The 115,167-nt window shown below is 36.7% G+C and overlaps 1 long non-coding RNA gene across 2 annotated transcripts; it reads right to left on the bottom strand.

Annotated features, from left to right (window-relative positions):
* Window positions 1-46,559: 46,559 nt before the first annotated feature.
* On the bottom strand, window positions 46,560-108,627 carry LOC131410745 (uncharacterized). 2 transcript variants are annotated; one of them, XR_009221407.1, is made up of 5 exons: window positions 108,527-108,627; window positions 103,019-103,129; window positions 97,232-97,300; window positions 47,246-47,405; window positions 46,560-47,035 (listed from the first exon to the last, which is right to left on the bottom strand). It is a non-coding gene; the product is annotated as an uncharacterized LOC131410745 (long non-coding RNA). The 2 variants fall into 2 exon arrangements; XR_009221408.1 differs by lacking the exon at window positions 103,019-103,129.
* Window positions 108,628-115,167: the final 6,540 nt, after the last annotated feature.

Genomic DNA, 115,167 nt, shown 5'->3' with positions numbered 1-115,167 from the left:
CTGAAAGGAAAGAAAGCTAAAGAAACAATGGCAGATCAGGATGGAGAAAGCATTCTTGAAGCATAGAAACTGTGAGAGTACTGGAGATCCCCTATAAGGCACATCAGGAGGTTTGGTGTTTAAAGATAAAATATTGAGTGGGTCCTAACTAATCCTCCTTTAAAAAATTCTTAGATGAATTTCATAGACAGGAAAAATATCAGCAAAATTTATTCTGGAACTTCGAAGATTTTAACTTTTAAAATTCAGTTGAAAGCTTCCTTTGTCAGAAAGATCCTAACATGTTTGTGAATTCTTTATTATATCAACTTATAAGTATGGGGGAGTAAGTATATTGTTAAGTGGGAGATAAATTATTTCATTTTAATTTCTGAGACAACTAGCAAAAAGATATGGATAAAATCGCCTCTCCTTTTTTGATGCACTTCAATTTTTTAGATGATCAAAACTATGACTTTGCAAATGAAAAGAATAAATGAATTTCATTATAAAAGGTTCTGACTATCTTTCAGTTGAATGCAGAAATCTGGACTCTCAGGGACAAGTCAGGGAGAAGTCTGGAAGATAGAGATTTGGGTGTTATTAGTGTGTAGAATGTAGTCTATAGGTGGTGGTTGGAACCATGGGTGTGGGTGAGATTGTTTACAGGACATTTGTAAAATGAGAAGAAAACCAAAATCAGAATTCTGAAAAACAATAACATTTAAAGGGAGGAAGTGGAGGAAGGACAAGGAGGATGAGCCCTAAAAGATGATGAGAGAAATGGCTGGAGGGATGGATGAAGACTCAGGAAGGAATGTTCATGAGAACCAAGAAAGGGAGAGCATCAAAAAGCAGTGGTATCAGGAAACATTGCTATTGAATAGTAGCTAATAGCACGTGACAATGAACAACTCTTTGGTGACCGTTAGAGATGCGGACGGTTTTGTCTGAGAGAGCGTTTGCCCTTCCTTTAACAACTAGCCTTTTATTCACTGCCCTAGGGGCCTTTACAAGCATCAGGTTGTAATAAATATTTAATGTTTGAGTGGAAAACAATTTCCTGTTATACTATAAATTAAAGATATCTCTCAAATGATAGTATATCAGTCCACCATGTAGATTATCCAGCTAAATATTTTCATCTTTGCCTAATTTCTCCTAATTATTTATCAGATACTAAATCCCTACCCCAAATAATTTTAATATTATTTAAATTGTTGACTTCCACAGTCGCTAGCACTTAGTAACAAGTGTCGAATTCATATCAAAGGCCAGCTCCACATCTGTTCCTGTTTCCTGTCTTCATCTACCCCATGGAGCCTCCATATACCTGCATCCAATTGCTTGATGCAAGAACTGCAAACCCTTTTGTAGGACTGACAAACTGAAGCATATTAATTATTCAAAAAGATTTTTTTTCCTCTTAATCTTTAACTGGGTGAAGACATTCTTTCTTTCCTACCCTGTTTTCTTTCTTGTCTTTCTCTTCTCAACTTAATTCACATCATTCAGCCTTTCTCTTTCTTTTTCTAAGATTTTTCCTGTTCTCCCTAAATTTCCTGCTCTTTCTATCTTTATTTCTCTCCCTACCCCTCTTCCCTTTCCATGCCTCTTCTTACCTCTTTTTGTTCCCTTTGTTATATCCCTGCCCCTGCCAATTACCCCGCTAGTGATGATTAAGCATAAAAGTTACAAAAAGAAGTGGAAATATTTAGGTTTTGAAATTTGTCAATCACAAAAGCAAATCATATCAATTTCAGAAACTCTCTTTAGGCTCTTCACTGGCTTAAATGTCTGTTGTTTCCAAGTAGACTTGCTGGTCATTAAATGTCAGCATTAAAGATAAACTTATTTATTTGTTTATGTGATTTTATTTATTTTTAACATTTAACCATTTAAATTACTTATACTGTAATAATATTTCCAACTGTTTTTATAGCAAATGTATAATATTTGAGCTACATTTTGGGCTAAAAAGTTGGGCTAAGATTGCTTCCGAAATGAACTATTCCATTTATAACATCATTTCTAAAGGAAAATGTATGCTGAGTTCCTAACAACTGGTTAGCAAATTAAATTTTGGAATACACCTGTTTGTTAGCAAGGACCTGCCTTGTAATTAGGAAGGTAAATCTGTTGGGAAAAATCAGATAGGTAAGCCAAAATTCAGAAGCTTGTGTTGTGATAAGAAAGCTAGTATACATTTGTGTATTGCATTACTGTTTCCAAGTGCGTTCATACACGTGTGCTCATCTGAGTGTCACCATAACCTTGAAAACTAAGCAGGGCAGCGATCTAAAATTTGCAGATGAGAAAAGTGACTCAAAAGGGTCAAAAAACTTTCCCAAGTTCAGGCAGTACCAGGCTAGATGGGACCAGATCTTCTAATTCAGTCTTTCCCAGAACGGCTGCCTTTTTTATTGGGGTCTACTTAAAATTTTAACTGGAAACCAAAAGGTTCTGCTGCTGCTAAAGAAAATGTTTGAAAGCCACTGTACTAACTGAAAATGGCTAGCTTTTATAGAATGGGGGTTAGAAGTCAGGCTGAGGTATTTTTCTCTAGCATTCATTACGTAGAAGAGAAATCTCTTTCCCTAACGCAATCATAATTCTGGAATGGAAATGTGAACAAATAAACATTGAACTCGTACTATGAGCTGAGCACTTTGCTAGACTTCATTTCATTTAATCCTTCTGAAAATCTTATGAAGTAGTATTATTATCCCCATTTTACTGTGAGGAAACAAAGGCTCAGAAAGGTTATGTAACTTGCCCATAGCTCCCTGTCTTGTGAAGAGCAATGCAATGATTTGGCTAATTTCAAGGCCTGTGTTGTTATTTACTACTCACACTGGCTGGGCTGCGTTCCCCCTCTTTGGAGGTGCATTATTATGCTCTCAAAAAGTGAAAAAAATATATGCACAGGTTACGTTTCCAATCCATCTGGATAGACAGAGGCTGCTGCCCTGTACAACTTCGGGGTGGTGGGGTGAAGGGTTACCCACATGAAGTCTGTGTGAATTTTGTCCCTTGGAGTTGGGCAGTATGCAGCCTGCAAAGTTGTTCACAGAGGCCTTAGGAAAATCCTCCAAACCATGAAATTTTTATAAATATCAGATGATTTTGAATTGAGATTCTGCATAAACTTGTGTATAAATTTGTATGGTTTTGACACTTTTTAGTTGACTAGGTTAGTGTGTATCAATTTTGATTTGATGTACAAAAGCAAGAACTGTCTCCAGTTACAAAATAAAAATACCGGCCAACTCTTAGAAGACAGGGAGATACTAATTTTACAATATTTAGCTTTTTCCGTGTAGTATCATTTGGGGATACAGTAATATTTCTTTCTAGATACTATTTTTTCCCCCTCATGCAACCCCAAGGAGAAATCCAACGTGACTCCGTCATTCTTTTCTCTTTTGCCTTATGGCTTCTATATCTAAACTTTATAGGCGTATTCTTAGTTACATTAGGAGAGTCAATCCCCAAACATTCATGGCTCACTTCCTGCCAATGTTGGGTTATCTGCAGCAGGGTGGGCATGAGAACATCTTCTTTTCCAGTCTGATCTAGATCCTCATTATTTCATACCCCACAATGCACAGTAATCTCCAAATGACTATCATCATATCTGTTCAGAGTAGGGAGACACTTGCCATCAGCTAAGGCAAGAGATTTGTGGAGATGAGATCCAAAGTGGTCCATGAAGAACAAATAAAATTTGAATAAATGGAAAGCAAGAGATGTTTGGGGCAGAGCATGATCAAATTACAAGTTCAAAGGAAGGGATTTGCATGATGTGTTCGTAAAACTGTGAGAAAACCACTCTCTGTCATGAACAGGTATTTCAAGCAAAATAAAAGTAGAGAGTTAAATTTGGGTCAAATTTCAGACTGCCTTACATGTTAGGTTAATGTAAGTAATGACAACAACTGATGTCAACTGAGCATAGAATGCTTACTATGCCCTCGAAACTGTTGTAAAGACTCTACATGTTTTAAGCATTTGAACTTCGTGATAAATGTATGAGTTACATATGATTATTATCCCCATTTTACAGATTGTGCAACCAAACCTCAACAGTATTAATTAGCTGGTTAATAAGTAACAAAGTTAGGACTTAAGTAATGTGGGGCTGTGTAAGATTTGAAGGAAGAGTGTGACAGAGTTAAAACAGAAGTATTGGAATATTCATCTGGTAGAGATTACCAGAATGAATCAGATGAGGGAAAGGTAGAGAGGCTACCGGGGAGGCAATCACAGGAGCCTAGGCATGAAGTGTAAAAAGGCTGAATGAGGGACTTAAAGCTATGTTAAAATGTGGGGACAATAAAGAAAGAGGAATAAGACATGAATCCAAAGTTTCATCTGGAAGAATGGTGGATGAATTAGTTTTTTTTTTAAAAGGGTTGGTTGGGGATAAGCTTTGAAGGCAAGAGTACTAGTAATGGTGGAAATCAAGTTGGTATTAAATCTGAAAATATTAATGAATGGCAGAAATCATACAAGGATTTCCAGTTAACAGTAAATGCTATAATAGTTGGACACAGCTCTTGATGCATTGCTTTAAGATGGCTGGAGCTCTTCAGTGACCAAATTGGACCACTACTCCAGTGAATAATTGGCTGAAGGGGCCACCAGCATTTTCTTTCATATAATGTGTATGTATTTTTCACACCTCTGCTTCTAAATCATTTTTCCTACAGAATACTCCTTTGCAGAATTATGACTCTGATTCCAGTGCTCATATCACACTCTAAACATGCCTGCACAACAGCATTCATCAGGTGTTGTTGTAATAGTTTTTAATATGCCTGTGTGTTCACTAGACTCTACGCTCCTCAAGAACAGCAATTGTGTCTCGACCGTCTTTATATCTCTAGCACAGAGCTGAGCAACAGTAAGTGCACAATAAACACTTGTTTAATGATGATTCTACAGTACATAAGGACATATTTTTTATAACATAGGTAAAATGGAGTCAAAGAAGTCTGTTGTGTACCTTGTTAGTTAAATTGAACTCAAGTTCCTGTTGCTAGATAGTGTCTCAAAATGAAATGACCGATAAAGAGAGAAATGATATATGTCATGATAGGCCTGGAAGTGGAGGTACTCCTCAAGCAGATCTTGCAGGGGTAACTAAAATCCCTTAACTATCCATCTGTGTTTTGTTTAGTCAAACTGGCTGTTATTTTTTTTTTTAACTTTTAGATAATTAACGGATTAATTTTTGTGTCTCCTAGGGTACAATTAAGTATTAAACTCTGAGGTACAGCTGATGTTTGACAAAGGACTTACTGGACTGTAAGTGTGTGTGTTTGTGTGTAATATATGATAATACATGTACAATACTTTGTTGAATACTTAGAACAGTGCCTCACACAGACTAAGTGCTATATAAATTTCAAAGAAGGGACAAAGCCACATGGCTCAAATTGGAAGTCTAAAGATCCACAAGGCATTGTGCATTGCATTACTTAGGGTAGTGTTTTCTGCTGTAAGAAACAAATCTGAAATAATATCAGTGACTTAATAAAAGTTTCTCTCTTGCACATAAACAGTCCCACGTGGATGTTCCTAGTTGGTAGCTTGCCTTCCACGTGATCTTTCTGGAACAGAGGATCCCTCCATCTTGTAACTCTCCCCTTCGCCAGGACCTCGTGCTCATCTGCCTTCTGCTTATTGATGGGAAAAAAGAGGGTGAAGAAGACATACTCACACTTTTTCCTTTATCCCCAAAATGACAGGGGTTAATCCACTCAAATTCCACTGGTGAAAAATAGCCACATGACTAGGTCAACTGAAAGGGAGAATGGGGATTCTAGTCTAGCCGTGTGCATAAGAAGAAGAGTAAACACACGTGAAGAGCTGACCAGTCCCTGCCAGTTGTGGTCCAGCTCTTAGAATACACCTATCTCTTCCCCAAGGAGACAACCCAAAATTCCATCCAATAAAAAAACTCAGTTTGAAATCTAGAACCTCTAGGTGGGATGCAGTTCTCTCTTTCTCAGGTCCAGGTATGGCTCTTCATATCCCGCTGGCTTATGATCTGAAAACAAGTTATCTTTGCTGCCTCCCACCACCACCTCTGCCATCTAGCGCACAACAGTGGGGCAGAGAGAGGGTAACTGCAATGCAAGTTCCCATTTAGAAAAGGCGACAAGGAGAAACCCATAGTATTTTGGCTGTCCTTATTATTTCAATAATAAAGTCCAGTTGGGCTGTGAAATAGCTTTACCCTGTCAGTAGAGAAATTCCTTCATAGGCCCTGATTATACCTTCTGGGAGATTCTTTCACCTTGTTTATTGCTCTCCTTGGTCCCTGATGCTTTCAGTCTTTGGGAGCTTCATCTATATTCTCTTTGGCCACGTGTGAAGAGGCTGTTAGATAGTACGCTCTCATTGAGTGTTAGATAGTATGCCCTACTTCATGATTCTTCAAGTTTGGGCTTCTTTAAAATTCAAACAGTTGATTTTTGTTGTGTTGTTCAGGTTCCTTTTTACTGGGTGGGCAGGGGGGAATGCAAGTCCCATACACATTACCAAACTTTTGACCTATTTTTTTCATTCGGTTCTCCATACCAGAAACTACACCTAAAGTTCCTTCCTTTATTTATTGCTTTATTTCTTTGCTTCCTCATCCCTATGCCTCTCTACCTCAACTTAATGCCTTGGGTGGGGAGATTGTATGGTTAATCTTGGCTGCAAGAGTGAGTCACTTCATTCAACCAAGAAGTCTTACTGGACCTTTGATGCTCCAAGCTTTGTTCAAACTTATTTGTCTTATTAGTGGAGGTCCAGAAATAAACATCATTTTCGACTAAGTAAAGCTCTTGACTACCTATTTTCTTTAATTTCTATCTCGAAATAAGCTGATTCTTACCTGAAGTCATCTCTTTCTTATAATACCTTGCTAAAAGCAGCAGGTAGCCCATAATATTCTGACATGTTCCAACAACTTCCTCAAAAGATATAGTCTTAGGGGGCACATATTCTATCTTCCAAATTGTCACAGTTTTGTCAAATATTTTCCATGGTATAATACGAGTTTCCAGCTGCCCACCTTGCTGTATCTATTTTCTTGAGTCCCATTATCTGACTACTAAGCTAGTGCCATACATTTCATATTTGTCCTTACAGCAGAACCCTATTCTTGGCAAGAATTTCTGTTTTAAATGAGGTGAGTAATGTTAGTTGTTATAACAAAAATCTCCAAAATTTCAGTAACTTAAAAGTTTATTTCTTGCTGCTCTCATCCTGCTGACCAGATGTTCCGCTTCTTCCTCTCAGGAATGACTCACTCCAGCAGAATCAATCTATTTCTTGTCCATGTGTCTTCGGATTCCATAGACAACATTTCCCCTGCTTGAAATTACTTACACCTTCCTTCCATCTAAATTATATCCTGTAGGGTGAGGTCTCTTGTCACCCAGCAGTCCTGGATGTCTTAGACGTGTGGACCCCGATTTGACAGAGGATTGGGTGAATTGGCAACTGTCCATCTCTGGTATGTTTTAACATTTTTAAAGCCAAGTTCTCTAAAGATGAACATAAAAATTTTATGCTCTCTTCCTTTCCCTCCTAGTTCCAAGGTTTTGACGTGAGAGGTAGATCAGTTATTATGCATTCCATTTTTTTTCTGTCCATAGAATGAAATCTTGACAAAGAAGCATAAGAACCCAAGAGAGGAAGGGGAGGAAAGAAAGGGAAGCAAGAGATAAGAGCTTACTTGCCTGCTTCCTTAACCATACTCTAAGTTGCTTTCCAACATGGGTTTATCTGTAAAAATCCAGTGCTGAACGTGGTGACTTGTCCAGAGTATGTACTTAATTTGTTTTCCTTGATGTGTGGTGAGGAGGACAGGCTATGGAGTCAGAGTGTCATTGTTCAAATCCTACTCTGCCAGTTGCTATGAATCTTGGGCAAGTTACTTAATCTTTCCGTGCTTCAATCTCATCACCTGAGAAACTAGGAAAATAGAAATGCATACATCATGGGGCTATGTGAGATGTAACTGAGATAATAAATGTAAAGGGCTTAGAATAATGCCTGGGCCCATAGTAAGCTTTCAATAAATATTAATCACAATTTTGAGATATAACATAGCATGGTGGTTGAAGGTAGAACTCTGAAGCCAGGCTAATTGAGTTCTAATCCCTGTTTTACCCATTCCTCCTAGTTTTTCCAAGGTGACCTTAATCTCTTCATGCTAGTCTTTACAAGACAATCATTCAACAAATATTAATATATTGAATGACTAAATGAATGAACTATTTATTTATTTATTTATTTTTGTGAGGAAGATCAGCCGTGAGCTAACATCTGCCAATCCTCCTCTTTTTGCTGAAGAAGACTGGCCCATCCGTGCCCATCTTCCTCCACTTTATATGGGACGCCACCACAGCATGGCTTGACAAGCGGTGCGTCAGTGCGTGCCCAGGATCCGAACCCAGGCCACCAGCAGTGGAAGGCGTGCACTTAACTGCTACGCCACAGGGCCGGCCCTGAATGAACTATTTAAGGGGTAAAATTAGTCCAAGGTAAGTAGTTAAAACAATGCTAATTCCTACATGTGATTTTGGTTTGTGGTCTTGTTTTCCATATGGTTATTAACATGAAATGCTCCGTTAGATGTGCCTACTTTGTAAACCAGAGGACAAGTCTATGTCTTGTTTTTCTTTTCCATTGCCCCCCCCGTACTATGTAATTCAAATGATGAGAATCATAATGTGAGAAGGAACCAATATCAGTACATCTCATAATAGAAACACAGCAGGCAATTCCCTAAGTAACCAACTCTTACAAGCAGAAGTGTTTGGGAAAGGGGATGGATTGATATCATCTTAAAGAGAAGGGAGAATTAGATTTAAGGGCTTTGCTTTTTCACCTCTCACAATACCCAGGAGAAATAAAAAAGTAAAATAATGTCCTAGGAAACTGATTGGCAGTTTCTAATACGAAAGACTTTTAGTGACTTATAGCTGCTTGCAGTGGTATTTCATAGTTTCTGACAGTATAAAACTTGCTTAAGGAAAAAAAAAGATACCACCACCCACATTTAGTCTGGAGTTAATATGTATTTTTCCACTTGTCCGAGTGTGGGAGGCTCTCTGTTTGTATAATTACAGCTTTCAAAAATCGCTTAAATAGACATGGGCAAAGAAGTGAAATTGCATGTGGAGTATTCGGATGACACTGAAGCTGTCGGGTCTATGGGATTTTCTTGGAAAAACTGAGATGATTTTTGGCTCTCGCTTGGATGGAACTGTGCTTTGCTGGAGGGTTGGAAACAGCTTTTCTACGTTGCTGACAATCCCGACAATGGTCCTGATGAATTATCTGTTCCCCAAACCAACAGAATCCACTTTTGTCAAGGAGATTTGGAGAAAAGCAATGAGCTATGTCTTCCTCTGCAGGCTGGGGCATGGTACATCCAAGATCAGGAGGAGGAAGGCAAACCCTGACCAAACTTGCTATTTCTTTTCTTCTTTTCCTAGTGGGCTATCTTTGTATCATATTAAGAACTGAAGAATTAGGGCTAGCCCTGGTGGCCTAGTGGTTAAGTTTGGGGCACTCCACTTTGGCAGCCCAGGCCTGGTTCCCAGGCGCAGACCTACATCACTCATCTATCAGTGGCCATGCTGTAGCAGTGGCTCACATACAAAATAGAGGAAGATTGACAACAGATGTTGACTCAGGGCAAATCTTCCTCAGGAAAAAAAAAGAAGTGAAGAATTAGATGTGAGTGAGGAATGGGAAGTCAAGATGAAATTGGGCTTGTTTGTGAGGGGGAAGTGTTCACTTTTACTAATTTTTTTTGAATAGGTAAAAATAATTATGAGCGTCTTCCCCAACTTTGTTTCTTTCTCATGCTTCATATTTTAAATTTTATTTTTTTTAATTTTGAAACCACTTTACTGAAGTAAATTGATGTAGTATAAACTTCACATCTTAAAAGTATACAATTTGGTAAGTTCTGACATATGTATACACTCATGAAGATATCACTAAAATCAAGAAACATATCCATCATGTCCAAAAGGTTTCCTGTGCCCCTTTTTAATCCCCCTCTCCTGCCTCTTCCTGTTTTTCTGCCCCTCCCCTCCTACCATTGCCCCATCCCCTGGCAACCCAGTGTTCTCCTTTCTGTCTTGATAGATTGGTTTGCATTTGCTAGAATTTTATAGAAATAGAATCACACAGAATGTATTCTTTTTTGTAATGATTCCTTCACTCAGCATAATTATTTTGAAATTCACCCATCTTGTTGTACGTATTAGTTCTTTCTTTTTGTTGAGTAGTATTTCATTGTAGGATATATCACAATTTGTTTATCTATTCATGTATTGATGGACATTTGGGTTCTTTCCAAATTTTGGCTATTACAAATAAAGCTGCTATGACATTTGTGTAAAAGTATTTGGATATATGGTTTCAATTCCTTTGGGGTAAACATCTAAAAATGGAATGGCTGAATCACATGGTAGGTTTATTTTTAAATTTTAGATAAACTGCTGAACTATTTTTCAAAGTGATTATATCATTTTTGATTCCCACTAGCAGCATTGAGAATTCCAATTTCTTCATATCACCAAACACTTGGTATGGTCAGATGTTTTAACTTTAGCCATTTTAACTACTGTGTAGTGGTATATCATTTCAATTTTAATTGACTTTTCCCCAATGATGAATAATTTTGAGCATTTTTTCATGTGCTTATTTGCCAACCATATAGCTGTGCAAATCTTTTGCCCATTTTTCATTGAGTTGTTTGTTTTCTTAATATCAAGGTATATTTTCTATTTTTAAATAAATTATTGTATTTTAAAAAATTAACATGCAATAAAACTAACCTTTTGGTGTACAGTTACATGAATGTTACCACATGTATAATTTCGTGTAATCACTACCACAGTTAGCATACCAAACAGTTCCATCACTCCCAAAAAACTCCCTCTAGCTGTCCCTTTGTAGTCGTATCCAGTCCCATTCCAACCTTTGTTCTGTTCTTCATTGCTATAGCTTTCTCTTTTCAAAATTGTCATATAAATTGTATTACACAGTGTGTAACATTTTGAGACCGGCTTCTCTCACTCAGCATAATGCCTTTGAGATTCATCCAAGTTGTTGTATCAATAGTTTGCTCCTATTTATTGATGGGTGATATTACATTGTATGGATATACCACATACACAAATGCATTTGTGTATGTATTTCTTGTTGAAGGACATTTGACTTGTTTCCAGTTTCTGGTGATTATGAATAGGTTTATACACAGGGTTTTATGGGAACACAAATTTTCATTTCTCTGGGGAAAATACCTAGGAATAGAATTTCTTGGTCTTACGGAAAATGTATGTTTAAAGTAAACTGAAGAAACTGCCAAACTCATTTTCCAGTGCCTGTACCATTTTGCAGTCAACAATGTATGTGAGATCCAGTTGGTCATCAGCACTTAGGATTACCAGTGCTTTATATTTGAGCCATTCTAATAGGTGTGTAGTAGTATTTCATTTTTATTTTAATTTGCATTTCCCTAATAGCAAATGATATTGAATATCTTTTCTTGTGACGATATGTAATTCATAAACCCTTTCTGGGGAAGTGTACATTCAAGTCTTTTGCCCATTTAATTGGATTGTTTGTTTTCTTACAGTTAAATTTTGAGAATTATTCATCCATTTTTGTTATAACTCTTTTGTCTGATTCCTAGAAATGTGATCTGCAAATATTTCTCTCAGTTTATAGCTAATCTTTTTCATTCTCTTAAGCATGTCTTTCAGAGAGCAAAAGTTATTAATTTTGATGAAGTTCAATTTTTTTCTTTTATGAATTGTGCTTTTGGTGTCAGGTCTATGAACCCTTTGGGCATAATCCTAGGGCATAAAGAATTTCTACATGTTTTCCTCTAAAACTTTTATAATTTTACATTTAGATCTATTGATTTATTTTGAATTAATTTTTACATAAAATGTGACACTTAGGTTGAGGTATATTTTTGCCTCTGGATGTCCAATTGCTCCAACAGCATTTGTTGTAAAGGTTATCTTTCCTCCTTTGAATTGTTTTTGCACCTTTATCAAAAATTGGCTGACCATATTTGTGTGAGTCTATTTCTGAGTTCAGTTCTTTTCCATTGGTTAATGTCTCCCTCCACTAATACCACACAGTCTTGATTATTGTAGCTATATAATAATCTTGAAATCAGAGACTGATTCCTCTCACTTTATTGTTTTTCAAAATTGTTTCAGCTATTCTCATTCATTTATCCTTCCGTATACATTCTAGAAAAATCTTGTCTATATATATCTACAAAAAAATCTTGATAGGATTTCGATAGGAACTATGTTAAACCTGTGTGTCAATTTGGGAAGAATTAACATCTACTATGTTGAATCTTCCAATCCATCGACATGGTATGCCTCTCTATTTATTTAAATCTCCTTTAATTTTCTTCATCAATTTTTGTAGTTTGAAGCATACTGATCCTGTGTATGATTTGTTAGATTTATACCTGAGTATTTTATTTTATTGGAAAAATCGTATGTGGCATAGTTTAAATTTTTGTTTGATTTTTGCATTTTGACTTTGTATCCTGCAAATCTGCTAAACTTAATTTTCAGTTTTGGGATTTTTTTCTGTAGATTACTTGGCATTTTTTTGAGATAATAATGTCTTCTCTAAGTAGGGATAGATTTATTTCTTCCATTTCAATCTGTATACCTTTTATTCTTTTTACTTCCTTTATCATCTCGCTAGAATTTTCGCTACAATTTTGTTTAGGAGCAGTAAAAATGGACAGCCTCACATTGTTCATAATCTTAGGATGATAGCATTTGATTTTTCACAATGAAGTGTGATGTGAGCTATAGGTTTTTACAGATGCCCTTTAACAAATTAGGAAATTCTATTCCTAGTTCTCTAAAAGTTTTCGTTAAGAATGGATGTTAGATTTTGTCATAACCTTTTATATGTTTATTATCTACCAATTTATCTATCATCTATCTATCTACTAGTGTGTTAATATGATGAATTATATTGATTGGTTTTCAAATGTTAAACCAACCTTGTATTCCTGGTATAAATTCAACTTTGCCTGAAGTGTTGTAATTTTTGTAAACTGTTGGATTTAATTTGCAAAAATCCTGTTAAGGATATTTGCATTTATGTTCATGAGGAATACTGGCCTGTCATTTTCTTTCCTTGTAATGTCTTTGTCTGGTTTTGGTGTAAGTGTAATGCTGGCTTCATAGATTGAGTTAAGAAGTATCCCCTTCATTCTGATTTTCTGGAAGAATCTGTGTAGTATTATTTTTCCCTTAATTTTCTCTTAAAATACATTAGTGAAGGCTTCAGTACCTCGAGTTTTCTTTGTGGGAAAGTCATAAACTACAATGGATTTTCTTTAATTGATATAAGGCTAGTCCAGATATCTATTTTTTCTTTTCTTTTTCTTACCACTTTATTAAGATATAATTGAAATACAACAGCGTAAGTAAAGGTGTACAATATCATGATTTAATATACATATATATTCCAAAATGATTGCCACAATTAGGTTAGTTAACACATCTACCACCTCACATAGTTAAGATTTTTTTGTTTGTGTGAAGAGAACTTTTAAGATTTACTCTCTTCACAACTTTCAAGTATGCAATAGAGTATTGGTAACTATAGTCACCATACTGTACATTAGATCCCCAGAGATTATTTGTCTTATAACTGGAAGTTTATACCCTTTGACTACTTTCACCCGTTTCCCCCATCCCCACACCTGGAAACCACCAATCTGCTCTCTTTCTATGAGTTTGGGTTTTTTAGATTCCACATATCAATGAGATCATACAGTATTTGTCTTTCTGTCTGACTTATTTCACCTTAGCATGATGTTTTCAAGGCTCATCCATGTTGTTGCAAATGGGAAGATTTCTTTCTTTTTTATGGCAAAAAAATATATATATACACACACACCACATTTTCTTTACCCGTTCATCCATTTATGGACACATAGGTTATTTCCATATCTCAGCTACTGTCAATAATGTTACAGTGAAAATGGGGGTGCAGGTATCTCTTCAAGATAGTGATTTCATGTCCTTTGGATATATACCTAGAAGTGGAATTTCTGGATCACATAGTAGTTCTATTTTTAATTTTTTGAGCAACCTCCATACTGTTTCCCATAGTGGCTTGTACTAACTTATATTCCCACCAGCAGTACATAAAAGTTGCCTTTTCTCCTCATCTTTGTCAGCACTTGTTATCTCTTGTCTTTTTGATGATAGCCATTCTAACAGGTTTGAAGTGATATCTCATTGTGGTTTTGATTTGCATTTCCCTGCTGATTACTGGTATTGAGTACCTTTTCATGTACCTGTTGGCAATTTGTATACCTTTTTTGGAAAAATATCTATTCAATTCCTTTGCCCATTTTTTAATAGCATTGTTTTATTTTTGCTATTGAGTTGTATAAGTTCCTTATATATTTTGGGTATTAACTTCTTCTCAGATATATGATTTGCAAATATTTTCTCCCAATCTGTAGGTTGCCTTTTAATTTTGTTGATCATTTCTTTAGCTGTGCAGAAGCTTTTTACTTTGGTGTAGTCCCACTTGTTTATTTTTTATTTTATTGCTTGTGTTTTTGGTGTCGTATCCAAAAAATCATTGCAAAGACTTAATGTTGAGGAACTTTCCCCCTATGTTTTCTTCTATGAGTTTTATGGTTTCCAGTCTTTTAAGTCTTTAATCTATTTTGAGTTAATGTTTGTGAGTGGTGTAAGATAAGAGTCAAGTTTCGTTATTTTGCCTGTGAATATCCGGTTTTCGAAACACCATTTATTGAAAAAACTATTTTTTCCCCATTGAGTATTCTTGGTTCCCATGTCAAATATTAGTTAACCATATATGTGTGGGTTTATTTTTGGGCTCTTGTTTCTGTTCCATTGGTCCATGTGTCTGTTTTTATGCCAGTACCATACTATTTTGATTACTATAGCTTTGTAGTGTAGTTTGAAATGAGGCAATGTGATGCCTCCAGATTTGTTCTTCTTTTTCAGGATTGTTTTGGCTATTTGTTATCTGTAGTAGTTCCCTATAAATTTTAGGATTTTTTTTCTATTTCTGTTAAAAAAAAGCCATTGGAATTTTGATAGAGATTGCATTGAATCTATACGCGGCTTTGGTAGTATGGACATTTTAATAACATCAATTCTTCTGAGCCGTGAACATGGGATACCTTTCCAATTATTTGTGTCTTCATCAATTTCTTTGATCAGTGTCTTATAGGCTTCAGTGTGCAGATCTTTCACCTCCTTTGTGTGGTCCAAAGTTGGGAGGGGCCACAAGCCGGGCTTCATGATAAGAAGGCAGTCGGCTGTGGTCTGCTCTTGGGTGAGGTTGCTAACCAGGCCCTCTGGTTGGATGGGGCCTATAGTTCTACCCCGCAGTTGGATGGGGCTAGACACTGTGCTCCATTGTTTGGTGGGGTCACTGCCCTGGCTCCTGGTCTGGTGAGACTGCAAGTTGTGTTCAGTAATTTGGTAGGGAGGTATGCTGTGCTATACTGCTGGGTAGGGTTGTAGTCTGGGCACCATGGCTGGGCAGTACTGTTGGCTGGGCTCTGAGGCTGCTCAGTGTCACTGTTCAGGCTCCCTTGTCATGCTAGGCTAAAGGCTATGCTCAGAATTTGTCTAGGGCTACTGGCTTAGCTCCCTGTCCAAGAGGGCTATAGGATGTGCTTTGTGGCTTCTGGTTATCTGTGGCCAGGCTTCCCAGAGGGGCGGGGCTGAAAGCTGTGCTGAGCAGTTAGGCAGGACTGGGATTTGCTCTCCTTCTGGGAAGGGGCTGTAGAATGTGATCCCGGCCAGTATGACCTGTTGGCTGGGAATCCAAATCAGGTGGAACTGCCAACCCAGCTTCCCGGCCAGATGGAGCCACTGACTTGGCTCTGCAGATGGGCAGAACTGCTGGCTGGGATCTCTGCTCAGGTGCTGCTGCCAGCAGGAACATGATACAGCAATATCTGAATGCTGGTTGCTGTAAGCCCCACCTTCCCTTTTCCATCTTTATCTGATCCCCAGTGGTCAAGCTCCATAAATTCCTCCAGTGACCCTCGTGAGGTGAGACTGAAGTGAGCGTCCCAAGAAGTGACCCACAATGCTGGCCAAACTGGATGCCCATTTTGGGCTCTCTTTTTCCCACTGGAGAAGCTGTAGGCCCAGGAGGGCCCTCTCCATGTGGTGCTATGCCAGCCTGGGGGAGGGGTGATGCAGTCAAAGTGAAACTGCTTCTCTTACCCTTATAATGTGGTCCTTCTCAGTCCTTATTGTCCCGGGGGTGCTTCAGCATCATGCCCAGCTTCTGGGATTTTCGCAATGGTGTCTTGTGTACGGACAATTGCTAGTCGGTCTTGTGAGGGGGATTGAAGTCAGGAATGACCTACGTCATCATCTTGATAACATCTCTATTTTTCTTGAGTTAACTTTGGTCATTTGTGTCTTTCCAAGAATTCGATTCTTCTTCTCAAAAGAATCACTCTTACATTTCATTGATTTTTATCTGTTGCTTTTCAGTTTTTTGTTTTATTTATTTCTGCTCTGACATTTGTTATTTCTGCTTACTTTGAGTTTAATGCGCTCTTCATTTCTAATACCTTAAAGTTGACCCTGAGATTACTGATTTGAGATCTCACTTTATTTCCATTACAGGTGATTAGTTCTATAAGTTTTTCTTGAATTACTGCTTAGTAGAATCCTACAAATTTTGACATGTGTTTTCATGTTCATTCAGTTCACAATACTTTCTAAATGTTCTTTTAATTTTTTCTTAAACCCAAACAACATTTAGGAAGTATATTATTTATTTTCCAAATTCCTTCGACTTTTCCAGATATCTTTCTTGTTATTGATTTCAAATTAAATTTTGTTGTGTCCAGAAAAAATACTTTGTAGTACTTGAATCTCTTCAAATTTATTGAGATTTGTGTTACGGTCTAGCATTTGGTTGATCTTGGTTAATGTTTCACGTGCACTTGAAAAGAATGGGCAATCTGTAGTGTTGGTTGGAGTGCTCTACAAATATCAATTACAACAAATTCATTGATTAGTGTTTTTTATGTCATCTATCTTTTTACTCACCATTGGTCTACTTGTTCAATAAAGTACTGAAAAAAGAACATTGCAATATCTGACTGTAATTGTAGATATGTCTATTTCTTGTACTTGTATCAAGTTCTGCTTCATTCATTTTGAAGCTCTATTGTTATGTGCCAAAATGTTGCTATGTTCTCTTTATGAATTTATCCATTTATCATTAGGAAATGATTTTTTAAAAATCCCTGGTAATATTCTTTCCTCTGAAATTACTTTGGTATTAATATAGCCATTCCAGTTTTATTTGACTAATGTTATCATGGTATATCTTTTCCTATCCTTTGAATTTTAACACACTTTTACCTTTATATTTCAGTGTTTTTCTGGAAGGTGGCATAGGGCTGGATCTTGTTTTTGGATCCAATCTGACAATCTTTGTCTTTTAACTTGGTGCTTAGACCATGTGTTTCAATGTCATTATTTATACAGTTAGGTTTAAATCTACTATCTTGCTACTTGTTTTCCATTTGTCATGTTTATTCTTTGTTCTTATTTTCCTATTTTTTAAAATTTTTGGGGGGGTTAATTAAGTACTTTTTGTAATTCCATTTTATCTCTTGATCTCTTTAGTGACAACTTTTGTTTTCTTGTTTTAGTGGTTGCTTTAGGGTTTATAGAATACATCTTTAAGTTATCACAGTCTACCTTTGAGAGATATTATGTGTTTATGTATACAATAAGAAACTTAAAACAGTAAACTTCCATTTCTTCACTCTTAACATTTGTGGGGTTTTTGCCATACATTTTACTTCTAAATATGTTACAAAATTCATATTAAATTATTATTCTCATATAAGTATTTGACTATATTTTCAAAAGATTTAAATAGTAAACACTTCTTATTTATTTTCCATGTAGGTACTATTTATTATGATCTTTATTTCTTCATGTAGATTCATATTTCCAACTGGTAATATTTTTTCTTTCTAACTGAAGGGCTTCCTTTAACATTTTCTGTAGAAAAGGTTTGTTGGTGATGAATTCTTTCAGTTTTTGTATGTCTGAAAAAGCCTGTACTTTGTCTGTTATTTTGAAAGATGTTTCCCTTGGGTATAGGATTCAAATACTTTAGAGGTATTGCTCCTCTGTCCTCTTACTTGTAATGTTCCTAACAAGAACTGTTTTATTCTTTTGTACATAACATTTCTTTTTTCTCTGGCTGCTTTTATGATTTTTCTCTTTATCACTAATTATTAGCATTATGCTTACAATGTGCCTTGGTGTAGTTTTTTTTCATGTTTCTTAAACATGAGTTTGCTGAGGTTTTTGGATCTATGGTTTATAGTTTTGTTTAAATTTAGAAAAAAATTCAGGCATTATTCTTCAATTATTTTTCTGTCATGCTCCCTTTTTTTTTTTATTTTGAGACTCCAGTTACATGTTTGATTCCTTGAAGTTGACCCACAGCTCATTGCTTGCGGACACTCTATTCATTTTTGTGTCTTTTTTTTCTGTGTGTTTCATTTTGGATAGTTTTTATTGATGTATCTTCAAATTCACTAATCTTTTCTTCTGCAATGTCTAATCTGCCTTTCGCCTCTAAAGTTCAATTTGAGGGGTATTCTTTTCATATAACTTATTTAACATGTTCAATATATCCTCTACATTTTTTATTTATTTATGTATTTTTTTGTGATCGGCCCTGAGCTAACATCTGCCAATCCTCCTCTTTTTTTGCTGAGGAAGACTGGCTCTGGGCTAACATCCATGCCTATCTTCCTCTACTTTATATGGGACGCCACCACAGCATGGCTCGACAAGCGGTGCATCAGTGCGCACCTGGGATCCGAACCTGCGAACCCCGGGCCACTGCAGGGGAGCACGCACACCTAACTACTTGTGCCACTGGGCCGGCCCCTCCTCTACATTTTTTAAACATGGAAAATATGGTTATCATAACTATTTTACTGTCTTTTTCTTCTAGTTTTAACGTGTGTTAATTCTGGATCTATTCTGATTGATTTTTCTCCTCATTATAGGTAGTATTTCCTGCTTATCTGCATGCCTGGTAATTTCTCATTGGATGCCCAAGATTGTGAATTTTACCTTTTCTTGTGTTAGGTATTTTTATGTTACTATAAATATTTTTGAACTTTCTTCAGGAACACAGTTAATTACTTGGAAATTGTTTGATGCTTTCCAGCCTTACTTTTAAAGATGTTTTTGGCATGACCAGAGCAGTATTACTCTAGGGCTAATTATACCCCACTATTGAAATGAGATTCATCTGAGTACTCTACTAAACGCCCCATGAATTATGAAATTTTCTAACATGAGGTTGGTTGAACATGCAACATTCGTGGCCCTGTATGAGTATTATCTCTTCTAGTTGTTCTTTCCCTAATCTTGGATGATTTCCTCACATGCATGATTAATACTCTGCTGAATGCTTGAGGGGAATCCTCTGAAGATCTCTAGAGCTCTAGAGTTTTCTCTCTAAACTACAAGCTGGAAAAATAGCAGGGTTAACTTCATTTGTTTCACATCTCATGGAGATCACTCTCCACATTGCCTGATATCAAATGTCTTGAAAATCAGTGTTTAATATATGTTACTCCATCATACAGATAAGTGAAAGGACAATATTTCACTTTTTTCTTTTGTTTCTCCATAATTTTTCAGAATATGAATTTTTCACAGCTTAAAGTGATTTAGTGGATCATCTACCTGGGTCTCCTCATTTTCTGAGGGAAATCTTACTCTCAGCAAGAGAAAGTTAGCTGGCCAAAGATTCACTGTAGTAATCATCTAATTATCCTTCCGGAAAGATAGACAGTGCCTCTGTTTACGTTTGCAGCTGTTTAATTTTAGCATCCTGGCTCTATCAAGTTTGGGGATTTTTCTTGACTCTTATGCGGAAAGACCATCTCTTTGGGATAGTTCTGCTAAGTTTTCCATGTTAGTCATTGTGTTAAGGTTTGCAAAATTTGCTTGTGAGGATCACAACCCTTCTTCAACTCTGCAACCAATCAGGGCCAAGTCACTACTATGTCCTACTTGCTGCTGCAGAAAAAATTGCCCCCTCCCTTTCTGATAATTGACTTTGGCTTCATGACCCAATGTGCAGGTAGACACTGCAGCCACTTAATTGCTTTGACACTGACTTAAAAAGTGGGAGAAGCAAGTGCTTTCATTCTGGACTGGACTTGGATAACTTCTTTCCAAATTCTTGCATATGTGGTCTGGGAAGCTTGCTGTCCAAATCTATGCCTGACTGATGAACCACGCATTTGGGGAAGATGCTTGCCCCTCAGTGGGTTTATTAGGAGGGGTCTTCTCTGACAACTCACCCATCTTAGATTTAAGGAAGAGGAAGCAGAAGGGTGTTTTTGGCCTCCAAGTCAAAGTTATGTTTAACCATTCAGTGATAATCAGTAGCGCCTACATGAAGAATTATCAGCAGCTTGCCACTAAATAAAGCCAACTGATTTGGCTGCTGTTCTTCGTTGTGAAGAATTCTAAGGTGTGTAGGAAGACAGAATTTGGGCATTTGGGGACCCCTAGCTTAATATTATTATTATTGCATCAAATTCTCAAGATTAGCCTCCAAAACACAGCAGTGTCTTACCACATGACAGCAAAGACATTGGCCCAAGCACTAGTATTGTCCTTGCAGAGGCATAAATAAGCGTGACACAACCACGCTCTCAGGCTTCTCACAGTCTTAGAAATATTGCTCAGCCTGTCAGACGATGTTAGACGATACTCTCTGAGCAACAGGTAGATAACAGGATCCCTGGGTTGTCCTTATGGCCCTAAGGACGCTCTTATTATTTAATTTGTATCATTAAATTTACTACCAAAGGAAAATTAGATGTTCCAAATGTGAGAAAGTAATAAATTTGCCACGTTCTTGGAAAGATATGTACAATTGTTTAGGGAAGTAATTTATCTTCTTAAAGTGACTAAATAAGAATTTCAGTTTTTCTTTACTGGTTAAGGATGTTTTTCTAATTTCTCCTTTGAAAAACAATGAGACCTGACATCTAAGATTTGTTGTCATTGTTTTATTTGAGAAGCAAAATAGTGTAGAGGAAATGGCTTCTGAAGCAAGTCTTTCTAGATTCAAATCTTGGCTTCACCAATAAGGAGCTGTTGACTCAGGATAAGTTATTATGCCATGTAGGATTGATGTGAAGATGGAAATAATTAATACATTTGAAACACTTAAAACAGTGCCTCAATAAGCATTAGTTACTATTATTGTTGACAATTTTAAAAATATTATGAATCCAAGGTAGATATTCTGATGTTGATTTGGACACAAAATAATTCAAAATGATTCTACTTATAATATTTATCTGTACTTTTTTTTTTTTTTTTAATTTTAAAGGAAGCAGTATATTGCGTCAACAAAACTGCAAGAAGCTTCCTGCATCAATGGGAATCCAATTCTGCTCTCTGAGCTATCATGCAAAGGCAGTTTGGCTTAGATATGCATATGACATATCCTCATATTCTCTTGTATCCCTGCCAAAACCATTTAGAGATAACAAATTAGGGCTGAACAGCAGCTTCCAATGTACAATTAGATGGCAAATTATTACTAATTAAGCTATGTACAGTTATGATTCAAATTAAAATAGTTTATTGCTCAAACTAAGGTATTTGTGAATATGAATATCCAGCATCCCTTTATAGTAAAACGAGCCATACATATGCTCACAGTGTTGACCTTATGAATATTTGTCTTTTTTGGTCGTTGTTTTTAAAGATTCCCATCCGCATAACCATAAACCAGAATCAAATGGTCATATTAAGTATATAGGGAGAAGAAGATTGACTAAATTGAAGAATCAAGCTTTTTTTTCACATCCAGTAATACAGGATGAAAATCAACTCCAACTAATTTGGACTTTCTTTCAGTTGTATTGATTCTCCTATGAGGAGAAAATGAGAATTATGTTTGACTTTCTGAAAGGTGTATTTTTTTAACATTATAGAAATGCTCAGTACTATTTGTCAATATTAATTTTAAAGTGCCCTATTCCCACTGTACTGTGTATAGTGCCATTTCTAAAATTAAACTACATGTCACATCAATTGCTTCTATCCTAATTAGCAGGAATCATGAAGTTTTATACAATTCATTATGTTATAAGAATCCATTCCAAAAATATTTCTTGACTGGTAATTGATTTAATAGAGCTAATGTGAAGTTTATTTTTCTCTAAATTCACTAGGAAGTGGAAGGAAGAGTGATCTTGGGATTTTGACAGATGGTAAACAGGACAGAGGCATTGCTTTTTGTCTCAAAGACCTCTCTCTAGCAACTATATTTTGTCTACCAGTTGAGACTACTGAAAATGGAAGACAGAGTAAAAAGACAAAGATGAATTGAGGTGGTTAAAGAAGAATATGGTTCTCTAATACTTGTAGTTACTTCTACTATCAGTGTGAACTTCTAACCTAGTTCAAATACTCCCTTTTCTGGTCTTTATCATTCAATAATGCCTTTTCTTATAGATTGATATCTCTCCAGTTTTAACCTTGGTATCTATTACTTACTGCTTACCATATTAATATCTTGAGTATTAAGATTTATAATTAGTAAACATAGTTGAAATCTGATTTCATATGTTGACGGATTTGACATTTCCCCCTACTTCAACAAATCATCACCTTTACCACTTTCATAAGAGAAATGAAACTTTTGACAATAATGGAATGGCAATTGCTACAAGTACTTTTTATACTAGGGAAGCGCAAGGCAGAAAAGCCACTAGCTTGCTGTGGTGACAAGACATGTTAACCTCTCATGGTTTCTTTTCTGCTTAGAAATCCAAGACAGACTTGTCAGTAATGATATCTGGAGTAACATTTTAAAAACTTGTGGTTCCCTTTTTTATTAGCTTTAGTAAAGAATCACTGCTCGTTAGGCTTGCTTGGAGAATTATTACCTATCAGCAAGATAAAAGACGAAAATATACGACATTGACAGCAGTAGAAAGTGGGTCCCTAATGATGACAATTAAGAGGTGAAAGTTACTTTTTAAAAACTACAGTCAACCCTAAATTAAGTTCCTTTGGAAGATATAACTTGAGTTCTAGAGAGCTGACAATTGTAACTAGTAGCGAGAAACTGATTTTATAGTGTAACCTGGAAGCAGAAGGTTTGCTTTGATGAGTAGTAAAATTGGGAACTAGGAAAAAAAGACTCCACAATACTCGAACCATCCCAACTCATGTATCCATTAACTGATAGAATTTTCAATAACGTTGATTTTTTTTCCATGAAATATAGAGACATCATTATTGAGAGACGGTATAAGGACGGTAGAATCCTCCCTGTGTACTGAAATGGGGGTGAAACCATTGTCTTCTTTCAAACAAATGCTTATGCTCCTCTGGTTGTCTTTAATGATTTACATTTTTAGTTAGCCAATTTAGATCTGGTCTGGGATTTGTCAGATTTGTGTTATCAAGACTATAAAACCTAATACATGGTATTGGAAGCAAGTTCAACATCCATGTATCAACTTATTGTACTACACTTCACTGTGTGTGTAGGAAATACAATTTGATTTGCAGTGCAATAAATGGTATGATACAGCAGGCCATTTTATAGCAGTGTCTAAGTAGAAATATGAAACAGAACTATGAGACTAGAATAACCAATAAATGAATGGTGAGCTTGCTGGATGAATAAATAAATGAATAAATGAAATCCATTGCCTTTATCAGGTCAGACTTGCTTTTTAAGATCTTGTGGAACTATAAGCTCCCCTGAAGTCCATCTTTGATATGAACATTGAGTGTTCTATAGAGAAGTTGCTCTATAGAGAAGTTGTTCTGTAGAGAAGAGTTGTTCTATAGAGAGAGTTGTTCTATAGAGAAGTAGATTAGTTTGTTACATAAGGTGCATGAAACTTGAGTCAGGTAATAAGTCAGAAGCCACTAAACGGTAACAGAACTTGTAAGGAGGGAAGTTCAATAATGAATGATTCTGTGTCAAATGTGGTTAACAATGTATGAAGAAGTTGAGATGGCCCCCAGTGTAAAGAGACCAGGAGAAGGAGAGGAGGACTGTGGGTCGGCTATCACTAAAGCCGTGTTTTATAGCCTTGACCCTTCCCTACTGCCTTGCAGCTTAGCGAGAGAGACACCAATTATTGTCAACATGTTATTCAATTATTTTTTTAACTATCAGCTCAGAGAGAAATCATCTCAATGTCGACGTCACTTTTGGGAAGAGATGGAATGGGAGAAATAATTCAGGTTTGAAAGCAATCGTCTAAATTTACAGCTATATGTGGTCAAACAACTATTGACGCTTGAGAGTTTCCAATTGCTGGTAATAGACTGGAAAAAAAGGTAATGTGTTTGATCGATCAGCATGAACAAATTTCATTTAGGGGATCAATAACAGTTTATACTTGACAGAGCTCAGGGACCACATTTATTTTTCCCTTTGATTGAATAAATGTTTTCAATGGGACTGCAAATGTAAAACAATCCTAACCATTTCTTAACTTGAGGCACAGCTCCAGCTACAGTGTGATTGCAAGCAATGTGTATTTAAAACTAATATACAGAAAAGTGGATAGCCAGGGGCTGGAGCAGTTGAATGAAACTAATGCACAGTTTATTAAAACACAACACATGGTCAGAAAAAGGTTTCATTTTCCTGGTGTCAAGCAATGGAAATAATAGGAGAGAGAAGTCACATTTCATGGTGCCAAGCTTTTTTGTGTTTTGTTTTATTTTGTTTGTCTCTAGCTCTTTTTATTAAGATTAAATCCTTCAATGGATGAAATAAATTATGAAAAATATTAAATAGCAAAAAAGAATCAAATACCTGTGACACCTAACCCTGGAGTGAATCTTTTCATAGCATGTGCAGCACTGCCTGCTCTGGCAATCTGTGTACACATCCGGCTGGCTTTTTTTCCCTGAGCCATCTTCCTACCAAATATAGCACCTAGCTCAGTAAGTGTTTGTTGAATGAATAAATGGTGAATCAATGCCTATAGATAGTGATTTTCTGCCAAATGGCCTTATAGCTGATGTTGATTCATTTGGAGTCAGGAGCTAGGCCTGAGTTCTGGGGTGTGTGCATGCTGTGTTGAGTGGAGGCACACCTCATTTTGTGGGTGGCATCACAGGCCACGTGCAGCTCAGCTGAAGACATTAGCCAAGGGAGTGAGGTTTCCCACTGACTGTCTAAAAAGTGACGTAGGTGCTTTGATGGTTTTGCTTACAGAAAGACAAATCACTTTTATTTTTCTTTCACATTAAAGAGAAGTGGTTCTTCACCTTTAAAACACAGATTTCCACCTGACAAACTGGGAGTCATGTTATTAATGACTCTTAGGATTCTTTCCTCCAAAGGATATTCATTTCTACCACCCTAAGTTTTCCTCTCTGGCATTAGAAAACACAGATTCCGGTTACACAGCTTTTTCTCTGCCTTGGTTTTATTAGTAGTAAGCTCTCTCCAAAGGCCTTGGGTGAATCTCAATGATACCCGAAATAACTCTATTGGTAATCTGTGTTTCTTTTCACCAAGACATAGTGGCACAATTTAAAGGAACAGAGCAATCAAGCTATTTTATGCAAATACCTTCAATTAGAGTGTCACTAAAAAAAGACAAGGTAAAGTTTGCTCAGCGAAGAGTTTTCTTTCTCTGAACAGTGCGTAAAAATTTCTCCCCAAAGGGGCTGGAGTTACATCGCCCTGTAATTAAGTTTCCGCTGATACAGATGACAAGCGTGCCTTGAAATGTGGGGGAAATGCCAATTGTACATGCAGCTTCTCATTCCAGCTGCCTCAGCCAGCTCCACATTCCCCAGCATGTGCCTCTGCGTGAGAGCTGAGATGGTGAGAAGCTGCTCCTGAGGAGGAGAGCTGTGCCAGGTCTATTTTAGGCACTGGGGCTTTGAATTGTTTAAAATGCATATTGTTTGTGTACATCTCACAAAGGAAAATGCCAGCTCTGAATGCTCTGGGCTGCTTGTATGTCAGATGATTAAGTCTTCAAGTCTTACAGCCAAGGGGTCATTATCAATGGTACTTCCAGGTCAGAGTATACGCAGCAGAGTTTGAGGCAATGGTTGACCTTTGGATGGCACTTCAGGGTAACATAGCTTCTTAGGGCATAAATAATCATTTTTAATTTGTTCGTCTGAGTGCTATTTGTTTAAGAATGCAAATGTATTATAACATATGTGACTTACAGATATTCTTTTGGGAAGGGAAAAACAGTTTCCATAGCATTTCTTTCTCTTTCTAAACAAAACACTTAATGAAGGAAAGGAGATGACAGAATAAATAGAGATTAGTCAATTATACTCTGCTCCTTGGCAGTTTGGGATGATCACTTTAAAATTGTATGTTTTTCTTGTAAAGTGTGAGCTCCCTCAGTATTCCAAAACAATCTTTGTTGTCTTCCTCATATATTAGCTATAATTTAAAATGGTTTGATGATGCTTTGACAACCTTCCAACGATTTATATACTATTTGCCTTTAAATCAAAGTTTGTTTTATTGGGGGAATAAGTGTCCATACTATGCTTATTTTGGACTGAATTAACTTCTCATGCCACTCTGCTGTTTTCACTTTTATGGAAGTATAAAAGCTGAATATGGAGTAAAATAATAAATCTCAAAATAATAAATAATACTTACGATTTCAATTAGCCTCACTCTTCTGCTATCAGCTAGCATCTACTATTCTTGACACTCTGTGAAGGGCAAAAAAATAAAACCTGAGGCTTATAACTTAACTAGATAAATAAGACAGAGAAAATCCTAGAAATACAGTAGTGAGCAATAATTAATTACATTTTCCTAAAGTAATTATTAAAAGTGATTATTTGATGGTGCATAGTGACATATTTCTGTTTTAGTGAAAATTCACATTGGCCATACAGGTGGTATGAGGTCTCCAAATAATGTGTAATAAAACATGGCTTTACATAACAATAACTACTGTAATAGTTAAGGTGACATTAGCTACTTCAACAATAGTGACCAATGTGTAATGACACAAATACAATAGAAATTTACATTTTGGTCTCATAAAATCCAAAACAAGTGTTCTGGATTGGTGGATGCCTCTCCTCTAAGTGACGATTCAAGGATCCAGACTCCTTTCATCTTGTGGTTTTGCCTTCTTCAAACACGGCCCCCAAACACAGGCAAGATCCTTCTCCCGGGCTGGTGAAAAGAGAAAGAACGTGGAGGACCTTGTGTAGGAGGCTTCTGTGAGTCAATCACTTGCACTCAAAAGTCATTCGATACAGCCTAGTTTTGCGGCCACACCCAACAGCAAGAAAGGAAGGGAAATACAGTGTAGCTGTGTTCTGAGGAAGAAGAAAAATAGGTTTGGTGAAGAGCTAGCTAGCGTCTGGCACAGGTATGATACTTTAAAATGACATCACATCGTTATTAGCTCTAGTGGTCATAAACCCCATGGTTGATGTGATAGCTTATACAGCAATCCCCAGAAGAAATGCAGTTATTTCTTTCGAAGTAAGAGATTTTGAATAACTGCATGTTGAACTATCTGAAGTGATGCATACACTTTTGGAAGAAGATATGGCAAAGGTCCCAGCCCTCTTGGAGAATTGCTGCAACCGTGGAGAGAAGGTGATGGAAGCAGAAGTCAGCTCTATCATAAACCTTATGTTGGGTCTCTGGCTTCCAGATAGCCCTGGTTTCTATCCAGACTCAAGGAATGGTCATGCTTGAAAGGAAGTGATCTTATTGGCTTGGCTACTGAGACACCAGCTATTTAGGCAGTAGGTGGTAAACACTTTTGAAAAAAATTCTGTTTTTTAGGAGCTGATCCCATTTTCCTTTGATCATTCAACATAACATAATAGAATCAGTTTTATACAGAGATAAATGGCAGTGGTATAGGTACATTTAAAATAACACAACCAGCTGAATCATTAATATTTAGCATCCTTTATTTAATCATTTAAAGGGGTTTTATACTTATTTAAAATATGTGCTTATTTCTAGGTGTCGGTATTGTTAAGCCTGTTACATTTGCAACTCCGCATTTCTGTATTGCTCCAGCTGTTTTCTCGTTCTTCTTTTTTTACTTTCTTTTCTCTTTCTTATGTTCCTTAACCTCTGCCCCTTAGACTAATAAATTAAGTTCCCAGTATGTGGAGGCACTGTCTGTTCCTGAGTTGTAATGAATGCTTCCTCATTAATCAGAGAGCAGAGATCCTGACGGAGATGTCCCCTTTTTTCCAGTGAACCAGATGTCACAGTGCTATGTGAGGGGTTTGTTCTGGGTCTTTGGTGTTAATTCTTGTGTACAACAGCCAGGTAAAATCCACAAAAATGACCAAGGATTATATAAACAATGATCAAAATAGTATTGTCGAGATTACAGAGCCTATGCTGGTTTTGTAAATTGAAAAACGTTGAACTCTTTTCTTTAAAGCAATGGGAGTCCTTTAATAATTACTATCTATCTACATATTTCTCCTGTTACAGAAGGTTATGAAATTTCTCTGAGAAGTTGAGAAATACAATTTGTATTTGTTATAATGTGATCAATTTAGTGAATAATTTGCTAAATTCATCTTATTCTTCTGGACCTCAGGGCAAATAAGTATCACGAATATCTGTTGATTCCTACACTCTAAAATAAATAATAAACAATGACTGAAGTTTTAAAAAGTAATTGCTTCTTTAGTCATTTGGCTAAGGTACTGTTGAAATAAAAGTATTTTTTCCACTGAAATTAAGAGTTGGTTATCTGAGTGTAAATCATGGACTTTTGAACATGTGGATACTCTGTGGACATGAATTCACTATCCACATTCTCAAAGTCACCAGCTATGATGGCTGGTGTCTACTGTGACTTCAGGTTGCTAAGACATGATTGGGTCTAGTGTTTCCATGCAGGAATTTCTTCCTGGTATTTCCTGGGAGAATTAGATATATTTTTTGAATCCCAAATCCTGAGAAAATTCAGTTCAGTAGTCAGGGAAATGGGAAAAAGTAGTGTAACTCTACAGGAATTAAAGTTAAACAATCAACATAGAAACATTACTAGGACAACTTCAAGTCAAGGGCAAGAGTATGAAATGCTGCTATGTGGAGTCCAAGAATAAAGTCGATTTTCCTGGAAGCAGGGCAGAATCAAGAAGAGAAGTGATCACGATTCTGAGTCAGGCTGGCTTAATTATAGAATAATTATCAGGTTATAAATGTGTCTGTGGTCCTGTCTTTAGCTACTGATTCATCATTCTTGCAAATAAAATAAATATTAATAAGTTTATACACATAGTATACTTTATATAAATCCTGTGAGTGATACTCCAAGAATAAATAAGTTTTGGAAGCAAAATAAGTCCTTAAATTGGTAATTTCGACATTTGAATCTGTGTAGTGCCTTTAACCTTGCTAGGAGATCAGAATGTTACTTTGTTCAAATACCACCCGATAATATTCACTGGCATTTTCTAGTGTTTGAATATACTCTATAGGTTACAGTTCTTTGTAAATAATACCAAACTTAATAATTTTATTTATTATATAACATGATATTCATATCAAGTAAAAAGTATGAAAAATGTTGAAAGTATCTTAAGAAATATAAAGGAAATCAGTTAGCTTCTTGTCAGTTATGTTTTAAATCAAAATAAAACATTCATTTATTATTATATTTTTTTGCAGAAAAGTTCTGAAACTTTTAATATAACCCTATCACAATGAATGATTCATATTTGTTATTATGGTCACTCATTACATTAAGAAAATGTTATAAAAATATGGTAATAACATAATTTTGAAGATTCTCAAGAAGTTTCAGGAATTCCAATTTTTCATTTCCAAGTCTCAAAGATTAGTGTCTATCAGGAATTTGGGAATACTATTTTATTCTCACAGTAGGTTGAAGTGAAGGACAACCTTTAAACTCAGCAGATAGATTGAGCAATTGAACCTCTAGGGTGCAATTTGAGTAATTCCAATGTTACCAACTCTGCTCGATGCAAATTAATGTTTTTAACTTTAGGGATAATAATATGGGGTAATTGAAGTACTATTCTGCTCTGTGGGGATCAGATAAAAATTTAGATGAAAGGTCTAAGGTTAAATGGTCAAGGCATTTGTTGGGAACATCAAGCATAGTGGGACAGATTGTAACCCCATGCAGTTACTTTGAGTATTATACTAAGTAGATTGTTTTCTAAGGCTGATGTGAGTTGCCATGAAGTGCATTCTTTGACTCAAAAGAGGTTCACGTTGCACCAAGTGCTTCTCTTACAAAAACAGCTACTCTTGATGCTCTTGGGAAACATTCCTCTGCAAGCCCTGTTCTTTTGGACCAGAAGGGGCTAGACTGGGGTGACATTACCTGGTGGCTAGATACAGGGCAGTTTTATAAGCCTGCGCTTAATAGCTGAAGAGTTATTTTAAGACTGAAAGCCCTGGGAAATAAGAAGTAGTTTTCAGCTGCATGAACATCCTTTAGTTCTCCACCTAAGTTGTGTGTTACTTGATTATATGATCAGCAAGTCATCAGTCTTGACTGGGAGTCTATGTGAAGACCAAGAGAAAGATATCTGGAAAGTCAGGGTGCTTTGCAGTCCTATGATTATGTGAAACAGGATGAAAATGAAAGGGAGGCCTTTCCACGTCGTGGCAAGTGGGCTGGAAAGGGAATGAGGAGATCCGAGCTCTAGCCTTGCTTTCTATGTGCCACTGGGTAAGTCATTTGTTCTCTCTGACTTGGAAGGTCTTGTTCGTATAACAAGAGGCTGAGCCGGGTGATCCTTTTGATTGACTGTATCAGTAAAGGAGTTTCCTTTTTGCTGCCACTGCCTTGGTTCCTGCCCTTGTTTACTCCAACGTGACTACTCCAATTATCTCCTGGTTTGCAGTCTCACATTTCTCTACTCCACCTTCCACCTTCCTGTTAGATGTCTCCTAAAACACAAATCTGATCATTTCACTCCTCTGTTTACAACTCCTCAAAAATTTCCAAGTTCCTATAAAATACACTAAATTTCTTTTGTGTGTCATTTGAAGCTCTTTATGATTCAGTCGCATTCATATCTCCAGCCTCATTGCTCTTTATCCCTCTTAATTTATCCATGGTTACACCTTACTCATCCACGCAAAAGATGAACATACGTGAAATTGACCAATTTTGCTCTCGCCTTCCTCTTTATTTTGACATGTATGTTTATACTAGCTATCACATCCGAAAGAAATGCCCTTCTTCACCATTTGCACCTAGTGTTCTTTCTTTTATTCTACAAAATTTGAACGAAATGTTTTCTTTGTGTTCCTCCACAAGAAGAGTTAACCATCTCTGACTTTATGCCACCATTTTACCTAGCACATACTTCTATGTGATTGTACTTAGCACACTATCTTAAAATGTTTTATTCACAATTTTTTTCTTATAATCATTAAATCTTATTTTTTATATTTAGTTTCTTGAATAGCTAGTGGTGGCTATCTAGTAGGTTCTCAATACATTTAGTTTAATAGAACTAGCATGAATGGATGTAAGCTACTTAAGGGCAGAGGCCATGATTATTTTCTTCACCATTATATACTCAGCACTAAACACAGCATTCGAAACACAATAGATGCTCATTAAATATCTGTTAAAAGAATGATAAATAATTAATATATGTACCAATAGTTTTTTGTTTGAAGATATCAACTCAAGTTCATCTCAGCTATAGTTACAGTCACTGCTGTCCTATGGAAGTTTGCAATTAATAGGTGATGTTAATATGAGGGGCATGGTAATTTATTTTGAAATACAGTATTAGTTTAATTGAAAGAGAAGAAAGTAAATTAAAAACTTAAATTCTTCTTTTAAGTTATTCATACTTAGAAAATGGGCTTCAGAGCAGATCCTTTTATGCCTCTCACGATGTACTGCATTCAAGGTCAGAAGGATTTTAACTCTTATTCTGCCATGTATATGCTTTACTACCTGTTCCTTATGCTGCCAGTTATTACCTGTGTAATCTTGATCACTTTCCTCATTTTAAAAATGGAGATCCTAATGCTTATTGACTTTATAGGAATGATGTGAAGCTAATCTGTAGAATAGTGGTTTATTATCCATAAAGTGCCATACAAAGAAAAGAAATTACTATTCTATCTAAATATGTCCCTAATTATAAAGTTACTTTTCATGACTAAATCAAATCCTCTTTCTATTCTCAGAAAGTCTTATCCTATGGAAATGAAGACTAACCATTTACCTCCATCTGTGGAGGGGGTGTATATTCCATTTAATATAAAAGGAGTGATTCGATACTTTCAATTTCCCCTTTTTATCACATGTATTAGTCAGCTCAGGCTGCCATAACAAAATACCATAGACTGGGTGGTTTAAACAACAGAAATTTATTTCTCACAGTTCTACAGGCTGAGAAGCCCAAGAATAAAGTGTTTGCTGATTCATTTTCTGGTGAGGGCTCTCTTTCTGGCTTACAGACAGCTGCCTTCTTGCTGTGTCCTCACATGGCATGGAGAGAGAGAGTTCTCTGGTGTCTCTTCTTATAAGAATACTAATCCTGTTGAATCAGGGCCTTATCCTTATCACCCCATTTAACCTTAATTACTTTTGTAAAGGTGCCATCTCCAAATACTGTCACTTTGGGGATTAGGGCTCCAACATCTGAATTTTGGGGGGCACACAATTCAGGATATAGCACCACACCAAATGACAACCATGGATTTTTTTCATGCTGTGTCACCATACTTTCAATGGATACCTATGCTTTATCCTAGTTATATGTATAATAGTGAAATGGCAGAATATATGTACAGACAGTCCCTGACTTACAATGGTTCAACTTATGATTTTTTGACTTCACGATGGTGTGAAAGCGATTCACATTCAGTAGAAACTGTACTTTAAGTTTTGAATTTTGCTTTTCCTGTGCTGGCGATATGCAGTATAATACTCTCTCATGATGCTGGGCAGCAACAGCAAGGCACAGCTCCCAGTCAGTCAGAAGATCATGAGGGTAAACAACAGATACAGGGTAAAGCCATTCTATACCCATATAACAATTGTGTTTTTCACTTTCATTACAGTATTCAATAAATTACATGAGATATTAAATACTTTATTATAAAATGGGCTTTGTGTTAGATGATTTTGCCCAGTTGTAGGCTAGTGTAAGTGTTTTGAGCACGTTTAAGGTAAGCTAGGCTAAACTATGATTTCAGTAGTTTGGGTGTATTAAATGCTTTTTTGACTTATGATATTTTCAACTCACAATGGGTTTATCAGGACATAATTCCAATGCAAGTTGAGGAAGATATGTAAGTATATATATATATGTATATGGAATCCATACATGTATATATGTGTGGGTATATACCATATTTATTGTATATGTATATATATGTAATATTTATTGTTTTATTTTTGTATTTAATTTTATCTCTTGGACATATGAATTCCAATATTCTCATCCCAAAGCCTCCATTGGCTATTATTAAAGTTTAATCAGTTTTTTTTTCTTGGCAAGGAAGGAAAAAACGTCTCCTCTACATTTTTGTTAATGTTATGAATTAGCGGGAGAGATTCAGAAATAGAGTTGCCTACATGTTGTTTGAAAATTGTTTACAGCAAATAATGAACAAAGCAAATCAGATTGCCAAAGGCCTAGCTGTTGAGAAAGTGTAGCACATTATTAATTAAAATACACGTCAGCTTTTCGAGCACTTGTAGCCCGTGGGTATCAAATGTACTCCACTTGATTGAATCAGGTAGTGGCAGCACAGGCATTTTTTATTTTGTGCTGGAAGGGATAACAAAAATGTAAAGCTGTTTTCTGCTACTTCATTTGAAAAAATATTATTTTGGAATGAAGGCCTACCAGCTGCAGCAGACAGGCAGAAATAATATATAGTCTACATTATACTCTCACACTGTGATTTTAAACGAGGGGTCTACAACCTCAGACACTCTCATGGCATTGTATTATAGGCAAACCTTTGTCTATGGCCAAGGAAACAGTTTCCATGGAGATGCAAGGCATTTGACAATGGTCAGTGTTTTGGTGAAGAAAATTAATCCAAGCAGGAGACCAGTTTACAGTTATAAGATTTTTTTTTTTTGTCTGTGCAGGAGGAGGGGAAGAAAGAGTTGAAAAGTAGCATAGAAGAAAAACCTATCTGCCTTTTGGGTATTCTTTTTAACATGCTGAAGTCAGTGCAATTTTGAGAAACCACAAACTATGTTTTCAGTTTCAATGCTGATGGGAATTCTCAGGTGAAAAGAAAAAAGTAGTAACAAGAATGTGATCTTTTATAATACACTTAAATATTTAGCTCACCCCTAGGATAAGTCAGGAAAAGAAATAATGCTGAGAGATTTTATTTTTAATTCAAACACTATTAACTATTAAACTAGACACTGATACTTTTTGACTCTGCCTTGTTCCAAACACTTCAGGGACAGAGATCATTTTTTATTCACCCCTGCATTTCCGTTATCCCAACATCTGGGAAAATAATTGAAACAGTAGGTTTTCCTTGTATGTTTGTTGAATGCCACGGACACATAAACTGTGACGCTCCATAGAACAATAAATACAATAATATGAAAGGATTTGGATGCTACCTAGAGAGTCAGCTCTACTCAAGTCAAGGACCCCTCTAGGTTCAATTTAGACAACTTTGAGAGATTCATTAATGCTTTCAGACCACTGGTGTTGAAGACGACATTTAGAAATGTTAGGACAGTTTACAAAAATGCCTAGTGAAGAAATAGGCTTTGTAATAATTGGCAGAACCACTGCTGACAAAAAGTAAAGCAGAGTGAGTCAAATGCGTTTTTGACTTGCTGGATCTAGGTCTAGGGATTCCATTCCCACTGTCAGAATATTTCTAGGTGGAATTAGTCACCCCTGACCATTGGATTAAACTTCGTCCTTTCTTGTTCCACTTATTGGTTTGAAATCTTTGTGGTAGTCACCAATGGATCAGATTAGTCTCTAACTCTTGCAAGCAGATTTCTTGGGTATAAATTAGTGCATTTCCACAGCTCTCGAGTTCTGGCATTCAATGAAGCAAATTGAATAGCAATCAAATTCACTCACTTCTGTTCCCTGTTTAGTCCAGGTCTGCCATACTCTAATTCATAATCATTGTTTGAGAGGTAGTTTTTACCTTGAGACTTTAGTTTGACTTTGCTCATCATTAGAAAGCTTTACCTGAATAAGGAAGTCTTCATTGACTCAGGTTCCTGATGGCTCAATATGTTCGTTTGGCCTCAGAGAGGTGTTAGCTATGTATCATACATCCATAGTGGGAAGGAGCTGGCTTCTGTCTCAATTCCAGTAGCAACATCCTGTCTAACCTACTAGAAGGGATGTTCTACAATGGCAAATTACGTTTTCTCCCTCCTTCCTCCATTCTTCTTTCCTTCCCTCCCTCTCTCCTCCCTGGCTTTTCCAATTCTTATAACACATATGCTAAATCTGTTTCTCACCTTTGTTTTGTCCTCTTTTCTCATTCCTACTTTCCAGTGCTCAGGAGGAGGTCATAACATTTTTTTCAGTCGTTTTTAAGCCCTGCCTTGTCAACACTCCCTCTAGAACTCCCTCTCCCCTTATTCCTTTTCTCTGTCTGCTTTAGGTTCAAAGTGGTTCTCTTCCTTCCAAATCCTTATTCCTGCCAAAGAATTTGCCTTAGGAATTAAGGGCACATATTCTAGATTACGAATCGGTCATTGATATATGAGCGGTCAAATTTTTTTTTCTTTTTTGTCCCAGGCTTTTAAGCTGTTTGCATGGCCATGAGAAAACAGACAGTTTTCAACGCTATCTTGTTCTTTCTTGTGTTTTACTTCCTCTCTCGTGGGAATGTAAATCTTCATTGCTATAGAGCAACTGATTGTGACCTTATGTGTTAGCAGTTCTGTTCCCTAAAAACTAAAAATAGACCTTAATCTTGTCAACATGTGAGGATCCAAAAGGGGCTCCTTGATGAATAGCTGCCGATATGTAGTGGCATCCGTGTCCTCCTTCAAGCACCCTGTGGGTGGGGGAAGGGGTGCCGGCGAAGAGGAAGCAGAGCTGCAGTGTTACTATTTGTTATGGATGACTTGTCGCCTTGTCGCCAGAGTCCAGCTCTTTCCTGACTTCCGTGCTCTATTAAGAAGGCCCTTCTGTAGACAAACTGTGAAAACACACCACCAAACATAGGCTGTATGTTTTCCTTTGATTTTGAAATTTAATTCAGTTATTTTCATTTTATATGTCAGTTCTCAAAAATTATATACAGCCACATTTCACTTCATAACAATTCTAGAGAACCTAGTACTTAGTGGTGCTACGGTAATTAAATAAAATTCTGCTCTCCCTCCTCCCCCAACAAAAGACCTAGGCAACAAAGTTCAAATTATAATCTTTTTGTTTTTTAAATCACTGGTTGCCTTTGCAGGGGTAAATGAGATTCCAATTGCTGGTAGTTCTGATAGGCTCAACACCTGCCTGTATTTGAAATCCACATTCAAGTACATATTGGGTCAAACCCTAACCAGATGTAGGTACACAGCCAAGTTATTGAATTTCTTGATGATGAATAGAAAGCAGACAATGCACCTGTCTAGTTGCAGAAAGGATTTGCATAAAAATGAAGGAACAGCACATGTGCTTATGTAAAGTGTTGATTAACAGGATCATCTATATATATGTAAAAAAAAAACACCAGCTCAGACAATACAGTTTTTCTGAATGCAACCATGGGAGGTATTGTAAAAACACACACATTTGCCAACAATTTGTAAATGTGTTGATAGACTGGGGCTATGTTCGAATGATCTGATTTCCTGGCACATTTATCCTCTGAAGAAGTAAAACACTGTACTGTGCCAGTCAATTAGATATTAGATTACTGAGGGAACTAATTACAAAACACTGTTTGCCATTTGATCTTTTGTGCTTAAAGGGGAAGGAAGGGGTGAAGACTAGGAAACAAACTACCCATGGAGATGTGAGATATCCAAAGAGCCATGCTGTTTTTATTGAACGTGAAGTCTCCAAGACTGGTAGCATGGCTGATGTTAACTCTTCTTCTTTTGAGAATTCAGATTCTAAACTCAAATCAACGGACTTGAAGAGGAGCTTCTGCTGAGAATAAGTATTTATGGTATAAAGATAAACAAAAGAAAATGTACTTGGTTTTTTTCTACTTTGTTTTTAAATCTGAACATTCTTTTAGGTTGTTCCTGATGTTGCTCTTGTATGGCTTATCCCTCTGGAACAGCACCTTCCTACACTATCCTACAGGCCACCAAACTCTTTAAATTTAACTCTTTCCCGAGAACTTTTCTCTTTGTTCTCTCATGGGTTTTCTAGAATATCTTTATAGTAATACTCTGATTCCGGTTGAAAATGCAGTAAAACAATAGACTTTGTGTTTTGAATCTCATTTTTAATATGAAAATATATCTAATAATTAAACCAAGTGTGAGAGATAATGTTAAATTTAAAATTATAATTATACTCAAGCATCATTGCCATTGTGATAAGCAAATATCTAGACTAGGATTTTTTTGTTTTGTTTTTCAGAGGGAGCTAGTATAAGATACATGATTTACTGTTTAGAATGTAAACGGCAGCTCCACCATAGTGATCCCAAATGCTACTTAAGACCCCACCAACCCAGACAGCATGAATTCCATCATCTCTCTTCTCTGCTATGGGCCACTCCTCATCTGATACAGTCGGAAAACTCTCAAAGCACTTTCTCATCACCAAAGACCAGTCAAATTTGTTCTTATTTTACGAGTACAGATGTGCTCCTTGCAGTGGGAGCATTCTGCACCTGCTATCAGAAGATGTTTTCCTGCAATGACTTGTTCCTTCTTTGCTGCCAACTCCAATATCCAAAGTCAGAGAGGCACAGATGAAACCTAGAGAATGCAATCAATCAATTCTCAACTTCTCAGTGGTGCTGAAGTGTGTTTCCCTCTGTAACTAAATAGCGTCTATTTGCTCTTCTTCAATGCTCAGTCCAGAGCCCAATGGCGGAACCACTTGGAGTTGAACTTAGTTGCTTCAAGTGGACCCTCACTTTGCTGTTGCCTCCATCAAAGCCAGAGGCTTTGGGAAAGGAGGTCAAATGTAGATGGCTTGAAAAGTCCCTCCACTTGTCTCTGTTGCCATTGTTAGCCTGGAGGACACATTTCCACTTTTCCAATCTGGGTGGGTTATCTGATTGCCACTCCAGATCTATTATCTGTTCTTCTCTGCCATGCTTTATTCCCTAGGATGCTGATATCTATGGATCTCATACATAAGCTGCTTTGCTTCTTGACTTCTGGTCGGGTTTGACCAATAGGAGGCATTGGTGGGAGATTGGGAGTATGGGAAAAAGGAAAGGTCAGAGTATTTATTCCTCTTCACCTTCATTCTGGGATGTAGCTTTAATATTGGCTATCTTCTTGTGCATAAGATCATGGTTCCTTTTGGTGGCTCCTCTCCCATAATTATAGCTTTAAATGGTTTGGGGAAATACTGTACCCTACCTTGGACCCTTCAGACCTAAGGTGGTAATGGTTTAGCACTATTACTAGTTTCTGGGTGCTCCACCATTCATTGTTGGTTCCCCTAACTCTGCCCACATCTCTGTAAATAGTTTGTTTATTAACCTCTTTTTAATTATCTCCCTTGACTATGACATTTGTTTCCTGCCAGGATCCTGACTGATAAATGTCCAAACACTCATACTGAGCATCTGTCTTCCATTAGAACAATAACTCCAAGGTAAGGGCCAATACACTAATATCTTTTTGTTCTCATGGGAGTTTATCTCAGGACTTTATTGGTTTCCCTTGAACTATGATTATGGATTTCCTGGCCCACCTTGACTGTTTTAAATAATTTTTAATCTAATTCAAATGGTTTTGGGGAAGGAATTTCCCTCCATCCTTTACCTTGCAACTGACCTCTGTGTTGCTTATACAGATTAGCCCACCCACCACTTCCAATAACTTTTAGGCTATATCGGTTATTCAGCAGATTAAAAATAAATACATACTAGCCATTAGAGAAATGGAAATAACCACCGTGAGACACTACTTCACATCCGCTAGGATAACTATAATCAATGAGACCGATAATAACAAATAGTGGCAAGAAAGTGGAGAAATTGGAAGCTTATGCACTACTGGTAAGAATGTAAAGTGGTACAGCCACTTTGGAAAATAGTCTGCAGTTTCTCCAAAGGTTAAACATAGATTTACCATATGACCCAGCAATTCCACTTCTATGTATATATCCAAGAGAAATGAAAACCTATGTCTACATAGAAAACTTGTACACAAATATTCATATCAGCATTATTCATAAAAGCCAAAAAGTAGAAACAACCCAAATGTCCATCAACTGGTGAATGGATAAATAAAATATGATATATCCATACAATGAAATCTTATTTGTCATAAAACAAAACAAATTACTGATACATGCTACAGCATAGTTGAACCTTGAAAACATCGTGCTAAGTGAAAGAGGCCAGTCACAAAAGGCCACATTTGTATGATTCCATTTACATGAAATGTTGAGAATAGGCAAATCTATAGAGAGAGAAAGTAGATTAGTGGTTGCCTAGGGCTGGTGGGGGAGGGTTTGGACGAAAATGGGGAATCACCGCTAATATTTCTTTTTGGGATGATGAAAATATTTAAAAATTGGTGGTAGTGATGGTTTGCAAAACTCTGTGAACATACTAAAAACCATTGAATTACACACTTTAAAAGAGTGCATTTTATGTTATGTGAATTATTACTCAATTATAAAAATAGATGAATAGAAAAAATTAGGCCTCATCTGATAATTACCTTCCTACATATGTAACTGGTAAAGAGAAGGATTTATGAAAATAAAAAGGATTTATAAAAATAAAGCAAATATGAATTTCCAAAAGATTTATTGCAAGTTAATCTAATAAAATACATGCCATCACGTAAATATAATGTATCCAAATCTTCCACATCTTACGTTGAAAAGCTTTGGACTCTTTGGATTATTTCACATTTTTACCAAATGAAAGGGTAAAAAGCAGGAAAAAATTTGAACCAAGAATGCTAAACAACTTCTGCAGTAACTTCATTCTTACTCAAAATAAAACTAGTGTTTACAACACAAGGGTTTTCCAGATGGCCATGCAAATGAGGGCTCAGGAATACACTACATACCATATTATTGTTGTTTAGTATTTATTGAGCACTCACAGCATGCAAGGCGCTGAAAAAATAAACTACATCCCCAGTTATGTGAATTATAACCCAAAAAGCATATAAAGTCATATTACCTACTATCTTCAATGGATTAATAATGCATGTAATATTCCAAAGGTCAGGGCTCAATCATATTAATATTGGTGCCAGGAACATATCTTGTTCAAATTAACCTGTTTTCTTTATCCCCTCTCTTTTCCAGGGTATTTTTCCTGATATATTTCTAATATTTTTATACCACAGAACAGTCCTGATATTAAAATTCCACCAATAAATGTTTTTGCGACATATGGCATTATAGTTGACTAAGATTTTCTCAGAATTTCATTTTTACTAAAATTACTCTTTGTAGTGATGCTTCTAAATCTACATCATTGACCTGGACCCTTTCTTGCAAAAGGGCTAGTTAACCGAGATAACAGTTAAAGATCTTAAGTGTAGTATTGCTAATTGAGAGAGCAGCAATTTTAAAATTTAAATACCAAGAGTTTTGGCATGTAGAGGCTGAAAATTATTTACTAAACTGACATACATCCCATTTTCATTTTTTAGCCCCAGGCTGACTTAGAAACTGACAGGAAACTTGTAAAAGGCCCTTTAGGAAGGATGAATCTTCATAGACTTCTACAACATTATTCATTATAACAAGGGAAGACAATTACATGCTCTTACACCCATAACATACCTAAGCTGCCATGTACTGAAATTGTCTACACGGGTGCATATCTCTTACAATTTGAAGCTTCCTCATGGGATACTGTGATAAATGCTTATAGGTATAGGTGAAGTAAATTTTAGTCTGGGCTGATTATACAATAGGGATAAACAGAGACAAGAAGCTTTCAAAATTAATTAAAAGATTAACAAAGAAGACAAACCCTGATGCTATAGCTTAGCTCTGTCTATGAGGTTATGCCTCCTCTATATTCTTACACCACACTTTCAAACCTGACGTCTATAAAATGCATTGGAAAAGATAACTCTATTTTCTTTAAGTTTTTAGCTTAACATTAAATGATTACTATTCTAATAGTAATAATGATTTTAACCTACGCAATCCTTTTAGTGGATTCCTTTTGCAATTTTTCTTGTAGCAGGAGGCAATCACTCCATATTATTATGATTTTTTCATCATAATTTTATTATGATTGTTAGTGTTGAAAATATGCATTCTTTTAATTCCACAATCCTCTAATTTACTCATTAGAGAGAGTGATGGTCTAAGATAGCTACTGTTTTGGTGACATGCTGACAAGTGGTGACAGTAATAGACAATTTACAGCAAAATTTGCATATCATTGGCTTCTAGGCATATATTTATCCTATATTCTACATACGCCTGTCATATATCTTTGTATATGAACACTATGTTTGTGGTAAGGGGTTTAGATTTCATTTTTTCAAATCTGAAACCAGATCAACAAGATATCAAATGCTGAAACATCAGTGAACTGAATTGGCAACTCTCTTATACGAAGAACAAGATAAAAAAAGCTGCTCAACTTTTAGATTGTTCCTCCTTAAGATCGCTGCTTCTCTAATAGCATTTAATTAATTAGGATGGCAAATGGCATCTCTAAAGTGACTCTCTTTTATGAATTTAGTGTATTAATGGTGAAAGACTATCCTAATTACATAAAAGGCACAAAGGGAACCTTTAGGTATAAATCGATATTGAAAATAATTTGGATAATGTCTGCATTTTGGATTCCTCAGCTGCCATTTTTGTACCGCTCCAGTGAAACATTCCTTTGGAGAGGTCAAGAGAATGCTTAAAGAAATGCTGAGTACCCAGAACCCAGCTTCTGGAACTTCCCTTGTTCATTACATCCTGCTGCCTCTCCTTGCTTATCACCCACTTGTTCCTTGATCACCTCTGTGAGGAGAGGACTATGTGAATGTGATTGAAACTGTCCCCTGATATCAAGAGGGTTCATGGCATTCAGAACATGAAAAAAAGAAGAAGAAAGAGAAGAAGGAAAAGATAAGAAGGAGGAGGAGGAACTGCCACTGCTACCTGGTCTGTCTGAAGCTCTGTGGATCAGAAGAAAATCCTAGGACGTAATCATTCTTGTTAAAATATGACATTATTGAATCAGGACAAAATTCTTCCACTGTGTATGTGCCGCACATGCAGCCAGAGCTTACTTTTCCTTTTTCCTTTCAAGACTCTCTTTCATCCATGCCAACCTCTTCATTCTACCACCACTGTCTTTTTCCAGGCCCTTTCCGATTTATATCTGAGTAACCTTCTCCCCGGAATGTCATCATCAATTGATCCCCTTCCCAGGGGTCTCACCAAATTTTATTTGCTAATCAAGGCACAGCTGATCTGCCACCTTCTCCATGAAGCTTTCCTTGTTTACTCTTGTCTTCACTGATTTCTCTCATTTCTGAAGTCCCACAGCATTAAACTATAAAATGCTTATAGATTTTCTACATAAATGTAGTAATTAACTCCATATTGTTTCAGTCCACAATAGCCTCTTGAGCGTTACTCTTGGTTTTCTAAACCATATGCAGTTTTCTGAGAGCTGGGATCCTATCTTATACTTATTTATGTATCTAGTAATTCAGAGTACATAGTAGACAATAAATTAATGTTGGTTAATTATTTTATTAATGAGCTCATTCTTGGCTTCCTTCACTATGGATGTCTTTGTCAATGAAGAAATCAACATATGGGGCCGGCCCCGTGGCTTGGCGGTTAAGTGCTCGCATTCCGCTACTGGCGGCCCGGGTTCGGATCCCAGGCGTGCACCGACGCACTGCTTGTCCGGCCATGCTGAGGCCGCATCCCACATACAGCAACTAGAAGGATGTGCAACTACGACATACAACTATCTACTGGGGCTTTGGGGAAAAAAGAAAAAAGGAGGAGGATTGGCAATAGATGTTAGCTCAGAGCCGGTCTTCCTCAGCAAAACGAGGAGGATTAGCATGGATGTTAGTTCAGGGCTGATCTTCCTCACAAAAAAAAAAAAAAGAAAGAAATCAACATATGGAATTTTATAAATCTATTGCATACCTATCACTTATCTTGTTAATATAGGAAAATAAAATAGATTAGAAGATCATCGTTGTTGTCCTGAATTCATTTCATGCATGGAGAGACAAGGAAGAGAACAACACAAAACAGCATATCCAAGGGTCAGAGTGCGAGTTTTGAAGGATATCAGCCTGCTTCTCATCCACTGACTGACGGAATATGCTGTACAAAACTATGAAGGGATATAATTTTTTTTATATCCTTCAGTGAGTAAGAGGATAGACAAGGACTTTCACTAGCATCTATGTGGGATCTTTTAAAAAAAGCCCAAGATGGATTGAGATGAGGTGGTAACTCTTTTCTAATATTGATTATACCACCTACGTAGGTGCTACCTTTGTATAGCTATAAAGGAGCTATGTATGTCACCTCTCTTCCAAGTGTAAATATTTATAAAGAAGACACGATGAAAATAAAGATTTTATTCTTCCTGTACTCATGAGGTGGAGGCAGAGGTCAAAGGTAGGGAAAGAGTAGGAATCTCTATCAATAACAACATCCTTATCCCCAAATTTTGCTTCTGTATGAAGAAAGTGATTTTGAGGGAGAGTCATAACAAAGAAAATAGGAGGTTATTTCCAGAGAGCTTAGTAAAATAGGTGGAAAGATTATGATAACCATGTAATCCACCTACTAGCATAGCATAAATAGAAACTTTCTGTTACAGCTCAAGAATATAAATAGAAGTAAATGGTGCATTATTATATGAATAAATGTTAGTCAATCAATCAATGACAAAGCATACTCTGTAATCAAAAGATTTTTCATGTTGAGATTAATTTCATGTAATACAAGTCTAAATATTACATAAACCCCCTTGACATTGAGTTATACTTCATAAGACAAAAAGGGCACTTTCAGCAGCCGAAGAATGGCAGACAGTCAGGAACAATTCTCTTGGATTTCAGGATCTGGGTGGCCACTAGCCAAAATCTAGGGATGCTTTGAAAGTCAACGTATAGATCTACACTGTCTAATGTGGTAGCGACTACCCACGTGTGGTTACTTAATGCTGGTAGAGACAGAATTGAACAAAAGGAGCAAACTTCCTGGAACTAAAACTGTTAGCATGTTGTAAGCATGAAGTATATACCAGGTAGCATAGGTTAGTGATGGAAGCATTGAATATTGATCAACTATTTCTCCTCCTAGACACATAAATAATAATAGCACATAAAGAATGTATATGTATTTTTGCAAGGCTTTCACATTCCCCTGGAAAGCCGTTAATCCTGAGCACCACATTGGCACAAAGATCCACCAAGGAAGGGCACACATTTAAAGTCAGTTCATCACACTCGCCTTTTGGCAGGTGTGCTCAAATCAGCCTCTCTCACTAAACAGCAAAACATTCTTCTCCCTCTAACAAAGTGAGGATGATAATTAGTAAAATGGTCAGGGCCAGTTTAAACTCAAAATGATGTTATCTGCCTATATTAAGCCAGAATGGAGGAATCCAGAAAAATAACACTGTGATTTTAACTTGATGTTAGGAGTTGACTTCCTATGAAAGAGTTGACATGGGCCTATTACCATTACCCATTGAGTTAATGCTGAAAGACAGCCGCAGTCCTTTTCAGATGGGAGCACGCTCACAGGGCACTTGCTGAGAATTCTTCAACACAAACATTATTTTGATGGTCTCTCCATCCATCTGTTAACTTCTATTTTGCCTGGATTTTCCAGAACTGAAAATCTAGGAAAAAGATAAACTCCCCAGAGATCCAAAGTGTTTCAAGAGAGGCCTTAGTCTTATCCTTCAGTGGGAGTGGATTTACTCTGGGAGCATCTTGGTAAATACCCACAATCATAGTTTGTTACCAGATATGCAGTTTTAATTTCTTTTATGATGATAAGGCCATAAACTTCCTCAAAGACAATGTCCCTTTACATGGACTAATGGTTTTCAAAAGTTGAAGAAATTCTAAATATGGAAAATATGAGAGAACGAGGCTTTATTTGCTCTTTATTCCCCACCTACGTGCAGAATAATGAACACACAAGTATTATTAATAATTCTTAGGCTGGTCATGTGAAACTATAAAATCTGCACTTTATGGTGAACAAGAGAAGGCATTTTGTAGAGAAAAGGACACAATCCACCATTCTTAGAGGCATTTACAAATAAATTTTTTCCAAGATGGGGAGTCCAATAACTGCCATTGCCTTTTCTCTCTACCTGGGAGCTCTAGATGGTGCCCAAACTCAAGTTCTTCCTGACTTCTGTCTGTTTTATTTCCATTTCAGATTCATCTTAATAATCACTAGGGTGGCAAGCTGAAGGCACTTTACCTTCTCTCTCATTTTAGAAGTTCTTCATGAAATCAGAGGCTATTGGAGCTAGAAGGAATTTTAACCCCTCCTTGTATGGATGAGAAAACTTTAAGGAAGAATGAAGACTCAATATCTGCCAGCTGGAGAAAGAGCGAAACCTAGAATCTGAGTCTCTAAATTCTCAGTCCGTGCTCTTCGATTTCTCCAAACCACATTCCTTGAGTCCAGAATATCTGGAGATCCATCATAAGGCTCTTACTACAAAGCCACAAGGAATCCCCACGTTGTCACTTTTCCAGGGCATTACACATCCCAAGGTATGGAGCATGATTCATCCAAAAGATATTCAACTTTTTCAATAACTAAGGACTTATTTTAATGTGGACATTTATAGTTCTAAAAAAAATATTGCTGAGAGCAGTTATCAATATTTGTATATGGAAAAGAAAATGGTGGAAGCCTGTTTAAGGCAGCTAAACAGATTTTGGGGCCACAGGCCTTACACTCCAAGGAATCCCCAAGTCTTGGGTTGGCTTGCTTTTGGTTGCATCCTCCTGTGAATTGGATGTCTTCCTTTGGGGAGCAAATGACTCTGATGCCCAGATGGAAGGTTCATAAAGTGTCTATTAGCAAATGCGAAGATCACAAAGACTCCTTCTCATTATGGCAGGATAAGAAGATAATGCTTAGAGGCTTATGTGTCCTTGGTGTGAACAAGGTTAGGAAAGAAAACATCTTTCCTATTATATTTTCAATATGGTTTTGCTTCTCTCTTACCTACATAAGTTTGTGCCATATAGAGTCTTAATTGAATTTGTTTTATTAGATTTATTTTTAAGTAAAAGAAAAATAATTATGTTCTTTCTCTAACTTCAGGCTAATAATACTGATGCCTTTGATTTGAGAAGTGAGACATTTGAATCATAGTGAGGATGGGTTGTGGTTTTGCATGTCAGAATTATGCCATTATAATAATAAGACAGTCTGTTCAAAAGAGGACAAAGTTATAAACCTCTTATTAAAGGCTTTTAAATTATATTATATACATCTCCATTTAGCAGATTAAAACATGAAGGCTCAAAAAATTACATAATTGCCCACTATTGAAAATAAGATGATTTTAAAAGGGAAAAAATAGGTGTCTCTCTTACATTCTGATGCTTTTATCTCTGTAGTTCTGTAATAATAGGATCATTCTTAAATCATCTATCTCACAGCGCACATGCATAATTAGTCATGAAATCACATGGATTCTATGTTAGCATCTTCCCAAATGTGGTATCTTTTTCTCTGCACCCTCACTATGATCAGCGTGATTGCAATAATCTCACGTCTCCTTTTCTCCTGCAGTCCATCTTGGTGACAGTCACCTTCTGAAAAACAAACAGACAAGTAAACAAAGCAAACTGGATCTGTCATTCCTTTCCTCAATGGCCAGCCTGTTTCCTATGGACTTCTCCATTTTTATCACATGGCGTTGCCCCTGCCCTCACCCCCATAAACCTCGTGCTTCCTCCACAGACACATTCTCACCACTCTGTAAACACAGTGCGTCCTTTCAGTACTCCTCACACAGTTGGTACCTTCTTTCTGGAATTTCCTTTTAAGATCTTCCTCTCTACCTTCAATTTCACCATTCTGGATCCAGTTCAAATATCAAAACTCTTCTTCCGTAGTCATTTCCAACTCTCCAGGCAGAGGTAGTCACTCTCTCTCTTTAGATTGCAGGGTTATTTTCCACACCTATGAAAGACGACTTGCCATATTTTTTTTAATTATCTGTTTAATTGCCTGCCTCTTCTGATAGACTCTTTGACATTGGCTTTCAAACTTTTTAAATGCAACTACCATTGGAAATACATTTTTATGTTGTGATCCAGAACACACACACACACACACACACACACTCACACTCACACTCACACAGACACAGACTGAAACATAACTTCCATAAAAGAATATATTCCCTTACTATGGGCAATGTCATTTGGTATTTTCTACTCTGATTTTTTTAAATTGTTGGTTACAACCTATTATATTGATTTCGGAATTCAATAGTGGGCCACAACTCCCAGTTTGAAAAACTCTTTTCTAGAACACAAAGAATTGCCTCATACCCATTTTTGCATCCGCAATGCCTAGCACATGGTAGGAACTCAACAAATATTTGTTAAATGGATGATGATGCAAAGATAATACTTCTGAAAATGTTTTTTAGACTTTTTTTTCCCTCAGCTATAGTTGACTTTACTATATTTCTTCCGTATCATGAGCCTAACTTTGACCTATGTCTCTGTTTTCCTGGTGCTTGGAAAGAGAGAAAAGAACAAAGTGTATATGAGTCATATTTACTACTTGGAGGCTCTATTAGAGAAGGATAAAGCCGATGAGCAGAGGAGGTAAAACTAGTGTTCTAAATGAGTTTTGAACTTGTTTACCCATTTCAGTGATTAATGCTCTATTCAATAGGCAGCAAAATCAGAAATTATTTGTGAGTATAAGCATTTTCTGTCCAAATTATTTTAGTTGATTTTGAACCTCAAGATGATACTATCAAACCAAAATACCTTCAAAAATAAAAGAATAATATCTGTCAAGAAAGCAGTTAAATCTGGTTCTCTAGTTCACCTATATTTTTACATTTACTTTGTTTCCTGTTTTTAGTTTTTGACTTTCAATGTTTGACAGACTATAAATTTTGTATTATAAATTTTATGGTTACAATCCTGACCCTGAGTTCTTAACAGATATTAATAATCACACTATAAACATTTTTCTTGGTCCAATGGCAACCTTGTCAGTTTGTAACCAAGAGTAAACAGAACATTCAATTCAGTCCACATGCTCATTTTGAAGCTTATCGAGAATAAATAAGCCTTTTTCTTGATGCTAATAGCTGCGTGGAAGTGGAAAGCTTGTGAAAAATCAGTTATAATTAACTGGTGGGCTCATCTGTCAATTTATTGATTTTTATGATTATTTCTAAAGAATTATCTTTAGATAATGAAATGAAAAGTATTTTCTTGTGCATTTTAGGTCACGGGCTTAAAATAGAATCAACAAGTTCCTAGTGTCACTTGTGATTAACACTTAGATTCAGAGATTTCCGTGATCTGAGACACTCTTCCAATATCACATCTTTTGTCTGTTGACAGAGAGGGAATAGAGGTGGATACAAAGCTGGTTCAAATGATCAGAATTAACTATATGGCCTCAGTGAAACTCCCGACGTTAATTCTAGAGACATGGTTTTGAAATAATTTTTCTTCTTTTTTTTTTCCAGAACCCCTCCTCCCCTCCAATAAAAGCTACATTGTATAGAATCCCATTATTTAAAGAAAACAGCATAAGCAGAGCTTTAGTAAGAAAACTGAAGAGACACACCTGCATATTTGGACACAGAAAAGGCCTTGAAGCACCTCCTAAATTCCTGGGGCTCCCCCACACAGAGCCTTCAAACCACAGTTCTGGAACAGAGCAAAGTCAGGGAGCATTGCAGAAAACTTCAGCAGTTCATTCCAAAAACACATGCGCAGCCCTCCCTCCTGCAGAGATTCTGATTCTTTGTGTCTGGTGGGCATCCAGGCACATGGACTTGAAATAGCTTTCCAGGAGACTCTGGATCACCACTCCCCCTGGCTCCCTAGAACTAATGGTCTTGAAATGTTTCTCTTAGTGCAGTCCTTGGACCACCAGCATCAGAATAACCTGAAAATTCGGAAGTTTCTGGGCCCTGTTCTAGACATACCGAATCAGAATCTCTGGGGACGTTCTGATGCACACTTGAGTTTGAGATCTGATGATTAAGAGGTATGCAGACAGATGCCTTTTCACAGTCTAAGCAGTTGGCTAAGCATGTGTCTTTTGCAAAGGGAACTGGGTCTAAGCCATAAAGAGCCAAAAACAAAACATGAAGACTCGTAGGCATACTCAGGGCCCTTGCCATTGCTCTTTTATGACTCAAAAAGCACAAATGTGGGCCGGCCCCGTGGCTTAGTGGTTAAGTGCTCTCACTCCAATGCTGGCGGCCCGGGTTCGGATCCTGGGCGCGCACCGACACACCGCTTCTCCAGCCGTGCTGGGGCCGCGTCCCACATACAGCAACTAGAAAAGGATGTGCAGCTATGACATACAGCTGTGTACTGGGGCTTTGGGGGAAAAATAAATAAATAAATAAAAATTAAAAAAAAAAAGCACAAATGTTATCGGACATAAGCCCATTACTTTCTAGGAAGATATGGCCTCTCTACATTTCCTGGGGAATGAGTCTGATGGAAAACCCATAGCACTGTGATGGTGAACTGCCAGACGGTGTGCAGAATCACAAGGCTGGGTGCAAAGGGTACAAGAAGGGTCAATGGCCCTTGTTGTGTTTCCTTTTCTCATTTAACTTTAAGTTTCTACTTTAAATCTATCTGGAGTTTAGAGGGATGATTATTCGGGAATTTGTGGCTACCAAGGGAGAAATGAATGCAAAGAAATAAATGTTAAGAACAGTTTAAGAAACAAATTATCATCTCAGACAAATTCCATTTCTTATCCTGATATCTCACTCATGCCATTGTATTTACATTCATAGTTAAAGTTGTCATCACTATCTTGTGATACAGGTTTATTTGACAAATTTCAAAACAGAATCTTATAGGACGATGTCCAACAATGACAGTGATGACAGCAGTGGCACCATTGCAGAACCACCTTGTAGCTGAGAGCATTGACTCTGCAGCCAGATTGCCTGGGATCGAATGCTGGCTCTAGAATTTATTAACTGTGTGACTCTGAAAAAAAATTACTTAACCTGTGTCTCAGATTTACCTGTTGAGGTGATGGTGGTGATAATAATACATCAGCTACCTCTAGAGTTGCTAGGAAGAGTAAATTGGTTAATATTTATAAAATACTTTGAACAGTTCCTAGTCCATATAGATGCTATGTGTCTGTTAAATAATTAAAACTGTATGAAAACCAGTTTTGTTTCTATGTGCTAGACACCACCTAATGCTTTGCAAGCATCTTGTCATTTAAATCTCCTGACCACTTTATACAAACCAAAGCATAGAGAGTTTATGAAACTTACCCTGGATAAACTCAAGAAAGTCAGTGGCAAAATCCAAATGACACGGCATGGACATATTTAACTTGTGTAATGATTAATATTGTTAAATTTCCTAGTTTTGCTGGAAGAGTTCTGACCTGACTCTTGTAGATGATTAGATATCATTAAGAGAGTGGAGGAGAGAGAGGGGGAGAAGAAACAGAATCCTGGGGAGGGAATGACCGAGGCAGTTCTAACTCTTCCAAACTTCTTTTCCTATTTCCTATTAGATATATAAGCATTTCAGTATTAAATGGTCCTATGAATTTTAGTTTCTTTAGAAATTAAGATTTTGTGTATCTTCATGTATCCATGTTTGAGTGTATTCAAGTGCTTGGGGCTAGAATTATAATTCCATTTGTCCTTGTGTTTGTTTGTTATCTTTGCATGTAACAGTTGGGAGGGCTCTGTGTGACCTCCTTACAGGCATTCTTTTGCCTTCAGGGGACTGTGTTGAGTGGGTCTCTGACCCCCCTAACCAGAGCCAAGGGAGATCAACCTTTCCAGAGGCCAGCTGAGTGCCGTGTTTCACTGAGGTTTCAGTCCCACTCCGATACCGGCCCCTCACCCCCACCCCCAACTAGCTGAGATGTGGCCTCTTGAACAACCTTCTGGGAGAGGAAAGCCTGAGCTTCATTCAGAATTGCATGACATTATTTCCTCTCACCCTGTATTAGTCATATGCTCATCCCCTTTTTTATGGTGGGTGAACAGCTCTGCTTGTATCTCCCTGAACTTCAAAAAGATCTTTGTATGCAGAGCTGTTACAGAGAGGCCAATGAGAGGAATGATTATGGGATCATTCAGTTATATTATTATGGCACAATAGAAGTTACTTTGGTTCTTGAATGTGTTTCAGTGACTCATGATATTTTTTCCGATGTTTTTTGACCTCTGCTCCTTTCCGTAGTCTCCCATCTCTAATAAATTTTCTTCAAAACCACAGAAAAACCACAGCTGTGTTTGTTGATTAGGGACTCAAAGAATGAAAGTAACTGTTTCCATGAGAAATCTTCAAAGGAGGTAAAATTAGTTCCCTGTTGTCTACATACGACCAGATATTAAGGGATTTCAGAAACGAAAGTTGTCATTTCTTGTTTGGAAAATATTTTCACATGATAAAAAATAGAAAAGTATGGAGACATCACCCAAGATCAGCCGAACTGTATGTTTTGTTATTACATTGTAGCATTACAAATGAGGTGACACACAAATCATGATGAATGCATGATAGAAAGTAATAATAGATTAAACATATTTAATCACTTTAAGAGACAAATGCGATTATCAGAATATAAAATATTAAATGTCGAAGTCAACAAAAATATGTAGAATTAACAAAAGAAGACATTGATTTATGGAAGTTATGCAAAGTGTTCCAGACCTCCAGAGGGTGCTATTGTATTTACACAGAAATATATTTAATTATGTACACATTCTCCTGAAATAAAAAAAATGAGAATTTTGAGCATCTCCAATTCATTTCCACATAAAATAAGGAAAGGAATCAATAACCATAACAATAATTTGTCTTCTAAAATATTAACTTAGGCTTATCTCATTTAACAAACCTGTTTTTTTAACCTAAAGATCAGTTACCTAATAAAAGAATGAAAAAAAATCAAGTCATTTCAGACAATATTTAGAGTAACATTCATTTGAACAAAATGAACTTTGCATTAGTCAGAGACATTAAATTGATTGTACGTTCAAAAATACAGTTAGAGATTTAAAATCCTTCGAAGTTTTTTGAGCATCAAGAAATAAATCACAACAAAAATAATCTTTTTTTAGGGAAAATCTGCAGATTTTGAAAATACAAGTAAAGTATTTACTTAAGTAAAATCGTTTTGCACTGTCATAATTTGGCATTTCATACATATTCTTAGAGTATGAGTGATATTACCTACCGAGGAAAATGAATCAGAAAGGCAATGAAAAGTAAACAGCAAATTGGTTCTTTGCATTTATTCAAAGCTACATGACAATGGTGGATGAATATATCTTACAAGATTTTGAATTCATATTCATTGCAAATTTGTACACTTGTAATCTGTAGATATCTGTTTCAAATAATATGACTTCTTTTTAAAAACAATGATTAAAGTTGATTCAAGTAATCCTTTTTGAAATTCACTGATATTTGTTTTGTTTTGAGTTTTGACAGCTATTCTGAATTCTTATCATATTTACAGAATTGTTTGAATTACAATGTTATTTTTAGACTCATTAATTACTATTGGAATTTCATCCGGAAATACCCAGGAGTGCAATAAAGAAAAAATTTGTATTGCTTCATATCTTTAAGTTTTTTATTTGCACTTTCCCTGGTTTAAAATCATCCTGGCATTATTTTACCAAAAGGTGAATTGTTGTCCTCCAAAGCCAAAAAAAACATAACAAATATTCAACTCTTGGTAACATTAATGACATCACATAAGGCAGGCAATAAAACAGAAAGGAATTGAATCTAAAAAGTGTCTCCAAATTTATAACATTTTTTGTCACTAAGAGGAAACAATCCATTTGGGGACAGTGCAGAACAATTGATGACTCATACTTAGTTACTGAAATGATTAATAGTGAATCCAGGTCAGGAAGTTAAGTAACATGTTCATTGAAATGTGAGGATGTTGCTAGAGAATTTGTGGAACACATGTGAATAACAGTACAATGACATATGCCATTTCTATAACATCCCTTTCTCAGGAGCACAAGCTAGCATAGAATCCATTTCTTTTCACATTTTTGGGAGGGAGGAGGATATTAACATCCCCTGTGGCTGCATGAGAACAAAATAACCAGGGCAGGAACAAAGCGAGAGGATAGGGAGGCAGATGGGTGGCAGTTTCTCGTGTTTGTGGGTGACTGTGGACACAGATGGACCTGTCAAATGTTTAACTTGAGCTGATCTGATGGCATCAGTGAGGGAAGCTTCAATCAAAGAGGCTCACAAGTAGAAAAGGAAGACAGAATACAACTTTCTTTCTTCCAGTCTCACAGAATATTCTCATTGAGGCCTATAAGTCATCCAATAGAAGGATCTTGAGATTATGGAATCTGGGGAAAATATTTAAATATTTAATACCCTACAGGATAACTAGGAAAAAGATCCATTGGCACATGAGAGTGGCATGCTGGTGACCAAGCGCTCACGTGAGCTTTTGACCCTCTTACCTTTATATATATAGGTATATATATACTCCCTTTTCATTGGGCTGTAACAGTCCCTAATTATGGACCCCATATTCTACATGTAGACTAAAAACTGTCAGCACTGTATAGTACTTAGAGCTTTAAGACTGAAAATAACAGTTCAGAATAAAAATAACAAAGAGAATATTTATTAGAGTTCATGACCTCAAAAAATCTCCTGAAGCCTGACTTTACGCAGTTCCCAAATAGGAACATGTGGTTAAACACTTAGATATGGTCTAAATGAGGTAATGCATTTTAAAGTACTTTGGAACTCTAAAAGGGCTCTACTCCATTAGCCTAACATAGTGTGTGGTTTTTTTCTCAGGTGAGATCCCAGGCATCTTTTATAGCACTAGATTCTTCTCCCTTCTTAGGAAAAGACAAATTAGGACTAGAGGAAATAGAATGGTTTATTTGAATATTTACCATGAATTAAAATCATGGATGAAATGAGTCTTATCTCAGATCTCTTCATTTAGGTTGAATATGAATGAAGATATGTAGTTGTTCCCTCTTCTCGCCAGCTCTTCAATAACACCTTACATGGGCTACCAAAAGAATGCCCAGAAGGGACACCACATAGCTAAAATGACCCACTGGACACATATTCTGCCAGAAGCTTTGTGTGCACATGACAGTGTAATTGATAATGTTTCAGACTAGAAACTTTGTGCAAACTTCAAAGATCGGTGCATATAAAGTCATTTGGTGTTGTCTTATGTTATGGATCCAGCAGGAATGGGAGCAGGACAGAGATATTATAAAGAATCAATTCTTATCTTTACAACTGATTTTGAAACCAATAAGCCATCTCCATCTGGGAAAAGAATCATCCCAAGAAATAAGACCTAGGTTAACACCATGAGATTGGACCCTTATGCATTTAGCAAATTTGCTGTGTCTGAGGGAATACAGGAAATCACCGTGGCCCTCCTTAGGTATGGGAGAAGGGAATGCATGTTGGCATAATATATGAAGCCACAAAGTGAAATGTATACAGAGGGTATTTGTGAAATGACGGAGGATGATAAGGGAGAATGGTGGTTGACTATGAGTCTGAATGTCAAAGTCCTTACCAGATTTTTCACACTGTGGACTTGGGACAAGTACTCACCTTCTGTGAGCCTAATTTCAAGTCTGCTAACCTGAGGCCTGAGTTAGACTAAACACGCTCAACATGTCCTCACAGCTCTTAAATCCTCTGCTTCTATGATCTAGGTAGGGGTGTGTATGTGTGTGTGTGTGTGTGTGTGTGTGTGTGTGTCTTCTAAAATGCTATTACTCTTGGATTAGAATTAAATAGAAAGCATGTTTATAGTAACAGAAAATAAAAATTCAATTATATGGGATAATAAAATAGGTTGGCAAAGGATTTTATCAAAAGACTATTTGAAATTCTGTTTTAAGGGTGAATATATGCATACTTACCACCGCAATACCTTTTGCATCCTTTATTTAAATAAAAAGAATACTTAAATTTTAGTGATTCTCATGTGCATATTTTGTAAAGAGATAATTTTTTTTAAGTAACATTCTAAACTTCTCTATTCATCCGTATACAGATGTTGTATTTCCAACTTCATATGTGGTGGTTTTGGTCAGAGAATTTTATATAAAACTCCCTCTGCACAAATTTAAATATCTAAGGCATTGTCCTCTTTAGCTAGTAACATAATAGCTTGGCTTTATATTTTATTGCAACAAATTCCTCCATTTCAGCATGCTTTTATTTGGGAGAAATACATACTAAACAATGATTTAAAATGTACATAAAAGTTGCTACATGAAAATGTCCATATCTTTTTAGGTTGTATTCAGTGTCTACAAATCTGCACCTATATCTATACATAGATTTATGCAGTTGGATAAAAATCTCACAGTCATCTTAAATCCTATCCATTTGTGAGGATTAGCCTGTTCAACTAATTCAGTGAGGTAGGATTGTAGTAATTTCACCAGCCATTTACTCAAGACTGTATCCGCAGGGAAATCTCACAGCATCTCATCAGCTTGTAAACATTAGTGGTCAGCACACATCATCCAGACTCATTCTCGGGGCTGGTGATAACTTCCCTATAACTATAGAAGTCACTCTATTTCAGAGTCAAGGATCCATTTTAAAAAAATTTTTATCTTTTAGTTGTTGTTTTTTCAAGCAATTCATAGTCCTAATATAATGAATATATTAGACATGTGTCTCTCTGTCTAAAATGGGAGCAATTGGCTTTGCTAAATCACCCACTCTACCTAGCTCAGCAACTTCCGATGCCTCAGGCAAAGGAGAATACATGAGAGACAATAATCAGATAGGAAAAGGGAAGGTGGGAGGAAAGTTACCTGCTCACTCTCTTGCTGCTCACTAATGTTCTCTGAATTTGGTTCTAAAATGATTCATATAATTAAGGTTGTCTAAGCATTGTCTACCTTCCTTTCTCCTTTTAGTTGACTACAAAATTTCTCAATATTATGGTGGTTTCTTTTCTTTGTCACTCTTTCTCCTCTTCTCTTTTTAACACCTAAAAATCTAGTGACTGACTCCTTCTCGTTTAATAGAGATCTCCTATTCACCAAACTAAACGGTCTTTACTCAGCTCTCCATATTTGTTTTTCTTAAGCTTCTGACTCTGTTTACTGTCTGCTGCTTGAATCTCTCTTTTTCAGACATTGATCTTCCTGGCTTTTCTTCTACATCTTTGGTCTCTCATCTTCCATTTTCTTCTCATCTGCTCTTTCTCACGCTCCTTACAAGTAAGCATCTCACCATCTTTGCAACCATCTTTTCTTTCCTATTCCATTATTTTCTCTCTTGCTGAGTTCATTCAGTCTCACGATTTTAGTCATCACCTCCGTGATCACTAAATATGACCAAAAATTTCTACTTTAGCCCCAATCTCTCTCTCTCCAGCTTCTGAATTTCCAGTTACATGTCGAAAATTTCAACTTGATATTTACTGACACCTGAAACTTCCAACATACCAAATAGGAACTAATCTGCTCTCCTAAACCTTTTCTTCTAGATGTCTCCACTTCTGTCAACTGTACCAACATCTTCCAAGAGACCTGGGTTCCATGGACCGTGAATGGGCTTCTTGAGGGGTGTGACTCTCCTGAAATAAAGTGCAAATTATTGTGTTTTATGTTACTTTTATATTACTTTTTCTGAGGGAAGGTTTTAGAAATATTTATCAGTTTTTTAAAGAGGTCAGATACCAAAAAAGCCATTGCTGCACTGCTGATTTAACATCTATTTTTCTCCTATGTATCTTGAGGGATAAAAAATATACGTATATATAAATGTAAATAAGAAGCTCACAAATGCAACTTTTTAGATTGCTTCGGCAATCATTTTGGTTACATTTCTTAGCTATTATATACCAGAATAAATTATCAGTTGTTGGTTTTGCTTTGCTCCATAATAGAGAATGGGCAGAACCTTCTCTGTCCAGAAAGGAAGTATAAATCTTAGATCATGATTTAGTGTACAAAATTATGAAGTTAACTCTAAATTTAAAAAATATATCAATCAGTTTATCTCTATTGCCAAATATGTTGGCTATCAAAAAATGTGTACTGTTTATATGTGTGGACAGCCTAGTTTTGGGTCTATCTCAAATCAGGAACACATGTAAAACAGAGTCAATTTGAAATATCTAGCTGTTTGACTTCAGATGGATGAGGAGGGATTATGCTCTCAACCAATTCAACAGTTATGATATCAAGGTAACTATTCTAAGAAAATATATTTGAAAGACTTAGATTGCTCTTAGTGTGAAACGACATCAAAAGCTAAATCATTCTCTACACACAGACAGATTATGGTCATATTTGGCAATTTTTTTTTCTTTTTTTCTGTTTTTTTCCTGAGGTTTAATGACATGTAGATATAACATTGTGATCAGAAAATTAACTACTCTGTTGAGTTCCTCACTTTGCTTTTCACATGGAGTAATTCTGTTTTGCATTGCCTCTTATCTTGTTTATCACTGTATGAAATATAGCTTATAAATTAGACTTCATCACCTATAAATTAATGTGTTTGAATTTTCTGTGCAAGGAACTGGGTTAGGTGTCAGAACACAAAGGAGAACAAGACACAGTTCTTGCTCTTAAGGAGCACGGAGTTTAACAAATATGTATCCACCTTACAAAATATTGATGTATTTGTACTAGTATTATTACTACCATTCTTCATTTTTAATGATTATTATACCTGGTCCCAGCAAAGGGCATTTATAACACTTTTTATGATAGTACAGATTACTCGAAAGGAGAAATAAAATTCTCTAAAATAAGCAAGCTTTTTTTAGAAAGGTGGAGAAACATTGTCAGTTTTCTCCTTGAACTTCTACCCCCTTGTAATCAGGAACTAATTAATTAATTAGCTAATATTTCTAAAGTGCATTGAAGATGAGCAGCATCATACAAATGCTAAGTATTTTAAAGCCATGTGTTGCCTCATATACTACATAGGATTTCTTAAAGTTTGGAAAGGACAATTTGAACAAATTACATTTCATCTAAATGAAAAAGCTAGGCATATACAGAAGGCAGGGGGTAGGCGGAAGTAAGAGAAATTAGACTGGAAAAGTGCTAAGGTAACCAAGAGAAGGAGAATGATCTTTTGCATTTATCTCCATATATTATTATCATAAAACAAAAGAGATGTGTACATTCTTACAAAGCTGCAGAAAAAAAGAGAATACTATACTATTAAAATGGTATAGTATTACAATTTTTCTCATACTTATGAAATTGTTAATAGAACTAAGTCAGAATTTCCCAATAAAGGATATTATTTTATAATGCTCTTGAAACTTAATTCCAAGGCAAAAACATTCCATTTGGAATCCACATGATGTAGATCTGCACTACCTAAATTCATGAGATAATTACAACCCCTTCCTTCACTGTGGTTTTCATGGCGTGAGACTATACCAATGCCTGGGCAGGGAAGGAAGGAGGAATCAAGGTGAATACCCCACACTAATCCATGTAGAAACCTAAGCCAGAACATTTATGCTCTAATGTGAGTTTTCTGACCTAATGATTTCTCAACTGGGTAAATTACTCAGATAATTTATTAGAACCATACTTAGTTTTGTGATTTTTAAACATGAGTCATATGGGAAATTCAACTGTCCTAGGAATTACATTTGTTTCACTTTGGTAAACATGGTTATTTTTGAATCTTTCCATACTTTTCCTTTTAAAGCCAATGAGACAGATGTTCCAAAACATGAGAAACAGAAGCCAATCAGAAAGCATTACTGTTGTACTGTTTTACTCTTCAGGTATTATTTTCAGTGTTTTTAGATCACTGCTGGTATGTTTCTTCCATGTGAATGTCTGAGGAACAGGCCTGACCCACAGAGTTCTCTTGATTAAAGAGGTTTGGCCTCAACTCAGCATAAACCACTGTGGGGTTCGCCAACTAACTGGTCACAAGTAGGGAGTGTTATGGGGCCCTTTCACCTCCTCTAGGGGCATAAATGATGGTGTCTGAGAGTATACAATAATACTTCTCTCTACCCCACTTGAGCTGGACTAAATGGTGTCATTCAATCTTTCTTACCTCATCCAAGACACTGAGGGTTGGTTTTCTTTATAATCTTCTACAGAAACAGAAAACAGCAATTAAGCATGATTTCTGGACAAATAGAGACCTATTTAAAGGATTTTTGTAAAGATATGTTCTCTGCTGGGAAGCACTCCTAAATTTTTATGTAACTTTCTTAATAGTTACAATATGTTTAGTCCATCTTCTTCCTATAAGAAAGCGAATAGCCAACAATACTGAAAGAGTGGCAGGGGATCCCACAAAATTTGCCAAAGGATCTTTCAGGACAGTTGTTTAGAGGACACATATAAATAGCTGAGAATGTTATTGGTGGTGAAGGTGGTGGTGGTAGGGGGAGAACTATTGCTTTTTGCTTTTCTTGCAACTTTCATCATAGCTATAGTCAACCATGCCAATCAAGACTTCAAAACAGCAAAATCAACATCTGACTTCAGGGCTTCTGAGCTTTCATTACAGGGCCTGGGCTCTTCCCTTCTAAGGCATGAGTTATCAATCACAGCAGGATTTAGATCATGGAGATTAGAGCTAGACCATAAACCACCAGAGTTCATGGGGATCCCAGTCCCAGAGCACCAAGGGTCAGAACTGAGAAAATCAAAGTTCAAATGTCTAGTCTAAATGGTAGGAACAGAGTGGAAAGAGAGAGATCACAAGCTGAGTGAAAGCTTGGTCTGGAACCAAGCAAGAAGATTTCTGTGAAGAAGTCAAATTTCTCTGGCCATCCCATTTCTGGTGTTTGGATGTGTCATTCTGGCTTAAAAATCCAAGTCTGAGGCAAAGTGTTTCCCTTTAGGTGTCCTTTTTCCTCAGAGTATAAAGTAGTGGTCTATTTATTCAGAACCTTCCATAATTTCACTCCCTACTAGGCATGGCTTTTTCAGGGAGCACCCAGAAATTTTCTGAAACTTTTATCTTTATCAAAACAGATTCCTTCACTTGAAATTTAACTCTCTGCATAGTTGCAGTTAGCAGTCAGATCAACTCTTTTATCCTAGTGTGTTCATAAATGTTTATGTGATAGTGTACTGTTCTTCCAAGGGAAAATAAACTTTTTAAAGGCAATACTTTAACCTGAAGAATGGCTAGGGCCACATTTTTATACAGAGGACTTGGGAAGCTCTTAAGATCACACGAAAGAGAAGAAATCCACTCTCGGAGGAAACTGTATAATCTACACAGTGATTGTGAAGAAAATCAAATCCTAAGGTCAGTTTGCCTTGGTTCAAATCCCTGCTCTGCCACTTACTAGCAATGTGACTTCAAGCTAATTATACAGCCTCTCTATGGCTCGATTTTTTCATTCATGAAATTGGTATAATAATAATAGTTAACTTATATGGCTTTTGTGAGGATAAAATGAGTCAAGTGATTTAATTGCCTGAAAGAGTGTGAGCTCTATATAAGAGTTAGTATTTATTATTATTCTGAATAGAGAGTACAGTATTTGGGTTAAGGACTCTGGCTCTGGCATTAGACATATCTGTGTTCAAATCCAAGTTTTTCTATGTATAAAAGCTTAGAGAAACAACCTAATCTCTCTCTGTCTCAGTTTCCTCACCTACAAAATGGGTTATGAGAATTAAATCAGATTGTACATGTAAATGGCTTTACACATGGTAAATGTTACCCATTGTTTTCCCCATTTCTCATTTTTCTTGACTATTTTTCCATAGGGTTAGATTATGTCATGGTCTAATGACATCTGGATAAAGATGTTTTCATATCCATGTTATAAATATCCAGATTGAGGAGAACATTTTGAGTAATAGAGTACCACCAAGTGTTATTATGTAAAATGTTTTCTCAACTCTCCTTCTTAAGTTCACAGTTAAAAAAGAAATTAATAAAGAAAGCTAATTGCTGTCTAGATGTAGATTAGTGTTGGTTGTAAGGTAAGATTTCTCAGGTAAAGACTTATTCCCATTTGTAAAGATCTCATATTTCCGGAAAGTTTAGGCGTCAGAGCCCTGTAGCTTGTTTTTCAGCAGCTCCTAGTAAATGTGATTACACTCAATCTTTGTATTGAAGTTCTCTATGCAAATGCAGGAGGCTCTTGCCTCAAGAAAAATCTTTAAAAGTTGCACAGCTCCCCAGAAGCAGAGGTTGGGAGGGAGGCATGCTTTGTGTCATACACATTAATTCAGTTGGCACATTACAATGTTAAACTAAATGACATTATTACAAAGCTGTGCTAAGAAGTGTTGACAGGTCCATATGGTAATTTTACAATGTATAATGAACACACAGACTCCTTTCTTGCAGAAATTTATAGTTCAAATCTATACCCAGGATATCCAGTTTTATTTCCAGAAACTTAAATTGACTTATTACGATGTAGTGAATGTATAAATTAGTTCCAGTAGTTAAACTGAAACATTTCCCTACAGACTCAATTAGATTCATTAATCTGCTGTGTAGACCTGTAAACGGCCCATTGTTCTTTTCCCCCCAAAATGTCAAAAACTGTTTCTCTAACTATAAAATATTTCCTACAAAAACTGTTTTAAATGGTTAGAATTATTGTATATTAGAAACCCAGAACTACAAATTATCTTATTTCACTGGTACTTTTTTTTCCTAAAGAAAAATAGGGTCCAGCCCTTGCCAAGTAATTTAGTGAGGTTAGTAAGTGGATTCAGTGCTCTATCACACTGAAAATGCCCTGAAATTAAGAAAAGATCATCTTTTCCCTGTCCTCCTGGATAAATCAGTTGGCATGAGCCATACTATGTGTGTTCCTAACCCCACAGCTTTTTCATTTGAAAACTGTTTTCGTGCCTTCCTCTGCCTGACATGTGACAGCTTATCAATCTGCTGTGATGTTCCGTGGAGGCTGAGTAAAATAATGCAACCTGTTAATGAATTCCATTTCAGACAATGCACACCTGTGTCTTACCTTTTGCAAAATACCACCCTCCATGTGGGAGCTAGGGAGGCCACTGCACAGCAGAGCTTTAAACACAAATCTTTTTCTTTTTTTTAAGCTGCTGTGTGGAATTGAGCAACAACAACAAAAAACTTGTTTTATTGATTGATGAAGGTGGCTGCTTTTACTTACTGCACGATATTTTTTGCTTCTGTGATTTATTAAACATTATTTCTTGCTTGAAAAACCTTTGCAACTCTTACCTTTGACTTTTATTTTTTTAATGGCTCAGCTTTAATAATCTTTACAGGGTTGCGTTTAATGCTAACTTTGGTGATGTTTTTAGTCTTGGGTAGACATGGCACTGTTCCATTTTAAGGATGAGAAAGGGCTGCTTGGATCATTCTCAGACAGACTGATATTGATGTGATCTGAAATTGAAATATTTAAGATTCATTTAAATGTATTTAACAGAAAACAATTCCAGCTTTCCTTAGGGGGGAAAAAGTCATTTTTAAGGATATAGGATTGTCTCACCAGGCAAGGAATGGAAAACAAATGGTCCTTAGAAATGATTTGGAACCAAGAATTCAAATTCTCTCTCTCTCGTTCTTTCTCTTGTCTTTATAGCTGTTTCATTCTTACTCATTATTACTTCAATTCCACTTTAGTTTTCTCTACTTATCTGGTCCATAGGGTGGAAAAATCTGACTGAAAAAAACTCCCCAATTTTTACATTATAGACTGAATCCTCTCTCATTTCAATTCCAATTTTAGAAGAACAGATTCTGATTGGTCTAGATTGCTTTGGTTCCTACTCCTGGGACAATCAGAGATAACTGGGAGAGGGGGAGGTGGTAATAGGGAAGAGGAGGTGCTCCACATTGGACAGAGAGTATATACAGATAAGTTACTCTAACTAGCTGATTGGAGAGAAAGTAAAAGAAAGGCAGTTCTCGGGAAACGGTGGTGGTGGCAAGTGCAGATCAGTATTGGGCTGAATACACACATGTAATAAGTATCTATCTACCTTATTTTTAAACGCCCTTTCTCCAAGGTAATTATATATCTTCTTGTTATCTCCAGTCCAAGATTACGTAGAAAGTTAGAGTGGTAGGTGCTCCAAAAGTAGAGATATTGGACTTTTCCTCCAGGATGATATTTCCAGTGAGAAATATAATGTGTTGGAATAATCAGCTTCCTGTTCGCAGTCCCATGTTCATCTGCTCACAGGACATGCACAATTTTCCTGCCAAAGTACAGCATAACATTTCCTTCCCCCACCCTTTTCATTTCATTAATATGGAGGTGGGGAAGGGGTGTGCCAGATTCTTCTTACAACATATTTCCCCCTAATTTTTCAACTTATCACCTCTCTTCTTGGAATCCTAGCTCTTCATGACAAATTGAAGAATTCTTGCTTGTGCAAATCTGCTCAATGCTAATATCTGCACCTGCACTTCTGGGTTGTGGCAAAGCAGCCACACACGTACAATAAGGGTGAATCTCCTGCATCCAGAAAAGACAGGAGGTTTGAAATCAGCAAGACCAGCTCAAGCGTTTCCCTGCCTTTTTGATTTGGTAACTACTTCTGTTCAGGCAGTCTTCCCCATGGCTCAGCACATTGTATTTCAATTCAGCTATTTACTGAATAACTTCTATGTTCCAAGTGCTGTGTTATATACTTCTAGAGATGCCAAATAAGTAATATACTGTTTCTGCCCTCAAAGAGACTACTACCTTAATGGGGTGACAAGATAGTCCCAGCAAGAATTGTGGTATAAGGGACAATGTGAATATGGTAAATAAATCTGGTAGGAGTAATCAGAAAAAGCTTCTTAGAAATGGGTTAAATGGATGATTAAGAATTTGATAAAAGGATATATGGGATATCTTAGGTCCACTGGCATTCTTCTATTTAGAGTCTGTTCAAAAGAGAATAGCCTTAAATAGAATGTAGGTGCAGAAGCCTAGCATGCAATTTCAGAAAGTGATTGAACTGGGAGAAATTTAACTGAGCTCTCTTCTACTGTCATCACAAGGGGAAATGAGAGAAGATATCCTAGAGGAGAAAAGAGGGCAGAATAAGCAGGAACAGAGCCTAAGGTTGAACAGAAGCTTCAATGTAGAATTGCTTGTTTTACATGTAAATTCAAGTAATGTTTCTAAAGGATTTGCCAGGAACTATCATATAATATCTGTCTTGTCCATTTTACAGATGGATAAATTGTCTCAAAGGGGTAAGAGATTTGCTTAAGACACAAAACTAGTGTGTAATACAGCTGGGAATTGAACTTGGCATGCTGGATGAGAACTAAAGATGAGAACTTTCATCAAGAGAATTAAAGGAGGCAGTGGGCAAGAGCTCATCAAATTGCTTTCTTGTTAGCTGCCTCAAATTCCTCCCTCTCTTCTCCATAGTCTTTGCCCCAGTAGGCAGCTCTAGTTACCAGGTTATAATTAACCTTACAGAAGAAATTTGTTGATGACTCCTGTAGATTCACAATTATGTTTGACTTAATTACTCTCTATTTCTGTTTTCTCTAGTTACCTTTTAGGTTCCGCTCCTCTAACTAGATATTCCTGCTCAGGCCACTGACAACATCTCTTGATACGTCTCCATTCAAACGCTCTAAGAGAGACTGTATGATTGGCTCAAGTCACCATCATCACCACTGTGGAATGAAGCTTAGGGCTAGACTTCTTCTAGACTGTAAACCAGGCTTTATGTAGAATGCCATGGGTCAGATGCCCATCACAATCCAAAAAGCTGTGGCTAAGATAGTTAGGTCACAAGACTTGACCTTCTATATAGAAGGAATCTCTTAGAAGTGGCTCGATATGGACAAACAAGGAGACAAAGCCAAGAGATCCTATAATTTCAGGCACCGAAACGAGTGCAACATTGATCTTGTCCCACCCAAAGAAAAGCTGAAATCTGAGAAGTGCTATCCTTTCAAAAGGAGAGTACTTTCCTCAAGCTAAGTATTGTTACATATATTTCTTTTTGTCTTTGTCTGCCATTGCAGTAACTGATCCATGGTAGTGCTTGATTATAGCAAAGAGATTGAGAATATAGACTGGATCAGGCAGCCATAGGCTCAATTTCTAGCTTGGCTGCTTGTTATCTGTATGTCTTTAGTAAGTTATTCAGATTTTCTATGCCTCTTTTTCCTCAACTGTAAAATTGCTGTTATTATTTAATGGAGTTTATATAAGGGTCAAATGAAACAATATCTGTAAACTGCACATAGTAAGCACATAACAAATGATAGACTGGTTTTAAAAATAAATTGATATTGCCTTAAGATTAATAGATGCTCATGCGCAAAAGTTACTGGGAGGAAATTAACAAGGAAACAGAAGAAATTATTTGCAAAATGATTGGTTTATCAAAGACCTTGGATTTGCTGTATTTTTTGCTTTATAAAAACCAAAAAATTTGTTTTATACAACCCCAGAACCGTGGGGCCAAGAGGAAGACATGGTTCTATTTAGTGCCCTATTTAGTTTGCAAAAAGGATATTCTAAATCTATATTCCTATACTCAAGGAATATAGATTTATATTCCTATATAAGGTATATAAATATACCTTTCCCATAAAAATTTCTAAAAGAGATTCTATAATTCTTAAAAACTTAATGTACTAATGACCACATGTAAAGATGAAACTGAATGTTAATGCCATAGTCGGTTGAGCCAAGATTTTATGCATAAATAAATGATAGTGGCACATTTTAAAAAGTATACAAACATAAAAGTACGAAATTCATAAAACAAAATTAATGAATTTACTTTTTTGGTGTATTTAATAAAATGTCATCGATGGCCTTTCAAAAGTGAAGACAAGAAAAAGCAGTAACACTTGAGTTTTGGGGAAAAAAACATTAAAAATAATTCCTTTTGATACATAAGAACATTTGCGTATCCAAAGCCAGCTTCTCAACAGTGCTGTGTTTTTTTTGTGAATGATCAACTCTCTAATTAGCCAATTATCATTGCAAATAGAGAAAGGGACAAAAATCACAAACTGTTAGTAACTTAAAATAGAAATCTACATCACTACATATGAAAGGAGAGTTTAAGTAGAATAAGAGGCTGGGGATCAGAATGAAATTGTTTTTAAACCTTTGCTGAGATAAAAATAATATTTTACAATATGGTGTCACTTTTCTCCGAGTAATGAGAGTAATTTTTGACATCTGCATGACTGTTAAAAAGCAGTGTGTGTTCCATTTGTAAAATAATACCAAGTAGCTTTGAAATGTTTCATAATCCTTATTAAAAATAATCCCAAAATATTCAGGAGCTATTTATGGTTATAATTATGAATATTAACTGTCTATATTAGCTATAGTCAATGCATTACTATCTCCAAATAGTGAATGAGGCACACTCCTAGCATTTGGAGACCAATTGGAAATATCACCCCCTGAAATTGTAGCTAACAAGAATCAACAGAAAATTAAAACAATAAGCCATGTGCAGAGTTAACTCACAATAGCAGATGTTTTATAAATAAGTTTGGGGTGTCACAAAAAATCACCAGGCAGATGCTAATCAAAAATAAAACTGATGTAAAATAGACTAAAACTCCAGGAATTATTCCATGCTTATGACAAGCACAAACACAAATATGGTGTCCTGTGTAAGCATAGAAAGTACATTTCTGAATAAGGACTTGTCAGTATTCCAATGCACTGCTCTAAGGCAAGGACCTAGGGTCTTTCTCTGTTTATTAAGTGGATATGTTGTCCACACAGAGATCCACTGCCTCAATCAGGCAGTGTACAATTGAATCCAAGGAGTGGATAGTCCCAAAATGTACAACTGGGCACTAGCTCTTCCTGTAAAAAAGTATGCCCTGTTTGTACAACCAGTCTCAGTGATCTGGTTAGAAGGACCTCTCGGGGTAGGTTTAAACACTGGTCTTCTGGTTGCTTGTTGTTTGTTGCATAGTGTGAGTCAGATCCTGGGACATATAATCCCTGAGGGAACTGACAAAGTGAAGTTCCTCCAGGTGCGTAACTGAGGTCTAGACTCCGGAGAGGGGAAGCTGCACTGAGTTACAGCTCACCTGCAAACTCCACCACCAACAATGGCTCAACCATCTTAAGGAAAACATGTCACTTGCAGTGGACTATATTTAATTAAATCGGGATTTATTTACTTCCTGGCAAATTCTTCTTGCAATGCAGATACTACTGAAAGGATTATTAATTAAAAATACTAGGCAACAATTGAACAACATAAAATTTGGATCTCCATAGATGTTTTCTCTATTTTCTCATCATTTTATTTATATTATAGATTTGGCACTAACCATATACTTCTCAACTGTAGTATTTGCTACAAGTCTGATCTTTACCTCTAAATTGCAATTTTTTGAAGGCAGGTGTCATTTTATCCACACTTCTGTCACAGCCTAGGTAGTGACTGACATATTATAAGTAGGTACTCAAAAATGTTTGTTGTATGAATAAAGTGTCTTACAATTTGCATGTTCTACTGTGTCAGATTGTCTCTGCTCTCTTGTATTTACAGCAGTCAGAAGCCTTGGAACTGCATTTCCAAGGACTGCTACTACCATCAGAGTCCTGGTTAGACTCCACCAGTGAAAGATACCTGCTCAACGTTGGGAAATAAAAAGTGAAGCAGGAGCCATTGTTGCTCTTCTAGTAGCAATGGACGGGTGTGAAGGTTTCTGAACATCCTACTGAAAATCATCCAGTTTAGTGCCGTAGATATCTTTGATCATCAACAGTGGGTTCCTGCAATTCCTGCACTTCCTAATTTCCCAAAATCCAGCAGTGGCATTCCTTGAACACTTCCACAATCCTTCCAACGGTTACATAGGCTCTAATTCCCTCAATGGAATTCCTTTCTGCCTAAAATTTCTAGAGTAGTCTCTGTTTTTTTAAAATACTGGCTAATACACTTAAAACCGTTATTTCCTTCTGTTTATCCTTTCTATTGTGTCTTTATGAAAAAAGTAATCTTCAACGATTTTGAACGTTCCTTCCAGAGCGTGAACTGTATTAGCAGTGGAGGAAATGTCATCAGCCTCAAATTCCAATTATGCATTAAATCTCAACTTATTTGTTTCCCTTATCTCAGAATCATATTATGGTACTGCCTGTTGTCCAGTCTCTGAAAATATTTTTTTTCATATATTTTCTTTGTTTTCCTAGTTGTTTAATATGGGAGGGCAAATCTTGTCAATGTTATTCTGCCATGGCCAGAAGTAGGATTCTCTAATTTTTATTTTGGACAAGAATTCTCTTTGGAGAGGAAAATCACTCTCTCTCTCTTTTTCTTTCTTCAGTGAGCCTATGTATTATGTTATATGAAAAGCAAAACTCTAGTTTATTGTGGAATGGAGAGATTTACGTTAATGAAGAATAAAGTGTTCAGTGTGTTAATGTCAAAACTTGCTACCCAAGACAAAATTGTTATCATATAGTTAAGAAATACAGTCACAGGTTGGCTGAGACAATAGGTGGTTTTCCTGTTACTGGGCCTCAGAGAAAGTTGGAAAGTCTGAAAAGCTTGGTATACAAAAATATGGCAACAGTAGTCCTGCAGAGGAAAAGCAGGCTGTAACTATTTTTGGTATGAACAAATTCTATAGACTACAGAAGCTGTGATGCCCAGTATCTAATTGAAGCTTTTTTTCCCTGCGTTTCAGTTCTGTTTCGATTCCTAAGCATCCCTAATATTTTTCTTAAGTATCACAGTCTGTTTTTACCTGCTTTCTGCTGAATTAAATTCTATATTCAAGTTGTGGTCAAGAGGTTCCAGATTCCAGTTGTGCTCAGGAAAAGGTGGTTTGTAGTTATAGTATGCTGCCTATAAGGAATGGAGCAGAAGATTGGGAGAGAATGGCTGATAGAGAATATAAAGACAAAAAGGCTGAATTGGTGGAATATCTCAGCATTCACAGGGATTTCCATGCTTGTTAGGAGAGAAGAACCCAGTGAAACATGGCCTTCTTGTATTCATGGGATAAAAAAGGGAAAGTGCCAGCATTTATCTAGTTATTTATTGGATGTTTACCCCCAAAGACTAGGACATTTGTTATATCTGGAACACTTTCTCAAAAAGAGAGTGGTACTAAATGAAATGAGTTACTTTAAGACTTTGTTCTCCAACAAGTGTGCATACAGAAAAAAGCAATTCTAAAAAATCTAAAAATGACTGGATTTTCTTAAAACAATTTAAGAGGATTTCCTTCAAATTGCCACAACAAATTTATGGCATAGTTTTTCTTTTTTTTAGAATTAAACTGTTTGTATCTAAGATTAATGTTCATAAATACATAGACTAAATTTTTTCATAGTATCTTTCTTTACGCTTTGGTCAAATGAATACCTGAGTTATTATACTTTGGGGCAGCTTTTATAGTCTACATTTTGTGATTTAAATTTTGTATGTGACAGTCCATACAAAAATCTAAGTAATTGCATCATAAAAATGGTAGGAGAGCACCTTTCTGGGCTAGAAAAACAACATCTGATTCAGTGTGCAGTTCAAGTTCCAACCAATCTCAGTTATCAGACATCTGGGGGTAAAAAAAAAATGCACTAATGTGGAGGTTATGTGGTTTAAAGGTAATAGTCATTATTGTTTTTTTTTTTTTGTGAAGAGATCAGCCCTGTGCTAACATCCGCCAATCCTCCTCTTTGTTTGCCGAGGAAGATGGCCCTGGGCTAACATCCGTGCCGTGCCCATCCTCCTCCACTTTACATGGGTCGCCGCCACAGCATGGCTCTCCAAAGCAGTGCGTCGGTGCACGCCCGGGATCCGAACCAGCGAACCCCGGGCTGCTGCAGCGGAGCGCGCGCACCCAACCGCTTGCGCCACCGGGCCGACCCCAATAGTCATTATTTTTTTAGGAATCAGAGGCAGAAGAGCTTTCTTTGAGGAGTTAGATATTAAAATTTTCTTTTTTTTAAATATTTATTTGACAAATTTTAAGCCTTTAATGCCAGGAAGAGAAATTAAGATCCCTTCTTTTACTCTATTTACTCTAGGAAGAGAGTAATATATCTGTTGTGATAAAGACACACTATTCCCTAGATTTTCAACAAAACTCATCGTATGATATTTAGCCTAATACAAGGCAACTCAACCCAGGGACAGTTCAAGGCTCCAGGTAATTTGAACTGGGTTTATTCACCTAGTATTCTCTAATTTCTACGATATTTATTCTGCTAAATTTGAATTATTTGTTAGAAACTTTCTTAAAGTAAATGCACAGGAAGATTAATTTTTTCCTTACTAAAGGAATGGGTCAGAGGACTTTGATAACCTGGAATAGTTCTGAAAGGATAAAAGTCTTGAAGAGTGTCCTGTTTGCATAGGAATAACAGGAAGGACACACAGCACAACATTATTTCTTCCACTTGTACTCAGTGATTTCCAAAAGGGAAAAAACTTGAACACAGTCATAGAAACTTTGAGTCATCAGACATTTTTGCCTGTGACTGCCTACTTAATCCAGGAAGAAAGTGAACATTCATGAGTCAGAGCCCTTAGCTTTGCCGAGTTCACTTAAAAATGACAATGGAATATTGTAGAAAAGGAATTTGCATCAAATAATCTGGAAAATATTTGAAATAAATCAGCACTTGGTCAGTCCTATTCTCCCTCCATGTGGGTGTGACAGAAATAGAATTGTCTCAGGAAATCTGTTTTTCTTGTATAGGAATGAGCCCACTATCACAAAAAGCTGCAAAGCATCCCATAGTTCCTGAAAAAGGAGCCTGACACAACTGATGGCAGAACAAATTAGACTTGATGTAACAGTGGTGCGTCAATGAGATGATGTGGTTCTATATGAAGGAAATGTGTAGATGATTTCTTAAAGTTCTATTCGTATTATTTAACCTTTGACGTGAAGAAAGGTAAAATTGGTTTTAGAATCTACATATTAATTTATTAATGCTGCAAGTATTCATTTACAATCAGAAAAAAGTTAGTCCTACCATCATCAAACTGTGGTCTAGAAGAAGAAACACACATTAATCAAATATTCACTGAGTTATACACTGTGAAGAGAAAGAACAAGATGCTAAAAGAATGACTGCAAAAAGAAGCTATACCTAGACATGACGCCAGACGGTCTCCTGTGAAGAAATGGCTCAAGTCTGAGTGAGAGATAGCTAAGTGAATGGAGGAAAAGGAGAGAGGACATTCCAGACAAAAGAAACCACATGTGCGAATGCTCTTGGTGGAGAACTGAAAGATTAACAGTCCAAATAGAAAACGAAGAGTAAAATGGTAAATATAAACTCAAATCTATCAAGAATTATACTAAACATAAATTAAACATATACTAAATATTAAAAAGAAAGAAAGTTTTTCAGGATAGATTAAAAATAACAAAGACTAATTATACTCTGCTTACAGCTGATATACTTTAAATATAAGGACACAGAGAAGTTAAAAGAAAGGGTAGGAAGACAGGAAGCATCGCTAGAAATAAACGGGGACTTTTGAAATGATAAAAGGGGAGATATGCAGTAAGGTCAAATAATTCTAAATTTCTATACTCTTAATAAACTTCCAAGTAGAGAGCAAAAATGACAGAGGAAAAATCGATAAATTCATAACCACAGAGGAAAATTTTTACCACATATCTCCTAATACCGATTAGAACCAACAGACAAAAAATTAATAGAGATACAAAAAAGCCAAACAAGAGCTTTAACACACTTAACCTAATCACACATATGTAACTCTGCCCCCAACAATGAAAGAACGTAAATTCATTTCAAGAACACAGGGAACATTTACCATAACTGACCATATACTGGCCCATAAAGCCAAATTTTGAGAGGATTGACATAATTCAGAGTATGTACTCTGACCAGGATGAAACTGGGTAGAAAAGGATTAAGAGTGGGTCTGTAACGAGTTTCTCTCTTGTCAGGAAACTGAGGGCTGACTTTGACTCTAACCAGAATTCCTCATAATTGCTGACTGACGGAACTTGCTGTCTAGGTTATAAATGAGGAGTTTTAAGAGATTTCACTGTGTATGCTTATTAATCTGAGAAATGTTTGCAGCAGAAAACACCTGGTATATAAATAAACCTGCAATTTTTGGATATGTGAGCCATTGCTGTACTGAAAAATGGAAATTAATCACCTACTCCTTCTAGCTATGTGACCAGTGAAATATAAAAGCTGAGAGATCCCCAAACTAAACAACCCCAACTAACTCACTGAGCACACAGTTAGTGCTTGTCATTCTGAATCAAAATGACATCCTGGTTTGAAAAAGATGTCCAAGAAAGCTGTATTTAATGGATTTGGAGTCTCCTAGCTATTGATGTGGCATTTTCTGTGACTCTATCTTGTATCCTTTGCTAATTACTAGTAAAGCTCAATGCTTTTTTTGAGTAAGTCTGACTGATGTGGGCATTTGTAATCAAGAAAAAGTTAAATTAAACTCAATACAATAAAAAAATCAACACAGTTTAAAATAACAAATAGGTTAAATAAGAAATTTCAATAGGAATTAGAATATGTGTGAATTTGAATGAAAACAAAATATGACACATTAAAACTTGTGGGATGCTGTGTTTAGAGAAACAGTAATAACCTTTAATCATATGTTACACAAGAAGAGAGGCTGAAATTCAATGCTCTAAATATACATCTTAAGAAGTTAGAAAAAGATCAGCAAATAAAGCCCAAAGAAAGTAGATAGGAGACAATAATAAAAATAAATTTAGAAATTAATGAATTAGAAATGGAAACTATAATAGGAAAAAAAAAGCCAAAAATTGGTGTTACAGGTTGGATTGGGTTCCCTCAAAATATATGTTGAAGTCCTAATTCCTAGTACCTCAGACTGTGACCTTATTTGAAAATAGGGTTGTTGCAGATGAAATTAGTTAAGATTAGGTCATACTAGAGTAGTATGATTACTTATAATTTTTCACTGATGGAATTTATTATCTAAAGTATAATTGAGGATTTTCTTAGTGGTATATGTAGAATGAGAGAACAGCCCAGTAGATATCATTTGGAGAGGGTTTTCAGAGAAACCTGGATTTCTCTTAAGCTGAGGCATAGATGGAGAGATCAAGGAAAAGTTAGAGACTGTAACAGCTTTTGTTTTCAAAAAAATGGTATGGGGGTGGGTGAGTCCCACGCAGCAATGGACCGCGTCCATATTGGCCTCTCAGAGATCGGGAGAACGATCAAGCGGGGAGGTGTGGGCAAGAAGGTAGGGATGAGAAGATGGGAAAGCAGAGCCTCGGCCACTTTGTGCCTAGGTCAGTAAAAGTTGATACTGGAGGTGAAAAAAGCAAGAAGTTAAGGTAACCTGAAAGCATATGTTGGCAAGGCAAGAGGAGAATGATGAAGAAACAAAATTTTACCATAGGAGTAGAACGTAGCATAGTAGAAAGATGATGAGTGATGTGAATCACACATTTTTAACCACAAATCTGGAATCATTAGTTTTTATGCCATTTTACTTTACACTGCATTTGCCTTCTGGTTTCTAAATTACGTAGTAGAAACCTAATCCTATCCATCTTAACATCTTTCAGTACCCACTGTATTGCTTTATACATATTGGACAGGTAGTGAGTTATAATAGAACATAAATTTTAGAACCCAAAATACCTGTTTCTGAATCTGACCTTTGTTACTAGTTGAAGGAATTTACACAATTTATCTAATCTTGGTATTAGTGTACACATCTTTAAAATGGCTATAAATCTGATTTAGGATTAAAGATTAAATAAGAAATCAAGTACCTAGTAATAATACCTCATAGGTACATTGTATTCTTTCAATGAACTATAGGTCTTTTCTTTACTTGAATTGCACTGTACTGCATTGGACTGAAATTTAGATTGTTTATACCTTTCTTTTAATCTATTTTTATTTATAACCAGTTCCTTCACTTTTCATAGTGATAGCATATTTTTTAAGACTTTTATTAGAGAAAACCATAATCTTAACTAAATTTAAATAATTTTTTCAAAGAAGATTGTATTTACTAGACTGTCTTGAAATTTATATTTAAAATAATATATTTATATACACATGCTCAAATTTCTGCCAATTGTTCCTCAATCTCTTTGAAAAGCCTATATTCATAAGCCAAGCCCAGGAAAGTAGTTATAGCAGTTAGACTACATAAGAATTCAATATCTCACAGACTCTAAAGTACCAGTCATCATTTGGCTTATTTATGATGTTACAATACTAATTAGAGCACTAGAACCATCCTACATCCAAATATATTTGAAAAAGAAAAATCTTATTTTTTTCTTTTTTTGTCGCTGTGCACTATGTTGAGTAGACATAAAACAGGCCAGAGATGAGCAGGTCTGCAAAACAATCCTTCATTGTGGCAAGAAAGACTTTGAGCAAATTCCAGCTAAAACTAATTCAGTCTATGGCTACAAGACACTAAAATGAATATAACTCTCACCATAAACATTACTTGTCATCCATTAAAAAAAGCCTTCTCTATTTTTTTTTTTTTTTTTGGTGAGGAATATCAGTCCTGAGCTAACATCTATGCCAATCTTCCTCTATTTTGCATGCGGGACGCCACCGCAGCGTGGCTTGATGAGCAGTGTGTGTGTCTGCACCCAGGATCTGAACCGCAAACCTGGGGCCACTGAAACTGAGCGCAAACTTAACCACTACACCACTGGGTGGTCCCAAAGCCTTCTCCGGGGCTTCAATTTAATTTATATAATCTTACTGTGACATTTTTGCAAATATGATTCTGAGTTATATTACACTTATGCGCTATAGACTGAATGTCTGTGTCTCCCCAAAATGCATATATTAAATTCTATCATCCAATGTGATGATTTGGAGGTAGGACCTTTGGAAGATGACTAGATCAGGAGCATGGAGCCCTCATGAATGGAATTAGTGCTCTTATAAAAGAGACCCCAGAGAGCTCCCTCACCCCTTCCTGCCATGTGAGGACACAGTAAAAAGGTGGCTGTCTATCAACTAGGAAGCAGGTTCTCATCAGACACCAAATCTGCTGGTGCCTTGATGCTGAACTTCTAAGAGCCGTGAGCAATAAATTTTTGTTGTTTATGAGCTACCCAGTCTTATAAACAGTCTTACAGTGGTATTCTGTTATAGCAGCCTGAACGGACTAAGATCCTACAGAAAAATAAGGTGAGTAGAAACAGAGAACAAAGAAGAATTACTGACCCCTTGACTTTGTGGTCCAATTAATCCTCAAAAGAGACAGTTGAAAACGAGAAGATAGAGGACATTTTCTAAAAGTTATGCTTTCTTTCTTCAGAGAAATGCCTATATATAGTTGATCTCTGTTGCTGCAACACCAGTCTTTGCACTGTGACTTCCATTACAACAACAAGAACCCTTGTTAGTCCAGAACCATATATCCAAAGATTTATTTTGATAGTAGAACAAAATAATAAGGTAAAATAATGGAGTGAATAAAGAACATCTAGATTCTACTCATACTGTCTTGAAAGTATTTCAATTGAAGCAATTGAGACAATTGAAGCAAATCTTGAGAACTCACCATGTTAGAAATACAACCACCACAAAACTAAAAACTGTTGTGGAATGTGAGGTATTACAGTTGAAGAGGAAAAATTTAAGTTTTAGTTCAATATATGCCAATACTCCTTATCAGATTATTCTTAGTAATTGACATTGTATTAGTTTTACATTTCTGGCATAGCAAATTACCACAAACTTAGACGCATTTAAAAAAAAAACATTTATTATTTTATTTTATATGTCTCTGGATCAGAAGTCCAACATGGGTCTCACTGGGCTAGAACCAAAGTTTTGGAATGGCTGCGTTCCTTTCTGGAGATTCTTGGGGATAATCTGTTTTCTTGGCTTTTCCAACTTCTAGAGGACACCCACATTCCCTGCTTGTGATCCTCTTCTTGCATCTTCAAAGCTAGCAATGTCACATCCCTCTGACTCACCTGTCATCATCTCTCTGACTCAGCTGGGAAAGATTCTCCACTTTTAAGAAATTATATGATTACATTGGACCCACCCATATGATACAGAATAATCTTTCCATCTCCAGGTCCTTACCCTTAATCACATCTGATTAACTAAAGACTAAAGGGGAGAATCTCCACAGATCTCTGGAATTCTCTGTCTGTTCTGCTCCCTTGTCTCTGGTCCTCTACCTTGCAAATCCTAGCTGACATGGCTACTCCAGAATACCAGCTCTGTCCACTCAGCTCATGGAAATTGCTGGGCTCTGTCTCTGACCCACCACTGTGCTATGCTCTAGAGATTTTCTCTAGGTAGTAAGCTGGGGCAATAGTATTTATCAGCTCATTTGTTTCCTCTCTCCCAGTATCATTACTTTAAGCAGTCTGTGCCCAATGACTGCAAACCATTGCTTTATATATATTTTCTGGTATTTTAGTTGTTTCAGATGGGAGGGTAAATCCAGTCCCAGTTATTCCACCTTGGGAAGAAGAAAAAGTCTGCATCATACTTTAAACTAATTATTTGTCTGAAGATACTAATAGGCTACAGAAATGGCTTGGATTGGATGCCCTTAATCACTGAGGTAAATACAGGCCAATTGTTAAAATACCCTGTTCTGGCAATTAGACTATTATAAATTGGTGTCACAGAGCTGTCAGCATCGCAGCACAAATTTAAAATGGAAATAGACACTTTTAATATTATTTTGATAAGCAACTTTCTGTTATTTAAAAGGTCTTTTCATGGAAATATCCAACAAAATACAAATGTGTTCAAGTTTTTAAAAAAATACTACTTAAATATTTTCCTTTATAAAAGCAAACAATGTGACTGGTATTCTTTTGATCACTGCTTCACTATATCATCTCCAGTGATAAATCTCTGAATTGATGTTCTGCAAATAATCAGTATCCAAATACTTGCTGAGTTAAACAATTGCAGAAAAATATAAAGAAATGTATAAAGGGAATCCCCAAAGTTAAAATGAAAAAGAGGCCATGGCTAGCATTTTAGTTTATATCTTTCTAGGTATATTTCTAAGCATGTACACATATTAATGCACACATTATTTGTAACTCTGTATTAGTTATCTGATGCTATGCAAATATTACTCCAAAACTTAATGGCTTAAAACTACAATAATCAATAATCACTCATAATTTCTGTGAGTCAGGAATTTGGGGGTGGTTTAATTGAGCATTTCTGTCTGAGGATACTCATATGAGATTACAATTAAATACCAGCTAGGGCTGCAGTCATCTGAAGCCTTGACTACTATCGGAGGATCTGCCTATAAGGCGGCTCACACATATGACTGCTACGTTGGTGGCGGCTGTTAGTAGGAGGCCTCAGTTCTCCACAGGGCCTCTGACAGGGCTGCTTCAATAGCATCTGGCTTTTCCCAGAGAAAGTGATCCAAGAGACTGTGACAGAAAGTGCAATGTCTTTTATGACCTAGCCTCAGAAGTCAAACACTGTCACTTCTGCACTATTTTCTCAGTCACATAAGTCAGCCAGCATTCAGTGTGGAAGGGGACCATACAAGGTATGGAACACGGGGAGATGAGTATCTTGGGGGCATCTTGGAAGTTGACTACCACAGTGTAGTTGGCATCATATTTTTTAAAAGTTTCATGACTGACTATTTCACATTTTAAATTATTTCAAGAACATTTTCTTTTCTGATAATAAGTGGTTGCATAATCTATAATTGAATGATGGACATTTAAGTTATTTCTAATTTTTCACAATTCCAAACAAGGCAAATATGTACATCCCTGTAATTTCCCATGATTTTTTCTTTAGGATATGTTTCCAAAGGGAAAATATCATCAGATATGCAGAGTGTCAGGCCTTTAATCCATATTATAAAATAGACTTCAAGAAATTTACACTTCTACCAACTGTATAGGAAAGTGCTCTTTAAAACAATATCTCATCCACTAATGAGTAGTCTCAATTTATTCTTCAGTCTTTTTCAATTTTATAGTTGAAATAGAGAAAGCTCTTGGTTGTAAATAACCTTAAGCAATTCTGCTTAACGTAAGGAGTAAATTAATGTATAGGATTTGAACCAAGTAATTCACAGAATTACTGGAAAAGATGAAGAACCCGGATTGTGCAGAAACCAAGGGAAACAATGCATGATCAATATTCTACTTTAGTCTTGATCCAATTAGGATTCCAACACTGGTTCTGTCATCACTAAACGTTGCCATAGGCATAAGTCACCTTGCTGCTAGATTGTACTGGACAGTCACCCCAAAGTCACTGTACTCTCAGCTCCAAGAAACAAATCTTTAACTTACTCTTTACTTTTGCATCATTTCCTAAAATTCGAAGTGCTAGTTGGGACCTTCTGATTGGACACCCTTAGGTCTCATTCCCACACAAGAGCATGGGAGAGAGAATATCTTTCCAACTTGTCTTTGATGATGGAAGATAGAGCCTAAACTCCACTTAGATTTCCTCTCAAATAGAGGGTTCATGTCTGGAGCCCAAACAAAAATGAACACTATAAAAGGTGAAATTATCTATCTCATTTCTCTTTAAAATGGCAGGCTTTAAAAATTATTGTTGATATTTGTATATGTATTGTATTGTATGTATGTATTGTATATATTGTACTGTATATTTGCATATTTAAAAAAAATTGTATACTTGTATATGTATGTATTTGTATATGTATATGATTGTTGTACATTTGATATTAACTACAATATGATATTATATCAAATATAATATAATATGTTATATATAGCTCATTTCATTTATTTCAAAAATTATATGTTCAAATCCTTTGCCTATTTGCCTATTTTTGTGTAGAACATACACATTTTCTTAATACTTCTTTGTGTATCAAATTTAGTAATTTTCATTTCCTAAAAATTAATACATTCCATCAAGATTTCCAAATTCATTATCAACGAATAAATTCTTCTGTAATTTTTAAAGCAAATTTTGAATTGAAATTTCAAACATAAACATATGTTAAGAGCAGCATTCAATGAATCCCACGTACCTATTATTCAGCTTTAACAATTATCAACATTTTGCCAATTAAGTTGATTTCACTCCACCTTCTTTTCCTCCACCAAAATATTTCACAGTAAATCTCAGACATTATTTTAGTTCATCTGTAAATACAGCAGTATCCATGTTTAATTGTCTTTTTTTACCTTATCACCATACCATGATCACATCTAATATAGCGAACAATAGTTTTTAAATATCATCTCTTTTCCAGCATAAATCCAAATTTCCCCAATTGTCTTTTTACAATTTATTTGTTTGAATCAGGATCTAGTTAAAGTTCATTACTTTGTGATTTGTTGTTACATCTTTTTTTTTTTTTTCTGTGAGGAAGATCAGCCCTGAGCTAACATCCATGCTAATCCTCCTCTTTTTGCTGAGGAAGACCGGCTCTGAGCTAACATCTATTGCCAATCCTCCTCCTTTTTTTCTGCTCCCCCAAAGCCCCAATAGATAGTTGTACATCATAGTTGCACCTCCTTCTAGTTTCTGTACGTGGGACGCGGCCTCAGCATGGCCGGAGAAGCGGTGCCTTGGTGTGCGCCCGGGATCCGAACCTGGGCCGCCAGTAGCGGAGCGCGCGCACTTAACCACTAAGCCACGGGGCCGGCCCTGTTGTTACATCTTAATTATGGTTTCTAAGTCTCCTCCATACTTGAATTTAAGTCCCTTTATTATTCTTGTGTTTACATTTACATTTTTTAAATTGGATTTTTAAAGGCTTGTCTGTTTTATAAGTTTGTTTGTCAAGGATGCAGCTCTTAAAGATAAAATAATATTTTTAAAACAATAAAATCAGTGAATATATTTCCTTGCTTCTGTTTTACCAATGTTTATGTTGTTCTTTTGGTAAGTTCTTCATTAGACTACTTAGTTTATTTTCATTAATTCTTATTTTAAAATGAAAGCATACAGGAGTAACTTGTTTTTACTCCAGATAAACTTTTGGCCACATTAAATAGCTTTCTACATTATTTCCACATCATTTTAAGTCACGCTTTTGATTTTTGCTTCACTGTGAAAGCTTATGGAGGTATTTATAAGATCTAAGTAGATACATTGTTTGGAAACTTTTCTGTACTTCTATGATTCCATGCTCTAGATTCACTTGTAGTTTTTATTAACATTGACTGTATGATTGCTAAGGTCTTGAGGAGAGGCTGGTGACTTCAACAGTTTTGTTGTTTAGACAAAAAAATATTATGAAACATCCTTGCCAATTATTCATATTATGCAATTGAAGAATAACTCAATTTATGAGTTATTTATGGACACCATTGTAAACATTACAATATCTTAAAGCCTCATGTACACTTTCTGAATATAGTTCATCCTCTCATTGCCATTGACAATTGCATAATCAATATCATTTTATGGTAGATACTGTAAGCTCCTACAGTAACATGTCAACATAGTTCTAATACATTTTAGACAGCATGGCCTCACGATATGGAATTTCCTCTTGCTTATAAGCTACCTTCTTTCTCTTCAAAGTAGAGTTTTGAGTCCCCTCTGCAACCTGAGCAAGACTCGGATTCACAGTGTTATTGAGCAGATATTCTGAAGCACTATTCCCTTTGTCTTACTGACCATGGAAAAATAGTTCTTTTAAACTTGATTTGTTAAGAAGACCCACAGTAAATTTTCATTAAAAACTTCTCATATAGGTGTGACATGTGTTAGTTGACCTACGATAGACTCAAACTTTCAGAGTTGAGATAAGTGGCATAGCTCTGTAATATAAGCAGAAAACTCCCATCCTACAAATTCACCAAAAGTCTTAGACTTTGAGATAAGGGTGGAGAGAGGTCTCATATGGCCCAGGATGACAAGAATCTATATATGGTGTTGGTTTCCAGAGCTTTTTGCTTTGTTTGCTTCAAGAGATAACTATAATTAAAATATTAGTATAAAAATTCTTTAAAGCAATATGACCACCATCCAACCCCCAAAGCTGCCTTGATAGCAGAGTCTCCTCAGGCCCAGGTTAGATACTATACTTATTTTTCTTCATAGCCAGTTGTGAGATTGGAGTTATGCTGCCAGTTGTACATAGCATTCCTTTCAATTGACAAGGAAAAGTAGACCTCCTGAAAATTTAACAAGTCAATTATTTGAGGTTAAAAGAAATTCTTGGAAAGAGGTAGCACCCAAATGCACAATGTGAAGTGTTCTTAAACTCAATAAGAATCATTGGGTTAATTGAAAATAGAGATTCCCTCTCTAAAATACTGAATCTCTGAAAATTCTGAATTATTAAGTTTGTAGCATAGGCCGAGAGCTTATATTTATAACAAGTGTTTCCTGTGGCCAGGAAAGTTTGGGGAAAAATTGATGCTGTGAAACTGAGCAACATAAAACTGTTGTTTATTTACTACCCTATTTCACTCATCAACACACTTACTCATTCACTTATTCATTCATTCACACCTTTGAACCTTTACCATGTTCCAGGTGTATGGCTGGGCACTAATAAACAACAATGGACAAGTCACAGTGCCTAACCTTTAGGGCTCACAATTTGGTAAGGAGCAAGGACACAATAGAGCTATGATAGACATGGGTTCATGATACAGAATCATAGAAACAGGGTACTCACTATGTTTGTACATACTGATTGCAAATGCATTGTTGGTCTTGCTGTTGAATTCCTGACTGTGATTCCCAATTATTTTTTTTAGAAACTTGGCATAGAAGAGGTTGCAAGTTGCCGATTTTTATATTCTTTAGATGACAATAATCAACATTTTCATTACAGAGATGTTTTTCTAAGTTTCCAAGTCAAGAGAACACAGCTCTCACCTAGAATGATCTTCTCTATCTATACCTTTAATTGAAACCTACCACTAATTTTCTATAAAAAAAATTAGTTTCCAAATAAACACTCAGCTTCTTTTAAGTGGGAAAAACATTCCATGATCTCTTAAGCTGGATTCTAAACTTTATCTTGATACGTCATGCTTACAAAATTTCTTTAATTAAATCAATTTTAGGTTGCAATATTTTAGGTGAAATGACTCAAAGGGAAAAGTTCCCTTAAATTAAGAATTGAAAGAAAAATTTAGAGGGAAAAATTTCAGTGAAATTACTTTTAGGAATGCAATATACCTGATATCCACAGATGATATTGAAGACAAACTCACAACCTGGAGACATAAGCAGTTTAAAATTGCAAATTCTCGCAGGCTTTTTTGCTAAAATTACATCACTTAATATTTCCCCTAAATTATTAGGGTAAAATTTTGGAAGACTTAATTTCATTTGACAAGGGACGTCTGTCATGCTGCTAAGTGACCTGCATGTAGTTGAGTAGCCTTTGCTGTCAGTCTATTTATTGTCCTCTAGTCACCAAAAAATGTGAGGCTTTCAGATGGATTCTCTAGTGAATAGGATGTTCTGAGTTGGAAATCATTAAAGCTGAAAACATCAAAGATAAATATAAACAGGATTAGATGCTAATATTTCAGAGCAAAAGAGTACATCAAGGGAAATGAGACGAGAACGTCAGCATGACTTTTGAAAATTCAAAGTCCTTAACTAGTTTTGAGACAGATTTATAGCAAAATGTGCCTTTTGGCCTAAATAACAAACCAGAGGTCAACCTCACTTTGAATTTTTTTTTTGTTTCTATTTATTTAGGAAATCTTTCTTTGTCCTGAGAGGATGGTGATATTAAATTGGGCTACATTTTCGTGTACTGGACACGACCAGAAGCTTGGTACAGGTCTAGCCGTTTGATAGGGGAAATGTTGTTTTCTGGTGTTATCCTCTCCTTTTACCTGCTGGGGTGCTCTGCATATGGATGATACAGAAAGTGACTGATGCCACAAAATACTGTGCTGGGCAAACAATAAACCGTGAGGGTTTAGTGTTGGACTTTTGACACTGGGAAGGGAAAAATTCTTGAAGCTGTGAGTGATAATTAAACAAGGTCATGAGAAGAGTAGTTATTGAAACTGAGGATGTAATAAAAGGCAAAAAAAAAAGAATGGAATATCATTTTTATCTCAGCAATACGTACTAAGTGCAGCTACTTCTCTGGGCTAGAGAAAAAAATGAAAATTGTGAAAAGCTTATAGTTTAATAGAAATGCATAACTAATAAGAAAATAACAAGAAAGCAGTATTTAAGTTCTTTAATATAGCCTACGAACCTATATATTGAAGGGATGTGTGTAAACTACAATTAATAGAGTGGCGTTGAGAGCGGAAGGTTTATGAGGGAGGTGGACTTTGAAGCTCTGAACCCCATTTTGAAGTAAAAGATTTAGATTTCTGGAAATTGTGAGGAGAAAGTCTGTGACCTATCTGATAGTCTTTTCCTGTTTGTTGGTGTTTTCCTGTAACAAATTAGATATATCTACATAAAATTATGAATTTCTCAAAGATAAGAATATTATCCTTGCAACCTACTATGTACAGCACCTAGAACAACGTCACACTAGGACAGAACACATGCTCTATAGCTAATAATAGTCAGCTAGATGACAGACATGCATACCAAGCCTAGATGTTTCTGCTTTCACAGGACTGACCCAGCTGATAGGCATCACAGGAAATGTTAACATTTCTCCACATCTCAATCGTTTGACTGAAACCTCTGTGAGTTTTGCCATATCCCATACCATCTATTGAAGTATTCATTTAATAATTTTCTTAAATCAACTGAACGGTGTTATTTAAATACCTTAAAAACAGTATAATCAGTGTTACTTGCCACAAAGCAAAGTAACCATGAAAACAAACACAATACAAAACAGTATGATTAATTTGAAAATTAAAATATAAAATGAAATTAATAATAAATATAATCAGCCTACTTCTCACCTAAAGGTAAGTTTATCAATAAAAATAATGAAGCTATCATTTGTATAATAGTATAAAGTGACACTTGGCTAGATGATACTTAGTAGAAGAAAAAACTTAGGTTCCATATTAGTGAGATGATTGAATTTTTTTTTGTTTTGAGGCTAACCAGGAATGAAGATTCCACCTCACACATGTGTCTACCGAGAAAGTGCAAGATATTTTATCCCACTTCTCTGATAGGTTTAGATACTGAGAACTAATTACTAACCATATTGATATGTGATTCTTTTTCAATACAATCATATTCCAAGAAACCATATGAAGCAATCTCCAAGACCTGTTCTTTTGAATCTGTCCTATTCATGGACTGGTGCGAACAAGCATTTCTTATCCACTCACTTTTACCATCTGGTTGGGAAAAATATGCACGAACATCTTTTATCAACTATTTCAAATATATCGTCATAATATCCACCATATTTCCAGTCTTGGAGTCAACATTGATATTCCTCTCTCTCTCTTTCTCTCTCACTCTCTCTCTGCTCCATACCTCATACCCAAGCAGTCAGAAATTTGAATGCTTTCTTTTAAAATAATATATGCAGAATCCAATCATTTCTCATTAGATCTACCACTACCTACCTGTTCTAAGTCACTATCGGATTCCCTAGAGACTCTTGTCTCAGCCTCTTAACTGGTCTCTTGGTTTGCAATCTTGCCTCCAGACTCTGACTACTTATTTTCCATATGGCAGTCTGCATTATTATTTTAAAATATAAGATCATATCACTGCTTTTCCCAAAACCCTAGTACACTTACAGTACAAGCCAAAGTCTTTGTAGTGGTCTACAAAGCCCTATAGAATCTTATTTGTCCCATTATCTCCCCCCCCTTATTCTCAATCAAAATAAGTTCCTGGAGGCCAGGGATTTTTGTGTTCACTCTCTATCACCTGAGTCTAAACAGTTTTTGATATGTGTACAATAAATATTTGCTGAATGTATGAGTATATTTTCAGTGAACTCTTATAGGAATTCCTAACCAGGTCTGACAGTTGAGAGAATCTAATACCTGATAGCTCCAGTGTTCCCCTCATTGCCTCTGTGATTCAGGTGGTCTTTTTTTCTTTTTTTCAATTTTATTTATTTATTTTTTTTCCCCCAAAGCCCCAGTAGATAGTTGTATGTCATAGTTGCACATCCTTCTAGTTGTTGTATGTGGGACGCAGCCGCAGCATGGCCAGAGAAGCAGTGCGGCGGTCCGCGCCCGGGATCCAAACCCGGGCCACCAGCAGCGGAGCACGCACACTTACCCGCTAAGCCACGGGGCCAGCCCCTCATGTGGTCTTTTAAGAGAATACTGATGTAAGAAGCACGCATTGTAAGAACAATTTTTTTTTCTTTTTTTTGTGAGGAAGATGAGCGCTGAGCTAACATCGCTAACCCTTCTCTTTTTGCTGAGGAAGACTGGCCCTGGGATAATGTCTGTGTCCATCTTCCTCTACTTTGTAAGCTGGATGCCTGCCACAGCATGGCTTGATAAGTGGTGTGTAGGCCTGCACCTGGGATCCGAACCTGAGAACCCCAGACCATGGAAGTGGAGCTCATGAGCTTAACCACTATACCACCAGGCCGGCCGCTGTAAGAATAAATTTTTTTTTTTTGGTGAGGAGGACTAGCCCTGAGCTAACATCCAATACCAATCCTCTTTTTTGTTGAGGAAGAGTGGCCCTGGGCTAACATCCTTGCCCATATTCCTCTACTTTATATGCGGGACGCTGCCGCAGCATGGCTTGACAAGCAGTGTGTCAGTTCACGCCCCGGATCCAAACCTGCTAACCCCGGGCCGCTGAAGTGGAGCGTGCGCACTTAACCACTGCGCCACCGGCCGGCCCCCAAGAATAACTTTAATTGTTCAAATAAACATATAGATGTGCAAGATACATTCATATGTCAGTTATAAGCAGGTGTATGATTTTTCAAGTTGGAAGTTTTATTTGGAAAGCCTTGAAGTTCTTCTCACGCTATGTATAGTCAAATGATGACTTCTTAATTTACAAACTTATATTCACTTTCTTCTCACAAAACCAAGAAAAAAAATTGAGAATCCAATGGCTTGAACCTAAAGGGACTGACAAATCAAACCCTTTCACCAATTACTTCTTCTAACTCTTGAAGACATATAAAGCAACTCAAGATTTTCCTGCATATATAACAATCAGATTTTATTTTCTAAGTTTGGAGGTATGAATTGAAAAGAATGCAGGAATAAATATATAAATTCAAGATACTAGCAATTGGAATCATCTGCATGATCAGTATTTCTGAACAGTTACTAGCAGAAGGTTTGTGGTATTGGTAATTCCTGGGTCTATGTAAACAGGATTATCATGATGCTACTTTATCTTCATCCTAAAGCAATACTATATATGAAGCTATAGGTTTGATATGTCAGTTATTTTTTTTCTATTACATTAAATTATACACATAACTACTAATGTAAAATAAATCTCTTCATCACCTAAAATCATCTAGGTTGCCACCAATTTCAATTGTACCACATCCTGGGAAACACTGTCTAGGGCAGCACCATCCCATGGAAATATATCACAAGCCACAAATGTGAGCCACATATGTAATTTTAAATTGCTAGTGGTCACATTCAGAAAAGTGAAAAGATACAGGTGAAATTAATTTTGATAATATATTTTATATAATCCAATATATCAAAAATATTATCATTTCAACATGTCATCAATATAAAAACTATAAGTGAAATATTTTACTTTATTTAATACTAAGTCTTTGAAATTCAATGTATATTTTATACTTATAGCACATTTCTATTTCTTATCACCAAATACCACATCCTGGAAATTTTTCCATTAAAATTTAAGCCTAGTGTCCCTAATCAGACTATGGTTACAAATGAGGACAGTGGACATTCATATCTATATTTTTTGTCTTGCTAGCCATGCCTTGGCATCCTGCCTCCCAAGCTATCCTGGGAATAGCCAGAGCATATCACATGTATTTTTAAACAAATCTCATATTCTTACCCTTTGGCTTCCTCAGTCATGCCTGCTGCCAAATCTGTTGAGAGAGGAGGCACCTTGAGACCACTTCACTGCTCTCTTGGGGTTCCTGGTCTCATCCACCACCCAAATGAGCTGGGTAGCTCGATGACCAACATGTTGCTGTGGCCAGAGGTGAGAGTAAGGGATTCAGAATGGCTATCTATCTATCTATCTATCTATCTATCTATCTATCTATCTATCTACCTGTCTACCTATCTATCATTTATCTATCTATCCATCTATCTATTGTAAAGCAATAAAGTTGATTCTAATTGCTTCAATGTATCCATTGGTGCTAAGGAGATTTGGGACAATTTCTTGACGTTTCCCTGTTTTAAAATATGTCCTATGAGTTAATATGGGAAAAATGACCACAAATTCATAATTTTAAGAAAAAAAAGTTTGCTATGGGCCCTGCCATGTGGCATAGTGGTTAAATTCTGCACATTCTGCTTCAGCAGTCTGGGTTTGCAGGTTTGGATACGCGGAGCGGGCCTACACCACTCGTCAGCCATGCTGAAGCCACTACTCACATACAAAATAGAGGAAGATTGGCATAGATGTTAGCTCAGGGCTAATCTTCCTCGAGCAAAAAGAGGATTGGCAACAGATGTTAGCACAGGGTGATTCTTCCTCAGCAAAAAAAAATATTGCCATTTATAAGAACTGCGTTGCAAGAAGGAAGAGTGAAATCACTCAACAGCCAAGTCTGGGCAACTCCAAGTCCACTTTCTTAATGTACCAAATGCAAGCCTTTTTTTGTGCATGAATACCATTAATACATCTTCAAAGAATTGCCTTGCAGTCAAGAGGGAGTATAATACACTCATTATTCTCAGGAAAAAAGAGAAGACCCATGACATCTTGGTAAGAAGAAGAGCTCTCATGACATTTAGCAGGGATGAGGAAGGTGGACTCCTTTGAAGTTCATTAATTTATAATTTAATTTAACTACTAATGTAACTGTAGTTGAAAGAGGCAAAATAATTTGTTCAATGACAACTGGGATCTGAGTGAGAGTCACAGTATTTGTTCAGGGGAATAAAACTTTGAAGATCTCTGAAAATCTATAAAGTGGTCATAATTTTTGTCCAGGGGAATGAAACACTAAGAATTTCTTTGGTAGTTGGATTTTAATGTTTAGAATAAATGACATGAATTTCCATTGATTATGAAAGCTGCTCTATTCTAAACCGCACATTCAATGATATACTGATGAAGAAAAATCTTCACTTGCTCACACATAAGTTCAATGAAGACGTCCAATACAAGCTGGCCTCACTCTAAGGACTCCAGTCTACTTGTAATTTCCTAAAAGTAAATTTACCTGAGTACTGATGTCAAAAATACAACTCTATCAATGTCACCTTTATGTCAGCAAACAGATTAAATGCTTCTAATATCCAGCCTAATGACATTCTGTACGGTCTAGATCACGTTTGTGATAGTATATTTGATACAGTTGTAAACCTTGGAAGAATACGCCTGCCTAAGAGAATAGCTTTTTTTCCTAGTCTTAAACATGTTACAGTTGCCAGTGTAAATCACTTGTCAGTCTATGGCAAAAGTAACAGTGTTTTAATCTGAAAAAGGGGAGAAATAAAGTACAGATAATCTTTTTGGCCATTTTCTTGGCACCATCACACATTGGAGACTGACAGGTCCTTCACTTGAGTGACAGATGTCCTTTGAAATGCCTGTGAATCAGTATCTGTACAGACTGTTGAAATGCATATTTCCATCCTTATCGTAAAGGGATGGATGGGCAAGATAGGTGCTGTTAACATTGCAAATAGCTCCAGAATTATTCATTGTCAGCTCCAGGCAAAGAATAGGTGGAAAGTTTTATTATTCACCGTGCACAATAGCAGGATGCTTAATGATTCTCAGTTACCTTGGCAGAATTGTCTGTCGACTTCAGGCACTAGCAGTGGGTGACACAGGTCTGGCCAAATGTTAGAGCAAGATCATACATTCTGGTCCCATTTTAATTTCTAATACATTAATCTTTCCCTCCCAGATGCACAATGAATATTCCATAGACTCTTGTTTGTCAGAAGCTGTCTGGCTTTCATCTATTCAGGTGGTTTCATTGACTGTGAAAGCGTGCTTCAAAGGCCTGATCAGTCAATGACAACTGTCTCACAATAGCATTGAGTAATGCTTCCCTTTTTTCTTTTCAGGCATCTGATAGACAACTTTGACACCTGATCTCTGGGGACCTTATGGAGTCACTCAGAGTTCTTAAGAGACTTCCCTTACTTTATCATTCCAGAAAGAATTGTCACAGGTGAATGTATCACACTTTTTCAGGAGCTGAACCTGACCCTTGAATCCATCTCATTTGCACTGCAGGTTTCACAATGAATTAAAATGGATTAAGTTGGCTTAATGCTGTTTTACAAGCAAGCGGAAAGCACTGCACCATTCATTTTTAATTTTAATCCTTTGTCTTAGCCTGCTAATTACTATTGTTTTAAGTTCATTATCCTGGCGTGCACATTGTTACTAGTTGGATGCTAATGCTTGTAAGCAGTGTCCTTACTTTTGCAGGTACTGACCCTTCAATTGTCAAATTAGTCCATGTCACTGCTGAACAGCGGACTCTGTAATCTACAATTCTCTCTTTAAAATTTTATTCTTCTCTTGTCTCTAACTAATTAAGCAATAACCCCATTGAAGCATCTTATGCACAGACTCAAGTTCAAAAGCATTAAAAGGAGAAGGAGAAACCAGAAATTGGATATGTGATTCCTCTAGTTTCTCTGACAACCCTGGGTCAGAGGAATTCTATAATACCACATGTTTTGTTTGTAAAGCTTGCAAAACATGATCACAGAAAGCAATTTGAGCTATATTTCCTATATCACCACAACTTTTTTCAAAGTCTTCATTAAGACTTTGAGAATGATTGAGATGCTACAATGCTACATTTGAGAGCAAATCATAAGGAAGAAAAGATATTGCTGAGAAATGATTCGAAAGATGAACTAGTCACGGAATTCACAGAACTCACTTCTGGTACAGACTGAGTGTCTAATATAATTTCCCATTTTAATGCAATCATTATCTCCACGATATCCTCACGGCAGTCAGCCAGGTTTCTGAACATTTTCTGTGAAGGCACAATTGTGAAGTTCTGCTTATTACAAAGTTCATCTTGTGAGTTGAAATCTACCTCCCTATAACTTCCACCCACTGGTCATAGTTCTGTGTTCTGGAGCTACACACAAAAAAGACAACTGCCTTTGCTTCATGACTACACATGCCCAAAGCCTTTCCAAAGGACTGAATATCCCCAGTTCCTATTCTCATTCCCTAAGTGGTAAAATTTTGAAACCCTCTTATAATCCTAGTCACTCTCCTGGATATGGTTCTCTTTGGACTTCTCCAACATACAATTTCTTGTCAGAGATAAGAAATATTTGAGAAATAAGTCTATCCTCCATGAAGATCAATAAATTCAATCAAAACATAAACACCCAACACTAGTTGTGTCACCCTACATAGATCTCAACCCACTTGCTTTGCTTACCTTCCTAATCACAATGAAAAAAATCTCCCTAATCCCATGGACTTTTGATTCTCCCCCCCTTGCCCATTCAAAGACTTTACACTCACCTGTATTCCTACTCTCTCCTACATCAGCAGTTCCTCCTTTTCTAGCAATTAGTTTAAAAATAAATCAATCATATCGTTTTCTATTTAAAAGTACTCTCCACCTTGATCATAAATTCACCTCTATCTGCTGCCCCATTTTTCTCCTCTCTTTCATAGAAAATTACAATTGAGTTGTCAGCATTCAGTGTCTCCACTTCTCCTTGTACTATTACCTCCTCAGACTACTCCCTTAAGGTTTTAGTCACACTGCTCCCCAAAAATACTTTTGTCTCTGAGTTCCGTATTGTCAAAATCAATGGTTTCTTCTTTGTTCTCATATATTCAGTCTCTCAAGAGCATTTGACACAGTTGGCTACATTCCCCTCTTGAAATATTTTCTTCTTTTAACTTTAAGGGTAGGAGCTTCCTAGTTATCTTGGAGCACTACTCTTACGTGTGTGTAAAGTGATTGACTTGTTGCAAGTCATCTGCAAGTCATGACTATTGCACCGTGATATCCTAGTTTACCTCAAACACCATTGGTTACTTCTTCCTAATCTTTACCAGCTTCTCTTCCTCATTCTGACCTCTACATTCTAGAGTCTCTGTTCCTTGATCTTTGATTCTCTTGTCTATTTACATCACTTTTTAAGTGATCTCATCTGATCCCTGGCTTTTAGTGACATCCATATGGTGGTGTCTCCGTAAATTATACCTCCACTACTGGAATCTCCTGAGAGATTTCACCTCATATATCCACTTTCCCACTCAACATCTCCACTTAGTTTTATAACAGGCATTTAACCCTTATGTACTGAAAATTAAATATTTCTCTTTGTTTCCCATAATGACTGCTTAGATAATTGGACCAGTCTTTCTCCCTCCCAACCCCCAGGTAGCTAAAAGAAGTAGAGAAGACATATTTTTAAATTGTCTGAAAAGAACAAAAATCTGACAAGACAATAAAGAATTATCAGGTAAAAAGTGGAGAAAAAATAGAAATTGAGAGAGGTAAATGAGCATTGCAGCTATTGCAAGATGAGCAGACAGCAATCGAAACCAAGACCAGCAAAAATTTAGGAGTCTAACAGGAGAATTTTCCAAGGATAATCTGGGGTTCCAAAGAAATTCACTCCTTGGGGAGAAGGTAAAATAGAAAAGGAAAAGCCCTCACATGTGTTTCCAGCATGATTTTGAATTGATTGGATTATCTGGGGGAAACTTTTGGTCTTGAACTTCATTTAAGTTGATCCTGGATTGCTATTATTTTCACGGCCATGGTAAAATAAATCACAAATTCTCTCTGGAGGAAGTTGCAATCATCCTAAGCCTTAAATTATAGAGACCAATAGATATGTTTTTCCACCCCACAGTTTAAGGTTACTAAGAGCACAAGGAAATAAGACACTGTGAAGGAAGAACACACACACACACAAAAAAGGCAACAGAAACAAATTATAAATGCTTTAGATCATGGACTTATCAGAAACAGATCATGAAACAACTTTGCTCACAAAAGAGAAGCCTGATATTATCCACACGTAAAACTCTAAAAATTGGCAAAGTAGATTTCAAAAACAGAAATATACAAGGTTACTAGACATGAAAGAAGCGAAAACTGGCATTAAAATCACAAAATTAACTTTTCATTATCCCATTCCCCTTAAATCCTCCTCCCACTCAATCTGCCCCATCTTAGTTAATATGACCCTTTACTCAGTTGCTCAGATGGCATTTCCCTCATCCTCAATATTCAATTCAGCAATGATGCTGTAGATTATACCTCCCGAATTTGTAATAATCTGATATTTTTTTCAGCATCTTTTTTGTTACAATCCCAGTACAAACTGCTGTAATCTATCACCTGAACTATTGAAATACCCTATTAAATGATCTCTTGATTCTTCGTCCTCTTCTAATTTTTCTCCATACAGCATCCAGAGAGATCTTTGAAAAATTTAAATCAGATTATATTAATTCTTTTCCTAAAACCCCTCAAGGGCTTCCTGTTGCTTAAAAAGGCTTACAAAGTCCTACATGATCTCCTGTAGTTTAGACTATGTGCGATGTCCAATAAACCATAGGGGAGCATTTACAGCATATCCAAAAGGCCTTGAATTTGTATTCTGATAAAGCTATGGAAATGTCTGTCTTGAGTATTATAAGTACAAATGGTTGAAGCTATATATTTAAAAATAAAAATTGGTTTATTGAACAATAAAGTACATTCTGATGAATTTTTTAGATGCTATAGAAATTCCAAAAGGGCTAAATAAGTGACCAACATGAAAGTTCAGTGAAAGAAAGTACTTGGATTTCAGTTAAGGATTGAAAGTGGGCATGGTGGTGAACAGAGAAAAGGGGAGAGGGCACTTGGAAGAAGAGAGGAATGAATTTTAGGAAGAAAAAGGCATAAAACTTTCTTATTTGGGAGTAGAAGAATCCAAATTATGTGGAGATTTGAGTTATGAAGAAGCAGAAACTAGAGCAGTATTTGAAGGGCAAGGCAAGCCCACCTGACACTGTGACTACTTTGAAGGAAAAGAGCTTGCTTGAAGACCCTTCCTGCATTCCCACATTCAACCTCCATAACATCCCTAGACATAGGGATGTTTTCAATCCATGTTTTAAAATTGAGGAAGTAGAAACTTAGAAAGAACTTGTGCAAGGCAACTGATCATTTAGTGAGGAAAAAGCAAGATTTTGACTCAATCTTTCTGATTCTAAAATCCATCCTTCCTGAACATTCTCTATAATACTTTCTCTTTGACCTAAATCTAGGGCATGGAAGTTCCCCCAGCAAAATCCTGAAGATTTTCACAGGTCCCTGTTTAAAATTTGCTGTTGCTTTCTCAGAGGTATGTGTGTGTGCGTGTGTGTGTGTGCGCATGCATGCACCAGTGTTTCTATTTGTAATAACACGTTGGATTTACAGGGCCTGAGGTTTCCTTGGCAGGCAGCCATCTATTCTCACCTTCTCAAGCTTGTGGCTACAACAGTTGGCGTTCCATTTTCCTGCCTGCTCTTTTTAGACATTTCTTCCATCTGATTAGTCATTTAAAATCTTCCTGCAGTGTTTGTTGATCTTCACCTGTTTGTTGCTTTTCCTGTGTTTAGAGGTTAAAATGTTATGTTGGTGCAAGCTTAATAAAGCCTAACAAGGGATGAATCCACACAACCATTTCAACTAAGCAGATGGCAAAGCAGAGTCTGAAAGTTGAATAGCCTAATGGTGTGCCTGCCCTGAAATAAGGGAAACAATTTCAATGGATTTAATCTATAGAATAAGGGACTCAACATAAAAAGTTAAAGCCCAATTATACTAATTGGTTAATAATGATTTCAATAAAAATTTCTTTTAATTTGCCAACTGCCACCTCAGCGTATAATTGAATTCTATCAAGTCTCAGAATAAACTTAGTTATTACTGCTGGTAATAACATTTTTTTAATAATGTATTTCAAAGCCTTAAGAAGGCAGCCTACTTGTGGTTTCTGAATGGACCAGGCCACCTGGACCCCCAAGCTCTGAGAGTCAACAATCTGCGTCAGGAACAGCAGGGAGTAAATTTTAGGCTATTCGATTTACCTGAAAATCACTCAAGGTGATTAGTAAGTGCTCAATATCTATTAGTAGAATGAAAGAAATGCTAGCCCCCTTGAAGTGAAAGTAATCAACAATGACCGAAATAACTTTATTGAATAGAGACAGACTTACTTTAAAAAGTATAGGCGTTTGCTTGTTTTGCCACTCATTGGTATCCTCTTAGATCACCGTTTCTTTTTAATAAACTCCTATACGCATCATAGAACCTGCTTTCTTTCTATTTAGCTTACCAAAGTGTGGCTCTAAAACTAAATTTTGGCCCCCAATTCTACTTTCTTTAGTAGAAGCTGCTCTTTATTCACACAGTGCATATACCTGGCCGGGAAAATAGGGTCAACAGTTTCCTAGGATCTTATTTTCACGGTCACTTTTGCTTTCTGATAAGACCACTTTTTATCAGTAGCATTTATTTACTTTATTTTTGGCTTCCCACAAACTTTGATGACTTCGGTATCAGAATCAAGGTCTCTTACCTTAGAGCCTTTCCCATTATCTTTGGAGACTCCAAAAATATTAGTGAGGCTACCACTTCAGTGTCACAATTCTTCAACTTTTCAACTCAAATATCAGTTTTTTCTACTACACTTTGACACCTTGAATCCACAGCCGCACCTTAGATCTGTACCTCAAAGAGAACATATTTACTTCTGAAGTCTAAAACTCAACCATCTTGGCTCTGTCTCTAACTCCCACTACACCCCCTTTTTATCTGACTTCCTCTCCAAGTAATTTCACCTCTCATTTTATTAGTATTAATATAAATTGCCCCCTTCTTATTTTCAGATAAATGTTTTAGTGAATTGAGTAAAAGAATATCTCTCCTCCTGGGAATTCCTATGGATGTCTGGTCTCTCTCTCTCTCTCTCACTTCCCCCAGTTAGTTATTTCCAGAAGTGTATGAAAATTCTGTGATTATATTTTGCTGTCCAATAAACTAACTTTATTTTAAACAATATATACTGTTTTGATCTTCCAACCTCTTGAAATTTTCTATTCATTCTTTGGTGCAGTATAGATTGATTTCTGCTCCTCCTACGCCACTGAAACCCCTTCTCCCCAAAGTCACCAATGACATAGTTATTATGGGCCTTGTAGCATTAGATGTCTGTCTAGATATTTAATGCATTTAATCAATCTTTCTGTCTTGAATTTCTATCCATCTTAACCCCCACAATGTCGCCCTTTCTACGTGTCTTTCCCACCTCCTTTGATTTCCCATGTCTTGTTACTTGATGTTCTTATTTTATCCACTTTCCCTTCAAATATTGATGTTTCAAGCAGCACACCCTTGGCTCTCCTTTCTTCTCACTATACACTCTTCTTGGGAGTTTTGATATACATCCTTTTCTTGAATTACCATTATCATTGATATGCTAAAAATTCTCCCACATCTCTGACTTCTTTCTTGAAGACACATCTACCCAAATATCTACTAAATATTTATACTGTATGTTCTAGAAGCATCTTAAAGTCAACTTGTAAAACTACAAATTCTTTATTTACATACCCTCATCTCCTGGCTATTATAAACCCCCAAACTTGACCCTCTGCCTATATTCTCCCATGTGGAGATTGGTACTATCACCTAGTCAATATCCCAAGCCATACTTGGAGGCATCTAGAAAATTTCTCTATTGGACACCTTGTCACCATATCTGTCCTTTCTTCCTCTCACATACCTTCTCTATATCTCCACCCCCATTGGTTACCTCAAGTTCCCTTTATTTTTTACCTAAATTACTACAGTGGCTTCCTCTAAATTCCCATATTCTTGCTAACCTACCCTTTACCCTGCTGCCATCTTATTTAGCTACTCCTATGATTAAAATCCTCTAGTGCTTCCCTGTTGGTTTGATAAAGACGGTATGTAAAGCCTTCAATTATCTGCAACTTCTTTCGAATTTCCTTTCACATTAATCCACCACACTGATATTCAAGCCACATCTGCTACAACTCTTCTTTATTTGTAACATGTACTTTCACCACCTTCAAGTTTCTGTCATCTTTCCTACCTTCTCTTCCAGGATAACTCTTAGTAATCTTTCAAAGGTCCGTTGACGTTATGTCTTTTGATTCACCTACTGTTTGCTGCTATACCCTTCTGTATCTATCTCTATTGTAATTTTCATAATTGTAACTGTCTCCTTTTTTCATGGACTGTTAGTTTCTTGAGACTGTGAATTGCAGCCTTCATATCAGTCATAAGAATTTCAAATGATGTATAGTGGATAATATGTGCTCAATTAATATTTATTGAATATACAGGTATATAAAATTATAAAAGCCAGGTGAACATTGTACATGTCATTTATGCTTTTAAATGTCAGCTTAAGAATCAGATAATTCCTCAGGGATTTCTGTGCCTATTACTGAGGAATCCAATAAGAACTTAATTGTTTTGCCTTGCACATCCCAATGTCTTCATTTTCTTATGTTCCCCACTGCATTTAGATACAGTCTTATTCCATTAATTTTACTGGAAAAAATGTGTAGGAGAAAAGCAGACATAAGTTCCTCATGGGTAAAAGGACTCCTTTTAGAAATTAACATAAATTGAATTGAAAATCTAGTAGGAAAAAAATCAGGCTCTTCACACTTGAAGAGGAAACAATTTACCTAAACACCTTGATCTGGAGTAGGTTATTGCACTACTTCTTTTATGAAAAATATGATAAGGCTCAAGAAAGACTAGCTTATTAATTAGTATATATTCTACTCACATTTCCTAAAGATTGTTCTGGTAGTGTCTTTGTTTGAAGCCATCCTTCCTTCATCACAGTCAGCAGGGCCTGTTAGTGAATGATTTCAGCAAGTACATTTAAATCTTCGAATTTTCTATATTACGGTCTTCACTGTATTTTCATAGGAGTGTTATAATGGAAGTACAGAATCATAGTGGCTTTTATTTGGGGATTTTGTGTGCCAATGCAGGGTACAGACAACCTTTTTTTGCAGAGTGATGTTGACACACATCTGCTCAAATACATTAACGTTTCCATCCGAACTGACTCAGTTGGCAGGAACAAGCTCCCTCCTCTTTGTGAATATAGAACTAAGGAGGGGGCTCTGGAAGAGGGAGAAGCATTTTACAATTTGTCAAGATATGCATTTCAGCACTTGTTTTAAAAAATGAGTACCGGGTCCAACTTGAGCTAATAAGCTAATGACTGCTTATCCTTTACTATTAAGCTTCAAAGCAGCTCTTAACTAAATGAGCCAATTATTATATCACCATGTATTTTTTTATTCCTTCCTGTTAAATCATGCATTTGGTGTTATATAGAAGTTTTGAGCTTATTAAAAAATAACCAGTATGTATGAGCTTATGAAAGGAAACCTCACTCAGATTTTAAAAAGCAAATGAAAACCTTCAAATCTAACTGGTGCCATATGGTACACTCAGAAACACTTGTAAAAGGAAAGTTAAACCTTGAATATATTAATGATTTTTTACTGAAAGAAAAAAATGCCTCTTTTCCATCTTTGCATCTGAAAAGACATCTGAATAGGGCATTATGGAACACTTTTCTATACAAAGAAGTGAATTCAGTAATATAAACCTCATATTGGTTTTATTATCATTATGCTTATAGTAGTGGATGGTTTTGAGAAAGACAAAACATTAACACAGTGCCTTAATACTACTCTTAAGATATTAAAGACAAAGATATCCACAGCTGACTTTCCACTCACATTTTTTCATTCTGTATCAAAAAAACTCTTTAATCTGACCTTGATGTAAAGACACAGGCACTACCAACCAGTTGTGAGATGCACTAATGTGCCTCTAGAGGAGTGCATCTCTTTCCCCTGCCACTCATTTTTTTTCTTCTATGTGAAGTCTCTTCCTCTTAATTTATACTAATATGTAAAGCATTTACTGAAGCGTCTGGTTTGATTTTTTTTCTTCTCTCAAAATGCAAATGTGAACAACCCAGAAATCAATGGAAAACAAAGAATTGTTAGGTTAAGGAGAGCACCTGTACCCCTGCACTCTTTTCTCCCCATCAAATTGGCAACGTCAAGCTGGCCCATCATTTAATAAAAACAAGAATGTGCTTTAATTTAAAGCATATTGAAAAGTAAGCTTTCTGAATATCTTACAAGAATACTGTATACATAAATATACACATCTTATTTTTCCATTTATCACTACACAGGTCTCACTTATTGAGATGGGATAATGTTTTCTTAATATAAAGCTAAGAAAAATGTATGGGACTGGATTTCTTTTTTCTTGGCTTACTTTAAGCTGCAAGAGTTTGTTTTGCTATGGAAGATAGCTTTCACAGTGGGCTAAAATAAAATACTCTGACAAAGGGTCTCGGCAGAAACAGCAGCTCACCATTCCGTCTCCCTTTAAGCTGTGTCCACTAAAATTATATCTCTTCTCACTTTTCCTAGGAACTTGTTTTTCACTCTTCACCCATATAGAATGTGTGTTTTCCAGGACTACATGGGTATTATCCCAGGTCTTTTAGGTAATGATCACTTTCTGAAGGAAGAGGCAGTCAACACCTTCAACACTCTTAAACTAACTCTAAATGTCTCAGTGAGTTTCTAGTGTTCTCTAGATTGGGAATCAAGTCTCCTTTTTCTTGATATTTCTTTGGTTAGCAATATGATTTGATTTCCAAGGAATTGCTTTATATTTTAACATAGGTTTTTTTGCAGGTATCAAGAAGATATAGATTTTTAAGGTGATTAATGAGGCTAGCATTGAAGAGTGCCCTTACAGAATATGTTTAATTTAGACCTGAACAACAATTGTTGTTTGTCAAGCCATAGAAGCCAAGTAGCAAAGTATTTCGTTAATTTATTTAATCATCTGTGTGCCTCCCAGAGTGGGGCTCTATAATTTTAATGCATGCATGGTTTAATGCACCTGAAAATAGAATGAAAATTGACAATCAAGAAAAGTAAAGTGGCAATGAAATTAATATGGTAAATTGTATAAGGACCATAGAATAGGTAATATTATACTAGTCATTTTGAGGGAAAGATTTGTATTACAATTATATTTCTAAAATCAGAACATGATTTAGTCACCCAGGTATAAAGAGGAATCTAGGTGTGTCTACAAAAAAACTGCTCAATTTTCAGTCATCTGGTAGTTTATAGGGTTTGCTCATGAGACCACAAAGTGAGCTATCTACAGGTAAATCTGCTCTCCCGGTAAAGATCTTGAATCCCACTATTTGGAATTGTGACCTAAAGCTTAGCTTATATAACAAAAGATTCAAAGTAACACATGGCTATGTAAAAAAGAAAACAATAAAGAACAATATTTGTAGCAAAAATATATTAACAATAACTAAGGCTACTAAACTTTGCAGAAAAGTGCCTGGCAGAAAGTTACAGGGCTTCACCTGGGGAGACACTGTGGGGTAAGAGAAGAAGATGAAGGATGCAAGAGTTTCTCACTTATCCAATGTTCTTTAGATTGTCATTCAAATCCCACTGCAGTATGATTCAAACATTAAACATAGAACAAGAGTATAGGGATCTCACATTGTGTGGGGAGAGGCAAGAACTCTTGGGAGAAGAGACTGTCCAAGCCTTGAGTGATCAGATGAGATGTTTTAATCCATAAGGAGTTTTCTCAGATACACAGTGCTCTAAGTAACTTAATAAATACTAAAATTGAGCAAATCAGAAAACTTAGAAATGGAATCTTTCCGTGGCAGGAATGGTGCCAGTGAACACTTGAAGACAAAAATCTTGTTTAAATTTTCCAGAAAATTGCTAATGTCTAAAAGATACACCTTTCTCACTGTTACACTAGAAAAATAGCAAAGGAGGAAGAAAGAAGTCACCTTTTAAATAGAAAAGAAAAATTAACCAACTGAATGAGAAAAATGGGAAAGCAAAGATCAATGAGATGCTGATTTCAGTAAGATAAAAGCCACTTAACAGGAGTTTGGCAGTGAATATATTTGTAATTATAGAGAAAGTTTATTTCACCATTACCAAATAGAATTTCCAGAGATGTGATGAGTTCACATTCTTTGCCTACACATGAGACTTTACTCTTTCTTTATAGGCAAATTCATACTGAAATGTGTATACAGAAATGGTGTGGCTATTCAAAATTCTACTTGTTTCTAATGTTCAACTTAACATATTAAGTTGGATTGGCTTTGAAAATCTTCACAAGTATATTTATAGGTAAATTCGAAGTTGATTGCAATTGATAAAAGTCTAATTTCCTGGATACTAAAGTTTGTTATACTTTAGCCCTATGATATTTTAATTTCTTCATATTACAGGCCGCACAGTGGACCTGATGACTGTTAGGTATGAAAATCTTTTATTTTCAAATAACGCTCTGTGAAACACATCACATTATCATTTGAGGTATTTCCTTCTAATTTTTTTTGTAATTGTTTTATTTATTACTGAGTTGAATATTTAATTTTGCATCCTACTTTTTTTCACTTGCTATTAAATCACAAATGCTTCCATGACATTACATGCTCTTGGTAATGATGATTTTTTTTTTTTTTTTTTGTGAGGAAGATCAACCTTGAGCTAACATCTGCCAATTCTCGTCTTTTTGCTGAGGAAGACTGGCCTTGGGCTAACATCCGTGCCCATCTTCCTCCACTTTATATGGGATGCCCGGGAGCCGAACCGGCAAACCCCAGGCGGCCTAAGTGGAGTGTGCACACTTAACCGCGTGCGCCATGGGGCCGGCCCCAATAATGATTTTTAATGACTAAATAACATTAATTTTTGTGGATTTATCATAATTAACATGTGTCTTATAATTGGATATTTAACTTATTTCCAATTTTTCAAAAACAAAATATTTTCCTAAGGTATTTGTATGTATAACACTTGCTTTATTATGGTGAGAATAATTAAAATGTATTCTCAGAAATGAAATTATTGGGTCAAAGGTTATGGCTTGCATTTAACTTTTAATTACTTTTTAAAATTACACAAGTAATATGTGAAATTCAGAAACAACTATGCAGTATAAAAGAACTTAAAGTGCACGTGATGGTCTCCTTTGTTCTCTATCTTATGTTCTCTCCTCACTGGTAGTCTTAATGTTGTGTCATTCCAACTATTTTCAATGCTTTTACATGTGCATATATATAGAGAGATAAATGTTTTTGTTACACAAATAGAATTATATGTGTTGTTATAGAACACTATTTCATAAGGTATCTTAGTTATATTTCCTTTTTAGTATATTTCTTTTTAATTTTTTCAAAAATGTAAAGTCTCCAGAATCTCCTCATCCAGATATCTCTACTGGTACATTTAATTTGATGTAAACAAATATATAAATACATGTAAAGTAAAAATTTCAGAAAATTATAATGTGTAAGCAGTCCTTTCCAATCATCATCCCTCCCCCAATCCTCTATCCACAGATAAGTCCTCTTAAAATTTTTCTGTGATTCTTTCCAATTAAAAAATATCAATTTCATTTAACTTGTCCTTAATAACTAATTCCTAGCAATGCACTAAGTAATTTTTCCTCCAAGTGTCGGTATTTATCATACAAAGAAAAAAGATACTGATTTTCTGAGGGGTTATTTTAGGTTGTGAAGGTGAGATTTCCTCCCAATTATGACAGATTGGGCTAGGATTCTAATTATTAATAATGTCTATTTATTGTGCAAAGAAGCAAGTAACTGCTCCCAGGAAAATGACTTGAAGAGAACCCATGAGAGGAAGCCTGCAGGTTTATGGAAGTGTTATACACGCTGAGACCTGCTTGAGAGATTAAACCCATGCAGGGTGCCCCTAGTCCTGCCTTCAATTAGATTAGCGGCCATAAAACAGCTTAGAAGTGTGGTATTCACCAGAGTGAACGTAAAGGACAAAGGGCAAAGGGTAATTAGCTCCTGACCTGGAAGAGCTCATAAGAGAAGGAAATTCCAGTAAAACAGCTTTACGTTGACCATTTCGATAGTGTGTATGTGTGTGAAGCAGCATGTGTTCATCAGTAATAGAAGTCTATTTTTATTAGAATACTACATGGCAGGTCACAAACTCAAATCGCCACACAGGCAAGCAGTCACACAAATGAGGGAAGCTGGCCCGAACTGGTGAATGTAAGAGCACATGTACCATCCAAAGGCACAACTGACTCCTGTCATTGGGTGCAAGGCCAGAATGTGGGCTGAGGGTTGCTATGTCATCTGAGGTTTTAAACGACCCAGAAATAATAATACTCATGTGAAATCGGCTATGGTATAAATGTTGGTAATTATTTTAATTCTAAAACAATATATGGGCCAATCAACTTGTGTCTATATGACAAACCAAGTCCGTTGGCCTCCAGGTGGGACAACTGACCAAACTACTTAGGCCAGCTATACAATGTTAAGTCTTTTAAGCCAATATATAGTAGAAGGGGTCAATTTCAATGACATAGCACTTCTAATTTATTCTTTCATTCAATGAGAACTTATTGAGAGAACATTAGCATATAGTTCACATTCTATATCAAATGCCAAAATAACAGTGACTTAAACAAGATAAAATACCTTTCTGTCTCCTCTAGAAGTCCAAGTATAAGCCTTCTAGGGCTGGTACAGTGGCTTTATCTTCCTCCACACACAGCTTCCATAACATGACTAAGATGGCTGCTCCAGCTCCTGCCATCAAGTTATCATATCAGCATTCCAGGCAATGGGAAATGAGAAAGAAGAAAAGTTGGGCATGCTCATTCCCTCTGAGGACACCCCCTAGAAGTTTTATATGCTATTTCCACTTACAACTAATTGGCGAAAACTTCATCCCATGGTCATACCTAGCAACCAGAGAGGCTAGAAAATCTAATATTTGTGTTTGGCAACCATGTGTCCATCCAAAATTTGATGGATCTATTTCTAAAACAAGAGGAAACATCTAGCATTCTCTACCACCACAACTCTACTCTTCTAGATGGTGTTATGCTAGATAAGTTCCAATAAAAATTATTTCGATATAAATGTATATTTCATGGTCACAAGTAGTTTAAAATCCAGTAAGGCATATATTCTTAAGGTGGGATATTATCCAAGAAAAGTGAATAGTGTAATCAAAGAAATAAGGGCTGGAAAGTGTGGTGCCTATACGATTACTGGAGGTTTGCCTCAGGACTCAATTGTCCTTCTCAGCACAATGACACTCACTCCAGGGAGAATATTGTGGAGAAGATATAGCCATGGAAGCTGGCCTCTGAACCTGGAACCTTACTAATTCCAGAGACTACTGGCAGGCTAAGAAGTCGTGGCTTTATTCTGTCAGAGCCAGCCACTTCACGAACAGGGAACCAGCCGGAGGAAAGCTTTGCCAGCCCATAAAAATACTGCCTGCTCTCCTTCTGAATCACTCAGCTGAATCACCCATCATTAGGAAATAGAGTGCCTAAAAAAAAAAAAAGAGGACTAAGTCATCATAGCACCAAAACCAACACAATGTCTGGTACTTTTACAAAGGTATGGTGATGAACAACAGATGTAGGGACCAACCTCACACCTTGATAAAGTCTCAAATCATTTCAAGATTTACTGCTCCGACTGACTCAGGAAAGCATAAGTTTCCAGCAGACTGAAGCAGCCTCACTATTTAACTTGGGGATACCCATCCTGATACTATCTCCCGCTGAGCCACCAAGACTAATTTAAAATTCCAGCTCACTGGAGGCAATTACACAGGAACAGTCTTGTGTCTCTTCACATTTTCTTCTCACATACAAATATTTAATCTCGCCTGTTTTCCCTTAATCCTCTAATAATTCTTGACTTTCAGATCTTGACTTCAGTCTTCAACAGTTTATTTTCCTTTATTTCCTCTACATTTGTCATTCAACCTTTTCTCTTCATTGCATTTTACAAGTAGGATTTTCTCAAAAACATGACCTTGAGCTTTCCATTTGCAATCCTGCTCCCTAATCTCTCAGGAGCTGTAAGAGCAACTCCTGTTTTGACTTCTGACCTCAAAATCCAATCTCTACCACAAACACCCTGCCAGAGCCCCATCTTTCTTCAAATCTGCATTCATCTTACCAGGAAGAAGCAGAGTCTCACTGAAACAGAGATCATGTGGGTACTATAATAATATTAACATGAGGTATCAAAGAGAACTTGAATTGTGGTGATGACAGTGGAACCGGAAAGAAGAGAAAAATGTGAGGGACATTAATTAGAGGTAGAATCAACTGACCTGGTGACTGACTGATTATGAAGAATAGGTTGAGGGAGGATTCAAAGATGGCACTGGAATCTCCAACATGGTGGCAGAGGGAAGCTGGCCCATTAACAGAGATAAGAATTCAGGAAGGCAATTGGTGGTGAGGCTGAGAGGTTTAGTTTGTGATGTTAAGCATTGTTTGGTATCTAAATGTGTAGTAAGTATGTCTATTAATAACTTTATTTATACCATCAGCATCTCTAAAAATATGCTACTAAATTTCTATTAAGATAAAAAGAGAGAACAAATGTTATGAGATTTTTCTCTGGCAAATAATTTCTGATAAATACTCTAGGTCAGCTTAAATAATTGTAGTGTCAAATAAAAAAATAAATCCAGACTTAGGTAAGGAAAGACATTATTCAAAAAGATTAATGCAATAGAAGGAGAGGAACGATTGTGATCAGGGAAGGGGGACTCTTAGCTGCAATAGGGAGGATACTCCCACCATAACATCTGCGAGTGCCTCAGTGGTCAGGCAGAAAATGGCTTTGCTTCTATAGGGCAGGGTAAACGAAGCTAGAAAGAACCTGGTGTTAGGAAGTGGGATGAGCTGGGAGCGTAAACAGACAGCTGATCAGGGCATATTTTTCCCTGAGGCCAGCTGACCCTCCCCTCCCCACCAGGGGCCATTAAGGAGGGGCTGTTCCACTGTTCCATTGCTGGAGGGTGGGCCAAAGTTTGGGACCCTGAGGCAAAGAGAGAAGGCTGACTAAAGTTTGGTCAAATCAAAGTGGGTGTTTTGTCCAGATTGGTCAGTAGGAATGAACAGTTCATCTAATCATTTATGAGATAAAGAATAGGAATTTGGTGGGTCTTGTTTTGTTATAGGCAAATAAGGGAGTCATTCACCAGTCTTATCTAAGTCATATGAGGAATGGCAGTTCTTTACAGTGAGTCATTTTCTAGGGCACAAAAGAATGGAGGAGATTTCTTGATCATCGCTGTTTTAACTTTGTCAGTAGCATTTCAACCTGACTATTCTTTCCAAGAAGGAGTAGCCAATCTGAAGTTTTAAAAATGTATTTCAAAAGTCAACAATTAATTCTGAAAATGAATATTCCTGGTTGAGAAACTAGAAAATGTTAGTTTATCCCATTTAAGTAACAGAAAGGCTGACATGCAAAAACTATATAAGGTCACTGTCATAATGAAAGAAAATTTGACCCTCGAATGTTTTCTCCATAAATTTATATTGCCTATCAATTTATTAGATGTTGGCTTTCCTCCTCTCCATTCTTGTCTTTTGTTGAACCTCTTTGGATATCATTCTGACTCTTCCCTCCTGAGGTATTTGCATTTTCTACTGTGGTCCCAAATAAGCCATTTAATAATACCAAGAGAACTATTTTCAGTGGAATGTTACTGTGATTTACTAGGGCTGTGAACATATTTTTTAGGTGGGGGAAGGGAAGTTTCTCTTCTATGTCACACAGAAGTTGGTCCATGCACTCAATAAAAGCTCATTATGGAAAGATTATAAACGTATAACAATACATTTTAACTGAAATGCAATGATCCATAAAATTGGTGTGGCTAATTAGCAGATCAAATCTCTGTAAGAACTGGATGTCTTTAATATCCTGCAGTTGCTTAATTCTATACGTACTTGACTACCCACAAATGTTTAGTAAAATTAAATAATAGTATAAATATTCAGTGGGATTAAAGCAACTGTAAAATGAAACCAAACAAAATGAGTTTATTTTGTTAATAGAATAAAGAGAATCCCCAGTGTTAATACATTACACAAAATCTAGAGCAAACATCCTCTGAATCCCAGCCTCATTTCACATGTAATTAACCTTTCTCAATCAAGCTAAGCATCCCTCACACCTCCTTCTTAACTGCAGCGCATGCATGTCTCTTCTTTCATGTGACTAGAAGGCAGGCATCAATTTAGACGAGTAATACTGCCTCACACTGTGCTTCCAGAGCAACGTCGTCCCAAGAGTACTTTGAATACTACTTATTTCCCTCAGCTCAAAAGTATATTTTACAAATCTTATTTTTTCTCGCAGGTTGATGCTAACAGATAATATGTTTTAACAGCAAAATCTTCTCAACTATTGATCACAACTGATGTGGGCATGTATATATTTTGGTCCTCTAACAACCACTGCCTGATTTCTGGTAAATGCTGACAATTTGGGAACAGTAATCCACTCCTTTGGATGGGATCCCATCTCCTATCTGCAGGGATGGAATGTGTTACCTAGACTTAGATCAATCAGCACAGTCAGTTCCCCTGGCCTCAGTGATTGGTAAACAGGTGGGCTCAGGACCCAAGTTTCTCCAATCAGGGTGATTATAAGGGCAAGTGTGAGAGCTGCTGGGAAGAGAATCTCTCTTTTTCTTGCGACTTGAAACTGAGAGGAAGTGAAGCTGAATCCAATTAAGAAGTTGTAGTATCCCAGGCAAACACAAAGCCAAGAACAGTCACGTTGAAACGGATAAGTAGAGCAATTTTACTTTACCCATGTCAGCTCCTCCCACAAGCTAGCAAAACTTAGCACCAGGAGAAAGCACCTTGGTTTGTGACTTCTCTCTTGAAGGAAAGAGAAGAGTGGAGTACACAGCCAGTGTTCAGCTTTTTGGAGGGCTGCCTGAAGGACTAGTTTCTGTCTCATTTCTTTAGGAGCACTGATGGAACTGGCATAGTCCGGATGTCTGGGGATGCTGAGAGCAAAGAAGAGCAGAGAGCAGCTTGCTGTGGCTGGCATAACTCGGCACAGTGGAAAGAATGCACACAACTCAAGGCTTCCCCCTTGGGAGGGAGGGAGATGAGTGGAGCATGTGTCCAGAATTCCAGCTTTTTGGAGGGCTGTTCAAGAGACTGTTACCTGTCTTGCTTAACTCAGGGTGCTGACAGGGAGACCATATACTTTGGATGCCTGGCGACCACTGAAAACAAGGAAAAGTAGGATGACTTGCTGCTGTAGAACCAGAGACTTGCAGTGCTGGAGACAAACACCAGAGGGAGCAAGAGATCATAAGCTCCTGATGAAGAAACTAGCAAGCCTCTTTAATTAAGAAATTGCATGCACAAGACCAGAGAAGTCACATCCCCCCAAAAAATGGTTTCAGAGGCCCATAGAACCTCTAGCTAGACGACTGATTAGTGAGGGTTCTACCCTGTATGAAGCCAGTCCATAAAGACTGGAAGAGGTGGCTGTTTTTTTCAGGTGTGTGAATCCCAACACAAAGTTATGAGACAAAGAAAGAACCAAGGAAACATGGCTCGAACAAAAGAACAAAATAAATTTCTAGAAACTGATCCTAAAGATGGGTTCAAAATACCAGTTTTGAGGAGAGGAGTCAAGATGGCGGCGTAAGCAAACTCTGAACTCCCCTCCTCCCGCGGACATAGCCAATTTACAACTACTCGTGGAAAAATTACCCCTGAGACAGAACTGAAAACTGGATGAGAGGAACTCCTGCAACAACGGACAATCCTAACTGAGGTAGAAGAGGCAGAGACTCCCTTCTGGAGAGGAAAAACGCCGCCTTCACAAGCCGCCAGCTTCACGGCCGCCGGGAGCAGCCCACAGGTACGCAGCCTCCCTGGAGGCGCGGAGCCCTGCGCCGGGGAGCACCCCGCTGTGGGCATTTTGTGGACCCAGCACAATCGAGACCAGCGGCATAATATCTGACTTTGCCTGCTGCTAAAACATTGGGGAGCACCCCCAGAAAACCCGGTTCACAAAGAAACTAAAACCGGCTCTTAAAGGGCCGGCGCGCAAACTCACCCGTTTCAGAAAGCATCCTAAAATCACCAGAAAAAAAGGTGCACAGTGCTGGGGTGAAAAGAGACTCACCTAATAGGCCCTGAGTGCATCTTGGTGAGGGGTCAGAACACTCCAGGGACTGGGACATTGTTGGTGGCCATTGTTGAGGCCTGGTGTGGGCGTGCTGACACAGAAGCCATTGAGTTCTCCCTGAAGCCTGCTAGCCCAGGTCTGCCCCACCCACTAGAGCACCGATTTAATCCAGCTCAGCCAGGGCAGACAGCCCACCCTAGAGACTGGCCCACCCAACAACAAGCCCTCAGGCAACTTGTGGGCCTGCATAGATTGGTGACTGGATTCTCTGCAGCCTGGCAACTGAGCCAACTTGAGCGGGTCAGGGTGTGCACAAGGAGCAGGTGGAGAGTGTGAGGTGGTGGTGGAGTGTGTGGGGCTCCTGCCGTGGAGAGACTGGGTCCGTGTGGGGAGGTAGGGGCACGCACATGAGGCAGGACTGTGTTGACTGTGTGTGTAGACCTGTGGGCGGTAGGGCTTGTCAGCTGCAGAAGATTTGTGCTTCTCAAAGACCCACATAGGGGGTTTGCCCCACCTTCCAAAGCCTGAAACAATTGGGTGCTCCTGTGCCTGAGGCCAGCCCCACCCAGCTGCAATCCTAGGAGAGCTGACAAGAGACCTAATAGGCTAGAGGCTTACAGCAATTGTAAGGCCCTGAGCCTAACAACCTGCCATGCTGGGGGCCTACACACTTAAAAGAAATACTGCAACACAAATGTGGTATTAGAACTTGCAGCCAACTGTGCTGGGGCTCCCCACACCTGATAAAGAGACTGAAGAGCCCACAAAAACTACAAGCAGCTGAGCATTACAACAGCTGGCCAGGATCATAGCTCAGCCTCCCTGGGCACCTACAGGGATAGCAAACAGGCCACAACAGAAGGACACACGTAGCCCACATAGGGGTCACTCCTGGAACATTGAGAACTGAGGGAAGCACACTGGAAGCCTCCTAAGGCATCACTTACATAAGGTCACCTATCCAAGAGCAGGAGACGTAGCTGACCTACCTAATACGTAGACAGAAGCACAGAGAAAGAGGCAAAATGAGGAGGCAAAAGAATACATTCCAAGTAAGGGAACAGGACAAAACCCCAGAAAAGGAACTAAGTGAAACAGAAATGAGCAACCTACCTGACAGAGAGTTCAAACTAAGAGTGTTAAGAATGCTCACTGATCTGGGGAGAAGAATAGATGAACTCAGTGAGAATGTCAACAAAGAAATGGAAGATATAAAAAAGAACCAATCAGAAATGAAGAATACAATACTGGAAATGAAAAATTCACTAGAGGGACTCAAAAGCAGAGTAGAGGATACAGAAGAACGGATCTGTGAGCTGGATGAAAGACTAGAAGAAATTACCCAAGGTGAACAGGTAAAAGAGAAAAGAATTAAAAAGAGTGAGGACAGTCTAAGGGACCTCTGGGACAACATCAAGCACACTAACATCTGTGTTATAGGTGTTCCGGAAGGAGAAGAGCGAGACAAGGGGTCAGAGAATCTATTTCAAGAAATAATAGATGAAAACTTCCCTAACCTAAGGAAGGAAACAGACATCCAGGTACAAGAATCACAGAGTGCCCCAAACAAGATAAACCCAAAGAGGCCCACACCAAGACACATCATAATCAAAATGTCCAGAATTAAAGATAAAGAGAGAATCCTAAAAGATGCAAGAGAATGTAAAGTTACATACAAAGGAAACCCCATAAGGCTATCAGCTGACTTCTCAGCAGAAACCTTGCAGGCTAGAAGAGAGTGGCACGATATATTTAAAGTGCTAAAAGGAAAAAACTTACAGCCAAGAATACTCTACCCAGCAAGGTTATCATTCAAAATGGAAGGAGAGATCAAAATTTTCCCAGACAAGCAAAAATTAAAGGAGTTTGTCACCAAGAAACCAGTGCTACAAGAAATGTTCAAGGGACTGATTTAAGGGAAAAAGAGAAGACCACAAATAGGAAAAATTATCTATTTCCATGATAAGAACGTAATGGATACAAATGCACAAAAAGAGGTTAGATATGATATCAAAAACATAAAAGGAGGGAGGAGGAGAGTTAAAGAGTACAGCGTTCAGACAGAGGTCAAACCAAAGTGACCATCAATTCTGTATAGAAGAAGAAAGGAACAGAGAAGGACTACTAAAACACTGAGAAAAAAAAAAAGTTAGAAAATGGCAGTGAGTACATACTTATCAATAGCTACTTTAAATGTCAATGGACTAAATGCTCCAATTAAAAGGATTAGGGTGGCTGACGGGAAAAAAACAGGACCCATATATACGCTGCATACAAGAGACACACTTCAGACCTAAAGACACTCACAAACTGAAAGTGAAGGGATGGAAAAAGATACTCCACACAAATGGCAATGAAAAGAAAGCTGAGGTAGCAGTACTCATATCAGACAAAATAGACTTTAAAACAAAAACTGTAAAAAGAGACAAAGAAGGGCATTACATAATGATCAAGGGAACAATCCAACAAGAGGATATAACACTTGTAAATATCTACGCACCCAATGTAGGTGCACCTAAATATATAAAGCAATTATTAACAGACATAAAAACAGAAATAGACAGTAACACAATAATAGTAGGGGACTTTAACACTCCACTTACACAAACGGATAGATCATCCAAACAGAAGATCAATAAGGAAACATTGGCCTTAAACGACACACTAAAACAGATGGACCTAGTAGATCTATACAGAGCATTCCATCCCAAAACCGAAGAATACACGTTTTTTTCAAATGCACATGGAACATTCTCCAGGAATGATCACATATTAGGCCACAAAACAAGTCTCCATAAATTTAAGAAGATTGAAATAATACCAAGCATCTTTTCTGACTACAACGGTATGAAACTAGAAATCAACTATAGGAAGAAAATCAGAAAAGCCACAAATACATGGAGATTAAACAAAATGCTACTGAACAATGACTGGGTTAACGAAGAAATCAAAGAAGAAATCAAAAAATACATGGAGACAAATGAAAATGAAAATACGACATGCCAGAATTTATGGGATACAGGAAAAGCAGTTCTAAGACGGAAGTTTATAGCAATACAGGCCTATCTCAACAAACAAGAAAAATCTCAAATAAACAATCTAACAATGCACCTAAAAGAATTGGAAAAAGAAGAACAAAGCCAAAAATCAGTAGAAGAAGGGAAATAATAAAAATCAGAGCAGAAATAAATGAAATAGAGACCAAAAAAACAATAGAAAAAATTAATAACACCAAGAGCTGGTTCTTTGAAAAGATCAACAAAATTGACAAACCTTTGGCTAGACTCACCAAGAAAAAAAGAGAGAAGGCACAAATAAGTAAAATCAGAAATGAAAGAGGAGAGGTTACAACCACACCTCAGAAATACAAAAGATTATAAGAGAATACTATGAAAAGCTATATGCCAACCAATTCGACAATCTGGAAGAAATGGATAAATTCTTAGAATCATACAACCTTCCAAAACTGGATCAAGAAGAAGTAGAGAATTTGAATAGACCAATCACCAGTAAGGAGATCGAAACAGTAATCACAAACCTCCCCAAAAATAAAAGTCCAGGACCAGACGGCTTCCCTGGTGAATTCTACCAAACATTCAAAGAAGATTTAACACCTATCCTTCTCAAACTCTTCCAAAAAATTGAGGAGGGGGGGAAGCTCCCTAACTCATTCTACGAAGTTGACATTACCCTGATACCAAAACCAGACAACGACAACACAAAAAAAAAGAAAATTACAGGCCAATATCACTGATGAACATTGATGCAAAAATCCTCAACAAAATACTAGCAAATTGCATACAATACGTTAAAAAGATTATACACCATGATCAAGTGGGATTTATTCCAGGGATGCAGGGATGGTTTAACATTTGCAAATCAATCAACGTAATACACCACATTAATAAAATGAAGAATAAAAATCACATGATCATCTCAATAGATGCAGAGAAAGCATTTGACAAGATACAGCATCCATTTATGATAAAAACTTTGAATAAAATGGGTATAGAAGGAAAGTACCTCAACATAATAAAGACCATATATGAGAAACCCACAGCTAATATCATCCTCAATGGTGAAAAACCGAAAGCTATCCCTCTAAGAACAGGAACCAGACAAGGATGCCCACTGTCACCACTCCTATTTAACATAGTACGGGAAGTCCTAGCCAGAGCAATCAGGCAAGAGAAAGAAATAAAAGGGATCCAAATTGGAAAGGAAGAAGTGAAACTGTCACTATTTACAGATGACATGATTTTATATATAGAAAACCCTAAAGAATCCACCAGAAAACTTTTAGAAGTAATAAACACATATGGTAAAGTTGCAGGATACAAAATCAACATACAAAAATCAGTTGCATTTCTGTACACTAACAACGAAGTAGCAGAAAGAGAAATTAAGAATACCATCCCATTTACAATTGCAACAAAAAGAATAAAATACCTAGGAATAAACTTAACCAAAGAGGCGAAAGATCTGTACACTGAAAACTATAAAACATTTCTGAAAGAAATTGAAGAAGACACAAAGAAATGGAAAGATATTCCGTGCTCTTGGATTGGAAGAATTAACATAGTTAAGATGTCCATACTTCCTAAAGCCATCTATAGATTCAATGCAATCCCTATCAAAGTTCCAACAACATTTTTCACAGAAATAGAACAAAGAATCCTAAAATTTATATGGAACAACAAAAGACCCTGAATAGCTAAAGGAATCCTGAGAAAAAAGAACAAAGCTGGAGGTATCACACTCCCTGATTTCAAAATATACTACAAAGCTATAGTAACCAAAACAGCGTGGTACTGGCACAAAAACAGACACACAGATCAATGGAATAGAATCGAAAGCCCAGAAATAAACCCACACATCTATGGACAGCTAATCTTTGACAAAGGAGCCAAGAACATACAATGGAGAAAAGAAAGTCTCTTCAACAAATGGTGTTGGGAAAACTGGATAGCCACGTGCAAAAAAATGAAAGTAGACCCTTACCTTACACCATGCACAAAAATTAACTCAAAATGGATTAAAGACTTGAATGTAAGACCTGAAACTGTGAAACTTCTAGAAGAAAACATAGGCAGTACGCTCTTCGACATCGGTCTTAGCAACATATTTTCAAACACCGTATCTGACCGCGCAAGAGAAACGATAGAAAAAATAAACAAATGGGACTACATCAAACTAAAAAGCTTCTGCACAGCAAAGGAAACCATCAACAAAACGAAAAGACAACCTAACGATTGGGAGAAGATATTTGCAAACCATACATCTGGTAAGGGCTTAATCTCCAAAATATATAAAGAACTCATGTATCTCAACAACAAAAAAACTACCAACCCAATTAAAAAATGGGCAAAAGACCTGAACAGACATTTCTCCAAAGAAGATATACAGATGGCCAACAGGCACATGAAAAGATGTTCAAAATCACTAACTATCAGGGAAATGCAAATCAAAACTACAATGAGATATCACCTCATGCCCGTCAGAATGGCCATAATTAACAAGACAGGAAACAACATGTGTTGGAGAGGATGTGGAGAGAAGGGAACTCTCATACACTGCTGGTGGGAGTGCAAACTGGTGCAGTCACTATGGAAAACAGTGTGGAGATTCCTCAAAAAAGCAAGGATAGAACTACCATATGATCCAGCTATTCCACTGTTGGGTATTTATCCAAAGAACTTGAAAACACCAATTTGTAAAGGTACATGCACCCCTGTGTTCATTGCAGCATTATTCACAATAGCCAAGACTTGGAAGCAACCTAAGTGCCCATCAAGGGACGAATGGATAAAGAAGATGTGGTATATATACACAATGGAATACTACTCAGCCATAAGAAACAATGAAATCCAGCCATTTGTGACAACGTGGATGGACATTGAGGGTATAATGCAAAGTGAAATAAGTCAGAAGGAGAAGGTCAAATACCATATGATTTCCTTCATTAAGTAGTAGATAATAACAACAATAAGCAAACACATAGAGACAAAGATTGGATTGGTGGTTACCAGAGGGGAAGGGGGGAGGGAAGAGGGTGAAAGGGATAATTTGGTACATGTGTGTGGTGATGGGTTGTAATTAGTATTTTGGTGGTGAACATGATGTAATCTATGCAGAAATAGAAGTATAATGATGTACACCTGAAATTTTTACAATGTTATAAACCAATGTTACTGCAATAAAAAATTAAAAAAAAATACCAGTTTTGAGATCAAAATAATAACCATCATAAAATGGTTCAAAAGAGTTCAAAATAACCATCATAAAAATGCTCCATGAGCTCAAGAAGATGATACATGAACAAAATGAGAATATCAACAAAGATGTAGAAAATATAAAACAGAACCAAACAGAAATTTTGGAGCTGAAGAACACAATAATTGAACAGAAAAATTCTCTAGAGAAGTTCAAGAGCAGACTTGACCAAGGAGAAGAAAGAATTAGCAAACCCAAAGACAGGTCATTTGAATTTTTCCAGTCAGAGGAATAAAAAGGGAAAGGAATGAAAAAGTAAAGAAAGCCTAAAGGACTTATGGGAAACCAGCAAGGGGACCAATATATGCATTAATGGTATCCCAGAGGAAGAAGAGAGAGAGAAAGGGGTAGAAAGCTGATTTAAA

This window comes from Diceros bicornis, chromosome 10 (genome assembly GCF_020826845.1).
Source record: "Diceros bicornis minor isolate mBicDic1 chromosome 10, mDicBic1.mat.cur, whole genome shotgun sequence".
Taxonomy (NCBI): domain Eukaryota; kingdom Metazoa; phylum Chordata; class Mammalia; order Perissodactyla; family Rhinocerotidae; genus Diceros; species Diceros bicornis.
The sequence above is the reverse complement of the archived record's forward strand: the minus strand, read 5'-3'. Positions and strand labels throughout refer to the sequence as shown.